General features: G+C 43.5%; 3 protein-coding genes and 1 long non-coding RNA gene across 18 annotated transcripts in view; 2 read left to right on the plus strand and 2 right to left on the minus strand.

The window, feature by feature from the left end:
• Positions 1-12,340: 12,340 nt before the first annotated feature.
• C6H3orf18 (chromosome 6 C3orf18 homolog) lies at positions 12,341-56,797 on the minus strand. Of its 6 annotated transcripts, none has more exons than XM_056525151.1 (6): positions 56,598-56,791; positions 51,568-51,800; positions 44,096-44,121; positions 37,972-38,089; positions 34,019-34,127; positions 12,341-12,359 (listed from the first exon to the last, which is right to left on the minus strand). In XM_056525151.1, exons 2-5 carry the CDS (start codon positions 51,742-51,744, stop codon positions 34,047-34,049), a joined length of 402 nt encoding a protein of 133 aa, XP_056381126.1. In that variant the 5' UTR covers positions 51,745-51,800; positions 56,598-56,791; the 3' UTR covers positions 12,341-12,359; positions 34,019-34,046. The 6 variants fall into 6 exon arrangements, with proteins under 6 accessions (XP_056381126.1, XP_056381127.1, XP_056381124.1 ...); XM_056525152.1 differs by lacking the exon at positions 12,341-12,359 and adding an exon at positions 13,979-13,997; XM_056525149.1 differs by lacking the exon at positions 12,341-12,359 and adding an exon at positions 16,159-16,290.
• LOC130276167 (uncharacterized) lies at positions 30,664-34,042 on the plus strand. 2 transcript variants are annotated; one of them, XR_008845033.1, is made up of 3 exons: positions 30,664-32,735; positions 32,944-33,296; positions 33,655-34,042. It is a non-coding gene; the product is annotated as an uncharacterized LOC130276167 (long non-coding RNA). The 2 variants fall into 2 exon arrangements; XR_008845034.1 differs by having other exon boundaries at positions 30,664-31,603; positions 31,676-33,296.
• Positions 40,069-88,024, plus strand: HEMK1 (HemK methyltransferase family member 1). 6 transcript variants are annotated; one of them, XM_056525146.1, is made up of 11 exons: positions 40,069-40,171; positions 58,227-58,421; positions 62,212-62,303; positions 65,790-65,883; positions 81,855-81,977; positions 83,867-83,931; positions 84,002-84,051; positions 84,370-84,475; positions 84,773-84,868; positions 85,676-85,789; positions 87,259-88,024. In XM_056525146.1, exons 2-11 carry the CDS (start codon positions 58,230-58,232, stop codon positions 87,290-87,292), a joined length of 966 nt encoding a protein of 321 aa, XP_056381121.1. In that variant the 5' UTR covers positions 40,069-40,171; positions 58,227-58,229; the 3' UTR covers positions 87,293-88,024. The 6 variants fall into 6 exon arrangements, with proteins under 6 accessions (XP_056381121.1, XP_056381120.1, XP_056381115.1 ...); XM_056525145.1 differs by lacking the exon at positions 40,069-40,171 and adding an exon at positions 44,164-44,254; XM_056525140.1 differs by lacking the exon at positions 40,069-40,171 and adding an exon at positions 44,909-44,968 and having other exon boundaries at positions 58,200-58,421.
• An 8,697-nt stretch (positions 88,025-96,721) lies between these two features.
• Positions 96,722-144,179, minus strand: part of CISH (cytokine inducible SH2 containing protein) — an 87,988-nt gene continuing 40,530 nt past the window's right edge. The window contains exons 1-3 of one of the 4 annotated variants that reach the window (XM_056525162.1): positions 125,758-125,943; positions 100,872-101,125; positions 96,722-99,391 (exon numbers count right to left, since the gene is read on the minus strand). In XM_056525162.1, the coding sequence (XP_056381137.1) occupies positions 98,889-99,391; positions 100,872-101,125; positions 125,758-125,774 (774 nt within the window). In that variant the 5' untranslated portion in view covers positions 125,775-125,943 and the 3' untranslated portion in view covers positions 96,722-98,888. Of the gene's footprint in view, positions 99,392-100,871; positions 101,126-101,328; positions 102,022-112,879; positions 112,990-125,757; positions 125,944-144,179 lie in introns of those variants that run through there. The other 3 variants (XM_056525163.1, XM_056525161.1, XM_056525160.1) reach the window with 3 other exon arrangements.

A 144,179-nucleotide genomic window follows, 5' to 3' on the forward strand; every position in this document is an offset into this window, starting at 1 on the left:
TGTAGTCCCTGGCCAGAGACCAAGTATCCTAGGAAAGGAAGAGATTGACATTCAAACAGACATTTCTCCATTTTGGCATAAAGTTGATTGTCACGAAGTATCTGAAGAACCATGCGGACATGCTGGCGGTGTTCTTCTAGGTTGGCAGAAAAAAATCAGAATATCGTCCAGATACACAACAAGACAGGAATATAAGAGATCACGAAAAATTTCATTAACAAAGTCTTGGAAGACGGCAGGGGCGTTGCACAGGCCAAAGGGCATGACCAGATACTCAAAGTGTCCATCTCTAGTGTTAAATGCCGTTTTCCATTCATCCCCCTCCCTGATGCGGATGAGATTATAAGCACCTCTTAAGTCCAGTTTGGTAAAGATGTGGGCACCTTGGAGGCGATCAAAGAGTTCAGAGATAAGAGGTAGAGGGTAGCGGTTCTTTACCGTGATTTTATTAAGACCGCGGTAGTCAATGCAAGGACGTAGGGAGCCATCTTTTTTGGACACAAAGAAAAATCCAGCTCCGGCAGGAGAGGAGGATTTGCGGATAAAGCCTTTTTTTAAATTTTCCTGGATGTACTCAGACATAGCAAGAGTCTCTGGGGCGGACAGAGGATAAATTCTGCCACGGGGTGGAGTAGTGCCCGGGAGGAGGTCAATAGGACAGTCATAAGGCCTGTGAGGAGGAAGAGTCTCAGCTTGTTTTTTGCAAAACACATCAGCAAAGTCCATATAGGCCTTAGGGAGACCGGTTACAGGGGGAACCACAGGGTCATGGCAGGGAGTACTGGTAACCGGTTTAAGGCAGTCCTTGAAACAAGAGGTACCCCAACTCTTGATCTCCCCTGTGGACCAATCCAGGGTTGGGGAATGGTGTTGAAGCCAGGGTAGTCCAAGGAGAATTTCGGAAGTGCAATTGGAGAGGACCAAAAACTCAATTTTTTCGTGATGAGGTCCGATGCACATTAGGAGGGGTTCCGTGCGGTAACGCACGGCACAGTCCAATCTTTCATTGTTAACGCAATTGATGTAGAGAGGTCTGGCGAGACTGGTCACTGGGATGTTGAACCTGTTGATGAGAGAGGCCAAAATAAAGTTTCCTGCAGATCCGGAATCCAAGAAGGCCTTAGTGGAGAAGGAGAAGGTAGAGGCAGATATCCGCACAGGCACAGTAAGACGTGGAGAAGCAGAGTTGACATCAAGGACTGTTTCACCTTTGTGCGGAGTCAGCGTACGTCTTTCCAGGCGGGGAGGACGGATAGGACAATCCTTCAGGAAGTGTTCGGTACCGGCACAGTACAGGCAGAGATTCTCCATGCGGCGTCGTGTCCTCTCTTGAGGTGTCAGGCGAGACCGGTCAACTTGCATAGCCTCCACGGCGGGAGGCACAGGAACGGATTGCAGAGGACCAGAGGAGAGAGGAGCCGGGGAGAAAAAACGCCTCGTGCAAACAAAGTCCATATCCTGGCGGAGCTCCTGACGCCTTTCGGAAAAACGCATGTCAATGCGAGTGGCTAGATGAATGAGTTCAGTTAGCAGGAATTTCTCGTGCGGCCAGAACATCTTTAATGTTGCTGGATAGGCCTTTTTTAAAGGTCGCGCAGAGGGCCTCATTATTCCAGGATAGTTCTGAAGCAAGAGTACGGAATTGCACGGCGTACTCGCCAACGGAAGAATTACCCTGGACCAGGTTCAGCAGGGCAGTCTCAGCAGAAGAGGCTCGGGCAGGTTCCTCAAAGACACTTCGAATTTCCGAGAAGAAGGAGTGTACAGAGGCAGTGACGGGGTCATTGCGGTCCCAGAGCGGTGTGGCCCATGACAGAGCTTTTCCAGACAGAAGGCTGACTACGAAAGCCACCTTAGACCTTTCAGTAGGAAACTGGTCCGACATCATCTCCAAGTGCAGGGAACATTGTGAAAGAAAGCCACGGCAAAACTTAGAGTCCCCATCAAATTTATCCGGCAAGGATAGTCGTAGGCCTGAGGCGGCCACTCGCTGCGGAGAAGGTGCAGGAGCTGGCGGAGGAGATGATTGCTGAAGCTGTGGTAGTAGCTGCTGTAGCATCACGGTCAGTTGAGACAGCTGGTGGCCTTGTTGCGCTATCTGTTGTGACTGCTGGGCGACCACCGTGGTGAGGTCGGCGACAACTGGCAGAGGAACTTCAGCGGGATCCATGGCCGGATCTACTGTCACGATGCCGGCTGTCAGGAGGTGGATCCTCTGTGCCAGAGAGGGATTGGCGTGGACCGTGCTAGTGGACCGGTTCTAAGTCACTACTGGTGTTCACCAGAGCCCGCCGCAAAGCGGGATGGTCTTGCTGCGGCGGTAGTGACCAGGTCGTATCCACTAGCAACGGCTCAACCTCTCTGACTGCTGAAGATAGGCGCGGTACAAGGGAGTAGACAGAAGCAAGGTCGGACGTAGCAGAAGGTCGGGGCAGGCAGCAAGGATCGTAGTCAGGGGCAACGGCAGGAGGTCTGGAACACAGGCTAGGAACACACAAGGAACGCTTTCACTGGCACAATGGCAACAAGATCCGGCGAGGGAGTGCAGGGGAAGTGAGGTATACATAGGGAGTGCACAGGTGAACACACTGATTAGAACCACTGCGCCAATCAGCGGCGCAGTGGCCCTTTAAATCGCAGAGACCCGGCGCGCGCGCGCCCTAGGGAGCGGGGCCGCGCGCGCCGGGACAGGACCGACGGAGAGCGAGTCAGGTACGGGAGCCGGGGTGCGCATCGCGAGCGGGCGCCACCCGCATCGCGAATCGCATCCCGGCTGGAGGCGGTATCGCAGCGCACCCGGTCAGTGGATCTGACCGGGGCGCTGCGGGAGCGAGAGTGTAGCGAGCGCTCCGGGGAGGAGCGGGGACCCGGAGCGCTCGGCGTAACACACACATTCACTTATTTATTTCTTTTTGTCTCACTCTGTCACTTTTTGCGTGTTGTGTGTCCACAGGATTTGTCAGGATGCAGTAGCCCTATTGGTTGTCCCTCCTGGCGGTCTAGGGGAGGTGTGTGTGGCCATTAGGTTCTGCACCTCCCTGCAAACACCCCGGGTACTCCTGCTTTGGCAGGTTACCAACCGTTATCGGCTCTGCGGGCAGATACCTTGACTAACGCCAAGGGGGATGCCAGGAGCATTTGTGGTCCCTTTAGTAGCTTCGGCGAAAAGGGACATTGAACCTGGAACCTCGCAGGTACCTTTTGGTCCGGAGGCGAAGGGTAAGGTTTTTTGGGGGCCTCTCTCTTACCGGAGGAGTGCTTGCGATAGACCGCATCCTTTGTGCACTTTTTTTTAGTGTAACACGTTTGCACTTTTTCTTGTGCTTTGGGTGATTCGAGAGCACGTTCCTCGGCTCTTAAAGGGGTACTCCGCCCCTAGACATCTTATCCCCTATCCAAAGGATAGGGGATAAGATGTCAGATCGCCGTGGTGCCGCTGCTGGGGAGCCCCGGGATCCCCGCTGCGGCATTGCGCTATAATTACAGCACAGAGCGAGTTCGCTCTGCACGTAATGACGCGCAATACAGGGGCCGGAGCATCGTTACGTCACGGCTCCGCCCCTCCTGACGTCACGGCCTGCCCCTTTCAATACAAGTCTATGGGAGGGGGCACGGCAGTCGTCACGCCCCCTGCCATAGACTTGCATTAAGGGGATGGGCCGTGATGTCACGAGGGGCGGAGCCATGACGTCACACAGCTCCGTCCCCTGTATCGCCCGTCATTACGCACAGAGCGAACTCGCTCTGTGCTCTAATGATAGCGCAGTGCCGCAGCGGGGATCCCCAGCAGTGGCACCACAGCGATCTGACATCTTATCCCCTATCCTTTGGATAGGGGATGAGATGTCTAGGGGCGGAGTACCCCTTTAAAAAAAAAAGAAATATCTCCTAACTCGTCTCACTGCACAATCTGATAATTGTAACCTTTACATGTGTTGTATTGTTTGAAAAACTTTTTCAATAGTTACAATAAAAGTTAATTTTTAGGTGGGTCCTCAGCTGAGGGTATTATTCCCCAGAGGGGATTATCCCTTTGAAAAAGGGGATTGGAGTGACTACACAGGAAGCCGGCACATGAGCAGTTGTTACGCCGAGCGCTCCGGGTCCCCGCTCCTCCCCGGAGCGCTCGCTACACTCTCGCTATTGCAGCGCTCCGGTCAGATCCACTGACCCGGTGCGCTGCGATCCTGCCTCCAGCCGGGATGCGATTCGCGATGCGGGTGGCGCCCGATCGCGATGCGCACCCCGGCTCCCGTACCTGACTCGCTCTCCGTCGGTCCTGTCCCGGCGCGCGCGGCCCCGCTCCCTAGGGCGCGCGCGCGCCGGGTCTGTGCGATTTAAAGGGCCACTGCGCCGCTGATTGGCGCAGTGGTTCTAATCAGTGTGTTCACCTGTGCACTCCCTATGTATACCTCACTTCCCCTGCACTCCATCGCCGGATCTTGTTGCCATTGTGCCAGTGAAAGCGTTTCCTTGTGTGTTCCTAGCCTGTGTTCCAGACCTCCTGCCGTTGCCCCTGACTACGATCCTTGCTGCCTGCCCCGACCTTCTGCTACGTCCGACCTTGCTTCTGTCTACTCCCTTGTACCGCGCCTATCTTCAGCAGTCAGAGAGGTTGAGCCGTTGCTAGTGGATACGACCTGGTCACTACCGCCGCAGCAAGACCATCCCGCTTTGCGGCGGGCTCTGGTGAACACCAGTAGTGACTTAGAACCGGTCCACTAGCACGGTCCACGCCAATCCCTCTCTCTCTCCACAGAGGATCCACCTTCTGCCAGCCGGCATCGTGACAGCAGTGGAGACACATACAGAGCGGGGAGGAGAGGGAGATGCGGAGGGAGGGCATGAATATGAATATGCCGGGCGGTGCTGCATACAAACGGCGCTGACGTCACAGTGCCAGATGAAGGCAGTAACCCCGCCCGTGCTAGTTAGAAGATGATTTGCATATATTGAAAAATGAAGATAAAGGGCGAATGGCTGGACGGATCCGGGCATGGTAGGCAGCATATTGATCAGCGACCCCTCAGCCAGTACCTCTGGTTAGTGTGGGGGTGTTTATTGACAGTTTTCCTTTAAAAATTGTTAAATTCAGATGAATTGTGTGATAATATTTAAAGTAAAAAGCATTTAGGCATATAGAAATATATGTACAAATAAAACTTTTTTGCCATCAAAAAAGTTGGGAGAATGGTATTGTGAGGCACTATATATCCCCCTTATACTTTAGTATACAACTCTGATGACGATGCATTATTCACTCTATGGGGGGCATTTACAGAGTGGTGTGAATTCTTAACTGTTTTAGAGCACAAAAGCTGTGGCGATAGTTGCAGACATGCGCCAAATTTATGAAACAGCGCACAAATTTTGATAAATTTCGCTGATGCAACTTCTTAAAAAAGTTCTTCTTAAGCAGATTTTGTGCGACTCAAAAGTCACACAGAAAATGTAGGGCAAGGCTGAACTGACCTGAGAAACTGTCTATTTCTGGGATCGTGCGACAATTTTATGACAATTTTGTGACCCCACACCGCTCCCTGATCACAGAATGTAATATGTTGTTGTTTTTCGACTTTGTTTCTTCAATATCGAGTGATGGAGCGGAGTGTTAGTGTAGCATGTGGTACGGTGTATAGCTTAGGGAACCTGCGCTGTATATTGTACTGTCATGTCTTGTGTGATTGTAATTTACTGTATGACTTGTAATGACAACTGAATGATGAATGAAGCTCTTTCAATTTTGCAACATTCGCACTTAATAAATCAGTGACCACTGCACAAAGTGCTCTAAATGGGTAAAAATCATGGAAACATTTTAAAAGCAATTGTCACACAAAAAGTCGTTTGGACCCATTGTGCAACATTTTGAGCAACAAACATAGAGATAAAAGCCGTTTAAAAAGCTTTTTAAATGTCTTGATGAATCCCCCAATATATTTGTATATTTACCATGTCTCTTTCCATCTAGATCTTTTTTTTTTACTTTCACAGATGTAGGAGAGATAAAACTTTATAAACCTGCTTGCAGCTCCTTGCAGCTTCCATCACTCTTCCTCCCGCTCCCCCTAAACTCTCTCCTTCCCATAGCTGTCACTGTTAATAACCAGGCAGACATCTTTATCTAACCCCGGAGCTGCTGCCCTCTCAGGCTAATGGTTTATAGGAACCTTCCATTGATTTGGGTTAATAGAGAATAAAATTGCCTCTTAACGGCGTCCTGGTCTTGTTTTTAAATCACGTCCTTCCAGACACCAAGCAGCATCTCTGTCCCCAAATATTTGGAGGAGTGAAGCATTGTGGGAGTATGTCCTAGAGGAGTGACCCTTCCCCTGGTGGTGGGGGGAGGGGGGTGGATAAGATTAATACAAAGCAAACTATGGATTTATTACAATCACAAACCTGAAGAGAAGTGAAGCCATGGAACACTGGGGCAGGAATTCTCCTACAAGGTCTAGCAATATTCATCTAATGCACCCCAAATCCAAGCCAGCTGTGTAATGAATGGATAGGCTGCATTTCAAGGAATTCTCATAGATGGATAGGATGTATTCTCAGTGATGTCACTGCTGGTCTCTAGTGAATGGATGGAATGTATTCTCAGTGATGTCACTACTGATCTCTAGTGAATGGATAGGATGTATTCTCAGTGATGTCACTGCTGCTCTCTAGTGAATGGATAGGCTGTATTCTCAGTGATGTCACTGCTGATCTCTAGTGAATGGATAGTCTGTATTCTCAGTGATGTCACTGCTGATCTCTAGTGAATGGATAGGCTGTATTCTCAGTGATGTCACTGCTGATCTCTAGTGAATGTATAGGCTGTGTTCTCAGTGATGTCACTGCTGATCTCTAGTGAATGGATAGGCTGTATTCTCAGTGATGTCACTGCTGATCTCTAGTGAATGGATAGGATGTATTCTCAGTGATGTCACTACTGATCTCTAGTGAATGGATAGGATGTATTCTCAGTGATGTCACTGCTGATCTCTAGTGAATGGATAGGATCTATTCTCAGTGATGTCACTGCTGGTCTCTAGTGAATGGATAGGATGTATTCTCAGTGATGTCACTGCTGATCTCTAGTGAATGGATAGGATGTATTCTCAGTGATGTCACTGCTGATCTCTAGTGAATGGATAGGCTGTATTCTCAGTGATGTCACTGCTGATCTCTAGTGAATGGATAGGCTGTATTCTCAGTGATGTCACTGCTGATCTCTAGTGAATGGATAGGCTGTATTCTCAGTGATGTCACTGCTGATCTCTAGTGAATGGATAGGCTGTATTCTCAGTGATGTCACTGCTGATCTCTAGTGAATGGATAGGATGTATTCTCAGTGATGTCACTACTGATCTCTAGTGAATGGATAGGATGTATTCTCAGTGATGTCACTGCTGATCTCTAGTGAATGGATAGGATCTATTCTCAGTGATGTCACTGCTGATCTCTAGTGAATGGATAGGCTGTATTCTCAGTGATGTCACTGCTGGTCTCTAGTGAATAGATAGGATGTAGTCTCAGTGATGTCACTGCTGGTCTCTAGTGAATGGATAGGATGTATTCTCAGTGATGTCACTGCTGATCTCTAGTGAATGGATAGGCTGTATTCTCAGTGATGTCACTGCTGATCTCTAGTGAATGGACAGGATGTATTCTCAGTGATGTCACTGCTGATCTCTAGTGAATGGATAGGCTGTATTCTCAGTGATGTCACTGCTGATCTCTAGTGAATGGATAGGATGTATTCTCAGTGATGTCACTGCTGATCTCTAGTGAATGGATAGGATCTATTCTCAGTGATGTCACTGCTGGTCTCTAGTGAATGGATAGGATGTATTCTCAGTGATGTCACTGCTGATCTCTAGTGAATGGATAGGCTGTATTCTCAGTGATGTCACTGCTGATCTCTAGTGAATGGATAGGATGTATTCTCAGTGATGTCACTACTGATCTCTAGTGAATGGATAGGATGTATTCTCAGTGATGTCACTGCTGATCTCTAGTGAATGGATAGGATCTATTCTCAGTGATGTCACTGCTGATCTCTAGTGAATGGATAGGCTGTATTCTCAGTGATGTCACTGCTGATCTCTAGTGAATAGATAGGATGTAGTCTCAGTGATGTCACTGCTGGTCTCTAGTGAATGGATAGGATGTATTCTCAGTGATGTCACTGCTGATCTCTAGTGAATGGATAGGCTGTATTCTCAGTGATGTCACTGCTGATCTCTAGTGAATGGACAGGATGTATTCTCAGTGATGTCACTGCTGATCTCTAGTGAATGGATAGGCTGTATTCTCAGTGATGTCACTGCTGATCTCTAGTGAATGGATAGGATGTATTCTCAGTGATGTCACTGCTGATCTCTAGTGAATGGATAGGATGTATTCTCAGTGATGTCACTGCTGATCTCTAGTGAATGGATAGGCTGTATTCTCAGTGATGTCACTGCTGATCTCTAGTGAATGGATAGGATGTATTCTCAGTGATGTCACTGCTGATCTCTAGTGAATGGATAGGATCTATTCTCAGTGATGTCACTGCTGATCTCTAGTGAATGGATAGGCTGTATTCTCAGTGATGTCACTGCTGATCTCTAGTGAATGGATAGGATGTATTCTCCGTGATGTCACTGCTGATCTCTAGTGAATGGATAGGATGTATTCTCAGTGATGTCACTGCTGATCTCTAGTGAATGGATAGGATGTATTCTCAGTGATGTCACTGCTGATCTCTAGTGAATGGATAGGATGTATTCTCAGTGATGTCACTGCTGATCTCTAGTGAATGGATAGGATGTATTCTCAGTGATATCACTGCTGATCTCTAGTGAATGGATAGGTTGTATTCTCAGTGATGTCACTACTGATTTCTAGTGAATGGATAGGCTTTATTCTCAGTGATGTCACTACTGATTTCTAGTGAATGGATAGGATGTATTCTCAGTGATGTCACTGCTGATCTCTAGTGAATGGATAGGATGTATTCTCAGTGATGTCACTGCTGATCTCTAGTGAATGGATAGGCTTTATTCTCAGTGATGTCACTGCTGATTTCTAGTGAATGGATAGGCTGTATTCTCAGTGATGTCACTGCTGATCTCTAGTGAATGGATATGATGTATTCTCAGTGATGTCACTGCTGATCTCTAGTGAACAGATAGCATGTATTCTCAGTGATGTCACTGCTGATCTCTAGTGAATGGATAGGATGTATTCTCAGTGATGTCACTGTTGATCTCTAGTGAATGGTTAGGATGTATTCTCAGTGATGTCACTGCTGATCTCTAGTGAATGGATAGGATGTATTCTCAGTGATGTCACTGCTGATCTCTAGTGAATGGATAGGATGTATTCTCAGTGATGTCACTGCTGGTCTCTAGTGAATGGATAGGATGTATTCTCAGTGATGTCACTGCTGATCTCTAGTGAATGTGAATGGATAGGCTGTATTCTCAGTGATGTCACTGCTGATCTCTAGTGAATGGATAGGCTGTATTCTCAGTGATGTCACTGCTGATCTCTAGTGAATGGATAGGATGTATTTTCAGTGATGTCACTGCTGTTCTCTAGTGAATGGATAGGATGTATTCTCAGTGATGTCACTGCTGATCTCTAGTGAATAGATAGGATGTATTCTCAGTGATGTCACTACTGATCTCTAGTGAATGGATAGGCAGTATTCTCAGTGATGTCACTGTTGATCTCTAGTGAATAGATAGGATGAAGTCTCAGTGATGTTACTGCTGTTCTCTAGTGAATGGATAGGATGTATTCTCAGTGATGTCACTGCTGATCTCTAGTGAATGGATACGATCTATTCTCAGTGATGTCACTGCTGATCTCTAGTGAATAGATAGGATGTAGTCTCAGTGATGTCACTGCTGGTCTCTAGTGAATGGATAGGATGTATTCTCAGTGATGTCACTACTGATCTCTAGTGAATAGATAGGATGTATTCTCAGTGATGTCACTGCTGATCTCTAGTGAATAGATAGGATGTAGTCTCAGTGATGTCACTGCTGGTCTCTAGTGAATGGATAGGATGTATTCTCAGTGATGTCACTACTGATCTCTAGTGAATGGATAGGATGTATTCTCAGTGATGTCACTGCTGGTCTCTAGTGAATGGATAGGATGTATTCTCAGTGATGTCACTGCTGATCTCTAGTGAATGGATAGGATGTAGTCTCAGTGATGTCACTGCTGATCTCTAGTGAATGGATAGGATGTATTCTCAGTGATGTCTCTACTGATATCTAGTGAAATGATAGGCTGTATTCTCAGTGATGTCACTATTGATCTCTAGTGAATGGATAGGATGTATTCTCAGTGATGTCACTGCTGATCTCTACTGAATGGATAGGATGTATTCTCAGTGATGTCACTGCTGATCTCTAGTGAATGGATAGGCTGTATTCTCAGTGATGTCACTGCTGATCTCTAGTGAATGGATAGGATGTATTCTCAGTGATGTCACTGCTGATCTCTAGTGAATGGATAGGATGTATTCTCAGTGATGTCACTGCTGATCTCTAGTGAATGGATATGATGTATTCTCAGTGATGTCACTGCTGATCTCTAGTGAATGGATAGGATGTATTCTCAGTGATATCACTGCTGATCTCTAGTGAATGGATAGGTTGTATTCTCAGTGATGTCACTACTGATTTCTAGTGAATGGATAGGCTTTATTCTCAGTGATGTCACTACTGATTTCTAGTGAATGGATAGGATGTATTCTCAGTGATGTCACTGCTGATCTCTAGTGAATGGATAGGATGTATTCTCAGTGATGTCACTGCTGATCTCTAGTGAATGGATAGGCTTTATTCTCAGTGATGTCACTACTGATTTCTAGTGAATGGATAGGATGTATTCTCAGTGATGTCACTGCTGATCTCTAGTGAATGGATAGGATGTATTCTCAGTGATGTCACTACTGATCTCTAGTGAATGGATAAGCTTTATTCTCAGTGATGTCACTACTGATCTCTAGTGAATGGATAGGCTGTATTCTCAGTGATGTCACTACTGATCTCTATGAATGGATAGGCTGTATTCTCAGTGATGTCACTGCTGATCTCTATGAATGGATAGGCTGTATTCTCAGTGATGTCACTGCTGATCTCTAGTGAATGGATAGGATGTATTCTCAGTGATGTCACTGCTGATCTCTAGTGAATGGATAGGATGTGTTCTCAGTGATGTCACTGCTGATCTCTAGTGAATGGATAGGATGTATTCTCAGTGACGTCACTGCTGATCTCTAGTGAATGGATAGGATGTATTCTCAGTGATGACACTGCTGATCTCTAGTGAATGGATAGGCTGTATTCTCAGTGATGTCACTGCTGATCTCTATGAATGGATAAGATGTATTCTCAGTGATGTCACTGCTGATCTCTAGTGAATGGATAGGCTGTATTCTCAGTGATGTCACTGCTGATCTCTAGTGAATGGATAGGATGTATTCTCAGTGATATCACTGCTGATCTCTAGTGAATGGATAGGATGTATTCTCAGTGATGTTACTGCTGATCTCTAGTGAATGGATAGGCTGTATTCTCAGTGATATCACTGCTGATCTCTAGTGAATGGATAGGATGTATTCTCAGTGATGTTACTGCTGATCTCTAGTGAATGGATAGGATGTATTCTCAGTGATGTCACAGCTGATCTCTAGTGAATGGATAGGCTGTATTCTCAGTGATGTTACAGCTGATCTCTAGTGAATGGATAGGCTGTATTATCAGTGATATCACTTTTGCATTCTAGTGAATGGATAGGTGGCATACATAGCAATGCCCCCATTACTCTTATATGAATAAACAGGCTGCATTATTTGTGATGTCACTGCTGCTCTCCAGTGACTGAATAGGCTGCATTGATGATATCATAGGCTGTGAAGGGAATGGATTGGTTGCAATCTCAGTGATATCACTGCTGCTCACTAGTGAAATACTCAGTGACTTCCCCACTGAGCCCTAGTGAACAGATAGGAAGCATTTGAAATGTGCTGCTCCTTAGTACCAGTGATATAATCTTTATGTCTCCTGGAGTGCAGCATGACGTGGCAGGGAGCTTGTTGCATACATAAAGCAGAACTGTAATTGGTGATATAATTCCTGTAGCAGAACAGAACAGGAGCTGTAACATTTCCATCTGGAACATTACTCGGAACAGTTGTGAAATCATCTTCATCTTAAATACTCATTCCATTCACGTACGATCAATGATCACCAGACACGTCTCTGGGGAGAATCCCAAAAAATGGCTTTAGCAATGAATGCAAATACACTAACCTGAGAGTCACAAGGTATCTTCTAGAGATGGTTCTCCTAGCAGTCCAGAGCCTAATGAATGTATCCCAAAAACATAAAAAATAAAGTTGCCTGTTACCCAGCTTTCCACAGACCCTGAATGCTATGTCAATTGAACTGTAATGCAGCATTAATTCAATTACCCCTATCTCCTACTGGTCCACACAAATGTTTGTCAGTCTTCACTTAAAGGGGTACTTCGGTGAAAAACTTTTTTTTTTTTAAATCAACTGGTGCCAGAAAGTTAAACAGATTTGTAAATGACTTCTATTAAAAAATCTTAATCCTTCCTGTACTTATTAGCTGCTGAATACTACAGCGAAAATTCTTTTCTTTTTGAAACACAGAACTGTCTGCTGACATCACGAGCACAGTGCTCTCTGCTGACATCTCTGTCCATTTTATGAACTGTCCAGAACATCATATGTTTTCTATGGGGATTTCCTTTTACCCTGGACAGTTCCTAAAATGGACAGAGATGTCAGCAGAGAGCATTGTGGTCATGATGTAAGCAGACAGCTTTGTGTTTTAAACAGAAAAGAATTTCCACTGTAGTATTCAGCAGCTAATAAGTACAGGAAGGGTTAAGATTTTTTTAATTGAAGTAATTTACAAATCTGTTTAACTTTCTGGCACCAATTGATTTAAAAAAATAAGTTTTTCACCGGAGTACCCCTTTAAGTTGTGACATTCTGCTCAGGCACCAGGAACCGTGGGATTGTAGGCTGCTTCAGGTTTTCAGAAGCTTTTGGAGAAACTAATGATAAATATACAGATTTATGGCCTGTGCAGAATCAGGATCAGATGCCAGAATCTAGTTCCCCCCCCCCCCCCCACCCCCTTCCTGAAGCCCATGTCTCTATTTCGGCCTTGACACCTCATTTTCTGAATCTGCTCATCAGAGTGAAAGGCAGCAGTAACTTTTTTGCATATGTAAATGAGGTGGTTATTGTAGCTGCAGATGACACATTGTTATAATTGATGTTTTTATGACAGGAAATCTCCATTAGCGCCGTCCACAATCTCTCCTGTAATCAGTAACAATTACCACATACAGACAGCGGCCGTCTAGACCTCGCGCACAAAAAACTACAGACATTTATCCAATCGCATAGGGAGCCCAAGCAAAGCTGCAATCTCATTGGGTGCCAGGAGTGTATCATTAAAATGAACCACTAAAAGTCACATGTGTCCTGTAAATAAGAATCGTGTATTCGTTGATTGATGATGTGAGTATTTTGTTGTCTATCAGCTACGACGGTAAATTTTATTTTTTAATAATCTTCAGATGGTCAATACGTTCATTGAATATTAAAGACCCTTTTTGGAGGCTCTGTGAGGAATGTAATAGACTACATCAATAGATATTGTATGGATGGACAGACAGACATACAGTAGATAGTCCCCACTTGATGTGCTGCAGACAGTTAGGTGGGGTTGGGACAATTGTGATAGAAGGAATGTTTTCTGTACGAGCCTCTGGTTAGCAATGCACAGAGTGAGCACCTTGGGCGCTGTCGCGGTCCGTCTGCTTCATGGCTGCCTTCTCTCAGCAGCACTTTAGCAATATTGCACAGCATGCAGGCAATTAACACACGCAAATGAAAAATAAGCAATAGGATTTATGGCTCGTCTCACTCCGGCAGCTCCACCGATGCAATAGGATTAAATCTAAAAAAAAAAAATGAAGTGTAACTTTCCTGCTAGTCTAAGCTGCTATTTCTGCTGTTAATAATATCAGGTGCTGATCAGCCATTAGGAGGTAATGACAGCAGACAAAAATAACAGCCACCCCCTCCCCAGTCATTACTACTGTTAGTTCTCAGCCCAAAATCAATCCATAAACAGAAGCGCCCCACATTAAACTGGTGCGGGATATATACAAATACTTATTCTGTACTGATTCCGCGTAACATTTTTTATTATACTCCAGAGCTGCACTCGCTATTCTGCTGGTGGAGTCTTTGGGGGGTATTTATCAATTTTGCCTGTTGACAGTTTCTTTTGACCCTTTTTTTTTCACTTTGGTTTTCGTGGACATGCACCAAATTTATCATTTGGTGCAAGTTGTTAGTAATTTTGGCGCAAATGTTGAAATCAGCTGTTCACAGCGCCTTTTACACAGAACTTACCGCCACAGAGGATGCGTATTTTACCCTGTAGAGCAGCCATTTCGGAGTCCCTCCTGCAGTATATCAGCAAGTGACATGAGTTATTTTCTTTTGTGGGGTTTATAGCCACCATGTGAAATGGATTTTATTTTCAACTTGGGTAGTTTTTTTTTGGTTACTTTAGTGCAGTGGTCTTCAACCTGCGGACCTCCAGATGTTGCAAAACTACAATTCCCAGCATGCCCGGACAGCCGTTGGCTGTCCGGGCATGCTGGGAGTTGTAGTTTTGCAACATCTGGAGGTCCGCAGGTTGGAGACCACTGCTTTAGTGCTTACCTTTCCTGAACCTGTGTGGCCATGTCCAATGCTGGCCCATTGGAGGGTGAAGGTCCCTCAGAGACAACTATGTCGCAGGATAGTATTGAGCAGCCCTGGAGGCGTCGCTGCTTTCACAAAAAAAAAATTTGTTTATTCTGTACTGATTCAGAGTACGTTTTGTATTATACTCCAGAGCTGCACTCACAATTCTGCTGGTGGAGTCTTTGTGTACATTCCATTGTTTATTTTGTACTGATTCCAAATACATGTTGTATTATACTCCAGAGCTGCACTCACAATTCTCCTGCTGAAATTGCTGTGTACACACATTAGTTTACTTTTCCTGTACTGATCTTGAGTTACATCCTGAATAGAGATGAGCGAATTTACAGTAAATTCGATTCGTCACGAACTTCTCGGCTCGGCAGTTGATGACTTATCCTGCATAAATTAGTTCAGCTTTCAGGTGCTCCGGTGGGCTGGAAAAGGTGGATACAGTCCTAGGAAAGAGTCTCCTAGGACTGTATCCACCTTTTCCAGCCCACGGGAGCACCTGAAAGCGGAACTAATTTAGGCAGGATAAGTCATCAACTGCCGAGCCGAGAAGTTCGTGACGAATCGAATTTACTGTAAGTTCGCTCATCTCTAATCCTGCTTATAGAACAGTGTCACACCGTACATAACTTTAGGTATCCTGTTGCATCCTGTATAAGGCTCCATTCACATAGGCAGGCTACCTGCAAGTTTCCTGCTGCAGGTTTAAACTTTGGAGTAATTTCCTTGGCGAAAAATACACAGCAGATTACATTGACCTTCATGAGGTCTGCTGCAGCTTTTCCAGAGCTGCATTCCTTAACCCCTGAGGGACGCAGCCCATTTTCACCTTAAAAGGGGTACTCCGGTGGAAACCTTTTTTTAAATCAACTGGTGCCAGAAAGTTAAAAAGATTTGTAAATTACTTCTGTTAAATAATCTTAATCCTTCCAGTACTTATTAGCTGATGAATACTACAAAGGAAATTATTTTCTTTTTGGAATACAGTGCTCTCTGCTGACATCTCTGTCCATTTTAAGAACTGCCCAGAGTAGTAGAAAATCGCCATATCAAACATATGCTGCTCTGGTCAGTTCCTAAAATGGACAGAGATCTCAGCAGAGAGCACTGTGGTCATGATGTCAGCAGAGAGCACTGTGTTCCAAAAAGAAAAGAATTTCCTCTGTAGTATTCAGCAGCTAATAAGTATTGGAAGGATTAAGATTTTTTTAATAACAGTAATTTACAAATCTTTCTAGCACCAGTTTATTAAAAATAAAAAAAAAATAAAAAAAAGTTTTCCACCAGAGTACCCCTTTAAGGAACACTCTCACTTTAAGCATTAATAACTCTGAGATGCTTTTACCTTTTATTCTGATTCCGACATTGTTTTTTCGTGACATATTCTACTTTAACATCCTGGTACATTTTCGTTGGTGCTTGCATCCCTTCTTGGTGAAAAATCCCCAAATTTCATGAAAATGTAGCATCTTTGAAACTTTCTGCTTGTAAGGAAAATGGACATTCCAAATACATTATATATTGATTCACAAATACAATATGTCCACTTTATGTTTGCATCATAAAGTTGACATCTTTTTACTTTTTGAAAACATGAATTTTCCAGAGACCAGTTAAGTTTGAAGTAGATTTGAGGGGCTTTTCTGTGAGAAATACCCCATAAATTACTTCATTATAGAAACTGCACCCCTTAAAGTATTCAAAATGACATTCAGAAAGTTTGTTAAAGGGCTATTCCAGGCAAAACCTTTATATATATATATATATCTCAACTGGCTCCGGAAAGTTAAACAGATTTGTAAATTACTTCTATTAAAAAATCTTAATCCTTCCAATAGTTATTAGCTTCTGAAATTTTCTGTCTAACTGCTCAATGATGATGTCACGTCCCGGGAGCTGTGCATGATGGGAAAATATCCCCATAGGAACTGCACAGCTCCCAGGATGTGAGTCATCAGAGAGCAGTTAGACAGAAAACAACAACTCAACTTCAGAAGCTAATAACTATTGGAAGGATTAAGATTTTTTTTATAGAAGTAATTTACAAATCTGTTTAACTTTCCGGAGCCAGTTGATATATAAAAAAAAGTTTTGGCCTGGAATATCCATTTAACCCTTTAGGTGTTTCACAGGAATAGCCGCAAAGTGAAGGAGAAAATTCAAAATCTTCATTTTTTACACTCGAATGTTCTTGTAGAGGGGTAAAAGGAGAGAATCCCTTTGAGATCCAGGCATGAGCAGTCAAGCAGCAGAATCATCGATCCATGGTTTCCTATGAGAAACGATTGATCAATGTAAAAAAGATCAGTGTGTGCAGTGTGTGCAGTGTTGAAAAAAAAAAAAAGTTAAGAAAGATCATTTAACCCCTTCCCTAATAAAATCACCCCCCTTTTCCCTTAAAAAAAAAAAAAAAAAATGTAAGTAAAAATAAACATATGTGGTATCGCCGCGTGCAGAAATGTCCGAATTATAAAAATATATGATCAATTTAACTGTATGGTCAATGGCGTACTCACCAAAAAAATTACAAAGTCCAAAATAGTGTATTTTTGGTCACTTTTTATATAATGAATAATAATTTTATATCATGATAAATAAGTCCGATCAATACTAAAATGGTACCACTAAAAACGTCAGATCACGGCGCAAAAAATGAGCCCTCATACTGCCCCATACGCAGAAAAATTTAAAAAAGTTATAGGGGTCAGAAAATGAAAAATTTTAAACATATACATTTTCCTGAATGTAGTTATGATTTTTTTCAGAAGTAATACAAAATCAAAACTATATAAGTAGGGTATCATTTTAATCGTATGGACCTACAGAATGAAGAGAAGGTGTCATTTTTACCAAAAAATGTACTGTGTAGAAACGGAAGGCCCAAAGTCTTACAAAATGGCGTTTTTTTTCTTCAATTTTGTTGCACAATGATTTTTTTTTCCGTTCTGCCGTAGATTTTTGGTTAAAATGACTGACGTCATTACAAAGTAGAATTGGTGGTGCAAAAAATAAGCCATCATATGGATTTTTAGGTGCTAAACTGAAAGAGTTATCATTTTTTAAAAGGTAAGGAGGAAAAAACGAAAGTGTAAAAACGGAAAAAAAAAACAGTCCTTAAGGGGTTAAGCTTTTGATGGGGTTGGAGTTGGTCCAAAGGACTGAACATTTATTACATTCACTGACAGCACACGCATTCACTTGCATATCTTAATTTGACTAGTCCTGTTTTGGCCTAGAATGAAGATGACACTGATGCAAACACAGCTGAATAGTCAGACAGTGTCTGTGAAGACCCTCATCACTGCCTATGGAGGGGGTGATTATTTCGCTCGGCTTTCAGTGCAGATTTCTGAGAACTGGGCTCACAGTTTTCATAGCTATCTTCGCAGCAGGACAGAGAGCACTGATGGACTATGCAGCCGTAGGTTAAAATTAGCAGTGTAAATGAGTATGGAAAATACACTTTGAGTCGAGGGGGATGCGGAGTAGTCCTATCATTGCAATCACAGTTCTATTCTTACAAGGCGGTTGTGATGGGCAAAAACCCTATAACATGTATTGATACCAGCCATGGCTGCTGCCGATGACCCCTGCTATATACTGAACCCAGAGCAAGAGAAGACACAATATGAATTCACTGCACACTAGGGATAGTCATATCGGGACCCCTTGGTTAAATATGGCCCTTGGTTGATATGGGGCGCTGCTTAGACTGTACATTCTACATCGTCCTGTTATGAAAGTACAGTGGTCCCTCAAGTTACAATATTAATCGGTTCCAGGACGACCATTGTATGTTGAAACTATTGTATGTTGAGACCATAACCCTATGGAAACCTGGTAATTGGTTCTAAAGGCACCAAAATGTCATCCGAAATTAGGAAAAAGTGAGAATTAAAGAAAAATAAAGTAGATAACTAATATAGATAAAGCAAGTCCATATAAAAGTAAGAAAGATCTGCTGGGAGCTGTAATCACTGTCTATTTCAGTGTTTCCCAAGCAGGGAGCCTCCAGCTGTTGCAAAACTACAACTCCCAGCATGCCCAGACAGCCAAAGGCTGTCCGGGCATGCTGAGAGTTGTAGTTTTACAACAGCTGGGGGTATCGTGCTTGGGAAAACACTGGTCTAAGTAGAGGACAGGAGCTTCATTGGGGTCCTGTACAGTACACAAAGTGTCCCAAAAAGTAACATGGAATCACCCTCACCTGGTGTCCAAAGGTGCAGGTAACCCTGGGACAGGTAAAGAGTACAGAACATGTAATACCTCCCTGTACTGTAGGGGGCACTACCAGACACCAGTCAGTGCATACACTTCAGTAATACAGGGGTTTTATGAGTGAATGCCCATTCTGATTGGTCAGTTCTTCCAGCCATTGACAAGTTTCACAGATCTGGACTGTCCGTACATTGTATGTTGAGTCTGGTTTCAACATACAATGGTCCAGAATAGACCATTGTATGTTGAAACTATTGTATGTTGAGGCCATTGTAAGTTGAGGGATCACTGTACTAATAGACGCTGAATGGTTTACAGATCTAAGTTTTTAGAGCAACCCTCCTGTTTTCTCTATTCTCTTGGTCTACCTTTGTGTCAGTCTTTACTATTATTCTGACATTCTATTCACGATCGAGATGAGCACACAAATATAGGCCCCTGGAATAAAGATCAGTGCTGTAGAGAAGTTTGGGGTGTACGGAGAGCGATATGATATAAAAGTCCTGTGATATGGTAACAGTGGTAAAAAGAGTGGGGGGGGGGGGTACACTGTGATTTTTTTTTTTTTTTGGAACTGCTCCACAACGTGTTTACAGAATTAAATGCCGAACCTCTGTGTTCCTTGCTAAATCTGCCTCTCGACAGACAGGAGAAGATGCTGAGCCTCATTATTATGCAATTAGTCTCAGCTTCTGATAAATTAATATTCCAGAGGTGGAGTCTTTTGCCTGCACATAAAATCCCACTGTTTTGAATAAAATTAACCTTTCATTTGCATTGAGAACATTGGAAGTGACAAGGAACAGTCATTTGGAAGCTTTGCAGGAAGTCGGAGCACGTTGCACGATGGCGCAGCCAATGGATTCAAAACAGGATGCAACGTCCGATGGAAAATCAGTAACTGGACTGATCGAGAATTGTCACAAATGTCCTAAAATAATCAAAAATTCTAATCTGTTCAATGTGCACTGCAAGTAAAACTAATGAAACCAGAAAAAAAAAGAGAAACAATCAGGATGCAGGACGATGGGGAGCATTATGCAGAAATAATGACATCTCGCAACCTCATTTTTACATTGTCAAACCATTTTGATTAAGTGTTAAATGCATCTCTCACAGCCGCCGCACACAGAGAACAGCAATTTTACCGCACATTTCCTGTAGCTTTTGTCTGAATGTGGAAGGTGGGAGCTTTCTGAAGAGTGATGGAGACTAGAGATGAGCGAACTTACAGTAAATTTGATTCGTCACGAATTTCTCAGCTCGGCAGTTGATGACTTTTCCTGCATAAATTAGTTCAGCTTTCAGGTGCTCCGGTGGGCTGGAAAAGGTGGATACAGTCCTAGGAAAGAGTCTCCTAGGACTGTATCCACCTTTTCCAGCCTAATGGAGCACCGGAAAGCTGAACTAATTTATGCAGGAAGAGTCATCAACTGCCGAGCGGAGAAGTTCGTGACGAATCGAATTTACTGTAAGTTCGCTCATCTCTAATGGAGACCAATGAAGAAGAGTGATGGAACATGAGGAAGGGCGACACGGGAGGAAAGCATAGGACTGAGCGATCCAGGATGAGATAGGTTTTTATCCAGGCCCATTATCCATAGAAAACCCTAATGCAAGAAGTACAAAGGAGCTATGACGTGATGTATTTGTGAAATGATGTCATCAAACTTACTCTGTTCAGATGATGAGATAGAGATGACATCACAGGTGTGGGTGCTACGAGCTATATTTCCGCACACTGTTTTTAACCTTTTTTGGGCCATACATCCAATGGGAAAACTCACATTCATTTCACAGCTGTTTCTTCAGCAGATGTTTTGCACATTTTTTAAGATGTATTTTGGGCCATAAACTGACCAAAATATGTCCCAATCACAAGCAGTTTTTGGGCAATTGCTAAAACAGCGGATCATTCCATCAGAAAAAAAAAAAAAAAAAAGAGGAGAAACATCCCAGATGCAAAAAGATAAAAAAATAAGCCTGAAAATTCAGCTATATATATATATATATATATATATATATATATAAAAAACTGTGTGAATATGGCCTAAATTGGGTCTCCTTGAAGGTTCATACCCCAGCGTTGAATCATCCCAAGATAGAATTGTCCAGCATTTATAGATAGATATATAGATTGGGGGCATGAACATACGACCAGTACCCTCCTGCCTCCCTCCTTAAAGGGGTACTCCACTGGCCAGCGTTCAGAAATAAATGTTCCGAATGCTTTTTCTCGTGCTACAGGGTTCGGTCACGTCCCTCGTGACATCACGGCCATGCCCCCTCAATGCAAGTCTATGGGAGGGGGCGTGACTGCCCCTTCCCATAGACTTGCATTGAGGGGGCATGGCCGTGATGTCACGAGGGACGTGGCCGACCCCCGCAGCACGAAAACAGCATTCGGAACATTTACTTCCGAACGCTGGCCAGTGGCGTACCCCTTTAAGGGATGTACAGCATTAACCTAAGTGTAGATAATGTGATAAAGAAACTTGGACGGGGGTGGGGGTCTGGATGGCCATAATTCCCCCTGGCAGGGCAGCGGGCACTTGTGACATCTGAAACATAATTTGAAAATTAAAATAACAAGGGGAATGTTCTGACAGAGATTAACCTATTCCTGACCAGCAGTGAGGAGAGAGACCCCCTCCTTCGCCCCAGTGACAATGTGACTGTCCTCTTTAATAAAGTGTTCTAGATGTAATTAGTGACATTTAATGACAACTAATTATCCCGGGATCTCATAAGAGGCCAACAGGAGGCCTCAGCATTTGTCACATGTAATGAGAGGAATAATTAGAGCTTCTCTGAGGATGAAGTCTCAGGTGCAGCGACGTCTCCAACCCCTCGCACAGAACATGCACCGCTATCCTGCACTACACCTCAGTATAAGGCCAATTTCACATGAGTGTAATATGCCTGAAATTCTACAAGTCCTGGCCCGACCGCAGGTCTAATGACCTAAAACAGCAGCATAACAGATCTCTGCATTGCTGATAGTTCAAGTCATTAGACCCACAGTTGGTTTGGCATAAAGTTGTGACCATAATACAAATGCAGAAATTCACCTATATTATGTGATTGTGCCCTGAGGGTTGGGGGGCCATGCTTGTCAAGGTAGGTGGAATAAACTGTAAGCTGCTGCGACTGTTACCCAAGAGCATCATATACCTGGAGTCAATCCTGCTAACTATGCTGCATTATATCCAATCAATGGCCACCATCTCCGATTCAGCTTTCTAGTCCCGGTTAGGCCACCCCCCCCCCCCCCCCGCCCTTTTTTTTTTAAATTCTTTAATCGATAAGGCTAAGGCTGCATAAGGCCATGGTGACCTGAGTTATTAGGCTAGGTTCAGACTACGGAATTTTCGCTTTGAAATTACCGGCAGAAATTCCGCTTACTATAATGCATAGTGTAGTGAATGGTTTTTCGTTCCCAAATTCACACTTCGGAATTTGTGAAGCGGAAAATGCGGATGAAAAATCCGCTAGAAAATTTCTGCCTGAAGAAAGGGGTTACTCTTTCTTCAGGCGGAAATCCTAGCAGAACACATAGCAGTCTATAGGAGACTGCAGTGTCCGCGCGGTCCTAGCACCGACTAAGTCAGTCGGCGCAGGCGGAGCTCGAAAATAAATTTTCTGCCCGGAGATTTCGTAGCCTGAACCTAGCCTTAAGGTTGCACAAGCAAAACATTTAAAAGGAACCTGTCACAAATTAAAGCCTAGGCTTCCACAGGTTTTTTTCTGGCGTTTTGAAAACTGCCATTGCAGTTTTTTAGCCAAAGTCAGAAGTGGGTCCAGTAGGATGGAGAAGTATAAGGCCTTCCAATATCTTTACCATTCATTTTAAATACACTTTTGGCTTTTGCGCAAAAACTACAGTGGCAGTTTTCCAAACAATGCCAGAAAAAAACCTGAATGAGACAGAAATGTCGCAATTTAAAAATGCAGCTGGGACCTAGATATAAAGTCATTGGGGCAGGTCCCGGCGGTCCCTACCCCCAAACCCCCCCCCCCCCTCCCCGCCGGGCCATATATGACGCATCTCTCTCTATAAACAGAAAGGGAAAGATGCGTCATTCAGCGCTGGAGGGGCAGAGAGCAGGCATGGAGACTGCTTTCCGTGATTAGTTAGTTACTCAGGTCCCGATGGCTTTTATAAACTATAATTTCTCTCTATGCTGCAGTTTGGGCATAAAACTGGTGACAGGTTCCTTATGAGCATGTTTGTTTGTTTTTTTTGTGACTTTCTGTTGCAAAAGTTTAAAAGAGTAATGATTTGATGGTACAAAAAAGGACAAAAAAATAAAAAATAAAAAACAGTGAAGCCACAAGCAGGTCACCTACAGTGATTCGATCTGTCACGAGCTTCTCGGCTCAGCAGTTACTGACTTTAGCCTGCATAAATTAGCTCAGCTTTCCGGTGCTCCGGTGGGCTGGAAAAGGTGGATACAGTCCTAGAAGACTCTCTCCTAGGACTGTATTCACCTTTTCCAGCCCACCGGAGCACCGGAAAGCTGAGCTAATGTATGCAGGATAAGGCATCAACTGCCGAGCCGTGAAGTTCGTGACGAATCGAATTACTGTAAGTTCACTCATCTCTACAGGTCACAGTCAGGTTAATGCTGGGAAAGACGTGTATAACATCCAGTTAATTTGGTTCTTTGAAACAGCCGTGTTGCAGTTGCATCAGGCTATGGGTCATAATGTGACTAGAATGATAGTCATTAGATGTTGTAATGCAGTATTGTGATCTTGCCTATGCGGTATTACCCTAGCCCAAAACAAGGTACTGGTCACATTCTGCTCAGAGTTAATACAACCGGCAAATCTTCGCCTTTATAGAATGTGTCGGGGTGGATTATGGTTGGCATCGTTCTGGAGGAGTAGCCCCCATAATAATACAGCAGGAACCTGCCCAAAGTAGCTTTTACTTTGCCTTCCTCACTATGATTGTCAACTAATATACAGGACATTACCCTGTGCTCAGTGTTGCCCCCTGCTGAGTAAAGTGTTTAAAGGGAAGATGACTATGATATCTGTGCATTGTCCAAATACATTATGGTAAATTTAGGTAAAAAGTACATTGATTTTATTAAATGCTTAAAGGGGTACTCCGGTGGATTTATTTATTTATTTATTTTTTAAATCAACTGGTGCCAGAAAGTTAAACAGATTTGTAATTTACTTCTATTAAAAAAAATCTTAATCCTCCCAGTACTTATTAGCTGCTGAATGCTACAGAGGAAATTATTTTCTTTTTAGAACACAGTGCTCTCTGCTGACATCTCTGTCCATTTTAGGAACTGTCCAGAGCAGCATATATTTGCTATGTTGATTTTCTCCTACTCTGGACAGTTCTTAAAATGGACAGAGGTGTCAGCAGAGAGCACTGTGCTCATGATGTCAGCAGAGAGCTCTGTGTTCCAAAAAGAAAATAATTTCCTCTGTAGTATTCAGCAGCTAATAAGTACTGGAAGGATTAAGATTTTTTAATAGAAGTAATTTACAAATCTGTTTAACTTTCTGGCACCAGTTGATAAAAAAAAAAAAAAAATAATCGTTTTCCACCGGAGTACCCCTTTAAAAAAAAAATTTTAATTAAAAAAAGTACATGGATTTAGTAAAACCTCTTTTTTTATAGATCATCTACACCGTGTGAGTGATTCCTGCCCCAGGGCTCATAAGCCACAGTAGCCAAAGTTGCTCTTTTAATATTGTTTAGACCCACAATATAGCTGCCTTTGCGGCGTGCAGGCGACAGGTGCGCCATAATTTAAGAGCACTCCGAACTACCATCCATCTTGAAATAGCTAGTTTACTGCACTCTGTCAAGCCTCTCACAACACTTGAAAAACAACTGCAACCAAGAGACGTGTGTGGCGCACATTAATCCTGCTACAGACGAGGGGATGACCGTGAGACAAAACTGCCACCAGGTGGTTACAGTGGATACTGCACAAGCCAACAATCCACATTATGATGCATGAATGTACATAGCCCAAGGAAATGCTATAGGGATCACTGTAACGAAGGCCAAGATCAGGACTAGAGATGAGCGAACTTACAGTAAATTCGATTCGTCACAAACTTCTCGGCTCGGCAGTTGATGACTCTTCCTGCATAAATTAGTTCAGCTTTCAGGTGCTCCCGTGGGCTGGAAAAGGTGGATACAGTCCTAGGAGACTCTTTCCTAGGACTGTATCCACCTTTTCCAGCCCACCGGAGCACCTGAAAGCTGAACTCATTTATGCAGGAAGAGTCATCAACTGCAGAGCCGAGAAGTTCGTGACGAAACGAATTTACTGTAAGTTCGCTCATCTCTAGTCTCATCTCTAAAGAGAAAATAGCCCCTGCTTCCATTAAAAATATGAATATAGTGTCCCCAATAATCACGTCAGCAGAGTGTCCGCACTAACACAACAATATACCAAATGCTCCACTGACATTTAAAGATGTTCATCGATTTGGACAAACATTTAACTTGTTAGGCTGGGTTTGCTGGAGCATACTGCATTTTGGAGCATAAAGTGTGCAAAAATACGCACCAAAAAACATGTGCAATGGTCTAGAGAAGTGTTTTCCAACTAGGGTGCCTCCAGCTGTTGTAAAACTACAACTCCCAGAATGCCCGGACAGCCTTCGGCTGTCCAGGCATGCTGGGAGTTGTAGTTTTACAACAGCTGGAGGCCCCCTAGTTGGGAAACACTGTATTTCAGTGTGTACTTCTGAAATATGCCAGTGCCAGTCACATGTCATTTATTCTGAGTGCACATAAGAGATACAGGATGCCAACTGGCCCCACATAACTGCGTGGAATTTCTGCTACATATTGCAGAATATTTTTCCCCCTCTGGTTGAATACACCACGTGACCACAGGTGATCAGAAAGTGTCCTGCGGCTGGGACCACAGGCATCAGCTATAATCTGTTAAGAAACCTAGCAGTTTCGGTTGAAATTCCCTGCAGCGCCACCACAGGTTACATAAAGCATTACACACTACCTTTTCAAATCGACGGGTTGTCTGTGTGATGCAGGGTAGGATAGGACAGGTCCTCCAGTGTATGAGGCGATCTTTATAGCTGTTCTCTGCTCTGGCCAAGAGATGAGGATCATGAATAGAGGGTGCCCACTATTAAAGGGGTATTCCAGGAATTTTTTTTATTTGACTATGCTCCAGGGGCTGTAAAGTTAGTGTAGTTCATAATATAGTGTCTGTACCTGTGTGTGATGGTTTTCTCACAATTCTTCTGTGATTTTCACTCCAATATTTATTTTTACCAGCATACAAAATGACTGTTGTCTTAGATATTTCCCAGCTTGCAATGCGGCCGAGACCTGACTCACTAGTCAGCTGATGACAGGGAGCCTGTCTGCTTCAATGGGTGGAGGGATCAATCTGCAACTAATGCAACAGTTGTAGGCACCCTGATTGAAAACATCAGGTCTGCAGCTCATTTATGTTTCAATGGGTGGGGTGGCTGATGTGTGGGAGGGAGGACAATGGAATTGTGGGATTTGTAGTCAAAAAAAGAAAAGTCAAACAGGAAATACCATAGCCATTCATCCCCAAGACAAGCGCAGATCCTTCCTAAGCATGTTTATTACTGTCTGCCAGGTACGTACTAAAATCACCTTATGGTGGATAACCCCTTTAACTCAAAACTCCCAAACAGGGTAAATATTTCCTGAACTGGGGAACCTCTTTAGGGTGCGTTCACACGCTATTACTAGAAGCGGGTTTCCCGCTGCAGGAATCCTGCTGGGAGTTACGCTACCACTGATTTAAATGGGGCCACAGACAGTCCGCAACAGTGTCAGATTTACGGACTGTTCGCGGACCCATTCAAATGAATGGTAGCATAACTCACAGTGGGTTTCCCGCAGCTAGTTTCTAGCGTGTGAACGCACCCTTAAAAAAGGAGTTCTCCAGGTGGGAAACATTTTTTTTTTTAAATCAACTGGTGCCAGAAAGTTAAACAGATTTGTAAATAACTTCCAGTACTTAGCAGCTGATTGCTACAGAGGAAATTCTTTTCTTTTTGAATTTCTTTTTTGTCTTGTCCACAGTGCTCTCTGCTGACACCTGATGTCCGTATCAGGAACTGTCCAGAGCAGGACAAAATCCCCATAGCAAACCTATGTTGCTCTGAACAGTTCTTGACACGGACAGAGGTGTCTGCAGAGAGCACTGTGGACAAGACAAAAAAGAAATTCAAAAAGAAAAGAATTTCCTCTGTAGCATACAACTGCTAATAAGTACTGGAAGGATTAAGATTTTTAAATAGAAGTAATTTACAAATCTGTTTAACTTTCTGGCACCAGTTCATAAAAAAAAAAATTATTATAATAAATAAAGTTTTCCACCAGAGTACCCCTTTAAAGAAAGCTTGTGAGTGGCATGAAGGGTGCTTGAGAAAAGTGAGCAGGAGAGAGTACGATACGACTCATGAAGTACCCAGCACAGCCATGTCTCCTGATTGTCACATGTTGTTCCTAGTTACATACGATTGTAAGGATCCAATGTATATATATATATATATATATATATATATATATATATATACACATATATACATACACTGTATAAAGTAGTGTCTCCTATTAGAACATCCACCAGAGGAGAGATGCAGACTTCATGTGTGTGTGTGTTGGCTCTGTATTCACACTGTATGGAAGAGAAGCAGAACATGGAGGCAATGTTATCTGGTATTTGGCAGGAATGTTTTCCGCAAGTACAGTATATTTTGCAATAAGCAGCCTGCTCCATCTTATGCTGAATAATACAATGTGTTCCCCATAGAGGCACAGCTGTGAGTGCTTCTAGGAGAAAAACAAAATACGTCTATGTGGAACTATCATAACTGTAATGGGCCCAACAATTGTTGACTACTCTCCCACTTCTGCTTGTTTGTAGTGGTTTTAGCAATGCTGCAGATGTCTAACCCTAAAGCTGGGATCACACAAAGCATTTTGAGCAGTAATTTTAGCCAAAACCAGATGTGGGCAAATCTTTCCATTATAGTTTTATTCTGTGTCAGTTCGTCTTTCCGTTTTGGCAAAAAGTATTGACCAACTATGGTCCACATTAAATTATGGCTCAATGGGGGAAGATTTATCAAAACCTGTGCAGAGGAAGAGTGGTGCAGTTGCCCATAGCAACCAATCAGATTGCTTCTTTCATTTTCCACAGGCCTCTTTAGAGGCCTGTGGAAAATGAAAGAAGCGATCTGATTGGTTGCTATGGGCAACTGCACCACTCTTCCTCTGCACAGGTTTTGATAAATCTCCCCCAATATGAACCAAACTTTTGGCACACAACAATTAAGACATTTGTTATGCTGCAAGTGTCAAAAGAACAGAAAACTGCACCTTGTTGGACGCTAAGGTACCATATACTGGTGCAAAACTGGTAAGGCGTGGGTTAAATAGAGCATAGCCGAATATGCCAAGCCATGCTCCAAAATTCTGGTGCTTTATCTTTGCCTGAAGTAAGAAAATTAGTTGTTGTAAACTAAAGCTCGACAGTAGTCTGTCTACAGATGTGCCAGATTTATCAATAAGCCTGGGCCACGGTGAGAAATCTGGTACCCTTTGAAGTCAATCTAAAAGGTGTCCATCCACCATAAAGGGGTACTCTGGTAGAATATTTTTTTTTATTTATTTATTTTTTATCAAATGAACTGGTACTAGAAAGTTAAACAGATTTGTAAATTACTTCGATTTAAAAATCTTAACCCTTCCAGTACTTCCTTATGTAATTGTAAGACACTTTGCCATTTACTTGCTATTAAAATTCTCAACCTTTATAGGTTTTTAATGTGATTGAAAAAATGGCCACTAGGTGGCCCTGTTCTGTTCCCTGCTGCAAGTCAGTTAGTTTGGTCTCCTCCCGGCCTGGCAGGAGACCAAACTCAGGAAGTGCATGTGAGACATGGCGAGGCACAGCTCTCACAGGCTTCAGTGATGTCGCGCCTGTTGGGGAACGCCCACTTTCTCCTGCCGGGAGCTCACACAATGAGCAAGGGGAAAAGGTATGATACAGAGTATTTTAAAGCTCGGAAAATTTTTTAAGGAAAGGAGGGATGTTAGGAGTAGTTAGGGAATATAAATCGGAGTTCTTTTTCAAAAATATGGTTTAATGACAGGTACTCTTTAAAGTTTGCACTGTCTAGGAATAAGACAGTTTTAGTAAATCCCACCCATATGTAAAGCCCAGGCTAATCCTTAGCACTTGACACTGCAAAAAGAAAAGAAAAAAAAGATGCGTGCAAACTTAAATAGTTTTTATGTCAGAAGGCTGGAAAATGTATCATTAGTCAAAATTCTTAAAGGGGTTATCCAGGAAAAAACTTTTTTAATATTTATATTTTATATATCTCAACTGGCTCCAGAAAGTTAAACAGATTTGTAAATTACTTCTATAAAAAAAAAAAAAAAAATCAATCCTTTCACTACTTATGAGCTGCTGAAGTTGAGTTGTTCCTGGAATACCCCTGAACACCGCTAGAAATCCTGTGCATCAAATCTGCGCAGAATACTGTACGTGTGAATAGACCCTTAATGTGTTTTTTCCTTGGATACCCCTTTAATGTGGAGTCCATGCTGGAAACAACTGAAGCAAACTCTCTACTGGGAGAACTATATGAACACTATCCCATACAGCTACCACCCAGTATGTTCCATAAGGATCACCCTCATTTTTGGTGTTCGTACACAATGGACTGACAAATTGGGTCCACACTAAAACAAAGAGGTTGAACCAGCGTATTTCACAATTCATTTATTTAATCTGCTCCTATGTTTGGAAACAGAATCTTAAATTAAAGCAAACATAAGACCCTGTCTGTGGGTAATGTGCAGGGAGAGCATTTTCTTATTATGCTGTGCTCTCAGTGAACCTATGACAACCGGAGTGGTTTCTTTGTGCCTTGCTCAGACTCTTAATATCCTAATGGCGAGACTTCCGTTTTTCAGTAGGAGACACTGGGGAGATCTGAAGCCCATCTAGGCTGATTTGATCATTCACAAGACTGCCCATTACTATGCGTAGGGTCTGAAGAAATTTTAATGAAGCACAAAAGATCCGAACAAGCTAATATCAAATAATGATCCTGCCAACAGAACAGTACAAAAAGGCGCTGCCAGGGAATTTGCCATAGTCAAATGGCATTGTCGCCTGGATGTGATGTCAACCCTGCAGTAACTGAGGAGTTAAACAGCTCGGCCTCCAATGCAGGGTGTCCAAAACCAAAAGGCTTGACTTACACAAAAAGTGAGGCAAACTGTGTCTGTGCTTTGCTGCAGAACAACGGAGGGATGAGAACCTTTGGGGCCCTGTATGTGCACTGTAGTGATGTTAAGGCATATGTACAGGAGAGGGTCCTGCAGTTGTGGAGCAGTGTCATCACAGCTGGGGGGTTGCAGAGTCTCACCAATACACTGTGTGCAACTTTCCTAGAAAAGGGCAGAGTTTAATATATTATATGTGTTCAGCTCCTAGTGTATCAATTGCTTCCATGCTGATGCCAGAATATATATATACAGTATATGAAGATACAGATCAGCAGAGATCACCAGTCTAGGAAAAACAAGGGGCCCAGCTTTATATATAACCTCCATTCCTGTAGTGCCTGTGCCAATAAAGAAATGGGTCATTACTACACGGGTGGAGCGCTCTATGTGGTGAGTGTTACTGTACAGGTGGAGCGCTCTGTGTGGCGAGTGTTACTGTACAGGTGGAGCGCTCTGTGTGGTGAGTGTTACTGTACAGGTGGAGCGCTCTGTGTGGTGACTGTTACTGTACAGGTGGAGCGCTCTGTGTGGTGAGTGTTACTGTACAGGTGGAGCGCTCTGTGTGGTGACTGTTACTGTACAGGTGGAGCGCTCTGTGTGGTGGGTGTTACTGTACAGGTGGAGCGCTCTCTGTAGTGGGTGTTACTGTACAGGTGGAGCGCTCTGTGTGGTGAGTGTTACTGTACAGGTGGAGCACTCTCTGTAGTGGCTGTTGCTGTACAGATGGAGCGCTCTGTGTAATGGGTGTTACTGTACAGATGGAGCGCTCTCTGTGTGGTGGGTGTTACTGTACAGGTGGAGCGCTCTCTGTAGTGGGTGTTACTGTACAGGTGGAGTGCTCTCTGTAGTGGGTGTTACTGTACAGATGGAACACTCTCTGTAGTGGGTGTTACTGTACAGGTGAACACTCTCTGTAGTGGGTGTTACTGTACAGGTGGAGTGCTCTGTGTGGTGAGTGTTACTGTACAGGTGGAGCGCTCTGTGTAGTGGGTATTACTGTACAGATGGAACACTCTCTGTAGTGGGCGTTACTGTACAGATGGAGCGCTCTGTGTAGTGGGTGTTACTGTACAGGTCGAGCGCTCTCTGTAGTGGGTGTTCCTGTACAGTGGAGCTCTCTGTGTGGTGGGTGTTACTGTACAGATGGAACACTCTGTAGTGGGTGTTACTGTACAGTGGAGCTCTCTGTGTGGTGGGCGTTACTGTACAGATGGAACACTCTGTAGTGGGTGTTACTGTACAGTGGAGCGCTCTGTGTGGTGGGTGTTACTGTATAAGTGGAGCGCTCTCTGTAGTGGCTGTTGCTGTACAGATGGAGCGCTCTCTGTGTGGTGGGTGTTACTGTACAGGTGGAGCGCTCTCTGTAGTGGGTGTTACTCTACAGATGGAGCGCTCTGTGTAGTGGGTGTTACTGTACAGATGGCGCGCTCTGTGTAGTGGGTGTTACTGTACAGATGGAACACTCTCTGTAGTGGGTGTTACTATACAGTGGAGCGCTCTGTGTGGTGGGTGTTACTGTACAGATGGAGCGCTCTGTGTGGTGGATGTTACTGTACAGGTGGAGCGCTCTCTGTGACTTAAATACTGTATTTTCAAACAGGTGGGGGGGTGTGGGGAATATTACTATATGAGTGCATGATGATGTTACAGTATAGGTGGAGCACTTTCTGTGTCATGGATATTATTTTACACAGAGGTCTGTATGTGGTGAATATTACTGTACAACTTGGACATATTAATGTACAGGACGCTCTGTGTGGCGGATGCTAGTATACAGGTACAGTGCTCTGCGTGTGGTGGGTATTACTGCAGAGGTGGAATTTTGTGTGTGGTGTATATTACTGTACAGGTGGAGCGCTGTGTGTGGTTAGTACTTCTGTGGAGGTGAAGCACTATCTGTTTTGGATATTACTGTACAGGTGGGGCACTGTGTGTGGTGTATATTACTGTACAGGTGGGGCACTGTGTGTGGTGTATATTACTGTACAGGTGGGGCACTGTGTGTGGTGTATATTACTGTACAGGTGGGGCACTATGTGTGGTGTATATTATTGTACAGGTGGAGCGCTGTGTGTGGTTAGTACTTCTGTGGAGGTGAAGCACTATCTGTCTTGGATATTACTGTACAGGTGGGGCACTGTGTGTGGTGTATATTACTGTACAGGTGGGGCACTGTGTGTGGTGTATATTACTGTACAGGTGGGGCACTGTGTGTGGTGTATATTACTGTACTGGTGGGGCACTATGTGTGGTGTATATTACTGTACAGGTGGAGCGCTGTGTGTGGTTAGTACTTCTGTGGAGGTGAAGCACTATCTGTCTTGGATATTACTGTACAGGTGGGGTACTGTGTGTGGTGTATATTACTGTACAGGCGGGGCACTGTGTGTGGTGTATATTACTGTACAGGTGGGGCACTGTGTGTGGTGTATATTACTGTACAGGCGGGGTACTGTGTGTGGTGTATATTACTGTACAGGCAGGGCACTGTGTGTGGTGTATATTACTGTACAGGTGGGGTACTGTGTGTGGTGTATATTACTGTACAGGCGGGGCACTGTGTGTGTGTATATTACTGTACAGGCGGGGCATTGTGTGTGTGTATATTACTGTACAGGCGGGGCACTGTGTGTGGTGTATATTACTGTACAAGCGGGGCACTGTGTGTGTGGTTAGGCACATCTGTCTTGGGTATTATCGTACAGGTGGGGCACTGTGTGTGGTGTATATTACTGTACAGGCGGGGCACTGTGTGTGTGGTTAGTACTTCTGTGGAGATGAAGCACTATCTGTCTTGGATATTATCGTACAGGCGGGGCATTGTGTGTGGTGTATACTACTGTACAGGCGGGGCACTGTGTGTGGTTTATATTACTGTACAGGCGGGGCACTGTGTGTGGTGTATATTACTGTACAGGCGGGGCACTGTGTGTGTGGTTAGGCACATCTGTCTTGGATATTACTGTACAGGTGGGGTACTGTGTGTAGTGTATATTACTGTACAGGCGGGGCACTGTGTGTGGTGTATATTACTGTACAGGCGGGGCACTGTGTGTGGTGTATATTACTGTACAGGTGGGGTACTGTGTGTGGTGTATATTACTGTACAGGTGGGGCACTGTGTGTGGTGTATATTACTGTACAGGCGGGGCACTGTGTGTGTGGTGTATATTACTGTACAGGTGGGGCACTGTGTGTGTGGTGTATATTACTGTACAGGCGGGGCACTGTGTGTGTGGTGTATATTACTGTACAGGCGGGGCACTGTGTGTGTGGTTAGTACTTCTGTGGAGATGAAGCACTATCTGTCTTGGATATTATCGTACAGATGGGGCACTGTGTGTGGTGGATTTTACTATGAGTGCATGGTGACATTTCTGTACAGGTGGAGAAGTCTGTGCATGATGGTTTTACAGTACAGTTTGATTACTCAGAAGTGGATATTACTATACAGGAATATCCCACAGAATAGGAGGTATATGGAATTTTCAAGTTGATATGTATACTTAGCCCTATATAGGTAGATAATATATGCCCTGGCCTCTGTGTATTACTATGCAGCACAACTGTAGTAAGCATGTGCCATGTGCTGACCCTTACATTACTTGGCCCCACAGTGGTAATAAGAAGGATAAGATCTTCCCCTTAAGGACATGGTGACAGACAAAACGGTGAGTCATAGTGACACTGACCCCCTACAGGACATGTCAAGAACCTTCCTCAAGCGCTGATAGAATTGGCAACGTCAGTAAACACCAAGCGGGTTGGTCTCTGTAGAGGGCATAGGCTGGTGAGCAGAACCTGAAATACAAGACAGATAAAGAAGGGATCACATAGAGAACAGGCACAATGGGAATTATCATACAACACGGATTATGTGCTTTACATAGATAAACAGCACAGATAAGGAGCTGCAAGTTGAATTCACAGAACCTCAGATGATCTCCCGCTCCCTGTCTTTAACTCTCCCGTACACAGATGATACATGTAAGATATAAAAAAGTCTAGAAACAGGCCAAGGGAGTAGGATCCAAACAATCACAAAGTATCTCAAGCACTACTGGAGGCAGAGGGTTGTGTTGTCAAAATAAATACAATGAAATCCAGACAGAGCCTATAATGAATTGCATACCATGTGACTAGAGCATTACTTATCTTGGATTAATCCGGAGATGTCACATCCAGAGCTGCATTCACAAGTCTGCTGGTTTCCTTTCAGCTTTCATGTAAAGCTTCCCCAGGAAACAAACGCCAATCCTGAGTTTACAGAAACTTCACAAGGCTCCATCAATAGTGCTGCCCTTTTTTGGGTGCACATCACCTGTTTTACACAGAACAATGTGCGGCCAATAACTCATTTTATTGTCCTCACAAAAGATGTGATCAGCCACCGAATGTGTGTTTTCTCATTTGTTGGCTGATTGGTGGTCGATTATCGGGAACAAGTGTTCCTAGGAAACCTTTACTGTTTAAAATGGTACTTCACTGGCCAGCCTTCTGGCTGCATTCGAAACGTTTATTTCCAAACCTGTGCACGCTCTGCAGGAGTCAGCCAGGCCCTTCTCATGACGTCCGGCCACACACCCTCAATACAAGTCTATGGAAGGGAGAGTGACGGCTGCCACACCCCCTTCCATAGACTTGCATTGAGGGGGCATGGTCTGATTTCACAAGGGGGTGTAGCCAATCCCCGCAGAGCGTGCACAGGTTCGGAACTAAAGGTTTCGAATGCAGCCAGAAAGCTGGCCAGTGGAGTACCCCTTTAAGCTAGTGCTTACCAAGTCCAGTTCTTAGGTACCCCAACAGGTCATGATTTAAGGATATCCTATACAGAGAACACTTGTGATGCCTGATGCACTGACGATAATCATTTCACCTATGAAAGACTAAGGAAATCCTGAATACGGTCCCTCAAGTTACAAAAATTGGTTCCAGGATGACCATTGTATGGTGACCATGGCCGACCTTTATCATTGCCTTTAGACTGGTTTTTGTGTCTAGAAAAGGCGCAAAAAAGGCGCCAGCAGGGTTTATTTGAGCCTTTTTTGCACCTTTTGGTTTACAAATTTCTGCTGATTTTGAGTTGCAATCCACTGATTTTGGCAATACACGTGATATGGAAGGGATTTATCAACTGCATCTTTTCTGTGAAAAGGCACAAAAAAAGGGGCAAAGCCACTGAAAAGTCTCTAAAACTACACCAGCCCAGACATGGTGTAGTTTTTTGGTGTATGTGAAGAGAGAAATTTTAGAAAATGTGACCTGCACAAAATTTATCAGATGCTCTTTGACCATTTAATAAATGTGGTGTTCCTACACATTACCAGCACACAAAAAAAAGGTGCAAAAAAATGCTTCACTTACACCTACAATGATAAATGCCGGCCCATAACTCTATGGAAATCTAGCAATTCAAAAATAGGAAAGAGTATTAAAGAAAAATATGTAAATAAGTAAAAGTAAGAAAGAGCTGCTGGGAGCTGTTAATCACTGTCTTTATACGGGACAGGAGGTCCTTCAGCATCATGTACAGTAAAAGTAAAATGGAGCTAACCTTGTCACAGGTAAAGGGCAGTACAGAACATGTAGTACCTTCCTTTTTGTAGGCGCTACCAGACAGCCAGTCAGTGCATGCACTTCAGTGAAATGCCCATTCTGACTGATCGGTTCTTCCAGCCATTGACACATTTCACAGATCTGGACTGTCCGTAGCATTTTATCTTGAGTTTGGTTTCAAGTTACAATGGTCCAGAAAATATTGTAACCTGAGGTCATTGTAAGTTGAGGGACCATTGTACATGACCTGTTGGGGGTACATGAGAAACACTGGTATAAGCAAATATATTCAGCTATACTGCACTGTGGGTGAAGTCTTCCCTATTCACCTTAGTCTAATAATAAAATGACATCTCCCACAATGTAATGCAGTAAAAGGCTATGTATCATGGGATTTGAATTGAAGGGAATGAATCCAGCTGCAGTAATGTTGGACAGTAAACTGCAATATCAAGCTGTGAACTGCAGGCCATCAATTTTGAAGGGATAGTCCAGTGAAAATGAACTATACTTCTCTCCAACACCAACCTCCGGTATCGCTGCTCCTGGTCACCACTACTTACCCCTTCTGGTGCTGGGGCCCAGGATATCAGAGTGCCGCTCAGCTGGCGTGGAAATTCTGGAGTGTGCACAGTGTAGCAAAATCCCATTTAAATCAATGGGACTCTGCTGCTGCGGAATTTTCGTGCGGAAATCTTCTTGCGCGTAAATTCTGCTGTGTGAACATACCCCCGTCACTTTCTGGTGTTGGGTCCCAATAAGTTACATTGCCACTCAGCCCAGTGATTGGCTGAGCGGCACTCTAATGTATTGATCCCCAGTACCAGGGAGTGGAGTGCGACAGAGACAGGACAGGGAGTAGAGATAACAGAGGTTATAGGGGGGGGGACAGAGAGAGGTAGGTATAGTTTTTTTTTTGCTTTATTTTAAAAGGCAGCTTGGCCATGTTTAAAAAAAAAATAATTCTCTCTATATATTATATATATATATATATATATATATATATATATATATTATATAGAAGAAGAGGTCCTTTAAGAGGTGGGATAACACTTTAAAACTATGGTTCCATGGCCTTCAGCAAATGTCCACAGACAGCAGGTGGCGCTGCTGCATAGAAGAAAGATTTCACAGATTTGTGTATATGACACTGTATTAAGAATTGTCTTCTAATCCTTTATTACAAAATACAATTTCACACAACTTTTCAGGATAAAAAGTGTGTTTATGAGGAGTAGCACAATTTGTGGCCAATATCTAACTTGTATACTAGATTTCTGCTCTGCAGGCCTCATTTCTAACTTTCTGTTGTTCCCGAGCTAGTGGATATTACCTAAAAATCTATCCTGCTCCTGTATCTCTTCATACACTTCCCATGAAACATCAGCATGGAGGACATTGTAGTACAGTACTGACTTGGTCCCTTAGTAACTTTCATGTAACCTCCTAGTTTTATTAGATACTACAGATTTATAGCTTTCCACCAACAAAACATTTTTATTACAAGTGAATAAAGCTTATGGAGTCATCTGCAAAATGAGAATTTTCACTGTGTAAGGAGCCCTAAGGATATCTGGATGTTAAAGGGGTACTCCACTGCCCAGAACATTTAGTTCTGAATGCTGGGTGTGGGCTGAGAGGGTCGTGGCACCACGGGCACGCACCTTGTGATGTCATGCCACACCCCCTCTCATAGACTTGCATTGAGGGGGCGTGATGTGACATCACAAGGAGGGCGTGACCGTGATGTCATGAGCCCCGCAGCCCGTACCCAGCATTCAGAACTAAAATGTTCCAGACGCTGGGGCAGTGGAGTACCCCTTTAATAGCATTGCAGTTTCCAGTTTCAATCAGTCCAGGTGCCATTGGTGGGGTCTACTCCCACACATGCATGGGAAAAACTACAGGGGTAGAAAAGTTGTGGTCACACCAGGCCCAGGAGCCTGTGGGGATTCAAAAAATCTCTCCAACCATAGGAAGAGAGATGGAAAAACTTGCCACAAGTTTCCAGTTCTTCCTCTGCTCCCCTGCATGCAGGTGATGGATCCCCCATAACACACTCACCGCTCTGTATGGCGGACGCCCTCACCTTTCCCTGGGGTTGCAGATCTCTGTTTGGTTCCAATAGTTCTTGCTCCAAATCTTCCTGCTCCTCGGCTGGGTCAAAATTATACATGGGCATCAGCTGATGGCGGAGTTTCTCCAGCCTGACACAGAAAGAGGGGGATTCAGACAAAGGGGGTAACTATGCAACACCAAACATATGTAAAGAAACCGAAAGGGACAGAGACTTAGACTTAGGAGTATTGACTAAACTGGCCCAGGATGCACAGAGCCGTGTATATGTATAGCAACAAAAAAATCGTCAGATTGTGATGTCACAAGTGAAGGATTTATGTAACGTGCATGGTTTCTATGGGCTGTAGATCTGATTTTTATCCCTTTGGTATGTAAAGTACCAGTAAAAAATTTGGACACACCTTTTCATTCCATGTTTGCTCATTTATTTTACATTGTAGATTCATACAATAGTAGCTCTTACATAACCTGTTTCAGTTTCCCATAGCAACCAGATATCTAATTTTTCAGAGGCATTATTAAAAACTAAAGAATTAATCTGATTGGTTGCTATGGGCAATTGCCCCACTTTTCCTCTGCACAGGTTTTGACAAATCAATACAAATAATGGTCCCACTATAGAAACTAGCTGGGATGGCAGGTCACTGCAGGATGCTGGTTTGGTGGGCCTTGAATTTTGACTGTATCACCAACAGTGTGGACCTCATGTAGACCAAATTTCATAACCGTGTTTGAAGATATTGTCAAGTATAGACATGAAAACCTTCAAAGTTCTGGGGATTTTCCTGACTGACCTTCATATCACAAAGTAATCATGTGCTGTCATTTCTCCTTACTCAGCTGAGTGCTTCTTGCCATAACGTAGATTAGAACAGTGATCTGTAGTTTTTATAGAAACATTAAAAATTATATTTTAATAGTTTGGACATTTACACTCTCGACTATATCAAATGTTTATTTTTATTTTATTATTTGATCAGTATAAAGGCAGACCAGAGAAGAAGACAGCAAAGCTGTAGGAGGCAGGTAAGGGGGATCTCTGGCCGCCATCTTGTCTGCAGTCATACCGCGGGTGGTCTGATAAACCTTACTAAGCTCCAGTTATGCTTCAGGAAGGGTTAATGGAGGCTGAATGGTTAATGGCAGGCATCAGTATGATCGCTGATGTCCAAAATTATTGGCGGTTCCTGGCTGCATGAAGTGATCACAGCTCCTGCAGTCGCTTCATGTACTGGACATTATGTACCCTATTAATGTCCATTGTCCTTAAGGGGTTAAATAGAGATAAATACTGTATGGAACTGTGTACCAACACTACCTCTGCACAACACAATGCTCTAAAACGCATTATAAAAGGCAAGAAATTCTACAAATGAAAGGACTTATCCAGGAATATGAAAACAGCACCCCACCTGTCCTCAGGTTGTGTGTGGTATTACAATTCAGTTTCATTCACTTCAACGGAACCGAGCTGCAATACCACCCACAACCTGAGGACAGGTATGGTGCTTTTTCCTGAAGAAATCAGCTATGTTTTTCAATCCTCTACCTCCTGACAACACCTGTATAGTGAAAACCGTTCCAGGAGACTACCTTATGAATCTGACCGAAAAACAGTGTGCAAAGCCGTCAAAGAAAAAAGGGACATATAACATATTCTGGGATAACATTTCTTTTGTTAACTACTTAAAGTGCACCATTTTTGTACCCCCAGACCTAAACCATCATAGTATTGTTGATAATCATTGCACTGCATTCATACCATTGGCTGCACGTTTCCATCTTTTATTAGCCAGAAAATCCTTTTTTCGTGCAGTCAGCAAGTCGGATAGGTGTAACACACAGGTCCTCAGAGCATGCGCCCCTGATATGTTTGATTTGTGTGCCGGCTTTACATCACCAAGGTAATCCACTCAAGTGCGTCAGTGCAGTGCTGGAGTCAGGGAGCTCTCTGCCTCTAGTGACGGAAATACTACCCAGCGAGTCTCCGGCTTGCTCTGACGATTCACGCCGGCGATGTAAATCCGGCGCATACATCAAGCATATCAGGGGCGCCTGCTCTGAGGATCTGTGTGTCACTCACACAGCGGTACCAGCGCTCACATACAGGGAATAGGTGGCGCATTGCGAACCCCCAGCAACGCCTATCTGACCACCCGAAAAAATATGATTTTCTGGCTTATAAAAGATGGAAACCTGCAGCCAAAAAGGTATGACTGCATTGCAATGATTATCAACAATACTATGATGGCTTAGGTCTGGGGGGGGTACAAAAATGGTGACAGTTTCGCTTTAATTCCATATGTGTTCCATCATAGTTTTCATGTCTTCAATCTACGATGTACAGAATAAAAAAATAAATGCACAAAAACTACACACTAGAAAAAACATGAACGGTAAAAAGTGTGTCCAAAGCTGACTAACAATATGTTAGAAATGTGGCACAGAGAGTTAGATCATGGGTTACAATCTGAAAACAATGCACAGAACAACATGCAACTAACATGATGCAAGGAAGAAGACAAAGAAACGGTAAGAATAAAGAGATAGAGGCCAGCACGGATGTTGTCTTAAAGGGATACTCCGCTGAAATTATTTTTTTTTTTTAAATCAACTGATGCCAGAAAGTTAAATAGATTTGTAAATTACTTCTATTTAAAAAATCTTAATCCTTCCAGTACTTTCGGCTGCTGTATGCTCCACATAAATTCTGTTCGAATTTCCTTTCTGTCTGACCACAGTGCTCTCTTCTGACACCTCTGTCCATTTGAGGAACTGTCCAGAGTTGGAGCAAATCCCCATAGCAAACCGCTCCTGCTGTGGACAGTTCCTAAAATAGACAGAGGTGTCAGCAGAGAGAGCAGTGGTCAGGAAATTCAAAGAGAAAAGAACTTTGTGGAGTATACTGCAGCTGATAAGTAATGGAAGGGTTAAGATTTTTAAATAGAAGTAATTTACAAATCTAAAATAAAAATAGCCAGCACAACTACCTAATACACCCGAGGCCACCTCTGCATGGTGGATGGGAGACACGTTTTGATCAAAAAGTGCACTAAGAGCCTCCATTTTTTAACTAAGAGTGCTGCTGCAACCTTCTTTTTTGTATAATTTACATATCTTTCTGGCACCAGTAGATTTAAAAAAAAAAATTTCCAGCGGAGTACCCCTTTTAAGAGGATCATAGAACATTCATGCCTACAGTGAGGTTACAGTGTACATTGCCAGTCAATACAGGGACACGAGCAGAATACACAGAGCAGACACCACCAATCAATCCGACATCACACAACTTTCAAACAGATCAGACACAGTCAATCAATCAACACTAAGACCCATCTGTACCAAGCAGGCAGAGCCAATCAATGTACACTATTCATACAGCGCAGACAGGACCAATCAATGCTGCAAATATTCTACAGCTTTGGTCATGGAATCATTGTTCAACTTAAAGGGGTACTCCGGTGAAAACCTTTTTTCTTTTAAATCAACTGGTGCCAGAAAGTTAAACATATTTGTAAATTACTTCTATTAAAAAAATCTTAATCCTTCCAGTACTTAGCTGCTGAATGCTACAGAGGAAATTCCTTTCTTTTTGGAACACTGATGACATCACGAGCACAGTGCTCTCTGCTGACATCTCTGTCCATTTTAGCAAACGTGCATAGCAGATGAATGCTAAGGGTAACATGGTGGCTCAGTGGTTAGCATTGCTGCCTTGCAGTGCTGGGGCCTTGGGTTCAAATCCCACTAAGCAAACAACAAAAAAAGTGGTCTCAAATGGCTGGAGGTGCTCAACCCCAAATGCGGTTGTGCATTTATACTGGGGGAGCAGATCCTGCCCTTGTAGTCCGTTGCTAGGGGCGATCCCTAGCATAAAAATGCATACAATGGAGGATGCCTGCAGCGGACTACAAGTGCCACAATAGAATCCTACACCAGATAGACGGTGAGGATGTGTAACAATTAGAATACAATACAGGAATATGGATGTACTACTGTGCTAGATGTATACAATGACATTGGCTATCCCTCAACACTGATGTTAAAATTGAGACATTCGCCAGTATATCCTTATATGAAGGACACACCAGAGCTCGCACACCAACGCCAAGGTTTCTCAAGATGGTGCGAGACCTAACGCTAATCCTACCTGTGCTTGATAAGCAAAACAGGGGCCAGTGGGCAATTACGGCAGCATTCGGTCGACTCACAACTTCCTCCCAGATACCCTCCAGTGTGACTGAGCATACATGCAATGGGAGGAGGGAGGCAAGCTGCAAGCCCCACCTGAGTTGGCTAATATGGGTGCCTGGCCTCACAGGTGCTACCTTAATGCTGCCTTGAAGATATTGAAGATTTTTGGTCATGGCTCGAAAGGCCGTACGAGCAAGTATACGAAAAAAGGAGAACAAGAGTACTTACCGTCCTAAGCCTTGGAACCCCGGTAGACCTATTACAGAATTATAAAATACAAACAGCGGATGAGGTGTGCCCAATAACCGCGACGGAGGGCACGCCTATAGAGGGCAAAGAGTCAAGAGTAGGGTGTAACTCTATTTTATTTGTATCACAACGCCAAAACTTTAAACACATTAGCCATTTCGGTAGAGGGATCCGGAATGTAACGGTCAAAACAGCTGGAGTTCCAGCGGCCTAGCTTCTTAATGATGTGAGCTGGGACATCATGTTTGGAGGCTGCGGAGGCCGCCCCGATCCTGAATGAGTGTCCTGAGATGACAGCGGGATCATGACCTAGCATGGTGACTAGGGAGCGGACGTATCTGATAAACTGGGAGGAAGACAGAGCATGCCCAGCCACCGGGAGGAGCGGACTGTCCGCTGCTTGCCCGGACAGCATTGAGAGGAGGTCGGTGAGAGATGAGACTGGGCACCACTGATGTGAGGTGGGGAAATATCTGATGGATGCTCCCCATCTGCAGGTTTTAGTGGATGGAAGGGTGAAAGTGAAACCTAGCCTGTTGGATGATAGCTGGCTCAGGGTTGGCCCGGGTGCTCTGCAGCCAGTGCGCGTGAACTCCCCCGGTCTAAGGAAGCCGTATAAAGCAAGGTGTATGGCAGCTTTGATGACCGTGCTGAGGTGAAAACCAAAAGGGTGCGTGTCCAGTAAGGAAGACATAGCCCGGAAAAGATCCCCCGTGACCGGTGCGCGAGAAAGAGATTTGGGGTGCGACAAGACTGAAATACCCTTGAGTGCTGCTTTGATCGGATGAGCAGAGAGTAGAGAAGAGGCGTGAGGGTGCGAGAGCGACCTGTGGTGTTGAAGACCTGTTAAGTGAAGTTTGATGGTGTTCTGGGATAAGTGTAAAGAAGAATGGCAAAAACCAACAAAAGCTAGGGCAGAGTGTAAGTGTAAGTGTTGACGGCAAGTGTTGACGGCCGGCAGGAGAGGAAGGGCCGCGCGACCCGCAGGAGCAGCGTTCCCCCAGAGCGGCAGCGAGCAGGTGACAGGCGGGTAACCGGGACAGGGGCCTGGGGCTGCGGCAGGAGTGATACTCACCAACCTGAAACACGAAAATAACTGCAACCAACTGCAAACGACTGACACCTCCGAGACGTACGCCCTAACACGGTATCCTGCAAGAGAGAGATACCGCCCACGAGTCATACGCCCCTACCTGTGGGAGAGGGGAGTTTATATACCCCACGCCACTCCCACAAATGCAGCCAATTAGGCTTTTTACATAGTGCACCCATATTCCTGTATTGTATTCAAATCTCACTAAGGACAACGATAAATAAAGAGTAGTTATTCTTATTATTATAATGACATCAGCAAAGAGCACTGTGCTCGTGATGTCATCAGAGAGAATTCTAAAAAGAAAAGAATTTCCTCTGTAGTATTCAGCAGCTAATAAGTACAGGAAGGATTAAGATTTTTTTATAGAAGTAATTTACAAATCTGTTTAACTTTCTGGCACCAGTTGATTTAAAAGAAAATTTTTTTTCACCGGAGTACCCCTTTAAGAGCAGACACACTAAGTAGTGTGAGCACCAGATTATTATAGAGCCCTGCAAAACCCCTTTAAATACTGGAACAATTTTCTTTTATGCTGATAAAGAAGAAGGAAAAGCCTTGGTAATCACTAACAGTGAGGAAGCAGCAGGGGGCTCACCTCTTCTGCTTTCTGATGTACAGAACCTGGAGGCAGCAGAACAAGAGACAAGGAGAGACAGAATTGAGAAGAAAAACTGCAGATGACAGAGGGACTGTAACGTCGGCCATAGCTCATCTTCTGGATACAATCATGTGGCATCTATCTACATAACAACGAGTATGTTTATTATTCCTGCGCCAAGCCTGATCTACAAAGTGTCTATATTTCAGTAACACAGTGTTTTTTCAACCAGGGTGCCTCCAGCTGTTGCAAAACTACAACTCCCAGCATGCCCAGACAGCAGTTGGCTGTCTGGGCATGCTGGGAGTTGTAGCTTTGCAACATCTGGAGGCACCCTGGTTGGGAAACACTGCAGTAACATCCAGAGCTGCATGAACAATCCATAAGACAGGTTTTGCTGTGATCCCATGCCTAGCAGAAATGCTTCTTTCTTTGGTTGAAAACAGCACACTGCTTGGTGAAAGAGCTAAATATCCAACAATGAAAAAAACAGATCGCCGTCATGTGACTACAGCTTTGGGCAATAGTAAAATATAAGACACGATGTCAAGAGGAGCAAAAAAGAGAAGTGAACTTTGCAGGCTTGAAAACTGCAAACAAAAATGTGGAGTTATATTGGGGGAGATTTATCAAAACCTGTGCAGAGGAAGAGTGGTGCAGTTGCCCATAGCAACCAATCAGATTGCTTCTTTCATTTTCCACAGGCCTCTAAAGAGGCCTGTGGAAAAAGAAAGAAGCAATCTGATTGGTTGCTATGGGCAACTGCACCACTCTTCCTCTGCACAGGTTTTGATAAATCTCCCCAATTGTCTCCAAATCAGCAGAAAGGAGATGAACCTTCACATCATTCCCAAAATCTGTAACCACCAGGTATTACACAGAGAATTAATCTTTATATATAGAGGGGAGTCCCTGGGTACATTATATTCCTTATCCTGTACTAATCAGGAGTTACAGGCTGCACTCACTATTCTGCTGGTGGACTTACTATGTACGGGCTTGCATCCTGCGCACAGCAATAGGGTCCTATACTGATTATCTTATATTATACTCTATACTATTATACTGCTGATTAGAGATGAGCAAACTTACAGTAAATTCGATTCGTCACAAACTTCTCGGCTCGGCAGTTGATGACTTTTCCTGCATAAATTAGTTCAGCTTTCAGGTGCTCCGATGGGCTGGAAAAGGTGGATACAGTCCTAGGAGACTCTTTCCTAGGACTGTATCCACCTTTTCCAGCCCACCGGAGCACCTGAAGGCTGAACTAATTTATGCAGGATAAGTCATCAACTGCTGAGCCGAGAAGTTCGTGACGAATCGAATTTACTGTAAGTTTGCTCATCTCTACTGCTGATGGAGTACAGATACTTACACTACTTATCCTGTACTGCCCTGAATTATATCTCGTACTCCAGAGCTCAACTTACTATTCTGCTGGTCGAGTCACTGTGTACATTCATTACATTACTTCTCCAATAAAGATATATATCCCATTATTATACACCAGAGCTGCATCCTATATTCTGCTGGGGTTGGGGGGGGTCACATTGTACATACGGTATATATTACTTATCCTGTAATAGGTCCTGAGTTATAAATTGTATTATACTTCAGAGTTGCATTCAGTCTGCTGGGGGAGTCACTGTGTACATAAAAACACAATATATATCTCATGGCCGTAAAGGTTGGCACCCCTGAAATTTGAAAATGAAGTCTTTCTCACAGAAAAGGATTGCAGTAACACATGATTTGCTATACACATGTTTATTCCCTTTGTGTGTATTGGAACTAAACCAAAAAAGGGAGGGAAAAAAATGCAAATTGGACATAATGTCACCAAACTCCAAAAATGGTCTGGAGAAGATTATTGGCACTCTTAACTTAATATTCGGTTGCACATCCTTTGGAAAAAAAAATAACTGAAGTCAGTCACTTCCTATAACCATCAATAAGCTTCTTACACCTCTCAGCCGGTATGTTGGACCACTCTTCCTTTGCAAACTGCTCCGGGTCTCTCTTATTGGAAGGCGCCTTTTCCCAACAGCAATTTTAAGATCTCTTTACAGGTGTTCAATGGGATTTAGATCTGGACTTATTGCTGCCACTTCAGAACTCTCCAGCACTTTGTTGCCATCCATTTCTGGGTGCTTTCTGATGTATGTTTGGGGTCATTGTCCTGCTGGAAGACCCAAGATCTCGGACACAAACCCAGCTTTACACTCGGCTGTACAGTGCGACCCAAAATCCATTGGTAATCCTCAGATTTCATGATGCCTTGCACACATTCAAGGCTCCCAGTGCAAGAGGTAGCAAAACAACCCCAAAACATAATTGAACCTCCACCATATTTCCCTATAGGTACTGTGTTCTTTTCTTTGTAGGCCTCATTCCGTTTTCGGTAAACAGTAGAATGATGTGCTTTACCAAAAAGCTCTATCTTGGTCTCATCTGTCCACAAGATGTTTTCCCCAGAAGGATTTTGGCTTACTCAAGTTCATTTTGGCAAAATGTAGTCTTACCTTTTTATGTCACTGTGTCAGCAGTAGGGCCCTCCTGGGTCTCCTGCCATAGCATTTCATTGCATTTAAATGTCGACGGATAGTTCGTGCTGACACTGATGCTCCCTGAGCCTGCAGGACAGCCTGAATATCTTTGGAAGCTGTTTGGGGCTGCTTATCCACCATCCGGACTATCCTGCGTTGACACCTTTCATTAATTTTTCACTTCCGTCCAAGCCCAGGGAGATTAGCTACAGTGCCATGGGTTGCAAACTTCTCGATAATGTTGCGCACTGTGGACAAAGGCAAATCTAGATCTCTGGAGATGGACTTGTAACCTTGAGATTGTTGATATTTTTCCACAATTTTGGTTCTCAAGTCCTCAGACAGTTCTCTTCTCCTCTTTCTGTTGTCCATGCTTAGTGTGGCACACACAGACACACACTGCAAGGACTAAGTGAACTTCTCTCCTTTTTTTTATCTGCCTTCAGGTGTGATTTGTATATTGCCCACACCTGTTACTTGCCCCAGGTGAGTTTAACCCCTTAAGGACACAGCTTATTTTCACCTTAAGGACGCAGCCTTTTTTGCAAATCTGAGCACTGTCACTTAATATATTGATAACTCAGGGATGCTTTTACCTATCATTCTGATTCAGAGATAGTTTTTTTGTGACATATTCTACTTTAACAGTGGTACATTTTTGTCGTTATTTGCATCCTTTCTTGGTGAAAAATCCTAAAGTTTTATGAAAATTTAGCATTTTTCTATCTTTGAAACTCTCTGCTTGTAAGGAAAAGGGATATTCCAAATAAATTCTATATTGATTTGCATATACAATATGTCTACTTTATGTTGGCATCAAAGTTGACATTTTTTTCTTTTGGAAGACATCAAAGGGCTTCAAATTTCAGCAGCAATTTTCCACGAAAATTTAAAAATCAGAATTTTTCAGGGACCAGTTCAGTTTGAAGTGGATTTGAGGGGCGTTCATGTTAGAAATACCCCATAAATGACCCCATTATAAAAACTGCACCCCACAAAGTATTCAAAATGACATTCAGAAAGTTGCTCTGTGGGTGCACTAGAGGGCTCAGAAGGAAAGGAGCGACAATGGGATTTTAGAGAGTGAATTTTGCTGAAATAGTTTTTGGGGAGGCACGTCACATTTAGGAAACCCCTATGGTGCCAAAAAAAAAAAAAAATAATAATAATAATAAATAATAATAATAATATTTTGGAAACTACACCCCTCAAGGAACATAACCAGGGGTACCGTGAGCCTTAACGCCCCACAGGTGATTGACAACTTGTTAACTTTGTTAAAGTCGGATGTGTAAATTAAATTTATTTTTTTTCATTAAAATGCTGTATTTTCCCCGAAATTTCACACTTTTACAAGGGGTAATAGGAGAAAATGCCCCCCAAAATTTGTAACCATTTCTCCTGAGTATGGAAATACCCCTTGTGTGGATGTCAAGTGATCTGCTGGTGCACTACAGGGCTCAGGAGAGATGGATAGAGATGAGCAAAGTTACAGTAATTCGATTCGTCACAAACTTCTCGGCTCGGCAGTTGCTGATTTTAGCCTGCATTAATTAGTTCAGCTTTCAGGTGCTCTGGTGGGCTGGAGACTCTCTCCTAGGACTGTATCCACCTTTTCCGGAGCACCTTAAAGCTGAACTAATTTATGCAGGATAAAGTCATCAACTGCCAAGCCGAGAAGTTTGTGATGAATCGAATTACTGTAACTTTGCTCATCTTTAGAGAAGGAGCGCCACTGGGCTTTAGGAGAGAGAGTTTGTTTGGGATGTAAGTCGGGGGCCATGAGCGTTTACAAAGTCCCAATGGTGCCAGAACAGTGGGCTGTGACACCTGTGGGGCATAAATGCTCCCTGCACCCCTTATAACGTGAGGGGTGTAGTTTCAAAATGAGGTCACATGTGGGGGGGGGGTCCATTGTTCTGGAACTATGGGGGCTTTGTAAACACACATGGCCTTCAATTCCGGACAAATTTTCTCTCCAAAAGCCCAATGGTGCTCCTTCTCTTCTGAGCATTGTAGTTTGCCCACAGAGCACTTTACAGCCACATATGGGGTATGTTCTTACTCAGAAGAAATGAGGTTACACATTTTGGGGGGCATTTTCCATATTTTCCCATTAACATTTTTTTTTTTCCATTTTCCCTTCCAACTTTAATTAAAATTCTTCAAACACCTGTGGGGTGTTAAGGCTCACTCTACCCCTTGTTACATTCCGTGAGGGGTTTAGTTTCCAAAATGGGGTCACATGTGGGCATTTTTTTGCGTTTATGTCAGAACCGCTGTAAAATCAGCCACCCCTGTGCAAATCACCAATTTAGGACTCAAATGTACATGGCGTGCTCTCACTCCTGAGCCTTGTTGTGCGCCCGCAGAGCATTTTACGCCCATATAATGGGTATTTTCGTGCTCAGGAGAAATTGTGTTACAAATTTTGGGGGTCTTTTTTTTCTTTACCTCTTGTGAAAATAAAAAGTATGGGGCAACACCAGCACGTTAGTGTAAAAATTGTTATTTTTTTACACTAACAGGCTGGTGTAGGCCCCAACTTTTCCTTTTCATAAGGGGTAAAAAAAAGGAGTAAGGAAATACCCCATATGTGGCCCTAAACTGTTTCCTTGAAATACGGCAGGGCTCTGAAGTGAGAGAGCACCATGCGCATTTGAGGACTAAATTAGGGATTGCATAGGGGTGGACATTGGGAATCACTGGCGTAGAATACCCCTAACAGGGTGCCTCCAGCTGTTGCTAAACTCACAGCATGCCTGGACAGTCAATGGCTGTCCGAAAATGCTGGCAGTTGTTGTTGTGCAAAAGCTGGAGGCTCCGTTTTGGAAACACTGCCGTACGATACATTTTTCATTTTTATTGGGGGGGGGCACAGTGTAAGGGGGTGTATATGTAGTGTTTTACCCTTTATTGTGTGTTAGTGTAGTGTTTTTAGGGTACATTAGCATTGGCATGGGGTTTACGGTGAGTTTCCCGCTAGGAGTTTGCGCTTCAGTGGAAAATTTTCCCCAGGTCAAACTTGAAGACATTCACATGGTGGGGGGGAGGGGGCAAACCTCCAGCTGTTGCAAAACTACAACTCCCAGCATGCATTGACAGACTGTGCATGCTGGGAGTTGTACTTTTGCAACAGCTGGAGGCACACTGGTTTGAAAACCTTCAGTTAGGTTCTGTTACCTAACTCAGTATTTTCCAACCAGTGTGCCTCCAGCTGTTGCAAAACTACAACTTCCAGCATGTACTGATCGTTGAAGGGCATGCTGGGAGATGTAGTTATGCAACAGCTGGAGGCACACAATTACAACTCCCAGCATGCTAAGACAGCTGTTTGCTGTTCGTGCATGCTGGGAGTTGTAGTTTTGCAAGATTTAGGGGGCCACGGTTTAGAGACAACCGCACAGTTATCTCCAAACTGTGGCCCTCCAGATGTTGCAAAACTACAAATCCCAGCATGCCCAGACAGCAAACTTCCGTGTTGGCATCCTGGGTGTTGGAGTTTTTGCAAGATCTATTGGGCCACAGTTTAGAGACCACTGCACAGTGATCTCCAAACGGTACCCCTCTAAATCTTGCAAAACTACAAATCCCAGGATGCCCAAACAGCTGTCTGGGCATGCTGGGAGTTGTAGTTTTGCAACATCTGGAGGGCTAGAGTTTAGAGACCACTGCATAGTGGTCTCCAAACTGTCGCCCTGCAGATGTTGCTAGGCAACAACTATCCGACTTCCGTAGTCAGCAGAATCGCTGCGCAAGCTGGGGGTTCGCCGCCCACCGATCGGTAAGGGACCTCCACCGCTGCAGCTCACATCACGGTTCCCCTGCTCTGCCTGGAATACCATGTATGGGCAGAGCGGGGGGAACCGAACTTTAATCCCCCTGCCCCCGATCTGCTATTGGTCGGTCGCTTCTGACCAACCAATAGCAGGGATAGGAGGGGTGGCACCCCTGCCACCTCACCCCTATCCCTCACTCCTATGCCTTATTTTTTGGGTCACCGTAGACCCATATGACCCGGAATTGCCACCACATTCAGTAGTCATCCCATGCAAATGACCCCCCCCCCCCACCCATGTCTGTGATGGCCGATCAATTCAGACCGGCGATCGACGACACAGGGGGTCTCAGGACCCCCCCCAGGCATTTGCACAGGATGCCTGCCAAAATTCCCACAGGCGTACCTGTACGCCCTGCATCCTGAAGAGGTTAAAGAAGCATCACATTCTTGAAATCTTATTTTTACCACAATTTTGAAAGGATGCCAATAATTTTGTCCGGCCCATTTTTGGAGTTTTGCGTGACATTATGTCCAATTTACTTTATATCCTCCCCTTTTTGGTTTAGTTCCAATACACACAAAGGGAATAAACATATGTATAGCAAAACATGTGTAAGGGTGTGTTCACACCACGATTTTGCTATCCGGTTTCAAAAATAAATAAATAAATAAAAAAAACACCATATGCAACCATACCCATAGACTTCCCATTCAAAACCGTATGCACCATAATGTACATGGTTGTCTCTGTTTTTCATACCATACGTTTTTTTACTTTTTTCTTTCCGGACAGAAAACTGGCGGTTTTTGGTCCGGGTGAAAAACCGTATACGGGTTTTTTTTTTTATTAAAAACCTGATGCGGGAACTGTATTGCAAAAATGTGGTGTGAACCCAGACTTACTGCAATCCTTTTCTTTTCAGTTTTATTTTTATTTATTTATTTATTTATTTTAGGCCCCTGGGTGAAACCAGGAATGTTTCCATTCAATAAAAGCAAACAGAGATTTTCAAAATAGTTGAAAATAAAAATAAAAAAATAAAGCAGAAGATTACAGAACTGGATCAAATCTTATAGTCTGTTTCTAGTCTACAAGCAGGTGAGGTACGTAATCTGTACCACAGCTACATAAAACAACATACCATGACCACTGCCAGTCCAATGACAGTCACAATGCCCAAAGAAAGTAGCCAGGTTCCCACAGTAGGTTTGTCGGTGATCATGAATCCCCCCGTACTGTTATGGAGGGGAGTAGCAGTGCCAGGCTCCACGGTGACCCCCAGATTTAGAGGGGACTGCACACTGCTATTATGGTTCATGGTTGTGCGGTCATCACCATCGGTCAGGGCACATAATCACACATTACACAGAAAACCTGCGGGTGAAGAGACAGAACACAAGTTATAAGGGAGAGTCTTCAAGGGCATTTCCACTTTATGGACCATATAAATCCTTTGCTTAACCCATCTCATACTTAACCTGACCTACATCACCCCTTTACTGCAGTCACCCCCAGAGCTTTAGTGAAAGTTGCTGGTTTCCAGTTAGTATCCCACATCTCACAGCTAACCCATGGCAGATCAGTGTCTGAGGAATGCCAGGTCTTATTTTACAGTCACATCCAGAGCTGCATTCACCGTTCTTTTAGTTGCCATTAGGAATCTGCAGTGAGCTGACCGATTTATCCTGAATGGCTTAGCTGAGATCACATAGTTGTGAACAGTGCACATATAGGGGGAGATTCATCAAAACCTGTGTAGAAGAAACGTGGTGATGTTGCCCAAAGCAACCAATCAGATCGCTTCTTTGATTTTTAAAAAGGTCTGTGAAAAATGAAAGAAGCGATCTGATTGGTTACTATGGGCAACTGCACCACTTCTATTCTACACAGGTTTTGATAAATCTCCCTCATTGTGCTTCTCGTTACCAAACTACTGCACATGGCCTGGTGTTAAAGAGGCACTCCAGGCAAAAATATTCATCTGTGCTCCATTGGCCACTTCCTCGGTATATAATACTGTAATTACTTATTGGTACTTTTATATAACTAGGTTCTCATCTGTATTGGAGGCTCAGTTTAGGTTCTCCATCGCAGATTTTGTTCACGGCACGAGTCAGACAGTTTGGTGCATGATGGACTCCGACAAAGCCTGATGGAACTTTTTGATTTTAAATGGGTATTATGGTGATTTTAGTATGTACCTACCAGACAGTAATGGACATGCTTATGAAGGATCTGTGCTTGTCTTGGAGCTAAATGGCTATATTGTGAGATTACCATAATGCTGAGGCTATCTTCGCGTGTTTCCTGTTTGGAGTTCATTTCCACAAACTACAAATCCCATAATTCCTTGTTTGTAAGTGTGAGGTCACTTTTCTCCCTCCCACAAAGCCACCCATTCAAACACATCTGTGATCCTTTCAATGCAATAGGCCAATGTTTTCTGACCAGGGCACCTTCAGCTGTTACAAAACTACAATTCTTGCAGAATGACCTTCCTCCCACTCAGCAGTCGCTCCACCCATTGAAGCAAAGACAGGCTCCCTCTGATATACATAATATGATACATAATGATGTAATGTCTTGGGCTGCACTGCAACCTGGGAAAAGCTGAGACAACACTGATTTTGTATGCTGTTAAAAATAAAACCTTGGGGCAAAATAGAATTGCGAGACCACCATCACAGACACTATATTATGAACTACACTAACTTTACAGCCCCTTAGCATAGTCAAATAAAAAAAAAAAATCCTGGAATACCCCTTTAATGGTGTCCTTTGGGTTTTCATCATTTTACTGAAAAATAATGGGATAAACAAAATACTGCTTTCTATGTTTTTGTGCGGTTATTTAAAGGGGTACTCCGCACACCTAAACATCTTATCCCCTATCCAAAGGATAGGGGATAAGATGTCAGATTGCCGGGGTCCCGCTGCTGTGGGCCCCCGGGAACTCAGCTTCTGCACCCACCTGTACGGCTTCCACCTCACACCGGCAACGCTGGAAGCTTCGGAGCCCGACCACAATGGCGGACGAGCGTGACGTCACGACTCCGCCCCGTGTGATGCCACACCCCGCCCCCTCAATGCAAGTCTATGGGAGGGGGAGTGACAAAATCAGAGATTCTCCATGCAGACATTCCGTAGTGTGAATTTGCTGCCCATTAACTTCAATGAGTAGCAAAATCTGCTACAGCAAACCTTCAGCAGAAAATATGCGCGTATAGATTCACACGGATGGATTTGCAGCGTATTTTACACTGCGGATCAGCCAACAATGGACCTCTCCATTGTGCCTCCATCTGTGTCTGCTCATAGCAGCAATCCGCTGTATACTCGCACTGAGCAGTATACTCGCACACATCGTGGCCACTTCCCCTGCTCCCTGAGCTAGGCCGAGAGCAGCCGCAATGTGTACTACGCAGGCGAAGCGATTGCCGCTATGAGCAGGCACAGATGAAAGCACAACATAGGGGTCCATCGTCGGCGGATCCACAGCGTCCTTGTGAACATACCCTAAGGGTACGTTTCACATGTGCGTATTTTTGCTGCAGATCTGCTGCTGCAGATTTTGTTGCAGTGATGTGGAATTCCTATCGCCCGACGCCCGGGACAAGCAGTTTTGGGCACCGGGCAGGTGAATTTGTCTGGCCCTTAGCCCGGCTTCGGGCAAGCAGGGCCGGACCTGACAAGTGCGGCGGCGATCTGCAGTCAGTATGGAGCGGGCTCCCGACTCCTACCCGCTCCATACTCTGCAGCCTGTGTCCTCCGAAGCAGAGCAGGGGAGATGAGAAGCGGTGTACAGTATTTGTCTTCTCTCCCCTGCTCTGCAGACGTGCGGGGGGAGATGAGGGGGGTGTGGCTTATTTCTCCCCGTGCAGACCTGCGTCCTCTGCCTTCGCTCCCCACACGTCTGCACGGGGAGATGCTTACGGCGCTCACAGGGGAGTATGGAGCGGGCTCGGGATTCCTGCCCGCTCCATACTCTGCAGCCCCCGGCTGTTCTCAGTAGCCGGGGGCCACCACTTGTAGCCAGCATGCGGCGATCGCCGTGGCTGGCTATTAACCCTTTAGATCGCCGCTGTCAAAGCTGACAGCGGCGTCCAAAGGGACATGTGAATGCTCCCTGGTGGGCTAGTGTGGTGGATCGTCCCCCCGCAGCGCGATCGCAGGGGGGCGATCCACTATGGAGGTAGCCGGAGGGCTTACCTCTGCTTCCAGCTGTCCCGGCTCTGTCATTGATAGATCCTGGCTGGACTAGGCTCTATCAATGGATCACAGAGCACACAGATTAATAGAGTTCAATAGAACTCTATTCATCTGTATGAGGAATCTAATATTGCTGTAATCAGGCGGCCTCAAGTATAAAACTAACATGTTATCTGACCACAAGGTAAATGGCGTAGAAAAGAAAACCACCAAATCTGCTAAATTATCTTTTACTATTTCAATTTCACTTCCCTTAATAAATATATATATATATATTTTTTTTTGTTCAGAGAATATGTTATTGAAAAATTAAAAGGTGTCATTATAGTAGGTAGTTAGGGCTATTATAGGGCAAGGGGGAAAAAATTAGAGCGTAAAAGCGAAAATTGGCCCGGACAAGTGGATCGTCATGAGGGACAAGTAGATTTTGCTCCATTTTAGTCCCGTGGACAAGTAGTTTTTTTTATAAAATTTCCACACCCCTGTGTTGCCCAGTGAAGTCAATGGGCAGCAAAATCTGCTGAAGCAGATATGCAGTAGAAAATATGTGTGTGTGAACGCACCCTAATAGCTCTTTCACATGGGCGGATCCACAGCGTATGGACCCCTACAGAGTGTCTCAGATGTGCCAGCTCGGAGCAGCAATCCGCCACTACGAGCAGACACACAGCGATGTGCGAGTCGCTGAGCACATGCGAAGACATCACGGCTGCTCTCGGCCTAGCTCAGGGAGCAGGTAGAGCGGCCACATTGTGTGCGAGTACATTCCAGCAGTGTGTCTGCTCGTAGTGGCGGATTGTCGCTCCGAGCAGGCACATCTGAGACACACTGTAGGGGTCCACTGTCGGCAGATCTGCAGTGTAAAATACACTGTGGATCTGCTCGTGTGAACGAGCCCTTAGGGTATATTAACACTGTGTTAAGAAGTGTACAGCAGGATCCACTAAATGTAAGTGCCAGGAAGGGCCCCAATGCATTACCCAAGTGGTATTCCGGGATTTTATTTATTTATTTTTTTAATTGGACTATGCTACAGGGGCTGTAAAGTTAGTGTAGTTCATAATATAGTGTCTGTACCTGTGTGTGATGGTGATCTCACAATTCTTATGTGATTTTTTTGCCCCGAAGTTTATTTTTAACAGCATACAAAATAAGTGTTGTCTCAGGTTTTCCCAGGTTGCAGTGCGGCCCGAGACATTACATCACTAGTCAGGTTATCAGGGGGGGCCTGTGTTTGCTTCAAATGGGTGGAGCAACTGCTGAGTGAGATGAAGATCACTCTGCAAGAATTGTAGTTTTGCAACAGCTGGAGCCACCCTGGTCAGAAAACACTAGTCTATTGCATTGAAGAGATCACAGGTGTATTTGAATGGGTGGGTAGGAGGGAGAAAAGTTACCTCACACTTACAAACAAGGAATTATGGGATTTGTAGTTTGGGGGCACAAACTCCAACAGGAAATAGCCAGTTCACAAAAAGATAGCCTCAGCTTTATGGTAATCTCATAACGTTATATATATTTAGCCCCAAGACAAAACACGGATCCTTCCTAAGCATGTCCATTACTGTCCGGCAGGTACGTACTAAAATCAGCTCTGGACTCTGCGGCTCTGGAATGTGACTGGGGAATAAAACATTGTATCTATAGAGGTGACGGGTATATAAATGATATAAGTAATATAAATGATAAGTGATAAGTTAATGGCACAGATATATCGGTATTTTCTTCCGTAATATGTCAGTTGTGTACAAGGTGACATGCAGGGTGGAAACATATGTTCTGTTGTCTGATGCACATACATAGAGAACAAAAGTAAATGTGTCAACAAGAGGTGCACCCCTGTATTATGTCCCCAATAACAGAATAGTAATCTTTGTCTGGAGGTGTCAGCCAAGACACGACATGCTGAAGTGCTGGGACTTGTAGTTCCACAGCTAGGTAAGGGTAGGAGCAGTCCCTCACCTGTGGTTACCTGCCGCAGGAGATGTGATGAGGCACTGCTGCTGTACTTGGCCCAGTTAGGGCCCAGGGAGAGGTCCCTCCTGTAGGGGCGTCTGGGGACGATATTAAACCTAAGAATCTTTTATCTAGGGGCCCAGCTCTCCTCCATTGACTGGATGCTTAGCCCCGCCTCCTGTCAGCCACAACTCTCCTCTGATTGGGCAGTAGGCCTGCCACTCTTTAAGCAACGGGAAAGGTAAGCGGCGCCCAAGGAGTAAAATTCTGTCACTGCGCATGCGTACATCGTGGACGTAAACCCAAATCCTATCTAGCTGACAAGGGGTAACCATCTTTACTAAGGGCGTGCTATTCCAGGTGGCGCATTGCATTCTGGGCTGGACCGATTCCGTTGCAATATTTGCGGTAGGGCTTCTTCAAAATGGTTCCTAAGCTGAAGACGGAAAATGTATTTTGAGGCAATACAACATTTTGGCAGCAATAGTGCGAACGACATTTTTGTCGGAAGCGTGACTTCTGTAGGAACACTTGTAAGGATGCTCTTTTTCTGGAGGACAACGGAAGTGGGAGGTCCTTGGGGGTTAATTGCTCTGTGTTAACCCTTCTGCTGCCAGGTAGGTTTGGTTACGCAGAAAGTCTTATACTGTGGGGTGGAACTTTGTATTATAGAAGTGCTCAGCCATTAGCCCCAATATGGCACACCAGACCCAATGGGTGAGCTGATACTTGTAGTTCCACTTCATCCTTGAATGTCTTATTGCTAGTTTCAGCTTAGGGTGCATTCATTCAGCTCTGTCCTTTTATTTACTTATATAAAAATGTATACGATAACGGATGCTGCTGTATGCCATACGTTATATTCCGCTTCCGAATGACTTATATATATATTTATAAAAAAAAATGATTATAATATATACTTTTTTTGGGGAGTGTACACAATAGCATATTTGAGTATGTCAGTGTTTTACAGCCAGGATGCCTTTAGCTGTTGCAAAACTACAACTCCCAGCAAGCCCGGACAGCCAAAGGCTGTCCGGGCATGCTGGGAATTGTAGTTCTGCAACAGCTGGAGGCACCCTGGTTGGGAAACACTGGACTACAATTTTGCTTACAGCAATAGAAAAACAGAGTTGATTTCTTCCAAAAACAGCACCACACAGTTTCTCAGGTTGTGTGCGGTATTGCAGCTCAGTTGTACTGAAGTGAATGGAGCCAAGTTGTAATACCACACACATCCTGAGGACAGGTGGGGTGCTGATTTTGAAAGAAAATAGCTCTGTGTTTCTATTTGTATTCATTTCAACATACTGAAACAGAGACAAAAATGTAATGTGAACCAACACATACAATATCTGGACAGACGTATTGGGCCCCATCTGTTTTTCATTTAGATGTTGCAGTCAGTCCCCTTGGCCACAGGTTTTTATAAGATTAAGCACATACCGATGCAGTTTGCATTTACATATTGGTTATACCCAGCTTTCCCTAATCTGAGAAACAACATTCAAATAGTAGTCCCAAAATAAAACCACTATACAGTATGGAAATAACATCATCAACATTTTAGAATAACAATATTATGACATATTATTTCAATATTTTTAGGTGTTTGCGTGTGATCTTTTACTGCAGGTCATGCATCTTTTACTGCAACAACTTTTTGCCAAAGTTATCCATACACAAGTACCATGCCGAAGGATAGCAACGCGCAGAATTACCCCGAATAAGCTGGCATCTTACTGGGAGAAAGTCTTCCGCGAACACGCCATTCCCGAACCGTTGGAAAGCAGCCAGATACTTGTAGCTCATGCACTTGGGGCCAAGAATGTGAGTGCAAAATGTTAAAAGTAAACTCCTGAGGGCAGAATGCAGAGCATGAGTGCAGAACAGGGAGCAAGATACAGAACAAGACTGCAGAACAGGGAGCAAGATACAGAACAAGACTGCAGAACAGAGAACCTGAGAACAGAATACAGAGCAGGGGTACAGAACAGATAGTGGGATACAGAACAAGACTGCGGAACAGACACCCTGACTGCAGAACAGAGAACCTAGGAGCAGAATACAGAGCAGGAGTGCAGAACAGAGAGCATGAGGCTATGTTCACACGGGTGATGTCCGCACAGAAAACTTGCATGCGGACATTCACCCAACAGGGAGCACTGACAGAACATGCCGGCGCTAGGACCACTCGAAAACGCATTTACGGCAATGCATTTATGTGCAGAGTCTGCAGAAAGAATAGACAGGTCTGTTCTTTCTGCAGATACTGGAATTTGAATTTCCGCACAAGATTTTTTCCAGCGCTGCTATGTGAACATAACAGCAGAATCCCATTGAAATCAATAGTACTCTGTTGCTGCGGAATTTCTGTGCGGTATTCTGCTCCGAAATTCTACCATGTCAACATAGCCTAAGAATGGGATGCAGAGCAAGACTAGAGAACAGAGAGCCTAAGAGCAGAATACAGAGCAGAAGCGCAGAACAGAGAGCAGGACTGTATGGAAAATAGTCTAAAAGCAAGAGTGCAGAACGGAGAACGAGAGCAGAATACAGAGCCAGGGATGGGGAATTCGTATCGCCCGACGCCCAGGACATGCAGTTTTGGGCGCCGGGCAGGTGAATTTTTCCGGCCCTTAGCCCGGCTTCGGGCAAGCAGGGCCAGACCTGACAAGCGCTGCGGCGCTCTGCAGTCTGTTTGGTGCGGGCTCCTCACACGTGCCCGCTCCATACTCTGCAGCCCCCCGGCTGTGGAAACGTGTGTCCTCCTAAGCAGAGCAGGGGGAGATGAGAAGCTGTGCACGTCCTTTCTCCCCTGTTCTGCCTTCTTTCTCCCCGTGCAGACCTGCGTCCTCTGCCTTCGCTCCCCCCAGCTCTAGTTTCGGAGAGCTGAAGGGAGCAGCGGACGCAAGTCTGCACGGGGCGCAAGTTTCCAGCCAGCATGCGGCGCTCAGCAGTCTGTATGGAGCGGGCTCCGGACTCCTGCCCGCTCCATGCTCTGCAGCCCCCGGCTGTTCTCAGTAGCCGGGGGCCGCCGCTAATAGCCAGCATGCGGCGATAGCCGCGGTTGGCTATTAACCCTTTAGATCGCCGCTGTCAAAGCGCCATCTAAAGGGACCTGTGAATGATCCCTGGTGGGCTAGTGGGGTGGATTGCCCCCCCCGCAGCGCGATCGTGGGCGGGCGATCCACAGTGCAGGTAGCCTGAGGGCTTACCTCTGCTTCCTGCTGTCCTGTGGCTCTGACATTGATAGAGCCTGGCTGGACTAGGCTCTATCAATGAATCGCAGAGCACACAGATCAATTGAGTTCAACAGAACTCTATTAATCTGTATGAGGAATCTAATGATTCCTCCTAAAAGTCTAATAAAGTGTTAAAAAAAAAAAGTTTTAATTAAAGTTTAAAAAACACACCTTAACCCCTTCCATGTTAAAAGTTAAAATGACCCCCTTTTCCTATATAAAACCATGCAAACATAATAAAAATAAACATATGTAGTATCACTTCATGCGTAATTGTACGACCTATTAAAATATAACATTCTGTATCCCGTACGGTAAATGTAAAAAAAAATACCAAACCACAGAATTGCAATTTTTATAATATCCCAGAAAAAAAAGTTAAAAAGCGATTAATAAGTCAGATCAATACCAAAATGGTACCGATACAAAAAACAGATTATGGCGCAAAAAATTTGCCTGGTATGCGGGGAAAAAAAAGTTCAGAATTTTTTTTAAATTAGTAAAACATGATGTAAACTATAAAAATCTGGTATTGCTGTAATCAGGCGGCCTAAAGTGTGAAACTAACATGTTATCTGACCACAAGCTAAATGGCGTAGAAAAGAAAACCACCAAATCTGCAAAATTATCTTTTACTATTTCAATTTCACTTCACCTAATATATATATATATATATTTATATATATTTTGGTTCAGAGAATGTTACTGAAAAATTAAAAAGGTATCATTATAGTAGGTAGTTAAGGCTATTATAGGGCGAGGAGGAAAAGATGAGAGAGTAAAAGCGAAAATTGTCCCAGACAAGTGGATCGTCATAAGGGACAAGTAGATGTGGTCCATTTTAGTCCTGTGGAAAGTAGTTTTTTTTATAAAATTTCAACACCCCTGAGAGCAGAAGCACAGAACACAGAGCAGGACTGTATGGAAGATAGTCTAAAAGCAGGAATGCAGAACGGAGAACCCGAAAGCAGAATACAGAGCAGAAGTGCAGAACACAGAGCAGGACTGTATGGAAGATAGTCTAAAGCAGGAGTGCAGAACAGAGAGCATAAAATCAAGAGAATGTGCATGAGAGTAGAACAGAGAACATAAGAGCAGAACAGAGGGGGAGATTTATCAGCAGTATCTGTGTGTAGCCACTTCACAGACCAGCTTTTTTTTTTTTTTTTTGCTGTGCTTTTGGCTTACATGCACCAAATTTATCAAAACTGGGCACACACTTTGAAAAAATCACCCCAGAACTTGTTGTAGGATGTCACTTTTCAAAGGCAAGGCAGAAATGGTATGAATTTGCTAATTTTTTTTAAATTGGCGCATTTAAAAAAAAGACGCAATTAATAAACCTCGTCCACTGCATAGTCAAGAATGAAGCACTGCATTTTACAGTAACTTTTGCTAAAGTTGCCTATTTTGAAATTGCACAAAAACTGACTGCGTAAATAATTTTCAAAAAAAATTCAGAAAGGCTATGAGGAAGCAAAACAGGGAGCTTGGGTAGAAGATACTGAGTGAAATCTCAATGCAGAGCAGGATTGCAGAACAGAGAACAGTAAGGGTGGAACAGGGAGCTTGAGTACAGAAGATATTGAGTGAAATCACTATGCAGAGCAGGAGTGCAGAATAGAAGACAGTAAGGGTGGAACAGAGAGCATTAAAGGGGTTATCCACCATAACGTGATTTTGGTACGTACCTGGCAGACAGTAATGGATATGTTTAGGAAGGATCTGCGCTTGTCTTGGGGCTAAATGGCTATGTTGTGAGATTACCATAACACTGTGGCTAGCTTTTTGTGAACTGGTATTTCCTGTTTTAGTTTTCTTTTTTTGACTACAAATCCCAAAATTCCATTTTCCTTCCTCCCACACATCAGCCACCCCACCCATTGAAACATAAATGAGCTGCATCCATTCAAAAGACCTGTGGTTTTCAATCAGGGTGCCTACAGCTGTTGCATTAGTTGCAGATTGATCTCTCTCCCACCAAGCGATCGCTCCACCCATTGAAGCAGACAGGCTCCCTGTCATCAGCTGACTAGTGAGTCAGGTCTCGGCCGCATTGCAACCTGGGAAAAATCTGAGACAACAATAATTTTGTATGCTGACAAAAATAAATATTGGAGTGAAAATCACAGAAGAATTGTGAGGAAACCGTCACACACGGGTACAGACACTATATTATGAACTACACTAACTTTACAGCCCCTGTAGCAAAGTCAAATAAAAAAAAAATCCTGGAATACCCCTTTAAGCTGTATGGGCACTTTTACTAGATACTCTCCAGTAGACTGCACAAAACACACCATAATTTTATTTTTTTTGGGGGGGGTTGCTGGGGTTAAACAGACTCCTTGCATATTATTTGTACTTTTCTGCAGTTTCACAGTTTAGGATCCTGTGCGGCTCGCTCTCCCTTGTCTGTGGATCAGCTGGCTCTCGTAGAGAAAATGGCGCAAGAACGTCTGAAGAGGTGACTGAAATCTGTCCTCACTGTCAACACAATGTGAAGCATGACACATTTACTTAATTTATCTTGCACTGATCCAGAGTTAAATCTTGTCTTACAGTATGTTCACATGTACTCTATGGGGGGGAATTTATCAAGGAACTAGCACTGGCGCTGCTCAGTTTTTCCTACCTCATCCTTGTGGGGTGGAAAAGCAACAAAGGAGGAAGCTTTTGTCCTCATATCACGTCCTTAAATCCTGACCCCAAATCCCCTCCTAATATCCCGACCCAAAAATCCCCTCCTCATATTCCACCTTCCTATCCCGTCTCCATATCCGATCCCCATATCCCGTTCTCATTTCTAATTCTCATATTCCGTCCCCATATCTAATTCTCATATCCCATCCTCAGGTGGGGCTGCGTTGTGGTAAAGATATTGTAGCTGAAAATAAAAGGGGTGTGGCTTAAAGGGTGGGCATGTATTTGCAAAATGGAGCATGGAATGCAGGGAGGGTGTGGCTTGCCAGCTGGACTGACGCATTCACCAGGAGATGCGGAGCTTGTGGAGGAAGGCACCAGAAGTCCTATATACTTGCATGGGACTTGAAACAAAAACCCCATCCTTCACATATGGAGGTAGGTTAGGGGTTATTTTAACTATTATATATTTTTATTTGACATTTAAGTAACATGTAACCAAGTATTAGCGAAATATCTCCAGCCTTACGGAAGTTATGCTGGAACATACATTTCCCATAGATTTGCATTGGACTTAAAACAAAAAATCCCAACGTTCGCAAATGGGGGTAGGTTAGGGTTAAATGAATTATCCTATATTTTTTGTGGACATATAAGTAACATGTGACCAAGTATTATCGAAATATCTCCAGCTGTTTGGAAGTTATGCAGTAACATATATTTCCCATAGACTTGTATGGGACTTTAAATAAAAACCCAGACTCTTGCAAATGGGGGTGGGTAAGGGTTAAATCACCTATCCTATGTTTGTTGTTGACATATTAGTAAAGTGTGGCAAGTTTCATGTTAATATCTTTAGCCGTTTGAAAGTGATGCAGGAACATACACACATACATATATATATACACACATTGAGTTTTATATATATATACTAGCTTAGTAACCGGCGTTGCCCAGTTTTTCCTTCCTAATCCTTGTTTGGGAGGAATATCAACAAAGGAGGAAGCTTTTGACTTCATATCCCATCCTCATATATTGTTGTCATATCCCAACTCCATATCCCGGCCTCATATCTCAACCTCATATCCTGACCTCATATCCTGTTCTCATATCCCGTCCTCCTATCCTGTCCTTCTATCCCGTCCTCCTATCCCGTCCTCCTATCCCAATCTCCTATCCCGACCTCCTATCCTGTCCTCATATCTCGACCTCATATCCCATCCTCATATCCCGACCTCATATCCCGACCTCCTATCCTGACCCTATATCCCATCCTGTCTTTGTGAGATAGGGTGTGGCTTGCAAGCCGGATTGCCACATTCACCAGGAGATGCAGAGCGGAGCTTGTGGAGTAAGGTACTGGAAGTTCCATATACTTTCACGGGACTTAAAACAAAAAGCAATCTTTTATATAAGGGTGTAGGTAAGGGTTAATTTAACTATCATACATTTTAATTTGGCATATAAGTAATATGAGACCAGGTATTATTGAAATATCTCCAGCCGTACGGAAGTTATGTGGGAACATACATTTCCCATTTATTTACATGGGACTTTAAACAAAAAACCCGACCCTCACAAATGGGGGTAGTTAAGGGTTAAATTAACTATCCTATATTTTAAGTGGACATATAAGTAACATGTGACCAAGTATTATCAAAATATCTCCAGCTGTTTGGAAGTTATGCAATAACATATATTTTCCATAGACTTGTATGGGACTTTAAACAAAAACCCTGACCCTGGCCAATGGGGTTTGGTTAGGGTTAAATCACCTATCCTATGTTTGTTGTTGACATATAAGTAACATGTGTGCCAAGTTTCATGTTAATATCTTTAGTCATTTGGACGTGATGCTGGAACATACATACATACATACATAGATACATACACACACATACATACATACACACACACATACATACATACACACACACATACATACATACATACATACATACATACATAGATACATACATACACACATACATACATACACACACACATACATACATACACACACACATACATACATACATACATACACACATACATACATACACACACACATACATACATACATACATACACACATACATACATACACACATTGGGGGAGATTTATAAAAACCTGTCCAGAGGAAAAGTTGTTCATAGCAACCAATCAGATCGCTTCTTTACTTTTTAACAAGGCCTCTGCAAAATGAAAGAAGCGATCTGATTGGTTACTATGGGAAGGAAACTGGGCAACTTTTTGATAAAAGGTTTTGATAAACCTCTCCCTAGATCTTCCGTACTTAATCCCTTTTTTAGATTAAGTAACATTTTAAAAGATTTGGTCTGGTGGGGATATGCTGTGGTAAAAGGTGGCGTCCCATTCTCCTTGGTCTGGTGGGGACATGCTGTGGTAAAAGCTGGCGTCCCATTCTCCTTGGTCTGGTGGGGACATGCTGTGGTAAAAGCTGGCGTCCCATTCTCCTTGGTCTGGTGGGGACATGCTGTGGTAAAAGCTGGCGTCCCATTCTCCTTGGTCTGGTGGGGACATGCTGTGGTAAAAGCTGGCATCCCATTCTCCTTGGTTGCCAACGTTTACCACATAGGTCTGTGCTAGATAGGTGTGAGCCGACTGCAGCTCGGCTCCTGATCACTTTTTTGACAGTTGTCTATTTTCAGAAAATATATGAGAAGGGGGGTTAGTTTGATTTTATTTAAATTAGTAATTTGCATTTCATTTGAACATGTCAAAATGTGAAGATAGTCCTGGCTACTCCTGGCAGCGAGAGGGCTAAACACAGTAATCTATTTTTGTTTATGTGGGTTATGTTTGTGTAGCAATAAATGTACTTTGTTGGTCCCGGACATTAAGCATTACAAATATGCGAAAATAAAAGGGCAAATACTTTTTCACAGCACTGTACTTGTCTGTCTGTGTGTAGAGGTTGCTAGAGATGAGTGAACTTACAGTAAATTCGATTCGTCACGAACTTCTCGGCTCGGCGGTTGATGACTTTTCCTGCATAAATTAGTTCAGCTTTCAGGTTGGTCCTGTGGGCTGGAAAAGGTGGATACAGTCCTAGGAGACTCTTTCTTAGGACTGTATCCACCTTTTCCAGCCCACCGGAGCACCGGAAAACTGAACTAATTTATGCAGGAAAAGTCGTCAACTGCCGAGCCGAGAAGTTCGTGACGAATCGAATTTACTGTAAGTTCGCTCATCTCTAGAGGTTGCCCCTTACACCTGTTTATGGCATCAGTTTCTACAGAGCCTATACATCTTTTTCGTCTGCCTCTTGTTTCCCCTCCTCTTCAGGGTTCCAGTCCAGTATATTATTGGAGAGTGGGACTTTCTAGACATGACGTTAGAAATGAGACCCCCAGTACTTATCCCACGACCTGAGACAGAGGTAAGAGGGAAGTGTACAGGACAAGCATCTTGCCTGCTCTTTCTTTCCTATACTGTATGCCCCTTTCTAGCTCTGCTCCATTAGAACACAAGTTAAAGATATCAAACATGTATACAAATACACACCCAGGGAGAAGAAAATCATCATATACCACATACAGTGGCTACACAAAATTATTGAGTATCCGTACCATGGTAACAACCATACATATAACTCCCAAAAATGTATATTAAGCCTAAATGTATCCTCCCAGCAACAACAAAACACCTACAAAAATGTAGCTACTCACCAAAAATATAGAAGTATGAAATCTTTATTAATGCATCAATGTAATACAGTGGTCCCTCAAGTTACAATATTAATCGGTTCCAGGACGACCATTGTATGTAGAGACCATTGTATGTTGAGACCATAACTCTATGGAAACCTGGTAATTGGTTCTAAAGGCCCAAAATGTCATCCAAAAATAGGAAAAAGTGAGGATTAAAGAAAAATAAGTAGATAACTAATACAGATAAAACAAGTCCTTATATATAAAAGTAATAAAGATCTGTTGGGAGCTGTAAATCACGGTCTATGTCAGTGTTTCCCATGCAGGAAGCCTCCAGCTGTTGCAAAACTACAACTCCCAGCATGCCCGGACAGCCTTTGGCTGTCCGGGCATGCTGGGAGTTGTAGTTTTGCAACAGCTGGGGACACCCTGCTTGGGAAACACTGGTCTATGTAGAGGACAGGAGCTTCTTCAGGGTCTTGTACAGTATACACACTGTTCTAAAAAAGTAACATGGAGCCGCCCTCACCTGGTGTCCAAAGGAGCAGGTAACCCTGGCACAGGTAAAGTGTACAGAACATGTAATACCTCCCTGTACTGTAGGGGGCACTACCAGACACCAGTCAGTGCATGCACTTCAGTAATACAGGTGTTTTACCATGGAAATATCCATTCTGATTGGTCAGTTCTTCCAGCTATTGATATGTTTGCAGATCTGTACTGTCCGTAGCATTGTATGTTGAGTCTGGTTTCAACTTACAATGGTCCAGAAAAGACCATTGTATGTTGAAACTATTGTATGTTGAGGCCATTGTAAGTTGAGGGATCACTGTATACAATAAAAACATAATTAAAATCAAGGAGGAGATCAGCAAAAAAGAGCATCATCCTGGAACATAAGTAGTTAAAATAAAACATACAAAAAGTACAAGTAGAGTGGACAAAGATAACAATTATGTAGCCTCTGTAATGAGATATTTTAGTATACAGTACTGAATATAGGAAAAAATTCCCTTCACAGAGCCAGCTCGGAAAGTGCATGGTGCATAACATAAAATAGTTTGAGCCTATAAAGCACAAATACTAACCACTCTGATGAACAAGTCCCAGGATGCTGGGGTGGCAGCATCCTGGGACTTGTAGTACTTGTTCATCACTTGTTTATAGGCTTGGTTTCATGATTGCTTTCTGGGTTCATACTATTTTATGCTATGCACCATGCACTTTCCCAGCTAGCTCTGTGAATTTAAAGGGGTTATCCAGGGAAAAACTTTTTTTTTGTATATCAACTGGCTCCAGAAAGTTAAACAGATTTGTAAATTAAAAGAAAAGAAAAAAGTGTAAGTGCAGCTCACAATTAATATATATCACTAACCGAGGTCAACAGGGAATGCAACTATACCACAGTTGCAAATAGTAGAAAATATGTGTAGAAAAAATATTGCCCGGACCTTCCAAGGTAGTGTAATCAATTAAATATAGAATATGGATAACTGGGTCGTACTCCGATAATAATTCAAAATAATGATTTATTTAAAATGTATTCTAATACAGTGCATTACTCCTCACAGGGCCCATGTGAGAAGAACACATATAGTGAATATACAAAGTTAGACAATCTTAAAATGTAAAAATATGCAAATATTAAAATATAGCACTGGCATATGGAATAGCTCTATATAGACATATTGATCTTATATCCTCGCAGTATTAGAATGATGAGATATAAGTGTCCTTTTGTATGACAGTTATATATCAAGTTAGATACTGTGTTACCGGTCCTGTGATGGAATGGATGGTGTGGCTCTGACAGCTCTCACTGAGGCAATTAAAGTTGTTCCTAGACGCGTTTCAGGGTTCTCAAATACGACCCTTTCCTCAGTAGACTACTGAGGAAAGGGTCGTATTTGAGAACCCTGAAACGCGTCTAGTCCTTCTCACTGCCACTTATGCTCTTTATGAACATTATCCAAGGTGTAAGCTGATCACTTACTGTGGATTTTCTACGCATTAGTCAATCCAGACTAGTGTCCGGTCCTGATTTTACCTGTCCAGCTCCGGCTCAGCTGACCTCACACGCCATCTACACGAGGCAAGTTCCATCTACTCAGCGTGCGGTCTCCGGCTTCTTCTAAGTCCAGCGGTGAGGAAACCGACATCATAAGCGACTGCCAGCGCTTGGTCTCCCGGCAAGTATACCATCGGCGCCTGCCAGCGCACGGTCTCCCGGCATATTTAACATCGGCGCCTGCCAGCGCCGCCAGCCTGTGACGACCACCACCGTGAAACACCTGGACCCTGAGAGCTAAAGCCACAGCACCACCTGAGACTGCTGACTGCAGTATCTAGGCACAGGAACAACTTTAATTGCCTCAGTGAGAGCTGTCAGAGCCACACCATCCAGGACCGGTAACACAGTATCTAACTTGATATATAACTGTCATACAAAAGGACACTTATATCTCATCATTCTAATACTGCGAGGATATAAGATCAATATGTCTATATAGAGCTATTCCATATGCCAGTGCTATATTTTAATATTTGCATATTTTTACATTTTAAGATTGTCTAACTTTGTATATTCACTATGTGTGTTCTTCTCACATGCCACAAAATAAATCCCCTAGGGGTTTCTGGGCCAATTTAAGTTCCACAAAACCTACTTGGGGAATAAATCCCCTCAGGATTAACCCTGACTAGAAATCCCCCCTAAAAATTAACTTTTAATTGTACTCATTAAAATAGGGTCCAAACTAGAAAATTGCACATCTATTGCTTCTAATTAGCAGTGGTGTTTAAAATTATCAGTACTGTATCCAGTTAATTCCTATAATTTCATACAAATGTCTGCCGTGCAGACTATTAGTTTGTCGTTATTGTCTAGTGTACCACGGTGCCTTGCTGCAGCTTGGGCACTCGGTGTACTGACTAGAAAAGGTTCCTGGTACAGACTGTGATTAAAACATTAATCCTCTCTTCTAAACGTTTTCGCCATTCTGAATGGCTTTCTCAAAGAAATGAGGCATGTCTCATTTCTTTGAGAAAGCCATTCAGAATGGCGAAAACGTTTAGAAGAGAGGATTAATGTTTTAATCACAGTCTGTACCAGGAACCTTTTCTAGTCAGTACACCGAGTGCCCAAGCTGCAGCAAGGCACCGTGGTACACTAGACAATAACGACAAACTAATAGTCTGCACGGCAGACATTTGTATGAAATTATAGGAATTAACTGGATACAGTACTGATAATTTTAAACACCACTGCTAATTAGAAGCAATAGATGTGCAATTTTCTAGTTTGGACCCTATTTTAATGAGTACAATTAAAAGTTAATTTTTAGGGGGGATTTCTAGTCAGGGTTAATCCTGAGGGGATTTATTCCCCAAGTAGGTTTTGTGGAACTTCTTCTCACATGGGCCCTGTGAGGAGTAATGCACTGTATTAGAATACATTTTAAATAAATCATTATTTTGAATTATTATTGGAGTACGACCCAGTTATCCATATTCTATATTTAATTGATTACACTACCTTGGAAGGTCCGGGCAATATTTTTTCTACACAGATTTGTAAATTACTTCTATTAAAAAATCTTATTCCTTTCAGTACTTATGAGCTTCTGAAGTTAACCCCTTCCCGACCTATGACATACCTGTACGTCATGGGTGGCAAGGTGTTCCCGACCCATGACATACAGGTACGTCATGAACATTACTGCCGCTACTCGCGGCACCCCGCAGCGCCCGGTAAGATGGTGGCTATCACTGATAGCCAGCCATCTTACCGTGCGACCACGGGGGGTTTCATCCCCCACCCCCCCCAGCGATCGCTGCTATTAGCTGGTCAAATCTGACTAGCTGATAGCAGCGTTTCGCTATGAAAATACTTAGCAGCGCGGTGTGTGAGTCCCGATCACGGGGATCGGGACACACACCGCTCTGCTAAGTGTCCCTGACCCGTCCCCCGGCGTCACTTACCCGTCCGAGCGGTGTCCCGAGCGGTCCCGGCGTCCTCCATGCGGTCCTGGCTGCGCTGCGTCCCGGAGGTGAGTTTCCGGCAGCAGGGCGGCATCTTCATTGGCAGCAGTGAGATCGCCGTAAAGCGATCTCACTGCTGCCTCTGAGAGTTTCAAAACTGCAACTCCCAGCATGCCCAGACAGCCTTTGGCTTTCTGGGCATGCTGGGAGTTGTAGTTTTGCAACATCTGGAGGTCCACAGTTTGGAGACCACTGTATAATGGTCTCCAATCTGTGCTCTTCCAGATGTTGCAAAACTACAAATCTCAGCATGCTCAGTCTGTCCAGGCATGCTGGGAGTTGTAGTTCTCTAACATCTGGAAGAGCACAGATTGGAGACCATTGTACAGTGGTCTCCAAACTGTGGACCTCCAGATGTTGCAAAACTACAACTCCCAGCATGCCCAGACTGCCCAAGCATGCTGGAAATTGTAGTTCGGCAACATCTGATCCTTCAGATATTGCCGAACTACAACTTCCAGCATGCCTGGGCAGTCTGGGCATGCTGGGAGTTGTAGTTTTGCAACAACTGGAGGCACACTAGTTGGGAAACATTGTCCGTTTCCTACCTCAGTGCCTCCAGCTGTTGCAATTGTTGCAAAACTATAACTTCCAGCATGCACTGACAGACCATGCATGCTGGGAGTTGTAGTTTTGCAACAGCTGGAGGCACACTGGTTTGGAAACACTAAGTTTGGTTGCAAAACACTTGAAAGTTTATTACTTAACTTAGTGTTTCCAAACCAGCGTTCCTCCAGCTGTTGCAAAACTACAACTCCCAGCATGCACGGACAGCCAAAGGGCATGCTCGGAGTTTGCAACAGCTGGATGTTTGACCCCCCAATGTGAATGTACAGGGTACACTCACATGGGCGGAGGTTTACAGTGAGTGCTGCAAGTTTGAGATGGCGCAAATTTTGCGCTGCAGGTCAAACTTCCAGCGGCAAACTTGCTGTGAACCTCTGCCCATGTGACTGTACCCTAAAAACACTACACTACACTAACACTAACCTAAAATAAAAAGTAAAAAACACTACATATACACATACCCCTACACAGACCCCCTCCCCCCAAAAAATGAAAAACGTCTGGTACGCTACTGTTTCCAAAACGGAGCCTCCAGCTGTTGCAAAATAATAACTCCCTGTATTTCCGGACAGCCATTGACTGTCCAGGCATGCTGGGAGTTTTGCAACAGCTGGAGGCACCCTGTTTGGGAATCATTGGCATAGAATACCCCTATGCAAATCCCTAATTCAGGCCTCAAATGCGCATGGCGCTCTCTCACTTTGGAGCCCTGTCGTATTTCAGGGCAACAGTTTTGGGACACATATGGGGTATTGCCGTACTCGGGAGAAATTGCCTTACAAATTTTGGGGGGCTTTTTCTTCTTTAACCCCTTATGAAAAGGTGAAGTTGGGGTCTACACCAGCATGTTAGTGTAAAAAAATAAATTTTTTACACTGACATGCTGGTGTTGCCCTATACTTTTCATTTTCACAAGAGGTAAAAGGGAAAAAAGACCCCCAAAATTTGTAACGCAATTTCTCCCGACTACGGAGATAACCCATATGTGGGCGCAAAGTGCTCTGGGGGCGCACAACAAGGCCCAGAAGGGAGAGTGCGCCATGTACATTTGAGGCGATTTGCACAGGGGTGGCTGATTGTTACAGCAGTTCTGACAAACGCAAAACAATAAATATCCATATGTGACCCCATTTTGGAAACTACACCCCTCACGGAATTTAATAAGGGGTGCAGTGAGCATTTACACCCCACTGGTGTATGACAGATTTTTGGAACAGTGGTCTGTGAAAATGAAAAATAAAATTTTTGATTTGCACAGTCCACTGTTTCAAATATCTGTCAAACGCCAGTGGGGTGTAAATGCTCACTGCACCCCTTATTAAATTCCATGAGGGGTATAGTTTCCAAAATGGGGTCACATGTGGGGGGGGGTCCACTGTTCTGGCACCATAGGGGCTTCCTAAATGGGACATGCCCCCCAAAAACCCTTTCAGAAAAACTCACTCTCCAAAATCCCACTGTCGCTCCTTCCCTTCTGAGCCCTCTACTGCGCCCGCCGAACACTTTACATACACATATGAGGTATTTCCTTACTCGAGAGAAATTGAGTTACAAATTTTAGGGTGATTTCTCTCCTTTTACCCCTTGTAAAAATTCAAAAGTTGGGTCTACAAGAAAATGCGAGTGTAAAAAATGAAGATTTAGAATTTTCTCCTTCACTTTGCTGCTATTCCTGTGAAACACCTAAAGGGTTAAAACACTTACTGAATGTCATTTTGAATACTTTGGGGGGTGCAGTTTTTATAATGGGGTCATTTATGGGGTATTTCTAATATGAAGACCCTTAAAATCCACTTCCAACCTGAACTGGGCCCTGAAAAATTACGATTTTGAAAATCTTGAGAAAAATTGGAAAATTGCTGCGGAACTTTGAAGCCCTCTGGTGTCTTCCAAAAGTAAAAACTTGTCAATTTTTTTATGCAAACACAAAGTAGACATATTGTATATGTGAATCAATATGTAATTTATTCGGAATATCCATTTTCCTTTCAAGCAGAGACTTTCAAAGTTAGAAAAATGCTAAATTTTCAAAATTTTCATGAAATTTTTAGATTTTTTTACCAAGAAAAGATACAAATATCAGTGACATTTTACCAATAACATAAAGTAGAATATGTCACGAAAAAAAAAATCTCGGAATCAGAATGATAAGTAAAAGCATTCCAAAGTTATTAATGTTTAAAGTGACAGTGGTCAGATTTTCAAAAAATGCCCAGGTCATGAAGGTGAAAATGGGCTGGGTCATGAAGGGGTTAAAGGGGTATTCCAGGAAAAAACTTTTTTTTTAAATATCAACTGGCTCCAGAAAGTTAAGCAGATTTGTAAATTACTTCTATTAAAAAATCTTAATCCTTTCAGTACTTATGAACTTCTGAAGTTTAGGTTGTTCTTTTCTGTCTAAGTAATCTCTGATGACACGTGTCTCGGGAACCGCCCAGTTTAGAAGAGGTTTGCTATGGGGATTTGCTTCTAAACTGGGTGGTTCCCGAGACACGTGTCATCTGAGATTACTTAGACAGAAAAGAACAACCTTAGCTTCAGAAGCTCATAAGTACTGAAAGGATTAAGATTTTTTTAAATAAGTAATTTACAAATCTGTTTAACTTTCTGGAGCCAGTTGATATATATAAAAAAGTTTTTTCCTGGAATACCCCTTTAACCTCTTAAGGACCCAGGACGTACGGGGACGTCCCCGCACCCTGGGCCTTAAGGACCCAGGACGTCCCCGTACGTCCTGGCGTTTTCCGGTCTCTGCCGCTCGCCGGGCAGAGATCGGAACTGGATGCCTGCTGAAATCCTTCAGCAGGCATCCAGGGCAAACGCCGAGGGGGGCCATGTAGGCCCCCCATGTCGGCGATCGCCGCAAATCGCATGGGAAATCGCCCTTGCGATCTGCGGCAATACCGGGCTGATCGGGTCTCTGGGACCCGACCGCCCGGTAATTTCGCATGATCCCGGCTGTCACAGACAGCCAGGACCATGCTGAAGTATCGGAGCGAGGTGGCAAGCCTGCCACCTCCTCCGATCCCCTGCGATCTGTCGGTTAGTGAACCGACCAATCGCAGGAGGGGGGGCGGTTACTTCCTCCCGTCCTGCCCGGCCCCTGAAAGTCGGGACAGGACGGGAGGAAGACCGGAGGACGCGGCGGGGGACGGGGGAGTGCTGGGGACCGGCCCCGGTACTTACCTCGTCCCTGAAGACCCGGATCCCGGCGGTGAAGATGGCGGCGGCGGCGACAGGTGAGTAGATCTTCAGCCGCGGTCGGGCCCTTTACAGCAATGCACGTCGCCGTAAAGCGACATGCATTGCTGTAATAGGACCCTGTAAACTACAACTCCCAGCATGCCCAGACAGCCCTTGGCGTCTGGGCATGCTGGGAGTTGCAGTTTTGCAACATCTGGAGGTCCACAGTTTTTGGACCACTGTGCCCTTCCAGATGTTGCAAAACTACACATCCTCAGCATGCCCTTACTGTCCAGGCATGCTGGGAGTTGTAGTTCTGTAACATCTGGCCCTTCAGATGTTGCCGAACTACTACTCCCAGCATGCCTGAGAATGTTTGGGAGTTGTGGTTTTGCAACAGCTGGAGGCACACTGGTTGGGAAACATTGTTTCCTAACTCAGTGTTTCCCAACCCGTGTGCCTCCAGCTGTTGCAAAACCACAACTCCCAAACATTCTCAGGCATGCTGGGAGTAGTAGTTTTGCAACAGCTGGAGGTCCCCCCCCTGTGAATGTACAGGGTACACTCACATGGGCAGGGGGCTTACAGTGAGTATCGGGCTGCAAGTTTGCAATGCAGCAAATTTTGCGCGGCAGCTCAAACTCGCTGTAACCCCCCCGCTCGTGTGACTGTACCCTAAAAACACTACACTACACTACCACAAAATAAAATAAAAAGTAAAAAACACTACATATACACATACCCCTACACAGCCCCCCTCCCTCCCCAATAAAAATGAAAAACGTCTGGTACGCCACTCTTTCCAAAATGGAGCCTCCAGCTGTTGCAAAACAACAACTCCCAGTATTGCCGGACAGCCGTTGACTGTCCAGGCATGCTGGGAGTTTTGCAACAGCTGGAGGCACCCTGTTTGGGAATCACTGGCGTAGAATACCCCTATGTCCACCCCTATGCAAATCCCTAATTCAGGCCTCAAATGCGCATGGCGCTCTCACTTTGGAGCCCTGTCGTATTTCACGGCAACAGTTTAGGGTCACATATGGGGTATCGCCGTACTCGGGAGAAATTGCCTAACAAATCTTGGGGGGCTTTTTCTCCTTTCACCCCTTATGAAAAGGTGAAGTTGGGGTCTACACCAGCATGTTAGTGTAAAAAAAATAAACTTTTTACACTAACATGCTGGTGTTGCCCTATACTTTTCATTTTGACAAGAGGTAAAGGGGAAAAAAGCCCCCCAAAATTTGTAACGCAATTTCTCCCGAGTACGGAGATACCCCATATGTGGGCACAAACTGCTCTGGGGGCGCACAACAAGGCCCAGAAGGGAGAGTGTGCCATGTACATTTGAGGTGATTTGCACAGGGGTGGCTGATTGTTACAGCGGTTTTGACAAACGCAAAAAAAAAAAAAAACCACATGTGACCCCATTTCGGAAACTACACCCCTCACGGAATGTAATGAGGGGTGCAGTGAGAATTTACACCCCACAGGTGTCTGACAGATCTTTGGAACAGTGGGCTGTGCAAATTAAAAATGTTGTACAGCCCACTGTTCCAAAGATATGACAGACACCAGTGGGGGGTAAATGCTCACTTTACGCCTTCTTACGTTCCTCAAGGGGTCTAGTTTCCAAAATGGTATGCCATGTGGGGGTTATTTTGCTGTTCTGGCACCATTGGGGCTTCCTAAATGCGACATGCCCCCCGAGCAAAATTTGCTCTCAAAAAGCCAAATATGACTCCTTCTCTTCTGAGCATTGTAGTTCGCCCGTAGTGCACTTCAGGTCAACTTTTGGGGTACCTCCATACTCAGAAGAGATGTGGTTACAAATTTTGGGGGGTATTTTCTGCTATTAACCCTTGCAAAAATGTGAAATTTGGGGGGGAAACACACCTTTTAGTGATTTTTAAAAAAAAAAATTTTTACGTATGCAAAAGTCGTGAAACCCCTGTGGGGTATTAAGGCTCACTTTATTTCTTGTTACGTTCCCCGAGGGGTCTAGTTTCCAAAATGGTATGCCATGTGGGGGTTATTTTGCTGTCCTGGCACCATAGGGGCTTCCTAAATGCGACATGCCCCCGAGCAAAATTTGCTCTCAAAAAGCCAAATATGACTCCTTCTCTTCTGAGCATTGTAGTTCACCCATAGTACACCTCAGGTCAACTTATGGGGTACCTTCATACTCAGAAGAGATGGGGTTACAATGTTTGGGGGGTATTTTCTGCTATTAACCCTTGCAAAAATGTGAAATTTGGGGGGAAACACACATTTTAGTGAAATTTTATTTTTATTTTTTTACATATGCAAAAGTCGTGAAACACCTGTGGGGTATTAAGGCTCACTTTATTCCTTGTTACGTACCTCAAGGGGTCTAGTTTCCAAAATGGTATGCCATGTGGGGGATTTTTGCTGTTCTGGCACCATAGGGGCTTCCTAAATGCAACATGCCCCCCAAAAACCATTTAAAAAAAACATACTCTCCAAAATCCCCTTGTCGCTCCTTCGCTTCTGAGCCCTCTACTGCGCCCGCCGAACACTTTACATAGACATATGAGGTATGTGCTTACTCGAGAGAAATTGGGCTACAAATATAAGTATACATTTTCTCTTTTTTCCCCTTGTAAAAATTCAAAAATTGGGTCTACAAGAACATGCGAGTGGAAAAAAATGGAGATTGTGAATTTTCTCCTTCACTTTGCTGTTATTCCTGTGAAACACCTAAAGGGTTAAAACGCGGACTGAATGTCATTTTCAATACTTTGGGGGGTGCAGTTTTTATAATGGGGTCATTTGTGGGGTATTTCTAAAATGAAGACCCTTCAAATCCACTTCAAACCTGAACTGGTCCATGAAAAATTGTGAGTTTGGAAATTTTGTGAAAAATTTGAAAATTGCTGCTGAACTTTGAAGCCCTCTGGTGTCTTCCAAAAGTAAAAACACGCCAATTTTATGATGCAAATATAAAGTAGACATATTGTATATGTGAATAAAAAAAAAATTATTCGGAATATCCATTTTCCTTACAAGCAGAGAGCTTCAAAGTTAGAAAAATGCAAAATTTTCAAATTTTTCATAAAATTTGGGGATTTTTCACCAAGAAAGGATGCAAGTTACCACAAAATTTTACCACTAAGTTAAAGTAGAATATGTCACGAAAAAACAGTCTCGGAATCAGAATGATAACTAAAAGCATCCCAGAGTTATTAATGTTTAAAGTGACAGTGGTCAGATGTGCAAAAAAAGTCCGGGTCCTGAGGTGTAAAATGGCTGGGTCCTTAAGGGGTTAAGGTTGTTCTTTTCTGTCTAAGTGCTCTCTGATGACACATGTCTCGGGAACTGCCCAGTTTAGAAGCAAATCCCCATAGCAAAACCTCTTCTAAACTGGGCGGTTCCCGAAACACGTTGTCATCAGAGAACACTTAGACAGATTTCCTGGGTAACCCCTTTAACCCCTTAAGGACGCAGGACGTAAATGTACGTCCTGGTGCGCTGGTACTTAACGCACCAGGACGTACATTTACGTCCTAAGCATAACCGCGGGCATCGGAGCGATGCCCGTGTCATGCGCGGCTGATCCCGGCTGCTGATCGCAGCCAGGGACCCGCCGGCAATGGCCGACGCCCGCAATCTCGCGGGCGTCCGCCATTAACCCCTCAGGTGCCGGGATCAATACAGATCCCGGCATCTGCGGCAGTGCGCGATTTGAATGAATGATCGGATTGCCCGCAGCGCTGCTGCGGGGATCCGATCATTCATAACGTCGCACGGAGGTCCCCTCTCCTTCCTCCGTGCGGCTCCCGGCGTCTCCTGCTCTGGTCTGTGATCGAGCAGACCAGAGCAGAAGATGACCGAAAACACTGATCTATTCTATGTCCTATACATAGAACAGATCAGTATTAGCAATCATGGTATTGCTATGAATAGTCCCCTATGGGGACTATTCAAGTGTAAAAAAAAATGTAAAAGTAAAAGTAAAAAAAAAGTGAAAAATCCCCTCCCCCAATAAAAAAGTAAAACGTCTGTTTTTTCCTATTTTACCCCCAAAAAGCGTCCAAATTTTTTTTTATAGACATATTTGGTATCGCCGCGTGCGTAAATGTCCGAACTATTAAAATAAAATGTTAATGATCCCGTACGGTTAACGGCGTGAACGAAAAAAAAAAAAGTCCAAAATTCCTACTTTTTTAATACATTTTATTTAAAAAAAAATTATAAAAAATGTATTAAAAGTTTTTTATATGCAAATGTGGTATCAAAAAAAAAGTACAGATCATGGCGCAAAAAATGAGCCCCCATACCGCCGCTTATACGGAAAAATAAAAAAGTTATAGGTCATCAAAATAAAGGGATTATAAACGTACTAATTTGGTTAAAAAGTTTGTGATTTTTTTAAAGCGCAACAATAAGATAAAAGTATGTAATAATGGGTATCATTTTAATCGTATTGACCCTCAGAATAAAGAACACATCATTTTTACCATAAATTGTACGGCGTGAAAACGAAACCTTCCAAAATTAGCAAAATTACGTTTTTCGTTTTAATTTCCCCACAAAAATAGTGTTTTTTGGTTGCGCCATACATTTTATGATATAATGAGTGATGTCATTACAAAGGACAACTGGTCGCGCAAAAAACAAGCCCTCATACTAGTCTGTGGATGAAAATATAAAAGAGTTATGATTTTTAGAAGGCGAGAAGGAAAAAATGAAAACGTAAAAATTTAATTGTCTGAGTCCTTAAGGCCAAAATGGGCTGAGTCCTTAAGGGGTTAAGGGAATTGTTTCCTATATTCAGTACTTTATACTAAAATATCTCATAACAAAATCTATATAATTGTCATCTTTGTCCACTCTCCCTGTACTTTTTGTATATGTTTTATTTCCTCTATTTATCATGTCCCAGGCCGCCTTTTTTGTGAGTAGCTCCAGTTTTCGTAGGTTTTCCATTAGAACACAGTTACAGTCAGTGACTCCAGCTTAGCTGCATTGTCTGTGTCTGAAATCTGCTTACTGCTTCATTTGCTTTCTGCTCCATTGTCCCTCATACTTTACAGCGCAGTTCTGCTCCATTAGTGCAGAGCTGTGGTTAGTGACGTCAAGCTGCTTTATCTGTAAGACAATGGGGGGTATTTATCAATTTTGCCTGTTGACCGTTTCTTTTTACCCTTTTTTTTTCACTTTGGTTTTCGTGGACATGCACCAAATTTATCATTTGGTGCAAGTTGTTAGTAATTTTGGCTCAAATGTTGAAATCAGCTGTTCACAGCGCCTTTTACACAGAACTTACCACCACAGAGGATGCGTATTTTACCCTGTAGAGAAGCCATTTCGGAGTCCCTCCTGCAGTATATCAGCAAGTGACATGAGTTATTTTCTTTTGTGGGGTTTATAGCCACCATGTGAAATGGATTTTAATTTCAACTTGGGTAGTTTTTTTTTTGTTACTTTAGTGCAGTGGTCTCCAACCTGCGGACCTCCAGATGTTGCAAAACTACAATTCCCAGCATGCCCGGACAGCCGTTGGCATGCTGGGAGTTGTAGTTTTGCAACATCTGGAGGTCCACAGGTTGGAGACCACTGCTTTAGTGCTTACCATTCCTGAACCTGTGTGGCCATGTCCAATGCTGGCTCAACGGAGGGTGAAGGTCCCTCAGAGACAACTATGTCGCAGGATAGTATTGAGCAGCCCCGGAGGTGTCGCTGATTTCACAAAAAAATTGTATAATGTATTTTGAAGCCTTTACATTTTCTGACATTGCTAAGTGTGTTTTCCTTGTGCAAAATTTCTTGCCGGGGATTTGCGCCAAAATTGCGCCAAAGATCGATTGGCGCAAATGATTAATTACTGACTAAAGTTAAAAACACACACAGGACCGTGGGATTTTGAGAAAGTTGTAAAAATGACAGTGGAGAAGATGCGCCAAACTTTGGCGCAAAAAGACACTGCCCCAAAGTATTGCGCCAAAGTTACGTTAAAAAAAACACATAAATCCTTTGATAAATACCCCCCCTATGTGCTCACTGTTGTTGGGCTGTTGGGCAGATTTAAAACTCTGTCTCTGTTTTACATCTCAATAAATGTAAAAAATTCAGTTTTTTTTTACTATTGAAATCCATGGAATTCAATGGTAGAACGTCTGTTCACATTAATTTTACATCCAAATATAAATATAACAGAGGTAAGTGCAATGTACTTCTTTTGAGCCATTTACATTTAAAAAAAAAAAGTCACATATTTGTGAATGTTTTTGAGATGTAAACAAAAATATCTGCTCTGCATTTAGCCTCATAGCTTTTGCTGTAGTCTAACAAATAAATCTAAAAAGCTTGCTTTATAAAATTAAAGCTCAAAAATGATTGAAAAAAAGTGGCCTGCTTATTTGATATATGTTCTTACCTTTAAACTGATGTGTTTTTAAAGAGAATCTGACACCCTGTTCACCCGCCCTAAACTTAATATACTGGGTTATAGTGCAGGTGAACAGCTTTACAAAAAGTCCTCACTTGAATATCTGCTGTATTTGCAGTGTTATGGCAAGTTAAAGCGGTATTCCAGGCCAAAACTGTTTTTTATATATCAACTGGCTCTGGAAAGTTAAACAGATTTGTAAATGACTTCTATTAAAAAATCTTAATCCTTCCAATAGTTATTAGCTTCTGAAGTTGAGTTGCTGATTTCTGTCTAACTGCTTTCTGATGACTCACGTCCCGGGAGCTGTGCAGTTCCTATGGGGATATTCTCCCATCATGCACAGCTCCTGGGACGTGACATCATCATTGAGCAGTTAGACAGAAAACTTCAGAAGCTAATAACTATTGGAAGGATTAAGATTTTTTAATAGAAGTAATTTACAAATCTGTTTAACTTTCCGGAGCCAGTTGATATATAAAAAAAAGTTTTTACCTGGAATACCCCTTTAAAGGGGTACTCCGGTGAAAACCTTTTTTCTTTTAAATCAACTGGTGGCAGAAAGTTAAACATATTTGTAAATTACTTCTATTAAAAAAATCTTAATCCTTCCTGTACTTATTAGCTGCTGAATACTACAGAGGAAATTCTTTTCTTTTTGGAATGCTCTCTGATGACATCACGAGCACAGTTCTCTCTGCTGACATTATTATAATAATAAGAACGCTTAATTTATTGTTGTCCTTAGTGGGATTTGAACCCAAGTCCACAGCACTGCAAGGCAGCAGTTCTAACCACTGAGCCACCATGCTGCCCTTAGCATACATCTGCTATGCACGGTTGCTAAAATGGACCGAGATATCAGCAGAGAGCACTGTGCTCGTGATGTCATCAGTGTTCCAAAAAGAAAAGAATTTCCTCTGTAGCATTCAGCAGCTAATAAGTACTGGAAGGATTAAGATTTTTTAATAGAAGTAATATACAAATATGTTTAACTTTCTGCCACCAGTTGATTTAAAAGAAAAAAGGTTTTCACCGGAGTACCCCTTTAATCTTTCAGCTGCATTGAGCAGCTCTGCGCAATGGAGATGGGAGCTGGCTGGCCGCACTCTCCCGACTCCTCCATATTTTCAACCCAACCCACCCCTGTCATGAATATACTAATGGACAAAAGATTGTTAGTAAACAAAAGATCTTTCAGGAAAGAATATTCTCATAACATTCCCAGACTATTCCCAGAACGATCATTTGTCCTTCACCCATTGTCCTTGATCACGTATGGCCAGTTGAGCCACTTAAATGACTAATATGGACTAAAATATGTACGGCTGCATCTGTGAAGTGGTTGTTTATCGGACAATCATTTCTTCAACCATCAACCTACTTTTATGTAAAGTGTTAGTCTTACTGGAGACTCCAACGTCTCTATTATAAGGCTTTTCTGTGCAGCTTTTTCATGTTGGATGACTGTTCCGGTGATGTAACGTGTCTCCGATGCAGGAACTTGTGGGCCTAGTGTTGGCGGATTGTGAAGACCTGCGTCATTCTACCAAGACTGCAGTTCTGGAGGTCGGTTGTGGGTCAGGAGCTGTGTCCTTAGCATTACTCCGGAGGATCCCTCAGGTAGCAAGAGTCTGTCTTAGCTTATTATAATTCTTTAAAATGGGGTCCTACTGTAAGTCCTATTCTGACATGCACTGCAGTTATATAGTAACAATGATGGTTGTGGACACTTTATGAACCAAGGGTATGTTCACACGTGCAAATTTTGCTGCAAATTTTCTGCAGCGGATTTTTCTACTGGTATCAAAAACCACTGTGCAAAATATGCATGTGTGACATCAGGGCTGGCCACTGGACCCAGGAGGCACCTTCACAGGGGTGGCAATATGCCGCCATGAGAAGATTTTAAGCTCTAAAGGACTAAAACAGGTCTTGGTTGGGCAGTCACTGAGGAGCAGAGATCCCCACACACATATTACCAGGACCTGCTCTGTATCTGTGGAGAGCTGGAGGTGAAGGACCTGGGGTGAGGTCACAATCATGTGACCAGTGCATGTGAGGGGAGCAGAGGTCAGCAGGAGAGAGGTTGTGGTGACTGAAGGACCTGTGAGGAGGAACATGTGACAGGAGTGGGCGGGGCTCAACAAGATTGGAATGATTCTGGCTGAAGGACCTGTGAGGAGCAGCCAGGAGAGAAGAGAACATGTGAGGGGCCTGGTGAGGGTTTCATATAGTGCTCTGCTATATACAATATATACCCATGTACAGGGTAAGTAATGTAACAGTTTAGTGACCCCATCAGCAGTCACTAGTGAGGTCACTGTATACATACATTACATATCCTGTACTGATGCTGCGTTATATCCTGTATTATACTCCAGAGCTGTACTCACTATTCTGCTGGTGAGGTCACTGTGTACATACATTACATTACTTATCCTGTACTGATCCTGAGTTATATCCTGTATTATACTCCAGAGCTGTACTCACTATTCTGCTGGTTAGGTCACTGTGTACATACATTACATTACTTATCCTGTACTGATCCTGAGTTATATCCTGTATTATACTCCAGAGCTGTACTCACTATTCTGCTGGTTAGGTCACTGTGTACATACATTACATTACTTATCCTGTACTGATCCTGAGTTATATCCTGTATTATACTCCAGAGCTGTACTCACTATTCTGCTGGTTAGGTCACTGTGTACATACATTACATTACTTATCCTGTACTGATCCTGAGTTATATCCTGTATTATACTCCAGAGCTGTACTCACTATTCTGCTGGTGAGGTCACTGTGTACATACATTACATTACTTATCCTGTACTGATCCTGAGTTATTTCCTGTATTATTCTCCAGAGCTGCACTCACTATTCTGCTGGTGAAGTCACTGTGTACATACATTACATTACTTATCCTGTACTGATCCTGAGTTATTTCCTGTATTATTCTCCAGAGCTGCACTCACTATTCTGCTGTTGGGGTAACTGTGTACATACATTTCACTCTCTCAGCAAGCCACCAGGCCCTTTAAAACCTGCACAATGGGTGGCTGGGTAGCAGATGTGTGCACCTCACGCAAGCATGTCTGCTAAAAGCAGGAAGACGTCAGTGAGGAGAGGGGAACGCGGAGAACACTTCTCAGCCTTTTTCATCCTCTGCAGTGAACATAACAGACTCCATTTCTGGTCCTTTATGCTGGCTGCCTGTTAGTTACTAACATTAAATGTACTGGGAGGGATGTCAGTGAGCACTGTCAGGGGGCGACAGTGAATAACGTACGTGTAAAAAAAAAAAAATACCATAAGTCCAGAATTGCAAATTATACCATAAACATTAATGAAAAGTCTCAGCATTTCACTCCTGGACCCAGGCAGCACAATGACTTAGGCCGGTCCTGGTCAACATTCCCTATATAAGTATTCTCTGTGATTAATGGGTCTGGGGTAAGTAGCCTCCATACAGTGTATTTACATGTGACCTCCTGGTTTCTGTTCTTTAGTTGCATGTTATCGCTGTGGATAAATCAGAAGCGGCTGTGAATCTGACCCAGGATAATGCCAAGAGGTGAGTTCCTGAAATAGGGTAAGAAAGCCACATACCACTGTGGTCCTGACTCTGTTTCTCTTTCTACCAGGCTGGGACTGCATCATAGAATTCACATTCTCCAGCACAACATATTGACAGGTGAGATGTGGACGTGTCACTCAGAACGTTTATTGCTGTACAGTTTCCCTTGTCTGTTACTATTAACTGTGCAAATATCCAGTCAGGGAAACATTACCATGGATGAACTCTGATACATATATTTTTATTGTAAATTAGATTATTTTATGATACAATGATCGGCATTGTATGGCTTCCCAGCATGCTGAGAGGTGTAGGTTCACAAACACTTGAGAATCACATGTCACAGACCATTGCAGTAATGGAAAAATGTCAGTGACAAGGAAGGGAACTTTTGTATCTTTGGCATTTTACTAACCTCCCCCTCTCACAACACAGATCCAATAGAGCGACTCCAAGACCTGGGACCTGTATCTGCAATGGTCAGTAATCCTCCTTATATACTCACCGAGGATATGACTCAGCTGGAACCAGAGATCCTTAGGTAAGTTCTTTACTTAGTTTTCCTTCTCTTCAGCACAATGGCTGTTTTGGTGGGATTAGCCGGCCATGTAATGTTTATGGGGCATCTGGAAGTTCTCCCAACATTTGATATTGAGAGAGAAGGAGAAAGCATGTTGAGTTTTACTTGCCCGAACCTATGTGCGTGGCTTCATTTTCACATCTTTCCATATGCCCTTTTAGGTTATAGAGATAACATGTTTCTTTTTGATGAACTATAACTATTGCCACTCATTATGTTGTGTAATATGGTGTAGCACATTTACGCATTCATTCCTAGATACGAAGATCACTCAGCATTAGACGGAGGTCTTGATGGCATGGATGTGATGAAGGGGATCCTGCGGCTTGCACCACTCCTGCTTAAGGCCCGAGGGTAGGGTAACCTTAGTCACCACTGTAGTTCATGGGGTGTTAGTGCTATGGCCTAAAATGAATATCACAGTATTTTTTTTAATTATCTCGGTATCACGGTATTACCGTGAGCACGATCACTACCATCACTGCTAGCAGGGTCCCTGTGCCCACTAGCGGTGTCACAAGAATGCTGAGTGCGAGCGTGATCGCTACCATCACCGCTAGCGGGTCCCTGTGACCACTAGCGGTGTCACAAGAATGCCGAGCGCGAGCGCGGCTCTGTTCCCCGTCCCTGTCAGCTCTCAGGGTAAGGGAACAGATTTAAAAGCCTTGTGCGCAGCTAACGTAGTACTGCGCAGGCGCAGCACTACGCAAATAGCGTAGGGCTAACGTAGGCAGCGCTAGGAGCCTAGCATTAGCCCTACGCTATTTGCGTAGTACTGCGCAGGCTTTTAAATTTGTTCCCTTACCCTGAGAGCTGACAGGGACTGGGAACACAGCCGCGCTTGCTCTCGGCATTCTTGTGACACCGCTAGTGGGCACATGGATCCCGCTAGCGGTAGTGATTGATCGTGCTCGCAGGGACACTGGCTGACAGGCGTAGTTGGGAGACACAGAAGCACACCGGGACAAGTGATGGTGCCGCGCTGGGCTCTAAAATTCATCCGGAGGGTGGGGGAGGGGCCTGACCGGTATAGCGGTAGGTGCAAAAATCCATACCGTGGGAGAAAAAGAAAACGATATCCGGTTCATACCGGTATACCGCCCAGCACTATGGGGTGTATTAGTCCAGGTCTCTAATGTCATATGGTGCTTTAATTTCCAGGGATATCTTTCTGGAGGTAGAACCTCGGCATCCTGAGATGGTGAAAAAATGGCTTGAAAACCATTCAGAGGGGAAACTGCAGCTTCTGAATATTGTTAAGGATTTCTGCAGCAAGTAGGTGTCTTAAATTTCGATATTCTTATAAACGATGCAGATTCTGGGAGCACTCAGCAGTGGAAATTTGTGTCACATGCCAACAGTCCTCCACACTTAAAAACCACTGTATTAAATATTAGTGCAAAAAATACTTCATATTGATGTTTGGTATGCCAAGGTAGATCTAATATAGGAAGCTGGAATAGAAGATGGCAAAAATGACAAGACACTGAAATACATTAGTACTGAATTCTTTGTACAGTCTAATTAGTTAATTGTTCCCTCCAGCACTGAAGTCAAAAAAGATATGCAGGAACCAAGATTGGCCTGAATCTAGATATCCCATATCTTTTGCATACTCTTTAAAAACCTTACTTTATATGGAAACACCATTACATATTTTTCATAGATCATATTTTTTTCTCTCTAAAATGGGAATATTCACAGTAAATGTGTGTTTCCAAATGTTGTAAGCCTGGTGCGGACATTGCCCACTGACTGTGGCATTCTACAGTTATAAAAACCTTTTGGAGACGGTGGAAAGCTATGCAAAATCGCCTTTACAGTGGTCCCTCAAGTTACAATATTAATTGGTTCCAGGACGGCCATTGTATGTTGAAACCATTGTATGTTGAGACCATAACTCTATGGAAACCTGGTAATTGGTTCTGAAGCCACCAAAATGTCATCCAAAATTAGGAAAAAGTGAGAATTAAAGAAAAATAAGTAGATAACTAATATAGATAAAGCAAATCCTTATATATACAAGTAATAAAGATCTGCTGGGAGCTGTAATCACTGTCTATGTCAGTGTTTCCCAACCAAGGAGCTTCCAGCTGTTGCAAAACTACAACTCCCAGCATGCCCGGACAGCCCTTGGCTGTCCGGGCATCCTGGGAGTTGTAGTTTTGCAACAGCTGGGGGCACCCTGCTTGGGAAAACACTGGTCTAGGAAGAGGACAGGATCTTCTTCAGGGTCTTGTACAGTACACAAAGTGTCCCAAAAAGTAACATGGAGCAGCCCTCACCTGGTGTCCAAAGGAGCAGCTAACCCTGGGACAGGTAAAGTGTACAGAACATGTAATACCTCCCTGTACTGTAGGGGGCACTACCAGACACCAGTCACTTCATACACTTCAGTAATACAGGGGTTTTACCAGTGAATGCCCATTCTCAATGGTCAGTTCCTCCAGTTGTGACATGTTTCACAGATCTGAACTGTCTGTAGCATTGTATGTTGAGTCTGGTTTCAACTTACAATGGTCCAGAATAGACCATTGTATGTTGAAACTATTGTATGTTCAGGCCATTATAAGTTGAGGGATCACTGTAGTTACCTTTGACATTTGTCTCCTTGGATGGGTCAATCCTAAAACCTATAACTGTGGGGAGCTAAGAAAATATTGCATTCAATTTCTGTGGCCGCCCGTAAATCCATATTCCAGACGTAATAGGTCCCTTGTCTTGTACATATGTGTCATCCTCAGGCCTCGGTTTATCCATCTACGGAGTTGCAGCTGAAGGTTTTTTTTTTGTGAACTCTCTGAACTGCCTGCACTGACACTGTGGATGCCAAGACAAGTCACATGGATAGGTACTAATTCCCTTCTTACTTTTGAAGAGAGCAGCTGATGGAACTGAGATACACAGGTTCAGTGAGGACGTTCTACTGAGCGTGAGTCATTGGAGGTGCATTATAGAACAATGTGAAATATTATATCCAGAACGTCAAAGTAGAACATGTGACCCATATATAGAAAAAGTCTTCTGTACATTAATACACAGCACCCTCATAGGTTCCCTACTCCCAGGAAAAGACTTCCCTACCATAAATCAGAGATACAGCATTGTCACTAGTGATGATCACAGGGCTTATCTTGTATTGGATTAATCGGATCATTTATAGTCCTACCCCAAGTCCTTGCACTTTTTTGCCTGGGCAAAAAATTTCTTTTCTGCTGATTAGAGACAGATACTTAAAAATGTTTTTTGTTTTTTTTTATAATCTGTTTTATTGTTTTGTACATTGGGCAACGATCTTGCCTGAGCTAAGCATTACAGCAGTCCCCATGGGCATAGTCAAGAATAGACTGAAGCTGTCCATTTACAGGAATGGAAAAGGTGCCTGTGCATGCTCTGTGACTTTTTCAGAGGTCATTCTACAGGGAGGGGGAGGCTGATCTGTGAGCAACAGCTATTGTGTGTGTCTATGTTATCTATATACAGGTATGAGAATAATAAATTGCTTTACATGAGAGAACATCGATATTTGGTTCATTTAAGAACAAATGTTCTTTATTCTGTTAAATGTTAATCTGATCTACAAGAATAGAAGAATACTGAGCACCATCTAGGCAACTGTATTTTTGTATCATATCCTAATATGTATATACAGTGACTCCTCGACCTACGATGGCCCCGACATACGATAATTTCAACATACGATGGCCTCTCAGAGGCCATCGCATGTTGAAGTCAGCATCAACATACGATGCTTTTTCATGTCAGGGCCATCGCATAAACGGCTATACGGCAGCGCAGACTGCTTCAGCTCCCGTCGGATAACCGTTTACGGTGCCCCGTGTGGTCCGCTGACGATCACTTACCTGTCCTCGGGGCTCCGGCACGTCCTCTTCGGGATCCCCTGCATCGTCGGCGCTTTCCATCACGTCGCTGCGCACGCTGTCCCGTCATCCAATAGGAGCGGCGTGCGTAGTGACGTTATGGCGGCGACGGAGAGCGAGGATGCCGGGGAAGCAGAGGCCTTGCCGGAGCGTCGGGGACACCCTGTGGACGCGGCAACAGCGATGGAAGGCGACATCCAGGGCAGAGGTGACGGTCCGGAGCGGCGGGGACAGGTGAGAACAACTTCCTATACCAGTGGTCTTCAACCTGCGGACCTCCAGATGTTGCAAAACTACAACTCCCAGCATGCCCGGACAGCCAACGGCTGTCCGGGCATGCTGGGTGTTGTAGTTTTGCAACATCTGGAGGTCCGCAGGTTGTAGACCACTGTCCTGTACTTTACATTGCACGGATCCCTCAACATACGATGGTTTCAACAACCGATGGTCCATTTGGAACGGATTACCATCGTATGTTTAGGGACCACTGTATTGTTACAGATTATATAACACCTTTGAATCACCTAGTCCCTGTGACCATACATGTAAAAGGACACACAGCCCCCCTTCTCCCAGCCTTCTGTACTCCTCCCCTACATAGCCGTCATGCTGTCTTCTCTTTCATCCGGGGAATCACGCACTATTGTCATTTCCTAGAAACCAGAGTGACAAAGTCCCTTTAGTCCTGGAGATCTTTCCAGGAATTTAGCAATAAGTGATGAGGGTGGAAATTGTCAGACTGTCCCTAATCCTCATGTAAATATCCAGTTTTGTTCCTTGTATTGTATGTAGTAACGTTCCATATATGTGATATGTCCCACAGGTGGTGTTTAGTCTGTCACTGGCTGTGAGGGTTGGGGATTTTCAGTTTTGTGGACAAGGATTTTGCTGCCTCAGTCCCTGTGTTGTAGTTTTTTTCTATGTGCTCGATTTATAACTCATGTAGGTTGAAGAATATGTCATCTTGCAGGATTACAACTGCTTTTTTTTATTTAGTTAGTAATTATTGCCACATTAAATGCCCTAAGCTGTTACCATTTGCTGATAATCTCTACAATTGAATTCATCACCATTTTCTAGATCTCAGCTTGCTGTCAGTAAATGGATATATTTTTGTTCAAAAGAGAATGAGAATAGCCACACCTATAGCTTTATCATCAGAACAGGTATTATGAGTGTAAAAAGAATGTTTCCAATCTCTGAATGCACAAAGATATCTTGAAAATGGTGAGAATTTGAAATACAAAGTTTAATAGCACTTAGGTTTATTTACATCAAACATCCCTTTAACCCCTTAAGGTTTTTCCATTTTTGCACTTTCGTTTTTTGCTCCTTGCCTTTAAAAAATCATAACTCTTTCAATTTTGAACCTAAAAATCCATATGATGGCTTATTTTTTGCGCCACCAATTCTACTTTGTAATGACGTCAGTCATTTTGCCCCAAAATCTACGGTGAAACGGGAAAAAAAATCATTGTGTGACAAAATTGGAAAAAAATGCCATTTTGTAACTTTTGGGGGCTTCCGTTTCTACGTAGTACATTTTTCGGTAAAAATTACACCTTATCTTTATTCTGTAGGTCCATACAGTTAAAATGATACCCTACTTATATAGGTTTGATTTTGTCGTAACTACATGCAGGAAAATTTATACGTTTACAATTGTCATCTTCTGACCCCTATAACTTTTTTATTTTTCCGTGTATGGGGCGGTATGATGGCTCTTTTTTTGCGCCGTGATCTGAAGTTTTTAACGGTACCATTTTTGCATTGATAGGACTTATTGATCGCTTTTTATTAATTTTTTCATGATATAAAAAGTGACCAAAAATGCACTATTTTGGACTTTTTTGCGCGCACGCCATTGACAGTGTGGTTTACTTAACAATATATTTTTATAATTCGGACATTTCCGCACGCAACGATACCATATATTTTTATGTTTATTTACACTGTGTTTTTTTTATGGGAAAAGGGGGGTGATTCAAACTTTTAATAGGGAAGGGGTTAAATGATCTTTATTCCCTTTTTTTACCCACTTTTTTTTTGCAGTGTTATAGCTCCCATAGGGACCTATAACACTGCACACACTGATCTTCATCATTGATCACTGGTTTCTCATAGGAAACCAGTGATCAATGATTCTGCCGCATGACTGCTCATACCTGGATCTCAGGCTCTGAGCAGTCATTCGGCGATCGGACAGCGAGGAGGCAGGTAGGTAGCTTCTTTACATTTCCTGTTTAAAATGTCTACTCCTGTGCTGTCTGCTCACAGTTATGGTGGCGCAATCCATCCTATCTTTTGTGGAGGATGGATTACCTTACTGGAGCATCTTTCATTCTTGCCCAGGAATCAGGATGGAGCACAATCGACAATTTTTCCTGATCACTGCACAAGGTGCTTGATACAATATTATTCTCAGCATTAGGTACAATTGTAAGGGCATTGGGGGAGATTTATCAAAACCTGTCCAGAAGAAAAGTTGCTGAGTTGCCCATAGCAACCAATCAGATCACTTCTTTCATTTTGCAGAGGCCTTGTCCAAAATGAAAGTAGTGATCTGATTGGTTGCTATGGGGAACTCAGCAACTTTTCCTCTGGACAGGTTTTGATAAATCTCCCCCATTATTCTTCCTCAAGAAACCAAAACAACATTTGGAAATATAAAGAACCTGCTAACAGGAAGCAATAAGGTATTCAGTCATCACATGGAAAATTGATTCCATGCTTTCAGCAGATTCTGCCCCCGTTCGGACACCTTGCCCAGACTTTTTTCTAATCTATCCCTTCTGACTAGAGATGAGCGAACTTACAGTAAATTCGATTCGTCACGAACTTCTCAGCTCGGCAGTTGATGACTTTTCCTGCATAAATTAGTTCAGCTTTCAGGTGCTCCGGTGGGCTGGAAAAGATGGATACAGTCCTAGGAAAGAGTCTCCAGCCCACCGGAGCACCTGAAAGCTGAACTCATTTATGCAGGATAAGTCATCAACTGCCGAGCCGAGAAGTTCGTGACAATTCAAATTTACTGTAAGTTCGCTCATCTCTACTTCTGATGACTTCAGGATCACACTATAAAATTCTGGCAATGAAGAAAATCTGTTCATCTGTTTTTTATTTTTATTTTTCAGTTTGCTGTAGCTATGTCTATGGACAAATTGTCATTGTCCAGTTCAATGGTGATGGCAATATGCAACGTGGGTCCCAGTACCTTAACTTTTCATTTTTGGCTGTCTTCCAAACTACGTTATATTGAACCTGGAAAGTGAGTCCCTATAGACTCTTATCTGACTCTGATAATCTGGCACCTTTCAGGTTTTGTTTTGTACAAAGAGGTATGTAGGGTGTTTTTGGACCTTTTGGACAATGGTTCCTAATTTCAAAAGCCACCTTCACCCTGAAGATAAGACCCCCCCCCCCTACTGCCCCCCAATGTTACCTGTTTCGAGAGGTTGGTATGAGTGCAGACGGATTTGGTTACAGCACGTCTGATCAGGGATTCCAGGAAAAACCCCATACTGTGTGTCCTAAAAGAACATGCAGGCTCCTTGCTGGAGGCTTTAGGAGAGACATTTCAGAAAAGGGGTTTTGTCAAATCCTGACTGTGGAGAATTCAGTGTTTCCAGTGAATGTGTCTGTTTATGCCTAGGCGCTTGTTCTATAAGCATTTCTGGAAAATGTATAAATATAGATTCATGGAAAAGGGAGCCAGAGAAAATTACCGTCTGACAGGAAAACATAAAGAAATATTCCTGGAGCTCTAGTCCCCCTCCACGCCCCCCCCCCCCCCCCCCAAATCCCCTACAGAGGAGAACAAGGAAGAGACTACAGGACAAAATCCCGAAAAAGTAACTGGCTTCTTTTAATCTGCCAAGTTGTTTAAAAATTCTGCTCTCACAAGCATCACCCAGCTTTCTGAGAGTCCGGAACAGCATCCAATTAGGCAGCATTCCAGTGATGTGTTACCAGTTAAGTGCTGAATAAGTAGGGAATTTTCGGAAAGCGGAGTGGCAAGCCTTGCGGGAGCTGTAGTAATGGCCGCATAGTGACCCAGCTTTCCCTAAAGCAGCTATATCTAAGAATGATCTGAATAGAATTGTTTAGAATTTGTCCTTGAGCTTATGACTCAGAAACACCAGTTTGATTCGCCGGGCTGGCAACAGGGAACAATAGACTGCATTCAGCTTCATAGCAGATGGGGAGACAGACTGTTTACTGTCCATTAATAGAATTATTCTTACATAAGATACGCTGTGCCCTACTTGTCTAATCTGTAAAGCTCTAACTGCCAACACCGCCCACAATAATGAAAATAGAGGGGTGCATCCCTAAGGGGCAACTTGCTGGCCTTTTAACACAAACCTTAGCAGATTAGGGTTAAATCCATTGTGTATGGATACAATGTATCCCATTCAGTCCACTGGCTAGATCAGTGTTTCCCGACCAGGGTGCCTCCAGCTGTTGCAAAACTACAACTCCCAGCATGCCCGGACAGCCTTCGGCTGTCCGGGCATGCTGGAAGTTGTAGTTTTGCAACAGCTGGAGGCACCCTGGTTATGAAACCCTGGGCTAGATCTATAGAGTCACTGCAGGGCGCCCTTCACCCAGCGTCCCGCTGACAGATTGCAAGGCTTTGGGGAGGCATTGTTCATTTCCCAGGAAAACATGAGGGATTTTCCATTCCTCAGTCTTCCTGGGAAGAGGTACCTGCCTGCGCTGTGACTGGCTGCATTCTCCTTACAAGCGCCACCCACAGCTTTATCAGGATTTCTTAGAAAGGGACTAGTTCCAGTGAAATGCAGAGGAGGAGGGAGGGGTAGTCACCACAGTGCTCTCAGCCGCTTTGCAACATCACGTCTGCATTTATTACGTGTTTTTCTGTGAAACTAGTTATAGACCTGACTTAACAAACACTATTTATCTGTAGCCATGAGCTGGAGGTAGCGCAGGACCATTGCAAAGTATTGTTAGGGACAGGAAGGACTATATATTAATATATATATATTTTGAAAGAGATTTAAAAAATAAATATAAATATATCATTAAGCTGGAATACTTGTAATACTAAAGCTTTTTTATGCCTAAATAGCTAACCTGTTTAACCATGCAGTTGTCTGAGAAGGGGGATATAAGGGGCAACAAAACATAAAAAAATATACGCACAGCTTACTGATTCATTGGTAATAAGTGAGTACAGCAAAACAGTGCACAGGAGGTTGTCAGACAACAAACATTATCCAGAAGACAAAGTGAAGAGGATCCAGCATAACACAGTTAAAACATTATATAGTTAAAACCATATTAGTATCCCAAGTGTGACCGAGGTTCCCCGGTCACTAACGCATTTCACTCCCTTGCAGCTATACACACTGCGACTCTAGGCCACAAAGGTATAAAAGCCATTTTTTTTGCCAAGAAACCATTGATATACTTTGGATACTGATGTATTTTTACCCATATAATAGAAAGCATTGAGCTTTTGATTGTTTAGTGCTGGATACTTTTACACAGAATCTTCTGAATCTATCTCGGGGAAAGCTCAGGTATTCTAGAGCTGTGTATGGTAAATCTGCCTGGTTACTTGACATAGTGCCAGCAGCAAGTTACACTGACTGTCTGCAAGGAATTAAAGGAGTACTCCGGGATAAGAAAACTTATCCCCTATCCTAAGGTTAGGGGATAAGTTTCAGATCACGGGGGGGGTCCGACCGCTGGGGTCCCCCACAATCTCCTGTCTGGAGCCCTCAGCTCTTTGACGAAATAGCGCGTTTTGACCACCACATGACGAGGCGGCCAACACAACCCCTCAATACATTTCTATGGCAGAGGCTACCGAACGCAGCGATCCGGCTCTCCCATAGAGATGTATTGAGGGGGCATGTCAACTGCCGTGTCATGCGGTGACCGGGCACGCCCCTTCCGCTGACTACCGGGGCCACGTACGGGAGATCGCGGGGGGCCCAGCAGTCTGACCCCCCCCCCCCCCCCCCGCAATCTGAAACTTATCCCCTATTCTTAGGATAGGGGATACGTTTTCTTATCCCGGAGTACTCCTTTAAGTATTAGGCTTTGTTCACACAGCAGAATTTCAGAGCGGACTTGCACAGGAATATTCTGATTGGAAATTCCATGGCCCCTGATTGGAAATTCCACGAGTCCCATTTCCACATGTCTATTCTTTCTGCCGTTTTCGCTCAGAAATGTGTTGCTGTTTATTTTCCGAGCAGTCCTAGTGCCCGCCGGAACATTCAAATATGCAGAATGTTCACCCTTGTTGTCCTGGTGGACATTCCGCACATTGTCGGCCGTGTGAACATGGCCTTCGACTATGTCCACACAGTGGAATTTCTGAACAGAATTCCGCAGGAATATAGGAATATTCTGCTGAGAATTTCCTCTGCAGTAATGGGCTTGATTTCAATAGGATTCTGTTACACTGTGCACACGGCAGAAACATCTGATGGGGAAATCCTGATTCCGACGGTCAAAAAAAGGGAACATGATCTTAGGATGAAGAGGAGGCCACAAAGTTAATCTACTGCATACTAAACTTTTTGAAGGGCAGGCGAGTGCAATCTATTGTTTCCTGTTTGCAGATATTTTAAACTGGGAAGAAGCTAACTGTAGGAAAGTTGAATCTAATGTATTCTTTCCTGTTATCCGCCATCTCATGCTCAAGCGAGTCCGACTAGAGCAGGGGCAGTTACGATCTCTTGTTTCCTGTTATCAGCTATTTTAGGCTTGGGAGAGTTGGCCTGGACTGTTTGTCAATGGGATGAGAAACAAAGTATCTAAACCTCCCTGCCCCATGATCATTTCTCCAGTGCTGACCAATATTTGCCATTCCTCTTATGACACTTTTATAATTCTATACCAGTGGTTCCTAACCTTGTTGGAGGTACTGAACCCCACCAGTTTCATATGCGCATTCACCGAACCCCTCTTAATTGGAAAAATAAAATATGATTTTTTCAAATTCAAAACATAGGAAGTATATATTTATACACAGGTGCACAAAATGAACAAAACCATTAAGAACAAAGAACAAAACCATGAAAACATGATTTTCACACAAAAACATAATGAATATTTACTGCAAATCAGTGTGACTTCTGCTGTTGTCTTTCAGAGACCAGTTCAGAAATGCGCAGCTTTACCTTGGCAAGTGCCGCTCTCATGTCATTTTCGCAACAATGGCACATTAGGCAGGCAGTGTTCCCCCACATTAGGCAGGTCAGTGGTCTTCAACCTGCGGACCTCCAGATGTTGCAAAACTACAACTCCCAGCATGCCCGGACAGCCAACGGCTGTCCGGGCATGCTGGAAGTTGTAGTTTTGCAACATCTGGAGGTCCACAGGTTGAAGACCACTGATGTAGGCAGTGTTCTCCCACAGACATACAGCCTCCAGCCATATAGAGTGTATGGCTGGAGGCTGTATGCCTGTGTACTGCCCACTTCAGTGCTCCGACCACCACTCCGGCTATAGCAGTAGATCTCTGGACCGGTGGTCGGAGCACCAAAGATGACATGCCGCTGGTCACTTACCAAGCTGGCCAGCGCGCATCTTCCTCCTTTTCGATCCTCTGGTCCTCGGCGCCTTTGTTTCCATGGGCGCACGCACGGGCATTGACGTCCCGGCATCCCTGCGTTTTTTTACTTAACGCGGGGCCGCAGGGAGTTAATAGTGATGGGGGGAATTGCCCCGTCGCCACAGGATGGGCAAACACCAGCTATGCTCGGGGCACCAAGCAATTGTTTGGTTTGCCTGTCCTGTTGCGAACTCCCCCTGCCGAACCCCCGGGACTGACTCACCGAACCCCTGGGCTTCGATCGAACCCAGGTTAAGAACCTCTGTGCTATAAGCACATGCTTTTGGGGTAATGTCCCTTTAAATTCAGGGTAGACCATGAGTGCATGGTTTCTGTAACAGATAAGTTAGCTAGCTACTGAAGTTTCCTAGTAAAAGCAGTAACTACATATATGGGGCCCCTGATTTTATTGAGGACCACAGTCAAGGGCTGTGTATCGGTGTCAGAAGTGAGCAGCTATGGGCGTACTGATCCAAGCAGCTGCCCTGCACTCGTCACTCTCCCTCCTTGCTCTGTGTCTGCTCAGTTTCTCAGAAAGACACGGTAGAGCGTTTCCTGGTAAACCCTGTGTTCAGCGGAAGACGTGGGAGGGGGGGGGGGGGTTGATAAGTCTCAGAAATATTTGTGTGTCTGTAAAGTGTAACCCTGCCTAAGGGCTGAATGTGGAGAAAACAGATTTACCGGAGGAGAAATTGGCAACGGAGAGTGTGGAATAATACAAGATTACCTGAGGGAGAGACGGCAAAGATGATACAACACGAGCAAGCAGAGGATAGCACTGTAGGGATAGGAAGAATCAATATGCTCTTCTGATAACGCCACGTCACATCTGATCCTCTAACAGCATCCCCCCCAAAAGAATCCAAATTGTCTCCAGAATATAACAGTCTTGGGTCTTTTGTCAAGGTGTTACAATATCTGTTCAGTCATTTCCTAACTGTATGTTTTCTCAGAAGCCTGGGTGACAACCCATATGGGTGCCATGAAAGCCCTGGGTGGGGCAGTTACTCAGCTTTCTTGCAATGCTAAATAGAATAATGTCCCTATTTACATACTAAGCACGGTGTATATATACATGAATACCGGGGTGGATTTGCTGTAGAGGAGTCTAAAGCCCTGTTCACATTAGAGAACACTACAGTACTCCCCAGAATCTGTGTTTATTTCACACAGAATTTTACAGAGAGAATAAGCATTGGAAAAAGAAATCCGATTGAATAAATGGAATTTTGCAGAAATAACTAACATGTCCGATCTCTTGGTGGAAAATCCACAGTCCGAACTATTTAGTTCAGCTTCATGTAATGGACGTTCAGGGCTAAATTTCATCTAGAAATTCTGTGGAAAAATTCCATAATGTGAATCCGTAAAAGAGCCGGTAATGTTACTGTATACAGGCAACATTTGAGTGTTGTGGATGAGCACCTGGATAGACTGCAAAAACTATGAACACAAACATTTCCCCAAAATAAGCCACCTATCAAATTTACTAATATGGTGACCACTGGTCCTGGAGGCCAGAAATAAGTGATCGGATACAGCTAAAAGGGTTAAAGGAAAAAAATAACATCAGTTGTAAGAAGCCATGACTATTCATATATTGCTGCAACTTCATTGCCTTCACTTTATTAACCCTTGGTGCTGCACAAATGTTCATGTTTTATTCTGACGTTTCCATCTTTCCATTATGCACATTACATGTTTTTATTCAAGCTCAAGTAATGCTTTGGAGATCCCCTTTAAGCTAAACACAATCAATGAATTCTTGGATAATTTAAGTTATGTCATCAGTGAATATTGTAATAAAAGAAAACAAAAATCCCAGGAATTGCCTAGTACATTCCAGTGCTGAGGAATTGATTGATATTGATATGATGGGAGTTTTAGCTACAGCTCAGTGGTTATAGTAACATAATGATATAAGAATGTACACTATCCCTTTAATATGGATGTGCAGGGGATGTGCCTACTGCTGCCTTAGTGACTTGAACCTGTCCTTTGCAAAGTAAACTACAATAAATGACGGTCTTAATATAAAGGAGCCCTGCCCCTTTGAATCTGCAGTTATTAAAAACCACCCTTTTCTGATAAATCATAAGCAACGCTGTATATTCTGTAAAATCATGAGTAATGCTGTATAATAAAGAATGTTGGATAACAACCAATATGGCCGCCATTACATCTCCACTGAAGATTGTTGGCACCCAGCTTCCAAAATGGTAAATATGCACACATGTCATTTAGTCTAGGAAAGGCAAGTGTCAGTTCTTGTAACAACAGACACATTGGCTGTCACCCAGCTTTTCCTAGAGCCAGATATAACTAATTAACAGCTAAATAGTATTAAATATAACAACTTGACAGAAGAGGTAAAGGCATTAAAAACAACAGGACAACCACGATAGTAAGAAATCCTATTTATTGTCATCTCCAGGAGCCTGACGGAAAGAACCCTCCTGTGTCTTCACAACATAACCACTAATGTGCAGCTGTACCAGCCTTATCAGAATGCAGCAGAAGTTTAGTGTCTTCAGGCATCCACAGTGATCTGTCCCCTTACAGCGACCAATCAGCGACTTCGCCCAGTGAACAAGTCCAGACAATAGACATGCTCCTCTTGGTCTCTTTGGGTTTAGTAGTTACAGTGTATCTTGATGGTATAATCCACAGCTGGCACCAGTTCTATCACAGTAAGGGGGAAGGTGAACCCCTGCAGTGACTCCTAGGGGAATCCTGCATTGACAAAAAATCAACAAAGTATAAACCCCTCCCCCCTGAAAAAAAAACAGCTGGATGTTGGAAATATTATAATAAATATGATGGTTATATACAATATTGGACGTATGGCACCCTTGGCGGGAAGTATGTGTAAGTATTGACAAGTCCTGCCCTCAATGAATCAGAGCTTGAATGGGTATCGCTGCAGATATTCAACTATTCTCCTGGGTAGGGGCAGTTCTGTGAGGTCGGACCCAGGCACCACGCTGCGGTTTATCTGCAGCCGGCAAAGGTGTTGCAGACTCGGGCTTTCTCCACTTCGATAAAGGGGTCGTAAGAGTTTGAGGTGCACTGCAGCCGGCTCTTTAAGGGAGGTGGGTTCCAGGTTCGATTGACTGGCTGGGTCCTTAGTGCTCTCGGAATTACAGGAGGAGACATAATATTGAACCAGGCTGACAACATCAGGGAAGGAGAGGATACGTGGCTTAGACAGCCAGTTAGAATCCAAGCGGAAGAGACTGTCCGAATACTCAATGCGGACGTTCGTGGGTCCTCGGTTCGTGCGCACAGATAAAGTAAAGAGGTAGCTGGGATGAGTGCTGTCGCGCACCAGGAAGACACCTTCTGCCATTTTCTGGAGTCTCTGTTTGGCTTCTGTGGCGGTAATTGGCCCCCAGTACCAACCTAAGATGGGGAAGAAAGAGCAACAACATGTAGGAACTACAAAGTCAGGTTCATTATTCCAAAAATAATGTTAACTCTTCATCTCTGATGGGTTATATCTAGTTCTAGAGAAGCTGGGTGACATTCTATTCAGGTCCTGTAGGAGTTGTCACTCAGCTTTCCAAGACTTCTGAACAGCAAATTTATCTAGTTATACAACTGGTGCTCCTGCCTAACTAAGCCAATTTGATATTCAGGGCTTCCCAAGTGACAACTCTTATGGAACTTGGGCAGATGCAACCAAGAAACGTCTTAAATTGTTAACAGCAGCTTGACAGAAGACAACGATGGCTTTGCAGCACAGAAACTTGAATTTAAACAATTTGTAAAATGTGCAAAAAAATAAATAATTCCAACATATTATGTTAAAAAAATAAAATCTAAGTTTTCTTAGTTACTACACACAGAAATGTGGATTTTCAAACATTTCTTTTTTATGTTAGTCGGCAAGGTAATTGTAAAAATAAAAAAAATAAAAAAATCCAGGATTTTGGGGGTTAAATACAGAAATAATTTGCAGAGCAAATTTTTTGTTGGGTCTATATGACGCTATTAATATGACAGCCGTGGCTTCAGTACCCCAAACACTTTTGTATCGTTTTCCAGCTTTGTAAACGTGGCTGCTTACTTCTCTGAATGTATCGAAAAATCTGAGAGTGTCTGACTGTCAAATGAGACAATAAGACATGAGAAAAATAACGTGGAATATTTTTTTAAAATTGTAATCATGTTTTTTTTATGAATATGTTTTTTACTGCGTCATAACACATAGAGACAGACCTCGTCCTCTGCATCATGCCAGGTTTTGCCGTAATGTCATCTGTCATGAGCCATACCCTGCGGCAGCTCCTACAGACACCGATCATCGTAAAGATTTTGTTTACAATTCTCTTTACTTTGAAGTTGTCACTTTAACTCTTAAATTTCTACAATCTTAAACAAAAAGCATTTGGGTCACTACATTTTAAAGTGTCGTCATATTCCAATTATTTTTGTCTAATGTGCCTATAAGTGTTATGTCAGTCATGTGATCAACCAGTAAACAGGAAATATGCCCAACATGAGGTGCCAAATCTCACCACTTCCACCCATTTTACTTGTTCTGATGGCAATGATGATTACACAATAATAGATTGTCAGTTAAATTTAAGGTACGTCACAGTGTAGATCGTTGTTTCCCAACCAGTGTGCCTCCAGCTGTTGCACAACTACAACTCCCAGCATGCCCGGACAGCCTTCGGCTGTCCGGGCATGCTGGGAGTTGTAGTTTTGCAACAGCTGGAGGCACACTGGTTGGGAAACACTGGTGTAGGTATAGGAAAAAGTTAACTGTAGCTTCAAGGGACACTCCTTTTCTATGAATACGTCCTCTCTTTAAATATACATTGAAAGAGATACCACGATTTAAAGTTTCGCCTTGTCTGCAGTTCTGGGATCTTACCTGATTCTCGGAGATAGCAGAAAGTCTTGGCAATGCAGAGCAGATCTTCCTCCGGGTCTCTCACCGTGTTCTGGGGAGGTGGCTGCGGCCGCTGGGGCTCTACTGGTCTTGGGGTCACCTCAGGCACATTCGGTGAGTGCCCCGGACAGGCTGGAGGGTTCAGGGGGTGCATGACTTGGTCGGCTGCAAAGCCCGGGACCCCCACACAGGATGACGGTCGACAAACCCTCTGCTCTGCCAACAGGCTCTGTGGACTGGAATAGAGAGAGAGACGTTATACGCACGCAGATCTAGGGGACTTTAGTGCATCAGTGGCAATAGTTTTCTACGCTAAAGAAAAAAAACATGACGTGTGGTGTCCTTCGGAAGAACACCATAATAACTAATGGCATGTCACATTCTGTGCCCGGCACTACAGAATAGGTCTGCGCTATTGATAATACAAAAGTCGTCTTACCCTCTCACACAAAGAATCATATCCGTCCAGGAGGAGCGGAAAGGCATAGGTGTCCCACCGAAGAGAAGGCTCAGTACCAGGGAAAGGGGGCAAAAGTCCAAAAATAGAATCCTTTTCTGTTAATTGTCTTCTGACAGGTACTGTGTTCAGTGACAGCACACAATGTATCCTGTCCGAGCGGCTGGCTGCTATCTAAACCTGTGCAGTCGCTGTGCTGCTTCTATATATAGTTGTATAGGGTGTGTGTGTGTTGTCCCAGTGTAACAGCAGAACCCAGCTAATATATTTCCAAGAACTTTCCAGGAAAAATGGGCTGAACTATGTAAATCCACCAATGACAGGAGGCCGGAGGAGGAGTGGTCACATTCCTACTGCCAGCCCTGGGAGGGGACAGTGCCTGCTGTCCTCAGACGCTGGGGTGATAGGAAGTGCTGCAGAGCAAGGCAGCCAGCCGGTCTTCCTGCAAACAAGGCTCAGCTGTCATAGAGGAAGAACACTGCAGCAGAAAGGGTTAAACTGGCTTCTACTGACTCTAGAAGGGTTAATGCTCTACTTTTTTTTTTTTCCTTCCATTTCCAGGGATTTTATTTGATTCCAGAAATTCCGCTGGACATTTTGCATCTGCTGCTTTCCTGCAGTCATTACGTGGTTACACAGGCATGTCAGGCTATATTTAGCTAGACAAGCAGCAGAAGTGGCCTCATGTCTCATTCCCAGAGCTTTGGGGGTGTTGAGAGCCTTAGACCTCACAACAGAGCTGCTTCATGCGGCTTCATGAAGGGTCGAAGCCCCTGGGAGCTGGTGTAGATGGTGCCCTGTCATCCACTGCCTGACCACTAATGACATCATGTCGTTAATGCTATGATGTCATCTTGTTTTGTAGGGTCTGTTCCTCATAATGAATTGCCCATTTGTCAGGTGGCATCAATAGGTTAATTGATGCCAGTGTATGTAATAGACTAGATTGTGACCTCATTGAGGACAGGGAGTAATGTGATGGCAATCTTTTCACAGCACAATGGAATATTATGTCTTTATATAAGCAACATAAACAATTCTTCTTCAGTTATCTGGATTTGTTAGGGTGCATTCACACTATGTTTAGCTAATACGGTCAACAGATCCAGCAGGGAAATGTCAAAACCAGCCGCTACCATATCCTCGCCGGACCCGGCCTGAATTGTGGTATATGGTGGTAAGCCGCAGTTTTCAGTCCAGCAACAAACCCGGATGCAGTGCAAAAATGAGCCAACCGGGGTCACTACCTGACTCCGGTCGGCTCATTCAAATAATTGAGATGTGGGCCGGGTCCGGCGGGGATATGGTAGCTGCCGGTTTTGACCCCTCCCCGAATTCGGTAACCATATTAGCTTTTATGGTGTAAATGCATCCATACTGCACTCCTGTGTTGTGGGGAAGCCTTAGGGATCCAGTACTTGTACGAAAAAGAGATCAGTAGACATATCCTTGCTGGGATCAGTTACAGTAGGTGTTCCCTGCAGCACCATCAAGGGGAAATCAAGCAGTTCCCAACGCTGTACCCATTCAAATCAAAATGGTGTTCACCCAGGAGAAAAATGTGTATCTTCTCTGAATTTTGTGGTTTCAATGTATCAGGGCATAATTAAAAAACACCTGGTCCTTTCAGGGTCTTAAAATGAGGTAAATACAATCTCAGATGAACAACACATGACAAATATCATTATATATTTAACAAAATCAGGCCAAAATACAGAACAGTGTGAAACATTATGTACACCCTTGTGGCTTCAATAGGAATTAATTGAACAAAACAACTTGGCACTCGCTTCAGTAGAATACATTTTATTTAATTTGCAATCCATTAAACAGATAACGTTTCGGTCAGCTTGTGACCTTCCTCAGAACTGGACATGATCGCGGCCTCATGCCGTGTGATAGGTGTGCGACCTGTGACATCCAGCGACCAGAGGTCGCACACCTATCACACGCCATGAGACTGCGATCATGTCCAGTTCTCTGCAACAATACTGATCTGAGGAAGGGCACAAGGTGACCGAAATATTATCTGGTTAAAGGGGTACTCCCGTGGAAAACTTTTTTTTTTTTTTAAATCAACTAGTGCCAGAAAGTTAAACAGATTTGTAAATTACTTCTATTTAGAAATCTTAATCCTTCCAGTACTTTTTAGGGGCTGTATACTACAGAGTAAATGCTTTAATTTTTGGATTTCTCTTCTGTCATGACTACAGTGCTCTCTGCTGACCTCTGCTGTCCATTTTAGGAACTGTCCAGAGCAACATATATTTGCTATGGGGACTTTCTCCTGCTCTGGACAGTTCCTAAAATGGACAGCAGATGTCAGCAGAGAGCACTGTGGTCGTGACAGAAGAGAAATCAAAAAATTAAAGCATTTCCTCTGTAGTATACAGCCCCTAAAAAGTACTGGAAGGATTAAGATTTTTAAATAGAAGTAATTTACAAATCCGTTGCTGCCGTGGCGCTGTGTCTGCGGGCGGGTGCGGCCCATAGACTGGTTTGAGAGGCATTGGGGCCGCTCTGCCAGTGGGTCGCTCCCCCCCCCCCCCGTGGGCGCCTTTGTCGCGGCGGTGGTGGTCGCCGCCCGGTGCTACGCCATTTTATGCTAGGGACGTTAGGGACCCACTCTGAATAGGTGGCCTTGACATGGCGAGTGGGCTTGTACTTTTTGATCAAAAATGTATACTAACAACCTGTTAGTTTTTGATATTGTGCTGAGAAGCAATCAGATCATTATACAAGATTGTAGATGTGCGCCATGTCTGTATTCTACTCAAATTCATATTGTGATTTCTATCCTTCCTTTTTTTTTTTTTTGTTTGAACATGTGCTGCACTCTTCCCCACCCCCTCAGCCCAAACCTATATAGGTGGTAATTAGCCACACTAGGGCCATTTCACTCCTAGCTGCCTCCCACCTCCCAGTCTGACTGGGAGAGCAAGGTAAGTGAGCCATTACACCTTGTTCACACTGGTGTGGTGCGGGGCGTCGTCCGTTGCTGCCGTGGCGCTGTGTCTGTGGGCGGGTGCGGCCCATAGACTGGTTTGAGAGGCATTGGGGCCGCTCTGCCAGTGGGTCGCTCCCCATTCCCCTCCCCCCCCCCCCCCCCCGTGGGCGCCTGTGTCGCGGCGGTGGTGGTCGCCACCCGGTGCTACGCCATTTTATGCTAGGGACGTTAGGGACCCACTCTGAATAGGTGGCCTTGATGTGGCGAGTGGGCTTGTACTTTTTGATAAAAAATGTATACTAACAACCTGTTAGTTTTTGATATTGTGCTGAGAAGCAATCAGATCATTATACAAGATTGTAGATGTGCGCCATGTCTGTATTCTACTCGAATTCATAATTTACAAATCTGTTTAACTTTCTGGCACCAGTTGATTAAAAAAAAAAAAAGTTTTCCACAGGAATACCCCTTGGATTGCAAATAAAATAAAATAAATTCTACTGAAGCGAGTGCCAAGTTGTTTTGTTCAGTTGATTTAAGGAGTGGGATCCTACTTGCGCACCGCCCTCTCAGAGAGTGCCGTATTCCTCTACTTTCGCTAGGAATTAAGGGAGTAAGTAGCAGCCAAATTCTTCCAGTCAAATAGCCTACATTTAATTGATCATCAGATAGTGCAGTCACCTCTTTAAAAGCAGAAGTTTTGGTCTGGACCATTCAGGCGTGTGTTAAAAGTTAGTGTTCCTAAACATTCACCCAATGTCTGAATGCTGACAAGGGCATAACTATAGGTGGTGCAGAGGAAGCAGTAGCATCAAGGCCCTGATGCCTAAGAGGGCCCTTCCCCATAATAGACCAGTATTATAAATGGCACATGGGGCCATGTTGCAGATTTTGCATTAGAGCCTAGAAGCTACAAGTTACGCCTCTGAGCACTGCTGTGCACTTCACTGTCTTAAAACTTGCAATCACAGAAGGTCTCAGGACAAATGTTTTTTTTAAATGATAGTAACACTTTATGCTTACAAAGTTGTATCTGAATAAACCACAAGAGTTCTGGAACAATAGGGGGAATTTATCAAGGGATTTAAATGTAACCAATCATCAGATTTTACCCTGAGCGTTATATAGGGTAAAATCTTTATCCTCACCATCCCTGTGGACATTACTGCTTACAGGGATGGTGAGGATGTGAACTCATAAACTGCTCCCCGCCGCACCCGTAAGTAGTCCCCTGGGCGGGGAGCTCCTCTCACCTAGTCCCGTGTCTTTGGCCGGCTTGATTGATGGGCTGCGTCATCGCTCTGCTCCGTCTGCTTAGTGAGCAGAGCGATGATGTGGCCTGTCAATCTAGTGGAGGGGGCGTCGCTGCCGGTTGAAAACACGGGACTAGGTTAGAGGACCTCCCCGCCCAGGGGACTACTTACGGGCACGGCAGGGAGCAGTTTATAAGTTCACTTTCTCAGCATCCCTGGGGCCAGGAGCATCCCTCGGGGGATGATGAGGATAAAGATTTTACCCTATATAATGCTTTGCCAAGCGTTATATAGTGTAAAATCTGATAATTGGTTCCATTTAAAAGTCACTCAAAATGTCGCAAATATTTCCAAAACACCACAAATCTACGCCAACCATGACCTGGCTTATAAAACTGCCTTTTTTGTTTTTGTTTTTTTCAAATCAACTGGTGCCAGAAAGTCAGACAGATTTTTAAATCCCTTCTATTTAAAAATCTTAATCCTTCCATCAGCTGCTTTATGCTCCACAGGAAGTTGTGTAGTTCTATCCAGTTTGACCACAGTGCTCTCTGCTGACACCTCTGTCCATGTCAGGAACTGTCCAGAGCAGGATAGGTTTGCTATGTGGATTTGCTCCTACTCTGGGCAGTTCCTAAAATGGACAGAGGTGTCAGCACAGAGCACTGTGGTCAGACAGAAAAGAAAAACTCAACTTCCTCTGTAGTATACAGAAGCTGATAAGTACTGGAAGGATTAATTTTTTTTAATAGAAGTAATTTACAAATCTGTTTAACTTTCTGGAGCCAGTGCATATGAAATTTTTTCCACCGGAGTACCCCTTTTACTCAACGTTCCCCTGTTGCGCCGCTATAGCTCTTCAGACCTCCGTTCCCAGTCTCCTTCCTTCTTCCGTGTGACCGGATCATCACACTGCAGTCAGCTTATCGCCTTCCGCTGCGATGTCCCGCCTCAGCCGGTGATACGCTGAACGCAGTGTCATGTAAGAAGCCCGGGCAGCAGGGAGAAGGGGGGGCCCAGGCTACTTACATTTTATTATGAAAACCAAACCCCCAGTCACCTAGGTGACGGGGTATAAACCCCAACATGTGTATTAAAAGAATCCAGCACGGTCCCACAAAATTATTATACTCTCCTTTATGGAAATTAAGGAAGTCCAGGCCTTTATAAACAATCCAGAGTTTGCCTCTTTGGAAACTAAACTCACAAAAAATCTAGAGACCTTCAAAAACGAACTGAAGGAGAAAAAACACAACAAATACATTGGGGATTATACAGATTTTGCCAATGGGAAGGCATAACTTTACCCAATATAACTCACGTCAATGTCAAGATACTGACACTTCAGGGACGGAGGAATTCTTCTCTGACAATAGCAGCTCGCGAGGCAGCACTAAGAGAAAATTTAAAGGAGGCAAAAATAGGACACACAAAAAGGCCCCTTATTCTGGTAACCCTAGAAGTGGACAAGCATGGTCAGAACCTACATCAAGATCAGGGCCCAATGGCTCTACATCATTTATAGCCTACAATACAGGAATATGGGTGCACTACTGTGGTAGATGTACACAATGACATTGGCTATCCCTCAACACTGATGTTAAAATTGAGACATTCGCCAGTGTATCCTTATATGAAGGACACACCAGAGCCCGCACACCAACGCCAAGGTTTCTCAAATTGGTGCGAGACCTAACGCTAATCCTACCTGTGCTTGATAAGCAAAACAGGGGCCAGTGGGCAATTACGGCAGAATTCGGTTGACTCACAACTGTGAGGCCAGGCACCCATATTAGCCAACTCAGGTGGGGCTTGCAGCTTGCCTCCCTCCTCCCATTGTATGTGTGCTCAGTCACGCTGGAGGGTATCTGGGAGGAAGTTGTGAGTCAACCGAATTCTGCCGTAATTGCCCACTGGCCCCTGTTTTGCTTATCAAGCACAGGTAGGATTAGCGTTAGGTCTCGCACCAATTTGAGAAACCTTGGCGTTGGTGTGCGGGCTCTGGTGTGTCCTTCATATAAGGATACACTGGCGAATGTCTCAATTTTAACATCAGTGTTGAGGGATAGCCAATGTCATTGTATACATCTACCACAGTAGTGCACCCATATTCCTGTATTGTATTCTAATTGTTACACATCCACACCGTTTATCTGGTGTAGGATTCTATTGTGGCACTTGTAGTCCGCTGCAGGCATCCTCCATTGTATGCATTTTTATGCTGGGGATCGCCCTTAGCAACGGACTACAAAGGCAGGATCTGCTCCCCCAGTATAAAAGCACAACCGCATTTGGGGTTGAGCACCTCCAGCCATTTGAGACCACGTTTTTTGTTGTTTGTTTAAATTTTATATTTTGAGGTGTGTAAACTCCAAAATTAATGCGCCTTGAATATCTACCAGGCAGCATTAAGGTAGCACCTGTGAGGCCAGGCACCCATATTAGCCAACTCAGGTGGGGCTTGCAGCTTGCCTCCCTCCCCCCATTGTATGTGTGCTCAGTCACGCTGGAGGGTATCTGGGAGGAAGTTGTGAGTCAACCGAATTCTGCCGTAATTGCCCACTGGCCCCTGTTTTGCTTATCAAGCACAGGTAGGATTAGCGTTAGGTCTCGCACCAATTTGAGAAACCTTGGCGTTGGTGTGCGGGCTCTGGTGTGTCCTTCATATAAGGATACCCTGGCGAATGTCTCAATTTTAACATCAGTGTTGAGGGATAGCCAATGTCATTGTGTACATCTACCACAGTAGTACATCCATATTCCTGTATTGTTACACATCCACACCGTCTATCTGGTGTAGGATTCTATTGTGGCACTTGTAGTCCGCTGCAGGCATCCTTCATTGTATGCATTTTTATGCTGGGGATCGCCCTTAGCAACGGACTACAAAGGCAGGATCTGCTCCCCCAGTATAAATGCACAACCGCATTTGGGGTTGAGCACCTCCAGCCATTTGAGACCACGTTTTTTGTTGTTTGTTATCATTTATAGCCTCCTCTGTGTCACAACCCTTTCAATTACAGGGCAACATGATGAATACGCAAGGAGTAGACCCCTTCATGCCCAATTTGGCACAAGGAAATCTAACATATCCCCCAGCGAGACATCCAGGCTCAAAATCATTGTCACAAACTACAATGACACGTTTTTTAGGCCCAACGGCACCTCCCCAGTTTCCGACAGGGGCAGGCAATAATACGGGTGGTCTACTGATACCGAATATTTCGGCAACCACACACACACATTGGGCCAATAGAGATGGATCTGAATGCAGACGAAACTTGTGAGTCTATCCAGGTACCATGTGATAACTCATCTAACACTACGGAGTTACAGATTATCAATTTATCCCCTCACTCCCTTTCTACTGATGAGATATCATTACTTAAGAATGGTTTACCCTTCACTCCCACACCCAAATGTGACACCTTCGAGATATAAATTTGTTTATATAAACTATGTTTACATGAGTGGCACCAACTACATACCAATTCTACTCTGACAACTCAAAGTAGTGAATTGATAATGAATGGAAGCTCTGGAAGATCTTCTTCTAGAGAATGAGGTGGGCTCTAGGGGGTGTAACTAATTTAAAACCTAAATGCAGAGTTACACCATCTATCTCACAGTATGGAAATATTGACACTTTTGTCAATTTAGGGAGATTTAGAATATTAGAACTGCATATAACACGGTACATTCAAATTTGACTCCAGGTGAACGTAAAGCACTGGATGACTTGAAATGTAATAATGACATTATATTAAAGACCTCTGATAAAGGGGGAAATGTTGTTATTTAAGATAAGAATGAATATGTACGTATCACCATGGCCCTATTGGAGGACCCTGACAAATATTGCAGATTGCAGTCAGATCCTTCTGTGCCTTTTGTCCAAGAATTGAAATCACTTCTATAATCCGAATCCAACAATTGCTACTTTTTATTCCTTACCGAAAACACACAAGGATACACGGCCCCTTAGGGGGCGACCAATAGTGTTCAGGAACGATAACCTCACTCAGGGTGCCAGCATCTATGTTGATCAATTTTTAGCCCCACATGTCACCTCCCTCCCTTCTTTCCTCAAGGAAACTAAGGATACAGTCACTAAATTGCAAGATTTCACAGTCACTAACTTCACCATGTTAGTTAGTATAGATGTTGAAAGTCTATACACCAATATTAGACACGATTTGGGGATCATTGCAGTTAAAAAATTCTTGGACACACGGAGTATTCACTTTAAGGCACATACTGAGTTTGTAATTGATTTACTCACTTTTATATTGACACACAATTATTTTCTATTCAGTGACACTATGGGGTCCACTTGTGCATCGAATTACGCTAATCTTTTTCTTGGGTGGTGGGAGAGTGAATTCGTTTTTTCTGAAGAATTTGAGCTGTACACTAAACACATCATTTTTTGAGGTAGGTTTATTGATGACATTTTCATTTTGTGGGATGGGGATAGCACCTTATTCACATCTTTTATAGAAGTTCTTAATCACAACACAATAGGGATGCAGTTCACTTTTGATTTTGGGGGGAGACAAATTAATTTTTTGGATCTTACAATTTCGATTGACGATGAAAATATAATCCAAACAAAAGTTTTCGTAAACCAACATCTACAAATAGCCTACTTCACTGGCAAAGCTGGCACCCTGTGACGTTGAGGAAAAGCATCCCAGTAGGACAATTCTTAAGAGCAAGGCGCAACTGTTCGACTCAGAGAACTTTTATAGCTGAATCCAATGAGCTATGTAGGAGATTTACGGATAGGGGTTATCCCCAGGTTCACTTCAGGAAGGCCCAATAAAGAGCACAAAGTATTGACAGGAGGACCTTGCTAACTTCAAGCAGAGAAGTTAAGCCTACATCTAAAATCAGATGTATCGGCATGTATGATGGATACAGTACCAGAATCTTTAAAGGGGAACTGTCCAGAGCAGGAGAGGTTTTCTATATGGATATGTATCTAATCTGGACAGTTCCTGACACGGACAAAGGTGTCAGCAGAGAGCACTGTTGTCAGACTGGAAAGAACTTCACAAATTTCTATGTAGTATACAGCAGTTGATAAGTACCGGAAGGCTTCAGATTTTGAAATAGAAGTAATTTACAAATCTGTTTAATTTGTTTCCACCGGAGTTCCCCTTTAACATACTGCATAGATTCTGGCCTATTTTGTATTCTGATTCTGACCTCAAACCGGTAGTTGGTGAGAAACCCCAGGTGACATTTAGAAGGGGACCCAATTTGAAGGACATTTTAGTCTGGAGTCATTTTTCCACCTTGGGAGATATTTACCGAAAATACAGGAATTCACAAACCCACTGGATGGACGTTGCTATCAGATCCGGCAGTTCATAAACTGCTGTACCAAAAATATAATTTACATAGCACGGTGTGGTTGTCAAAAATTGTATGTCAGTAAAAAAGGAGAATTTTGAAACATCTGAGCACTATACGGACCAATAGCGATACACCACTTGCGAGACATATGAGGATGGCTCATAGACAAAATATTTTTGACATCCAATTTTGGGGAATCTGCCAAAAACGTCTTGGGCAACAGAAAGGAAATCTAGATAAACTTTTATTGCATGAAGAATCCAGATGGATTTACAGATTGTGTACCAGAAGTCTGTTTGGTCTAAATGAGGGATTTTCCTTTACAGCCTTCTTGTAGACTTATTGTATGTTCCACATGTACAATTGGTGGTGAGTAGGACATAGATATGTCCACAATCATCTGAGGTCCAGTCATGGTTTAATACTTACCCCTGGCACATCTCCCTACGGCTTGCATAGTCTGTGGCTATATTTATCTTGCATGTTAAAATTAATACGTAGATTGTTTTTTCGGGTTGGGTATGACACTCTGCATTTGATCAGCAAGTGGAATGATAAGGTTCATCCATAAGGAAAATGTAACTCAAGAGAGCTGTTTTATTATTACCTATAATACTTACCTTGGCTAATATATTGCCAAGTAAATGTGAGTATACTAGCACTAAGTCTTCATTGGTGGTAATTAGGACCAATAATATCTGGTTTTAAATTTTCATCCAGTTCTATGTATACACCTTATGTATTTATGGTTCCTGCTAGTGATAGTATGAACCTGTGATTTGTAAATATAGGTGAATATTCAGAGGAACTGGATATAATCTGAGCAGTTACAGAGTGAAATTTGAGCATGTACAGAGTGCATAATTCCTAATAATGCAGTGTACAGCATATTTATACTGATATGTGTAAATAATATTGAATGTATGCGATAATTCCTAAAACTTGGCGCATGCACAGAAGCTCGGAAGGGTCCGGGATAATTATAAAGTCGGCGCGCATGCGCGAGATTATATGGCGGTCACCGTGTCTCCTATTGATAGAGCGCATATACTGCATTAAGTACGAGTGTCTGCGCGAGAGTGCAGGATGATCATGTGACCTTGTGATATCCCCAGCAGGAAGTACGGAGATGCTCGGCAACATGTCTATGTCACTATTATGGGCCAGAAGTAAATACGATCTCCAGTGACCTTTGAATAAGGTAGGACTTTATTGGTGAAGTCTGTCCTGACCAATTGAAGCCAGGAGATGATTGGACATCAGTCTAGGGGAGTGTCTAAAGAATGTTATAAAAAGCAGCTCTTCCACTTGCTATATTCTCTTAACCCCTGAGTTAATGGTTGTTACCACAAAACATGTAGGGGAGACATTGTGTTAGTGATTTTAAACAATACGGCTTAGTTTCCCTCATATGTGGCGTACTGCAGACGCTGGCAGTATAATCTCTACACCATAAAGGAGATTATAACAATTTTGTGGGACCGTGCTGGATTCTTTTAATACACTTGTTATTTGGACCTTTTAATATTTTGTAATAAAAGTGATGTTTTAAGACACACCCATAAGATTAAGGGGGGATTTTTTGTTTAGGGGTTTATACCCTGTCACCTTGGTGACTGGGTGACTGGGGTTTGGTTTTCATAATAAATTGTACCCTTTTCCTGCCTTGGGCAATTTGTGCACTGCAGGCTCCTTACATGACACTGCACTCAGCGAATCACCGGCCAAGGCGGGACATCGCTGCGGAAGGCGATCTGCTGACTCCAGTGTGATGATCTGGTCACACGGAAGAAGGAAGGAGACCAGGACAGGATGACCAAAGAGCTATAACGGTGCAACGGGAGATCGAAGGAAGGTGAGTTAATGTTTGTTTTGTTTTTAGCCCGGGCACAATAGGATGAAAAAAATGCGCACAATAGTACTCTTTTAATAAATGTAAATAAGCCCCTCCCCATTCCCTCTAAAAAGTTACCCCTTTTTCTCACAGATGACATCCACTCCATTTTAACTTTCCATTTTCTTTTTCATCCAATCCAGACCGTCGTGACAATTTCTTCCAGCCATAATTCGTCTCCACAGAACCTGCTAGACAAATATTTTAGGCTAAGCACTTTTCCAGCACCTATAGTGCCCCAAACAGTAATAATAGCTCCCCTGGTGACCTACACAGTAGAGTGGATAGATAAGTGGCTTGGGGAAGAGCAGGTAGATCCCCCCCCCCCCCATTAGTAGTTAGGTCACTTCAGTAGATATGCAGGTCCCTTCACACATTTTCTCTCATTACGTAGATGCCACCTGTAGGGAGGTCCCCCTATGGTTAGCTGCCTCCTGTAGATAGTTACTCCCTATATGAAGTAGCAGCCTCCTATAAGTAGGAGTTACTTCCTATAGGTAGGTCTCCTTGTAGATAGTAGCCCCTTATACATAGTTGCAGCCCACTGTATATAGTAGTAGCATCCCCCTTTAAGTAGTAGCAGCAGCCTCCTTAGGGTAGTAGTAGTAGCCACTTTAGCTAGTAATAGTAGTAGCTGGCCCTTTAGGAGGTAGTAGCAGTAGCAGCCCCCTTTAGGAGGTAGTAGCAGTAGCCCCATTTAGGTAGTAATAACAGCAGCCTTCTTTAGATAGTAATATTAGCAACCTCCTTTAGATAGTAGTAGCAGTAGGAGTCCCACTTTAAGTAATAGCAGTTGCACAGCCTCTTTAGATAGTAGTAGCAACAGCCCCCTTTAGGTAGTAGTAGTAGCAACAGCAGCAGCCCCTTTTAGGTGCTAGTAGTAGTAGTAGCAGCAGCAGTCCCCTTTTAGGTGCTAGTAGTAGTAGTAGTAGTAGCAGCAGTCCCCTTTAAATAGTAGTATTAGCAGCTGCCTTCAGATAGTAGTATTAGCAGCTACCTTTAAGTAGTAGTAGCAGCCCCCTTAAGTTACTAGTAGTAGTCCCTCCTTTAGGTAGTTGCTGCCCCTCTTTTCAAAATTAAAAGGAATAAAAACCTATTCACCTGGCTACCGCATAGTCCACAGCTTGGCCTCTGCTCTCCTCTTCCCCTCCAGTCTGTGCTTCGGTGCATGATGATGATGTCACACATGTGCCAGAGTTCAGAGGAAGGATGTTCAGCCTCTTGTGGCTACCTGTATAATGCGGGTAGCCACAAGAGTGATGGGCAGGGCAAGGAGCAAATGCTCAAAAAGCTGAGCGCTACATTTAAATATAAGCACGTCAGTAAACACATCTCATTTAATGCATCTCAGACCAGACGGCCCTGCAGACACACACTGCCCACCGGGCCAGTATGTGCCAATGGCCAGCTTGGCCCGGAATGGGTATCTTTGGAATCGGACCATGGATCCAGGTAAATGATTCCTCATTGTAATATGGTTCACCTGCAGTATAACCCATGTATTGGGCTTAGTGCGGATGAACCCACTGTCAGTTTCCCTTTAAGATGACCATGTACTTCTGTGTATACCAATTTATTCAAGCATCAAATAGGAGATCATCTATTCAATAGCTTAAATTGGTACTCAGGTGGGGAAAAAAAAAATTCAAATCAACTGGTGCCAGAAAGTTAAACAGATTTGTAAATTACTTCTATAAAAAAAATCTTAATCCTTACAGTGCTTAGCAGCTGCTGTATGATCCACAGGAAGTCCTTTTCTTTTTTAATTTATTTTCTGTCCGACCACAATGCTCTCTGCTGACACCTCTGTAGATGTCAGGAACTGTCCAAAGCAGGAGAGGTTTGCTATGGGGATTTACTTCTGCTCTGGACATTTCCTGACATGGACAGAGGTGTCAGCCGTGAGCACTGTGGTCAGACTGAAAAGAAATTCTAAAAGAAAACAACTTTCTGTGAAGCATACAGCAGCTGATAAGTACAGGAAGGGTTAAGATTTTTTAATAGAAGTAATTTACAAATCTGTTTAACTTTCTGGCACTAGTTGATTTAAGCTTGGCCCGAAATTGGGTCAGGCAAGAGGACAATAATTCCAACACACACCAGCAAATCTACAACAGAATGGCAGGAAAAGAAAAGAATTAAGGTTTTGCAATCTGCCTTGTGAAAGTCCAGACCTCAAACCAATTGAAATATGGTGGTGAGACCGTAAGAGATTTGTGTATAAATAAATGCCCACAAATCTTATTGAACCTAATAAACATTGTAAAGAACAAAAGGCAAACCTTCCCACAGAAAGATGTAAGAGACTGATAAAGTCATACAGTGAACCATTACTCCAAGTTATCACTGCTAAAGGTGGTTCTACAAGCTTCTGATTTATGGGGATACTTAGTATCTTACATGTTGTTTTTTCATTTTGACCTTATTTTTGTGTTCTATGGACAGATAAAACCAAACGTAGAGCTCTTAATAAAATATAATTTTTTTTTTATATATTATCTAATTCGGCAATACATTTATTGCACATTCCAAATGCCCTAGAAAGTAAAAATTAGGCTATGTGTACATGTATTAAAGGGGTATTCCAGTGGAAATTTTTTTTCCACGAAGCCCATTTTGACCTTGTTAAATTTAAAAATCCTCCCAGTTCACTGCCCCATCATGATAAACCACCTCCTGCCTTTATCTTTATTATATTTTAGTTTTCTACCTTGATATTGCTCTGTATTTTCTGCTCAGTCTCAGTCAGATTCACAGACAGGGAGGGGGTGTTACCAGCAGGTGTGACATCATCTGAAGCCATACAGGGAAGAACTTGCCCCTTACTCTGCTACACACAGCCCAGAGTAGTTCAGTGTGAGATGAGTTATGATTAGCTAAGTCTGTGCAAGAGTTGGGGGAAATGTGCTCTGGACAAGTAGGGAGACACCTAGTGGCAGAATTTTTAAACACAAATAAAATATAGAAAACTTCATTTTTTTTAAAACATAGTCCATTAGAAAGATTTTGTATTTATGCAATAGCAATTTTTTTTAAATAAGAGTGCCCATTAAATCTGACCTGTGTCACTTTATGTGTTAAAGGGGTATTCCAGGAAAAAAAAATTTTTTTGTATATCAACTGACTCTAGAAAGTTAAACAGATTTGTAAATTACTTCTATTAAAAAATCTTAATCCTTCCAGTACTTATCAGCGCTGAAGTTGAATTGTTTTTTTCTGTCTAACTGCTCTGATGACACCTGTCTCGGGAGCTGTCCAGACTAGGAGCAAATCCCCATAGCAAACCTCTTATGCTCTGGACAATGCCTGAGGCAAACAGAGGTGTCAGCAGAGAGCACTGTTGTCAGACAGAAAATAACAACTCAACTTCAGCAGCTGATAACTATTGGAAGGATTAAGATTTTTTAATAGAAGTCATTTACAAATCTGTTTAACTTTCTGAAGCCAGTTGATCTTAAAAAAAAAAAAAAGTTTTTACCTGGAATATCCCTTTAACGACAATGGATGTAAATGTACGTCATGGTGACGTGGTACATAGCGCACCATGATGTACATTTGCGCGCCACCATGATCGCGAGCACCTGAGCGGTTCTCGCATCATGCCTGGCAGGTCCTGTCTGCTATCAGCAGCCAGGGACCTGCCGGTAATGGCAGACATCCGCAATCGCGCGGATGTCCGCCATTAACCCCTCAGATGCCGTGATCAATACAGATCATGGCAACTGCGGCAGTGCGGTACTTTGAATGGATGTTCGAATCACCCGCAACGCTGCCGTGGGGATCCGATCATCCAGCATGGCGGCCGGAGGTCCCCTCACCTGGCTCCGGCCGCCTCCCGGGGTCTTCTGCTCTGGTCTGAGATCGAGCAGACCAGAGCAGAAGATCACCGATAATACTGATCAGTGCTATGTCCTATACAGAGCACTGAACAGTATTAGCAATCAACTGATTGCTAGGAATAGTCCCCTATGGGGACATAAAAAGTGTAAAAAAAAAAAAAAAAAAAAAGTAAAAAAATGTTAAATAAAAAAGGAAATAAATTAGAAAAATCCCCTCCCCAATAAAAAAGTAAAACATCCTTTTTTCCCATTTTACCCCCAGAAAAGCATTAAAAAAATTATTAACCCCTTCAGGACGGAGCCCATTTTGGCCTTAAGGACCGGAGCGTTTTTTGCACATCTGACCACTGTCACTTTAAACATTAATAACTCTGGAATGCTTTTAGTTATCATTCTGATTCCAAGATTGTTTTTTCGTGACATATTCTACTTTAACATAGTGGTAAAATTTTTTCGATACTTGCATCCTTTCTTGGTGAAAAATCCGTAAATTTGATGAAAAATTAGAAAATTTTGCATTTTTCTAACTTTGAAGCTCTCTGCTTGTAAGGAAAATGGATATTACGAATACATTTTTTTTTTTGGTTCACATATACAATATGTCTACTTTATGTTTGCATCATAAAATTGACGTGTTTTTACTTTTGGAAGACACCAGAGGGCTTCAACGGTCAGCCACAAAATTTTCAAACTCAGTATTTTTCAGGGACCAGTTCAGGTTTGAAGTGGATTTGAAGGGTCTTCATATTAGAAATACCCCATAAATGACCCCATTATAAAAACTACACCCCCCAAAGTATTCAAAATGACATTCAGTCAGCGTTTTAACCCTGTTTCACACGAATAGCGTTTTAACCCGGTGTTTCACACGAATAGCAGCAAAGTGAAGGAGAAAATTCACAATCTTCATTTTTTACACTTACATGTTCTTGTAGACCCAATTTTTGAATTTTTACAAGGGGTAAAAGGACAAAATTTTTACTTGTATTTGTAGCCCAATTTCTCTCGAGTAAGCACATACCTCATATGTCTATGTAAAGTGTTCGGCGGGCGCAGTAGAGGGCTCAGAAGGGAAGGAGCGACAAGGGGATTTTGGAGAGTACGTTTTTCTGAAATGGTTTTTGGGGGGCATGTTACCTTTAGGAAGCCCTTATGGTGCCAGAACAGCAAAAAAAAAAAAACACATGGCATACCATTTTGGAAACTAGACCCCTCGGGGAATGTAACATGGGATAAAGTGAACCTTAATACCCCACAGGTGTTTCAAGACTTTTGCAAATGTAAAAAAATAAAATAAATTTTTACCTAAAATGCTTGTTTTCCCAAAATTTTTTTATTTTTAAAAAGGGTAATAGCAGAAAATACCCCTAAAAATTTGAAGCCCAATTTCTCCCGATTCAGAAAACATGGGGGTGAATATGGGGGTGAAAAGTGCTCTGCTGGCGCACTACAGGTCTTGGAAGAGAATGAGTCACATTTGGCTTTTTGAAAGCAAATTTTGCTCTGGGGGCATGCCGCATTTAGGAAGCCCCTATGGTGCCAGGACCACAAAAAAAAAAAACCCACATGGCATACCATTTTGGAAACTAGACCCCTCGGGGAACGTAACAAGGGGTTAAGTGAACCTTTATACCCCACAGGTGTTTCACGACTTTTGCATATGGAAAAAAAAAAATTTTTTTTACCTAAAATGCTTGTTTTCCCAAAAATTTTACATTTTTAAAAAGGGTAAAAGCAGAAAATACCCCCCAAAATTTGTAACCCAATTTCTCCCGAGTACGGCGATACCCCATATGTGACCTTAAACTGTTGCCTTGAAATACGACAGGGCTCCAAAGTGAGAGCGCCATGCGCATTTGAGGCCTAAATTAGGGACTTGCATAGGGGTGGACATAGGGGTATTCTACGCCAGTGATTCCCAAACAGGGTGCCTCCAGCTGTTGTAAAACTCCCAGCATGCCTGGACTGTCAACGGCTGTCCGACAATACTGGGAGTTGTTTTGCAACAGCTGGAGGCTCCGTTCTGGAAACAGTGGCGTACCAGACGTTTTTAATTTTTATTGGGGAGGGGAGGGGGGCTGTGTAGGGGTATGTGTATACGTAGTGTTTTTTACTTTTTATTTTATTTTTTGTGTTAGTGTAGTGTAGTGTTTTTAGGGTACAGTCACACGGGCGGGGGTTCACAGTAGTTTCTCGCTGGCAATTTGAGCTGCAGCAGAAAGTTTGCGGCAGCTCAAATTTGCAGCCAGATACTTACTGTAATCCTCCGCCCATGTGAGTGTACCCTGTACGTTCACATTGGGGGGGACATCCAGCTGTTGCATAACTACAACTCCCAGCATGCCCGTTGGCTGTCGGTGACTGCTGAGAGTTGCAGTTTTGCAACAACTGTAGGCACACTGGTTATGTATCACTGAGTTTGTGACCTAACTCAGCGTTTCAAAACCAGTGTGCCTCCAGCTGTTGCAAAACTACAACTCCCAGCATGTACGGTGCATGGTGTACGGTGACTGCTGAGAGTTGTAGTTTGCAACAGCTGGAGGCACACCGGTCGTGAAACACTGAGTTAGGTAAAAAAAAAAATCTAAGTTTCACAACCAGTGTGCCTTCCGCTGTTGCAAAACTACAACTCTCAGCAGTCACCGACAGCCAACGGGCATGCTGGGAGTTGTAGTTATGCAACCAGCAGATGCACCACTACAACTCCCAGCATGCACTTTAGCTGTTTGTGCAAGCTGGGAGTTGTAGTTATACAACAGCTGAAGGTACACTTTTCCATAGAAAGAATGTGCCTCCAGCTGTTGCAAAACCATAAGTCCCAGCATGCCCATAAGGGAATGCTGGGAGTTGTGGTGGTCTGCCTCCTGCTGTTGCATAACTACAGCTCCCAGCATGCCCTTTTTGCATGCTGGGAGCTGTTGCTAAGCAACAGCAGGAGGCTGTCACTCACCTCCAACGATCCAGACGCTGCAGGTCAGTCCCGCCACCGCCGCTGCTCATGGGGCCCCGATCCCAACATTAACGCCGGGGATCGGGGTCCCCAGCACCCGGGGTGCACGTCCCGCACCCGCTCACGTCCTCCAGAAGAGGGGCGGAGCGGGTGCGGGAGTGACACCCGCAGCAGGCGCCCTGATTGGTCGGCCGGTAATCCGGCCGACGAATCAGGGCGATCGTGAGGTGGCACCAGTGCCACCTCACCCCTGCAGGCTCTGGCTGTTCGGGGCCGTCAGAGACGGCCCCGAACAGCCGGTAATTCCGGGTCATCGGGTCACTGGAGACCCGATTGACCCGGAATCGCCGCAGATCGCTGGACTGAATTGTCCAGCGATCTGCGGCGAACGCCGACATGGGGGGGCATAATGACCCCCCTGGGCGATATGCCGGGATGCTTGCTGAACGATTTCAGTAGGCATCCGGCTCCGGTCCCCAACCGGCTAGCGGTGGGGGCCGGAATTCCCACGGGCGTATGGATACGCCCTCGGTCCTTAAGGACTCGGGATGCAGGGCGTATCCATACGCCCTATGTCCTGAAGAGGTTAATACACATATTTGGTATCGCCGTGTGCGTAAAAGTCTGAACTATTAAAATATATTGTTATTCATCCCGTATGGTGAACGGCGTAAACGTAAAAAAAAAAAATTATTTCCAAAATTTTGTCACATTTTATTAAAAAAAAAATTAATAAAAAATTTATAAAAAGTAAAACCTAAGCAAAAGTGGTACTGATAAAAACTACAGATCATGGCGCAAAAAATTAGCCCTCATATCGCCCCATATACGGAAAAATGAGAAAGTTATAGATGGTAAAAATAGGGCAATTTCAAAGATACAAATTTTTTTTTTAAATGGTTTGAGATTTTTGTTAAGCGGTACAATAATAGAAAAGCATATAACATGGGTATCATTTTAATCGTATTGACCCACAGAATAGAGAAAACATGTCATTTTTACCGGAAAATGTACAGCAAGAAAACAAAACCTTCCAAAATTTGCTAAATTGCGGTTTTCTTTTCAATTTTCCCACATAAATAATATTTGGTTGCGCCGTACATTTTATGGTAAAATAAGTGATGTAATTACAAAGCACAATTGGTGACCCAAAAAACAAGCCCTCATATGGGTCTGTGGATGGAAAAATAAGAGAGTTATGATTTTTAGAAGGCTAGGAGGAAAAAATGAAAATGCTTTTACTTATCATTCTGATTCTGAGATAATTTTTTCATGACATATTGTACTTTAGCATAGTGGTACATTTTTGCCGATAATACTTGCATCATTTCTTTGCAAAAAATTCCAAAATTTCATGAAAATTTCAAAAATGTACAATTTTTCTAACTTTGAAAATCTCTGCTTGTAAGGAAAATGGAAATGCCAAGTAAATTATATATTGAGTCACATACACAATATTTCCACTTTATGTTGACATAATAAAGTTGACATGTTTTCACTTTTTGAAGACATTAGAGGGCTTCAAATATAGCAGCAATTTTCAAAATTTTCACGAAAAATTTTTTATCTGAATTTTTCAGGGGCCAGTTCAGTTTGAGGTTGATTTGAGGGGCCTTTCTGTAAGAAATCCCCCATAAATGACCCCATTATAGAAACTACACCCCTCAAAGTATTCAAAATGACATTCAGAAAGTTTTTTTTAACCCTTTAGGTGTTTCACAGGAATAGCAGCAATGTGGAGCAGAAAACTCAGAAGAATAAGATTGTTTCAAGCATGGGATGCTCCTTTAAACTCACCAGGGGCAAGTAACAGGTGTGGGCAATATAAAAATCACCCCTGAAAGCAGATAAAAAGGAGAGAAGTTCACTTAGTCTTTGCATTGTCTGTCTGTCTGAGTGTGCCACACTAAGCATGGACAACAGGAAGAGGAGAAGAGAACTGTCTGAGGATTTGAGAACCAAAATTGTGGAAAAATATCAACAATCTCAAAGTTACAAGTCCACCTCCAGAGATCTAGATTTGCCTTTGTCAACAGTGTGCAACATTATCAAAAAGTTTACAACCCATGGCACTGTAACTATTCTCCCTGGGTGTGGACGGAAGAGAAAAATTGATGAAAGGTGTCAACGCAGGATAGTCCGGATGGTGGATGAGCAGCCCCAAACAAGTTCCAAAGCTATTCAAGCTGTCCTGCCGGCTCAGGGAGCATCAGTGTCAGCGCGAACTATCCGTCAACATTTAAATGAAATGAAACGCAATGGCAGGAGGCCCAGGAGGACCCCACTGCAGACACAAAGACATGAAAAAGCAAGACTACATTTTGTCAAAATGAACTTGAATAAGCCAAAATCCTTCTGGGAAAACATCTTGTGGACAGATGAGACCAAGATAGAGCTTTTTGGTAAAGCACATCATTCTACTGTTTACTGAAAATGGAATGAGGCCTACAAAGAAAAGAACACAGTACCTACAGTGAAATATGGGGGAGGTTCAATGATATTCTGGGGTTATTTTGCTGCCTCTGGCACTGGGTGCCTTGAATATGTGCAAGGCATCATGAAATCTGAGGATTACCAACGGATTTTGGGTCGCACTGTACAGCCCAGTGTCAGAAAGCTGGGTTTGCGTCTGAGATCTTGGGTCTTCCAGCAGGACAATGACCCCAAACATATGTCAAAAAGCACCCAGAAATGGATGGCAACAAAGCGCCGGAGAGTTCTGAAATTGCCAGCAATGAGTCCAGATCTAAATCCCATTGAACACCTGTGGAGAGATCTTAAAATTGCTGTTGGGGAAAAGGCGCCCTTCCAATAAGAGGGACCCGAAGCAGTGTGCAAAGGAAGAGTGGACCAAAATTCCGGCTGAGAGGTGTAAGAAGCTTATTGATGGTTATAGGAAGCGACTGATTTCAGTTATTTTTTACAAATGCTATGCAACCAAATATTAAGTTAAGGGTGTCAATAATTTTGTCCAGCCCACTTTTGGCGTTTGGTGTGACATTAGATCCAATTTGCTCCATTTATTTTTTTTCTTTGGGGGGGGGGCAACGCAAACTTCCAGCTGTTGCCAAACTGCAACTCCCAGCATGCACTGGTGTGCTGGGAGTTATAGTTTTGCAACAACTGGAGGCACACGGGTTGGGAAACACTAAGTTATGTAACAGACCCTAACTCAGTGTTTCCCCACCAGTGTGCCTCCAGCTGTTGCAAAACTACTCCCAGCATGCACTGACAACTGAAGAGCATGCTGGGAGTTGAAGTTATGCAGCAGCTAGAGGGGCACAGTTTGGAGACCACTATGTAGTGGTCTCCAAACTGTGGCCCTCCAGATGTTGCAGTTGTAGTTTTGAAACTTCTGGTTTGAAGATCACTCACCGACGATGAGGCCGTCCGACGGTCAAAATCTCCGTCTCCTAACCTTGTGACTGGTGGCGAAGCCCCCCAGTTCTCCGCTGCCATATTCCCCCCGCTCTGCTCGGATTTCCATGGGTGGGCAGAGCGGGGCATCTGAACCTTAAACCCCTCAGTCCTGACTGACCAATAGCAGAGAAAGGAGTGGGGTGGCACCTCACTCCTATCCTTCAGGGTTATTGGTGCTGCCGTGATTCATAAGTCAGGTGGGGGGGGGGGCACCTGGTTGATGTCCTGGGATGGCTGCTGATAAATATCAGCAGTCATCCCATTCTGATCACTGCCCCGTGTGCGACGGTGACCAGAAACGCCAAGGGTGTACATGTACGCTCTTGGTCACTAAGTACCAGGATGCAAGGTCGTATCTGTACGCCCTTCGTCCCCAAGAAGTTAAAGGGGTACTCCGGTGAAAACCTTTTTTCTTTTAAATCAACTGGTGGCAGAAAGTTAAACATATTTGTAAATTACTTCTATTAAAAAATCTTAATCCTTCCTGTACTTATTAGCTACTGAATACTACAGAGGAAATTCTTTTCTTTTTGGAATGCTCTCTGATGACATCACGACCACAGTTCTCTCTGCTGACGTTATTATAATAATAATAACGCTTTATTTATTGTTGTCCTTAGTGGGATTTGAACCCAAGGCCCCAGCACTGCAAGGCAGCAGTGCTAACCACTGAACCTCCATGTTGCCCTTAGCATACATCTGCCATGCATGGTTGCTAAAATGGACAGAGATGTCAGCAGAGAGCACTGTGCTCGTGATGTCATCAGTGTTCCAAAAAGAAAGGAATTTCCTCTGTAGCATTCAGCAGCTAATAAGTACAGGAAGGATTAAGATTTTTTAATAGAAGTAATTTACAAATATTAGCGCCATAGCGCCGCTTGTAACAAACTAATAGTTTATCTACACAGGGTGCCTACAGCTGTTTCAATACTACAACTCCCAGCATGCCCTGACAGCCAATAGATGTCAGGGCAAGCTGTGAGTTGTAGTGGTGAAACAGCTGGAGGCACCCTGTGTAGATGAACTAAGGGCGGAAGTCCCCCCCAGCAGGCATCAGTGACGTGGTGCCTGCTGGGGAAGTCTGCCTGGTAGTGAGCACACTGCCAGGCAGACAAAAGGCATTTTTAATATAGTAAAAATAAAAATAAAAAGCAGGGAGGGGGTTAGGGATAGATTGGCAATAGGCAGGGACAGAAAAAAAAAATAGGATGGTGGGAGCTACCCTTTAAGTAGTTTGTGAATTTAGTTGGGATTTTGATTCCTTTCGGAGTTATTATGGTTCCCTGGTGTAGTTTAGCCCTTCTGATAACATTATAGAATCTCTGATGAAGCAATCCTCTAATAGATTCAGCACCAGCCAGAACATCTTTTTACAGTCTGAGGACTTTATCACAGACTGGAGATTACTTTCTAGTACAGTCAGTATAGTCAGTACTGTTGCTTCCTCATGCGTCCATTAGCTGTCCCTACTTAAATGTCCTGCAATACCAATCCCGAGCCAAGCAGTTCATAACTACCAATGTACCTGTCCAAAATGAATCTGCAGAGTCTCCCAAAGGAGGGCTGGGTGCCAGGACCTCATTACTGCTTAGTAGGTATAAGTAAATAGATTAGCCACAGCAAAACAGCAGTCAGGGACACAGATGTATAGTTCAAACAAGGCTTTTCTGTTTGCAAGCAGAAATCTTCTCAATCTATACAGATGGCTTACTACCAGCCACCCAACAAAACTGTTATTAACAATGACCCGCTCACATCACATAAACATCCCCTGAGGTTGCACACCTCAGAACTCCAACTCTCATCAGAGGTTCCTCACAGCCTCAGCTTGTAAACTGAGTTACACCTAGTTTTAAAGGCCAGTATGTAGCTGTCTTCAGCATCTGTGCTGATCTTGGCCACACTTAAGACCTTGACTGGCTCCGGAAGGGGATGAAAGGTCCCACTGCCAACCTGCCTTTTTTCCCCCATAAAAACCCAAGCCCTAAAACAGAGGTTACCAAGGCCTTAGCAAGCTGTCTAACCAGGGCTATTAACTATTTCTGGATTTTCCATATCTCACCCAGCTTTCCCTTGATGAGTTATGCACTCCCTGAAACTCCCTTTAGCATATACTGAGCATGGTCAGTGATGTTAAACTAGCCATGGCCAAGATTGAAAGTTTTTTCTTGTGTACCAATGTTAAGGGTATCCTGTGCATATAAAGAAACTCTTCAATGAAAGTAGTCAGAGGAGAGTGTCAGGAATCATTCTGAGAGGCAAAACTCCAGAGGGCAAAAAAAAGTGGAAAGACATTGTCTAGTCAGATGAATCCAGATTTCTGATGCACTTTGCTGTGGCGAATGCTTTTTTGGCTCAGCCTGTGTCCATGTTGCCTGTGGGTGGCCGTTTGTACAGTTGGGATTTTCTAAGCATTGTGACCAAGTTCATCCCCTTATGGCAGCTGTTTACTTGATATTGGGGGAGATTTATCAAAACCTGTGCAGAGGAAGAGTGGTGCAGTTGCCCATAGCAACCAATCAGATTGCTTCTTTCATTTTCCACAGGCCTCTTTAGAGGCCTGTGGAAAATGAAAGAAGCAATCTGATTGGTTGCTATGGGCAACTGCACCACTCTTCCTCTGCACAGGTTTTGATAAATCTCCCCCATTGTTCTTACCTGATGTGCAGAAACAAAGCCAATTGGATGCACCATGACAGCAGTGGCAGGTAGGAGCAGAGTTCATATTATGTCATAATGCCTTATACCTGATGATGTCATCCATTAGACTGTCACTCAGAATGTCACTGCTGTATTTGTCAGCATTCCTGTTTGAAGTCTCAGTATTCTCGCGTTGTGCTATGCGTCCGCCCAGCTTTGATTTGTTACAAGCACCAGACCCAGGTCCTAAGCCCTCATCTTCATGTAACAAGTTACTTTATAAATCCTTTGATTTACTGATCCTCCGTTACATGGTGATTTATACTCCAGTTACCTCTGCTCTTACAGCAGGCTCTCAAACTGCTTGCTGGCTCAGTGTATGTAAAGAATATACTGTGCTATTTATCTTATACAGTGCCAATGTGGCAAGCAATATATAGGCAGGACTTAACACCAGTTTAAAACATGAATATCAGAACAAATTAAAGGGGTACTCTGGTCGAAAACTTTTTTTTTTTAATGAACTGGTGCCAGAAAGTTAAACAGATTTGTAAATTACTTCTATTAAACAATCTTTACCCTTCCTGTACTTTTTAGCAGCTGTATGCTACAAGGAAATTCTGTTCTTTCTTAATTTCTTTTTTGTCTTGTCCACACTGCTCTCTGCTGACACCTGATGTCCGTATCAGGAACTGTCCAGAGCAGGAGAAAATCCCCATAGCAAACCTATGCTGCTCTGGACAGTTCCTGACACGGATAGAGGTGTCAGCAGAGAGCACTGTGGAAAAGACAAAAAAGAAATAAAAAAAGAACAGAATTTTCTTTGTAGCATACAGCTGCTAAAAAGTACTGGAAGGGTAAAGATTTTTTAATAGAAGTAATTTACAAATCTGCTTAACTTTCTGGCACCAGTTGACTTATAAAGACCTAAAAAAAAAAATTTTTCCACCGGAGTACCCCATTAACCTCTTAAGGACCAAGGACGTTCTGGAACGTCCCCGCACCCTGGGCTTTAAGGACCAAGGACGTTCCAGAACGTCCTGGTGTTTCTCCCGTCTCTGCCGTGTGCCGGGCAGAGATCGGAACGGCATTCCTGCTGAAATCCTTCAGCAGGCATGCCGTGCAAATGCAGAGGGGGGGGTCCCGGGACCCCCCCATGTCGGCGATCACAGAAAATCGCATGTCAATTCAGACATGCGATTTTCTCCTATTCCGGGCTGATCGGGTCTCTGGTGACCCGATCACACGGAAAATTGTGATGAACTGACCTGTCAGTGACAGCCCAGATCATCCTGAAGGGTAGGAGTGAAGTCGCACTGCTGCGATTTCCTCCTATACCCTGCCATTGGTCAGAATTGATTCTGACCAATGGCAGAGCAGGACAGTGGGTTGCCATGGCAACACCCCGTTCTGCCCACCCCTGGATGTCGAGGGGATCGCGGGAAGAAGATGGAGGTCGGTACCTGCAGGAGAAGATGCCTGGAGACCCCGATCGTTGCTGGAGACTGCTGGATCCTGGGTCAGGTAGGGAAATTACTGTGGAGGAGGGGGGAATTGAAAGTGAAAGTAAAGTGATCTTTACTGTGGCAACCACAAGGAAGGCCAAACTGCAACTCCCAGCATGCCCAGACAGCCAAAGGCTGTCTGGGCATGGTGGGAGTTGTAGTTTTGCAACATCTGGAGGGTCACATTTTGGAGACCACTGGTGCCCAAACGGTAGCCCTCCAGATGTTGCCAAACTAAAACTCTCAGCATGCCTAGACTGCCCAGGCATGCTGGGAGTTGTATTACTGTAACATCTGTCCCTTCAGATTTAGCAATTTTCATGAAATTTTTGAAAATTGCTGCTTTACTTTGAAGCCCTCTAATTTTTTCAAAAAGCAAAAATATGTCCATTTTATGATGCCAACATAAAGGGGACATATTGTATTTGTGAAGAAAAATAAAATTTATTGTGAATATCCATTTTCCTTACAAGTAGAGAGCTTCAAAATTAGAAAATGCAAAATTTTCATGAAATTTTGGGATTTTCCACCAAAAAAGGATGCAAGTAACGCCGAAAATTTACCACCAAAATAAAGTAGAATATGTCACGAAAAAACAGTCTCAGAATCAGAATGATAGCTAAAAGCATTCCAGAGTTATTAAAGGACATCTGCAGTGCTGGGCAAAAAAACTTTTTTTTACCTCATTTAATAGGTCTTTGAAAGACCTTTCCAACGATGTCTCCCCCATCAAAATTGGCCCAGTCTTTCTCCCGTTATCAGCACACAAATTACGGAGGAGAAGTGAAAATAAAACTACATCTCCCATCATGCCTTGTGCTTACTTCCTGTAAGCTGCTGCCCTCCCCTTGTTCTATCCCCCCGAGCAAATTATTATATTGTAACGCCCACATCTCCCTTCCCTATGCATACACCCTCCCCATGCTGGCTCCTGTCCAGTGATGAAGCAGCTGCCTCTGTGCTCACTGTAGTGTGGGCACTAAGGAGTGGATAGTGAAAGTAAAAATGGTAAAAAAAAAAACAATTGTTTGTCTATAAAACTGTCCTGATAGGGGTCCCTCCATCTTTTTCACAACTACAACTCCAAGCATGCCCAGTTATTTTATATGCTGTTCGGGCATGCTGGGAATTCCAGTGGTGCCTCCAGCTGTTGCAAGACTACAAATCCCAGCATGCCCTGTCAGCTTTCTGCTGTATGTGCATGCTTGGAGTTGCAGAGGTGACTCCAGCTGTTGTAAGACTATACATCCAAGCATGTCCTGTCAGCTTTCTGCTGTTTGAGTGTATAAAGGAGTTGTAGTTCACCAACACCTCTACTGTATCAGGAGACTCCTGGGAGTTGTAGTTCACCAACACCTCTATTGTATCTCTGTAGTCTCCTGGGAGTTGTAGTTCACCAACACCTGTATTGTATCTCTGTAGTCTCCTGGGTGTTGTAGTTCACCAACACCTCTATTGTATCAGGAGTCTCCTGGGAGTTGTAGTTAACCAACACCTCTATTGTATCTCTGTAGTCTCCTGGGTGTTGTAGTTCACCTATATTGTATCTCTGTAGTCTCCTGGGGGTTGTAGTTCACCAACACCTCTATTGTATCTGAGTAGTCTCCTGGGGGTTGTAGTTCATCAACACCTATATTGTATCTCTGTAGTCTCCTGGGAGTTGTAGTTCACCAACACCTATATTGTATCTCTGTAGTCTCCTGGGAGTTGTAGTTCACCAACACCTCTATTGTATCTCTGTAGTCTCCTGGGGGTTGTAGTTCACCAACACCTATATTGTATCTCTGTAGTCTCCTGGGAGTTGTAGTTCACCAACACCTATATTGTATCTCTGTAGTCTCCTGGGAGTTGTATGTCACCAACACCTCTATTGTATCTCTGTAGTTTCCTGGGGGTTGTAGTTCACCAACACCTCTATTGTATCTCTGTAGTCTCCTGGGAGTTGTAGTTCACCAACACCTCTATTGTATCTCTGTAATCTCCTGGGAGTTGTAGTTCATACACCAGTGTTTCCCAACCAGGGTGCCTCCAGATGTTGCAAAACTACTACTCCCAGCATTCCCTGGTTGGGAAACACTGGCATACACACACACATAACAGGGACTACAACTCCCAGCATGTGTCATTCAGTAGTCCCCCCCCCATCTCACACACAGAATCATCTCCAGTATGATATTTATTCCCTGTAGTCCATACACCACCAGCCCGTGCAGTGTAATATGTCTCCTCCACACACACGTCCTCCCCTCCCCGCTCAGTGGTTTGCTCTGTGTTTCCCCCGTGATAACTTGAAACCTCCCCGTGATAAGTGAGGTCCTATGTAGACAGAGCAGGGGAGGGGGGAGGAGCTGTGGACGTCCTCATTCTCCCCCTGCTTGAATCTTACAGATAGGGGCGTTTCTGAGGATGAGCCTATGGCAGCCTCAGAAAGCACCCGCTCATACATATGCATAAGAGGGAGGAGCTGACAGAGGCTAGGGGGAGCACAAACACTGCTGGGAGGAAGAGATCTCCGTCCCCAAGATGGCGGCTGCAATGTAATGAATAGGGGACGGACGCAGGACTACTGGGCTATGCTGGCAACTCTAATATCTCAGAAACGGCTGCATATAGGTAAATAGAACTAATTGACTGAATTGTATAACTTTTGTTTGGGGAACATTTGGGCAGGGATTTTTGACCACTACAGTTGTCCTTTAATGTTTAAAGTGACAGTGGTCAGATGTTCAAAAAACGCTCTGGTCCTAAGGTGTAAAATGGCCTGGTCCTTAAAGGGGTACTCCGCCCCTAGACATCTATCCTTTGGATAGGGGATAAGATGTCAGATCGCCACGGTGCCGCTGCTGGGGACCCCCGGGATCCCCGCTGCGGCACCCCGCTATCATTACAGCACAGAGCGAGTTCGCTATGTGCGTAATGACGGGCGATACAGGGGCCGGAGCATCGTTACGTCACGGCTCCGCCCCTCGTGACATCACGGCCCGTCCCCTTAATGCAAGTCTATGGCAGGGGGCCTGACGACCACCGCGCCCCCTCCCATAGACTTGTATTGAAAGGGGCGGGCCGTGACGTCACGAGAGGCGGGGCCGTGACGTAACGATGCTCCGGCCCCTGTATTGCGCATCATTACGTGCAGAGCGAACTCGCTCTGTGCTGTAATGATAGCGGGGTGCCGCAGCGGGGATCCCCAGCAGCGGCACCGCGGTGATCTGACATCTTATCCCCTATCCTTTGGATAGGGGATAAGATGTCTAGGGGCGGAGTACCCCTTTAAGGGGTTAACAACATCCAAAAAGGAAATTGCACTAATGCCCTATGTCTACACTTTACAAAATATCACAATCAGGACCCATTAGAACTTTTCTTCATATACATAGTGTAAAACATAGTTGGAGAGGAGGAAACTACATCACCATCATTTCTAAAGCTGAAGCCAGAAAGCTGTATGAATTCGATACATTAGAGAACAAGAGACTTATTGAAATATCCGTCTTTCAATGAAAAATTATCTAGATTCGCTTGGGGTGGGCTCCTGTCCCCAGTCAGTTGCTGGCCGGCTGGTCTATCCGCACCATGGACTCTGTGGTTGATCCTTTCAGGCCAACTTGCTATTAATCAATAATACAGAACACAATAAATTAAAGCCAATATTCATTTTATCTTCTGCCTCTTTTGTTTATGGCCTTTATCTTTCATTACCTTGGCCGCTCTTTTTTCGTCATTTATACTTATCTATTTATATGTTTACATATTTTTATTAGCTTATATATTTAATTCTTATTTTACACATAGAGGCGGAGATTTAACAAAACCTGTCCAGAGGAAAAGTTGCTGAGTTGCCCATAGAGCAAGAGTATTTTATTTATTAATTCATACATGTTCTGCGCTATCCAGAAGCTCACAACTGCCTTGTGGATTCAGTTCTAGTGGCAGGACCAGGCAAAAAGAAGATCTCTATTGAACAGTCAAAGAAAGTAGAGAGAAAACGAAATGGAAGAGCACTCCATAGCGTAAAAACGCCTCTTTAAGGTACAAATGAATTGATGTAAGAACTTTTACCAGAGGCGGTTGGGTGAGTGAATGAATCTGGTCTGCAGCCTCCCCGACCTTGTTAGATATAGTAGATGCTGACTTCCTCGGAGCGGTGGGTGGATTGCGGCGTTGACCAGGAAAGGACACGTCCAGTGAGTTGAAAAGACTTATCCAAATGCAACGCGTTTCACCACACTTGCGCGGCTTCCTGAGTGAGCTTCCTCACTCCTTCTTATTGTCTGACCACATCCTCGAGGACTGACAGCTTTATTATTCACATATAGATTCATTTTTCAGGCCTTGCAGGTATAGTCCTTGTCAGTAACCTCGGCTGTGAGTCTTATTGAGTGTGCCTTATTGAGTGTGCTCTGGCATTATCCTCACCTGACTTGTCTGTTATATACTGCCTTGCTCAAAAAAAAAAGTATTTTCCTCTTTTGTTGCAATTTAACTTGGAAATAAAATAGGTTTTAATTTAGATTTTATGTATTGGACCTGATAAATGCAAATTGTTACAGTGGAATGAAAGACATTGGGGGATATTTATCAAAGGATTTAGACTGGTTTTTCCTGTCTAAATTTGTCGCACAGAAAGTCGCAGTCTGAATATGTGCGACTTTTCTGCGACTTTTGCTCTAGAGGATTTTTAGAACATGATGCATTCTAGTCTATTTTAGATGGAAATGCATTGGAAAATGCATTGGTGCTGAATTTATCAAAAGCGACTTTTCAGCGACAAGTCGCATCGGCTGAAAGTACGCCGAAATGTCAGACCATGTTGGAGCAGGTTTAATTACAGTCTAAAGCATAGATCCCAAAGTCTGTGCGCAGAATTTATCAAGAGCCGTGAGCCTTTTGAAAAATTAGGCGCACAATAGACCGGCCAAACACTCTGTAGTTTGGTCTATATTGATGCGGGACATAGACAACTTTGATAAATCTCCCCCAGTGTCAGGAAAACATTTCTCCAGAGATCAGTCAACTCCCGATATCAAGGTAATAGGTTTATTACATACATCGATGTATGGTTGATCCTTACATAGAGAAAGTCAAGTAAACAATCCACCGAGCTAAGGCATTCAACAGCTTTTAGCAAGTAAGCAGTGACATCATAACTGATAAGTGGGTAATGCTGTCAGCTCATTGGTCAAGAACTTTATTGTCTGCTCAGCAAGCCAGTACATTCAGGCTTTAGTACCTTCAAGGCCACTAGCTAGTTTCGATTTTAATAGGGCGTGTCACAAGAAGCAAGCCCCATATTGTGATTTATAACTACACAGTGAGAAAATAGAAACTTAAAACTAATAAAAGTAGGTAAATCTCATTATTCTACTATCCACGGTCAGTTTGCATAGTTTCAAGCATCACTGGGTGCTGGCCAGAACTAAGATGAAAGTTAGTTGAAGCAAGGAATAAAAACCAGCTGACACCATCATTAGTTAGACAATATATAGGGAGCATAGATATAAAAATACAATTTTACCAACATTCACCTCTGATATCTTTGTTCACTCCCTCATTGTTCAGCATTAGTCCCTCTCTGTTGGTTGCTTGGATTTCACTTCATAGAGAGGGAGTATCGTCATAGACATCTTCTTCCAGAGGAATAGTTTGATACATAGTTCTTGTCATTGCAATCTCAATCAATTTTGAGATAATCCTCGGATGCAGGGAATGCAACAACATTCACAGGTCACCAAGATGGCCAACACATTTGCGATGGACTACTGTGGACGGACCTAGAGGGTCCAAAACGCGTCTAGTCTTAAGGCAGTAGACGCCATTGCAAGCACTATCATCACCAGCTCAATCACAGAACCACAGGATCATCACAGCGCGCCAGGATTCTATTACGCGCCCAACACGCTCACCGCCACGAGGAGAAGCCGAGCACCAGTGACCGCAGACAGCCACAAACAAGCTGCTTCGTTTCCAGAGTGAGGACCGACATCGCAAAGACCATAGGAGTGACCGGGTGAGAGGTACATAGTACCACAAAATATTTCTTCCCCCTTTCCACTACCCAGCCTTGCAACCGCTGGAGCTTCCTCCTTTTGGCCCACTGCCAATCCACGGCTCCCTCACTCTGTTAGAGACAGCACGCACCCTTGCAACATTGACACACTGTGTCCCATTGAATTGTACTACCAACTGCGGTTGCAGTACCGCTACATTGTGACTTTGTTTCTTCTTTCTGGCATACGGTCGCAGCACCGTGGACTACTTGACTATTTCATACATCTCTACGGTCGCCGTACCGAGAGCAATTGACTTGGTCTGTTATACCTTGCGGTCGCAGCACCGGGTTCATTTACCTACTATTGCACATTGTATAACTATATAGTGCTTTTCATCTACTGACCTTGTTATGAATTACATTTATGAATTATTTTAACTGTTTTATATGCATTGGAAAGTATAAGCGCTAGGGCCCAGCGTTTTTTCCTGTTTTATATTATTAAATTACAAATAAATTACGCTTTTATCTTTCCAAGTTAGAGCCTTTTCTTTTATTTTCACCATCCTCTATCTCTCTTTCACCATCCCCCTTTCCACTTTCTCCTTTAATCATTTCCTTCTCCCCTATACTTTTCTCTCCCATATACACATTTCCATCACACTCAAGACCTTGAGAACCAGTCACCCCCATTTACCTTTACATTTGCGATGGAGATGAGAGCTGACATCACCAATCCAGTCTATCCTCCAAATCATCCCTCAAGCCATTACGTGAATGGGTCACTTATTCCTGAGTTCTTGGCCAGCACATTTGATAATGCAGTCATTCCTTCGATTGCTCTGGTCACGATTCTTCCTGGGGCTGTATTGTTGGGAATAAAGGTACAACACATACTGCCAAACATCTTGCAGACCCCTCCTCTTTCTGCTAGTACCATATCTAGGGCCATCCTATTTTGCCAGGCCATCAATGAGGTGGGGGCCAATTGTTCTGCTAAGCCTTTGACTGCATCCCTTTTATAGTTTACAAACCTCTGTTGTTGGTTATAGTAGATGTAATTTATCCAGTCACCATTTTTGTTTACTGTACTCCACCAAAAGAACCGAGACTCAAACCCTGCTTCCACTTGATCTCTGGCTTTAAACTCATGAGGCACTCTGCGTTGGAACCTCAATCTCGTCAATGTACAACTAAGAATCAAAAGACCCTTTGGGAGAGGTGTCCCTTCGGCTATGTGGGTGGCCTCCTTTCCAGGGTGACACTAACAGGATATGGAGGGACATAGCCAGTTGAACCACAGCACAATCCCCTCGGGTATTGGCTGGGATCCTAGCTCTTAGCCGTTTATCCCCGCATAACCACCAGACGTCAGCCCTTTGGGTATCATGCTAAACCCAGTCACCATCTTTCCCTATTTTGTTAATCCTCTCCATACAGTAGTTATCGGGCAACAATCCCAGGTCTGTACTGCTCTCATTCCCTGGGAGTGCAAAGCAAGTAAAATTGCCAGGAAATGCCATGACCACTGGGGGTATTTGAGATCTCTGGACCTGGGGAAACAATAAACTCAATGTATGACAGGTTGTGTTAGTATGAGGTTTGTATGCTTTGTGGAACAGTTTCATCATACAATTTAAACCTTCTGGATCTGTACTATTGTTTAAAGGAAAGGGTACTGTAGCTAAGTGGGGCCTGGCACCTGCACGGACTAGGCAATTTTCTCTTTTTAATGTTTTGGCTGTATATATTAGCCATGGTAGCCACTCATTTTTATTCTGATACCCTGTCTCTAGGGCTATGGCATCCTCTAAACCTTATAGTTTTATTTAATATTTCATAAAAATTATCCATTATTATTATTAAATAATAATAAAAATTATTATTCTATGGCATCCTTTAAAGGGATCAATAATAATAATAGGTTACAGTTCCTAATCTCAGTACATTGGGGTTTATTGGCTCTTACTACAGACAACCTTTGTTTTAGGCCAGTTAACCCTTGCATGTCATATTCCTAAATGGGTTTGCTGTCGTCCACAAGGCTTGTCATAGGTCAAATTCTTTCCCAAATAGAGCATAACATATATATATATATATATATATATATATATATATACTGTACATATATATATATATATATATATATATATATATATATATATACCTTGTGTAAAAAAAACTAATGGCCTGAGCTGATTGTTGATCTCCTTTGCTTGTCCGTTGGCTGATCATAGGCCCTGTTCCACAGTGCAATATTGGCCTATTCAGCTGTTATTCGCCCCTTGTAATAAGGTCTTTAGGTCTAGTTAAAGCAAGTAACTTGAGAAGTCACAAAATGAGTTGAATGCAGACCCCTGTGTGCAATCAAAGTGTCACATGATGTTAGTATTAAATCCACTAGGAGTATGAGTAATAACTGACTCACCTGTACCTTGAAAGCCTCTGGATATGCAACAAGAAAATGGCATTTCCAGCACCCAGATTCGTAAAGCTTATCTTTTATTAATATGCTTGTTTTGTATTGCAGGTGATGTAATTTATATATTTTTATTAAAGGTTTTATTTTTGTAATTTTATGTGAATACAAGAAACAAATAAAAAAAACTTTGAAATCTAGAGTCTGACTGTACCTCTGTAGAACAGTCAGGGCCAGTAAACACAAAGACCATGAGGTAAACTCCAGTGCCTGCTAAAAGAAGACCATATACACACACACTCATCCTAAACAGTATATTCTTTCTCCCTTCTGATCCCTAAGGGTACATTCCCACACGGCGTATTTGCTGCGTATTTGCTGCTGCGTATTTTATTTTCTCTGTTGAAGTCAATGGGTAGGAAAATACGCAGCACCAAATACGCAGCAAATACGCAGCAAAATACGCCGTGTGGGAACGTACCCTAACGGTGACTGCCATGTGGTTTGTGGTGTTCATGTGATGCCCTAGCTCTTCTATTTTCCTGTTTCGTGCATAGAAGGTCATAGCTATGTTTTGGAAGGACAGTGAAATCCCCTGTGGCTAGGTGGTTACAGTTGGTCAATAGGTATGTTCCAATTTATCAGTTCCTATTAATTAGTAAGAAATGCCCTAAACAGTTTGTTAAGATGTAGATGCCATGGCTTGTCTAAGAGGCCTCTATTAGTGACACCTGGGAGGTTTACCCTGCCAATAGAAGGATCTCAGTACTCCATCCAAGCCCTTGACAAACCTTTTGTGGGGTATGACAGAGGAGACATTGAAAGAGGTATGAAAATGTGGAAAGTATATCATTTTGAAAATGTTCATACTGTCTGCCGGGGACAAGGGGGAACTAAACCAAGTATGCAGTTGCATTTCAGTTTTAGTCAGTAGGGGGTCCAAATTAGGGTAAGATAGGCATCAATCTGAGCTGTCATCTCTTTACCTAGATATCGAAATTGGGTAACTACCTAAAGGGGAAAAGAGAGCGAAGACAGAAGTTGGGACCTCGAAGACAAGGGCCTAAAGAAGGATTTGGTCCAGTTGACCTTGAGGCCAGAGAAGGAGCCAAAGAGGTCAAGTAGGCTGAACAGGGAAGACAACAGAAAGACACACTAAGGAATCATCCACGTAAAAGGAAAACATTTTCTATCAGGGAACCCCTAGGAATGCCACTTATAGAGGATGCAGTTTTTGAAATGAAAAAAGCAGAATAGAACAATGCGTATCTAAGCGCAATTATCCTTTTCAGAATGTAAATTATGCATGAAGATAAAAGTTTGCTCCCCTTTGTGTGTTGTACTATGAGCACAACACCATGGAGGGCTTGGTTCCACAATCAGTGGTGTGACAGAGGAGTGCAGCCTGTACGGGTCCCGTGCTCAAATGGTCTGTGGAATGCAGAAGGTGGAGAAGAATCTCCTGAAAGTGGTGTAGTCAATGGCGCTCTCCTCTGGATGCTCGGGAGCTAGAGTCTGTTCTTTTGTTCCAACTTGTTAACGATCTTGATCTTTGACTTTGCATTCTATTTTCTTCACAACACTGTTTCCGATAATTCTTTTTCATGAGTCCATCATGACATCACCACCATAAGATTATCCCCTGTAGCTCTTGCTTTTCATTAGATCATACTTCAATTTCTTTAATAAAGGGATATACTTGTATTTTATTATCTTTATTTGTTAGCGCCTTGGTGCAAATTACGAAGCTGTTCCCCTATGCAGCATTTCGCACTTAATGGGGAATTCCAGGAATTGTTTTTATTTGACTATGCTACAGGGGCTGTAAAGTTAGTGTAGTTCATAATATAGTGTCTGTACCTGTGTGTGAAGGCTTTCTCACAATTCTTATGTGATTTTTACCCCAATATTAATTTTTAACAGCATACAAAATGACTTTTGTCTCAGATTTTTCCCACGTTGCAATGTGGCTGAGACCTGACTCACTTGTCAGCTGATGACAGGGAGCCTGTCTGCTTCAATGGGGGGAGCGATCGCTTGGTGGGAGAGAGATCAATCTGCAACTAATGCAACAGCTGTAGGCACCCTGATTGAAAACCACAGGTCTTTTGAATAGATGCTGCTCATTTATGTTTCAATGGGTGGGGTGGCTGATGTGTGGGAGGGAGGAAAATGGAATTATGGGATTTGTAGTCAGAAAAAAAAACTGAAACAGGAAATACAAGTTCACAAAAAGCTAGCCACAGTATTATGGTAATCTCCCAACATAGCCATTTAGCCCCAAGACAGGCACAGATCCTTCCTAAGCATGTCCATTACTGTCTGCCAGGTACGTACTAAAATCACCTTATGGTGGATAACCCCTTTAACTGCTCATCAGGGAGATTCCAAGTATAGGTCTTTACATCCTGAAAGGTAATGTGGCAATGGCCACTGCCACATTACCTTTCAGGATGTAAAGACCTATACTTGGAATCTCCCTGACAAGCTGTTAAGAGCGAAGTGATGCATAGGAGATCAGCTTCGTAATTTGGACCGAGGCGCTAACAAATAAAGATAAGGAAATACAAGTATATCCCTTTATTGAAGAAATTGAAGTATGAACTGATGAAAAACAAGATCTACAGTGCCAGTGTACAGTGTACAAGAAAGATACAGTGGAGCTGGAGAGGGTTCAAAGACGGGCAACCAGGGTAATACGGGGAATGGGAGGACTACAGTACCCAGAAAGATTATCAGAATTAGGGTTATTTAGTTTAGAAAAAAGAAGGCTTAGGGGCGACCTAATAACTATGTATAAATATATCAGGGGACTGTACAGAAATCTCTCCCATGATCTATTTATACCCAGGACTGTATCTATAACAAGGGGGCATCCTCTACGTCTAGAGGAAAGAAGGTTTCTACACCAGCACAGACGGGGGTTCTTTACTGTAAGAGCAGTGAGACTGTGGAATTCTCTCCCGGAGGAGGTGGTCATGGGGAACTCTGTAAGAGAATTTAAAAGCGGTCTGAATGCATTTTTGTAGAGTAAGAACATTGCTGGTTATGTAAATTAGAATTATAGGGACAGAACGTTGATCCAGGGATTTATTCTGACTGCCATATTTGGAGTCGGGAAGGAATTTTTTACCTTTAGTATGAGTTTTTTTTTGCCTTCCTCTGGATTAACTCAGTAGGGACTCATTAGGGATATAGGTTGAATAAGATGGACTCTGGTCTTTTTTCAACCTTATGAACTATGCTACTATGTTACAGGGGATAATCTTATGGTGGTGATGTCATGATGGACTCATGAAAAACGAATTATGGAAAACAGTGTTGTGAAGAATATAGAATGCAAAGATCAAGATCGTCAACATGTTGGTACAGAAGAACAGACTCCAGCTCCCGAGCATGCAGAGGAGAGCGCCGTTGACTACACCACTTTCAGAAGATTCTTCTCCACCTTCTGCACTTATAGAGGATGAGGCCCAAACAGTCAGGGCTTCAACCACAGTGGTAAACAGGAGATGGAAGAGAAGGCAATCTTGTCTCGTGCCTCTACCCAAAGGGAAGCGATCCAATACATCCAAATTAGTGCTGATGCAAGCTTGAGGTTGATAATACAATAACCGAACCAGAGCACAAAACACAGGGGCCAAACTGTAGCTCACACAACAAGCTCCAAATATATTACCACAATATGGAGTCAAAACCTTTATAAACATCCAAGCTGACTGCAGAACCAGGGTCAATTAGGGGATTTATAAAACCTTTTACTCCATTATTTTGCTGTAGTTTGTCTCTATTTTTGGTGCATTTAGAGACAAAGTTTTGCGACAAACCAAATAGAATTTTTTTTTCAAAGTGATGTTGGAAGTCGTGATTTCAGTTGATATCATGCAGTGGTCCGGAATTTATGATTTGCAAATTTTCAGTTTGTCACATTGTTTGGTGCAACTGTACTAACTGATGCACAATCCTACACGAGTCCTCAGTTGGCTTAGAAATTTAATGTGTATTAGAGTTCCTGTTGCTCCGCACCCCCCTCCAACACAGATTAGACAGTGAGGGGTCAACTCAGTCTTGTGCAGTCTTGAGGGTGTGTAGTACCACTGATAAGTTGTTTTAAATATGGTATCTTTATGATAGAGCAAAAAACTTTGTAGGTAAATAAATACCGTATTTTTCGCCCTATAGGACGCACCGGCGTATAAGACGCACCCAATTTATAGGTGCAAAATCTAAAAAAAATAAAGATTTTGAACCCAATAGTGATCTTCAACCTGCGGACCTCCAGATGTTGCAAAACTACAACTCCCAGCATGCCCGGACAGCCAACGGCTGTCCGGGCATGCTGGGAGTTGTAGTTTTGTAACATCTGGAGGTCCGCAGATTGAAGACCACTGCATAGGAGGTAATACTCACGTGTCCCCGCCGCTCCGGACCCGTCACCGCTGCCCTGGATGTCGCTCCATCGCTGTCCCCGTCGCTCCGGAACGTCTCTGCTGCCGGCCATCCTTGCTCTCCATCGCCGCCATCACGTTGTTACGCACGACGACGCACGTACGCGATGACGAGGAAGGAGAGCGCCGGCCATACAGGGGATCCCTGAACGGAGAAGACACCGAGGAGGCAGGTAAGGTCCCTCCCGGTGTCCTGTAAGCACTAACCCGGCTATTCAGTCGGGCTGTCCGGGACCGCCGCGGTGAAATCGCGGCGGTCCCGAACAGCCCGACTGATCAGCCGGGTTAGTGTCACTTTCCCTTCAGACGCGGCAGTCAGCTTTGATCGCCGCATCTGAAGAGTTAATACAGGGAATCACCGCGATCGGTGATGTCCTGTATTAGCCGCGGGTCCCGGCCGTTGATGGCCGCAGGGACCACCGCGATAGGGGTGTATTCGCCGTATAAGACGCACCGACTTTTTCCCCCCTGTTTTGGGGAAGAAAAAGTGCATCTTATACGGCAAAAAATACGGTATCCGATCTTGGCGCTTCCTTGTCTGTGGGTGTAAACTGCAATAGTTTTATGATTTTGTGTACCCTTACGGCTGCCGGGTATATACTATTGGTCCCTGTTTACCATAGATGTGTACTGGAGTACTAGTAAAAATAGAAATACTTTTATTGTTGAATGCTGATGCAATCTACAGATAGTGGTAGTAATCCTCAATGTGTCGACGGTCTAGAAATAATAATAAAATTAATTATTATTAACTGTCCCTTATGCGAGGTGGCAGTGTGTGGTAAAGGAGAGAGCGTGATATCCTGGATAAATAAACAAATGAAAGGGTTAAGTATAAAAGCACAAGAATGGGACTTGCAAGTTATTCGCTTGGTAAATAGTCCGTACCCTTTAATTATTGATGACAGTTGTAGTGCAGGGTAGTTGTAGGGTTTTCTGGTCTCAATCATGACCTGTAGGGACGTCACTCACCAGAGTTCACCTGATCCATAGCAGTTGCTGCAGGAACACTTCTGGTCGAGACACCACCGGCCGGGGTAGTCTCCCAGACCGCACCTCTCTACTATGTAATAGGGCCAGTAAAGCAGAAATCTCTCTGCAGAACATCACACCAGGCACTTCATTTAAGGGGCTTATCTGCAGTGCATCATACCGCAACTACATATCCAGGATTATCCTACAGTGTAAATGTTAAAAAACAGGGCCGCCGGAGCTGAAGTCTACCAGCAAAGCATTGAACCAGGCACTTTTTTGAAGTTGCAAATCTGCAGCACATTGCACCGCAACGATAGATCTACAACTACCCTGCACTACAACTGTCATCAATATTTAAGGGGTATGGACAATTTACCAAGCGGATAACTTGCAAGTCCCATTCTTGTGCTTTTATACTTAACCCTTTCATTTATTTATTTATCCAGGCTATCACGTTCTCTCCTTTACCACTCACTGCCACCTCCCATAACGGACAGTTACACATCTATGCATAGATAGAGGTGAGCACAACGTTGTGTCAGTGCATTACATTGTAGATCTACTTGTAGGTATACCTGGGCACCACAGCTCATTATATACGTATTCATTTTATTTTTATCTAGACCGTCGACACATTGAGGATTGTTAACACTATCTGCAGATTACATCAGCATTTAACAATAAAAGTATCTTTATTTTGTAACCCTTTCAGCGCTGGTATATGATTATTTATTGACTTTGCAGGTAAGTTGGAGTGCTTTGGTCCATTGTGGCAGATAGGTAGTAACACCGAAGTCTCTGTCCCACCTATCCATGAAGGGGAACCTAGTCATGGTCAGTAGGTCATTTAATAAATTATAGAAAACCGAGATACTGCCTGCAGAGGGTTCCCGTTGGTAATGTAGACAAGAGGTTTGATGGGAATTTGGAGAGAGGCAAGAAAATCTTTGGGAAGGAGGCTCCTAAGTTGGAGACTCTTTTAGAAGTCCCTGTGTGGGAGAGTGTACTCTAATCTCAGTGTAGGAAAATGGACATAATATCTGCATTTAGCAAAGATTGAGCGGATGTCACCCCGAGTCGCCCACGTTTTGAGATCTAGATCTGGAATGTGAAATTCCAAAAAGTCAGTATTTCCAAATTCCAAAAACAGTATTTGTAAAGGTGAACAGGTAATTTTCTCAAGGGCTGTTTCAGTAAGAGGGACCACATGGTATCTGATACACTAACTGCTGAGAGATACCACTTAGGCCATTCCATTCCTCTTAACTGTAGGAGCATCTAAGACTGCAGGGATAGCAGGAATGAACAAGTTGTCTCTACCGAAACCCAAACTTTGTCTGGATTAGCAGTCCACCAATGTCGGAGTTGGTCAAGAATACAGGCTTTGTGGTAGTCTTCTAAGTTTTGTAGGCCTCAGACCCCCAGCCCATTTGTGATGAGTCGTGATTTTGTGAGGTATTCTAGGTTTCGTGCCACTTCAGATAAACGTTGAAATATGCTTGTGTAAAGAAGAGAAGAAGGACTTGGGGGCTGAATAGGAATAGTACAAAAAGGTAGAGAAGTTTAGGAAGCAAGAGCATTTTAAAGGCAACCAGTCTGCCAAACCATGAAATTAATGTTTTATCATATGACTGCATAGAAAGGGTCAGCGATTGAGAGAGAGGCAGAAAGTTAGTCTGAAAGAGAAGAGGGGTGAGTCAGTTGAATGCTAAGGTAGGAGACTGACGTGAATTGCCAGTCGAGTTGGAATTGGGAGCGAGGAGAGGATACCGAGGTGGGGGAAGAAAAAGGGGCAGAACATGAGATTCAGACACATTAAGTTTATAGAATGACGCCTCGCTAAATAGAGGGGTTGTGTGAAACAGGTGCTGTAAAGAGGTAGTAATATCAGTGATATGCAAGCTTGTGTTCTTCTCCCCCTATCTGCACCCCAAAATTTGATCGAAAGATGAATGGCCGTAAATACAGGGGAGGCAGTTCCCTAAACATACTGCTGAAGAGGAATCATATAAATGTCTTGGATGGCCTAGTTAAAAACATTTATTCAAAAACAGCACCACACCTGTCCTCAGATTGTGTATGGTTTTATAGATCAGTTCAATTGAAGTGAATGGAGCCAAGTTGTAATACCTATAGTGCTACAGTAAATTGTTGTGTAGCTGAGACATAATTGACAATGGGGTGTAACCATTCCTCTTTTTTAGTACTGTCATTAATGATTGGACAGTATTAGCAGGGGTGCACACAGGGGGTGGTTACATGATAGTAACTGCCCCCCTTGCACCACCTTCAACTGTATCCATAGTAGTGATACAATTGAATCATATGGCAGAGAACAGAGTAATCAGCTCCCTGATCCACCACACAATCTTAAAGGCCTGCAAGACTTGGCACAGACTGGCGCAATGCATTAGTCTTTTGTTTTTTGCCCTGAGCTGGGCATCACGATTGGCATTGTTACTTGCCTCTTCTCTGCTGGCCTTGTCTATTTAATTCTGTGTTCCATTTATGCAGCACCCTGCTGTACCAGTGTTGTGCCAGACGGGGTAATGTGTGTGATTAACCTTATCGTGACGCCAGAGCGTGGTTGACCTATACACCACCCAAGGTAGACCAGCTTCACCCTGTGCCAGGCACGGGGAAAATATTCACTCCGACACAAGGTTACGGTTAACTGGTATGCTTTACTGAGGTAAACAAGGTGTAAAAGTCCATACAGCTCAGATTGGCATCAAGGAGATGCAGGGTGAACTTAGGGAAGAACAACACAAATAGAGAAACATATCCGCACATCTGTCATTTGTATTTTGATGTTCTTGCTTCTCAGCATAATTTCAAAAAACGAACAGGTTGTTAGTATACATTTTGATCAAAAAGTACAAGCCCACTCGCCACGTCAGGGCCACCTAGTCAGAGTGGGTCCTTAACCTAACACTGGCGTAGCACCGGGCCATGACCACTGCCTCTGAGACACCATGACCACAGGGGGAACGACCCAGTGGCCAGGCAGCCCCGCTGCTGCCCGACCAAGCCCCTGGCTTTGGGCTGCACCACCCCACAGACAAAGCATCACAGAAACAATGGCCGCTACAGAGAACCACACCAGTGTGAACACTTACCATGTGCTCCCTACCAGAGGGCTGGGAGAATGTATGGAGGAAACCCTTATGCAGTCTCCTGGTAATTAAAAATG

This window comes from Hyla sarda, chromosome 6 (assembly GCF_029499605.1).
Source record: "Hyla sarda isolate aHylSar1 chromosome 6, aHylSar1.hap1, whole genome shotgun sequence".
Taxonomy (NCBI): Eukaryota; Metazoa; Chordata; class Amphibia; order Anura; family Hylidae; genus Hyla; species Hyla sarda.

Coding starts and splice junctions, on each gene's coding strand:
- HEMK1 (XM_056525140.1), top strand. CDS start 44,930: ATGAACCTTCACATCATTCCCAAAATCTGTAACCACCAG. Junction 62,304..65,789: donor GCGCAAGAACGTCTGAAGAG/GTGACTGAAATC, acceptor CCTCCTCTTCAG/GGTTCCAGTCCAGTATATTA. Junction 84,052..84,369: donor CCAGCACAACATATTGACAG/GTGAGATGTGGA, acceptor CTCACAACACAG/ATCCAATAGAGCGACTCCAA.
- C6H3orf18 (XM_056525151.1), bottom strand. CDS start 51,744: ATGAACCATAATAGCAGTGTGCAGTCCCCTCTAAATCTGGGGGTCACC. Junction 38,090..44,095: donor TACATCAGAAAGCAGAAGAG/GTGAGCCCCCTG, acceptor TTTCTGTGTCAG/GCTGGAGAAACTCCGCCATC. Junction 34,128..37,971: donor ATCTGCAACCCCAGGGAAAG/GTGAGGGCGTCC, acceptor CTTGTATTTCAG/GTTCTGCTCACCAGCCTATG.